Source organism: Lissotriton helveticus, chromosome 12 (genome assembly GCF_964261635.1).
Source record: "Lissotriton helveticus chromosome 12, aLisHel1.1, whole genome shotgun sequence".
In the NCBI taxonomy this organism is placed as follows: Eukaryota; Metazoa; Chordata; class Amphibia; order Caudata; family Salamandridae; genus Lissotriton; species Lissotriton helveticus.
The window spans coordinates 85,848,977-85,970,872 of NC_136073.1; the positions used below are offsets into that span (position 1 = coordinate 85,848,977).

At 43.8% G+C, this 121,896-nt stretch overlaps 1 protein-coding gene across 1 annotated transcript; it reads right to left on the reverse strand.

Annotated features, from left to right (window-relative positions):
- Positions 1 to 39,107: 39,107 nt before the first annotated feature.
- LOC144797887 (extracellular calcium-sensing receptor-like) lies at positions 39,108 to 119,532 on the reverse strand. The gene is made up of 6 exons (XM_078668690.1): positions 119,285 to 119,532; positions 116,680 to 116,971; positions 81,447 to 82,277; positions 42,502 to 42,729; positions 40,188 to 40,311; positions 39,108 to 40,088 (listed from the first exon to the last, which is right to left on the reverse strand). The coding sequence occupies exons 1-6, from the start codon at positions 119,530 to 119,532 to the stop codon at positions 39,172 to 39,174; spliced, it is 2,640 nt and encodes an 879-aa protein (XP_078524816.1). The 3' UTR covers positions 39,108 to 39,171.
- Positions 119,533 to 121,896: the final 2,364 nt, after the last annotated feature.

Below are 121,896 nucleotides of genomic sequence, written 5' to 3' on the forward strand. Positions count from 1 at the left end.
CACCAATTTTTTGTTGTAGAATGTTTTTTACAAGGCCTTCCATGTGTTTCCCTAGCTTTTGTAAGCCTACACCAGAATTGTCAGTGGAGGGACCTAACTGAGCTACGGGATGGAATTGACTTTGATCTGTTTGGGTTCCCAATGAGCTAGAACCAACCCCAGCTGTCGCCTTTCCCTCTTTGACCAACTAGCCTCCCTTCTGTTTTATGTCCATGGCTCGACCTTTCTTTTGTTTGGTTTGTCCCCGAGTCTGGGGACCTTTCCCTCTTGAGATAGTAATAACAGGCTCCCTTTCCCGTAAGTCAGGTGATTTTGATAAAGAATCCACAGACGGGGGAGAGAATATTAGGGAGGGAGTATTATTCGGTGGTAATGGGCTATTAAATTCCTCCTCCCTGGTAGGAGGGAGTTGTGTGGGGTCGAGTGAGAGTCTGCGCTCTGTAAATTGGATCTCATGGTTAATTAAGGATTCTGCTGTTAATAGGTAAGTATCCAAGGTGCCGTAGTACTCTTGCGTTTCTCCATCAATGGTAGGTCTCTATGCAAGTCTTAGCAATCAGTAGACGCTAAAAGTACGAGCTTACAGAGCAAGTTGTAACTGTTGACTTGGGCACCAGGTTTCACCAAAAGTACCAAAAACTCTTTATACAACAAAGTAGACGTGAGCAACCACCGTTGTGTCCGCTTTAAAATGTTTTTTACCAGGGCTCTCAATGATTCCGCTCATATGTAACCACCAAGGGACCGGACCCTGCCCTGACCCGGTTCGCCCCGGACAGCCACAGACGACCCGCCCTTTGCCCGGCCTTAGCCCGGCGCACACCCGTGTGAGTCCCGCGTCGCGGGGCAGCTCAGTCAGTTAAGTGCACCTGATGACGACAATAAGGGGGAGTGGCTGTCGGTCCGCTGATGGCCCCTGCTGGATCCTGGGGCTTGAAGTCCTACTGCAATGCCTGCCCGCGCTGCTCCGCTGCTTTCACCACAACCGCGATGCGTCTCCCGCGAAGCGGGAGGTGCGAGGAGCAGAAGTACACCCGGTGGTTAGGGGGAGGGGCTGTCAGTCCGCTGATGGCCCCTGCTGGATCCTGGGGCTTGAGGTCCTGCTATGATGCCTGCCCCCGCTGCTCTGCTGCTTTCACCACAAACGCGATGCGTCTTCCACAAAGCGGGAGGCGCGAGGAGCAGAAGTTCACCCGGTGGTTAGGGGGAGGGGCTGTCGGTCCGCTGACGGCTCCTGCTGGATCCTGGGGTTTGAGGTCTTGCTGGAATGCCTGCCCCCGCTGTTCCGCTGCTTTCACCACAAACGCGATGCGTCTCCCGCGAAGCAGGAGGCGCGAGGAGCAGAAGTACACCCGGTGGTTAGGGGGAGGGGCTGTCGGTCCGCTGATGGCCCTTGCTGGATCCTGGGGCTTGAGGTCCTGCTGCGATGCCTGCCCCCGATGGTCTGCTGCTTTCACCACAAACGCGATGCGTTTACGAGTTCAATTTGCATCTTGTTGCAAGTGACAATGACAAGAAAACTATGAGGTGCTTTCTGCGTCACACACCTTCTTACGATATTAGGAACAATTTGCCAGATCAAAAACAGTATGGCGCAGATTTACAAGCCCATTGCGCCACTTTTGCGTCACTTTTCGCATGGTAAAAGTGAAGCAAAAGTGGCGCAAGGGGCCTGTAAATCTGCCCCTTTGTGTGTATGGGGGGGCAGGGTCGTGTGTGCGTGTGTTGCTTTGCATGTGTGTATGGATGTTTGTATATTATTTGTATTTTGTATGGGATTTATAGAGAGCAATGATTACCAAATTGTGTCCTGGCGCTATTTCACAATCTAAATAGAAACCAAGAAGTGTAAACTATGACTCAGTGAGTTTCACATAATCTGTTTTTGCATAATTCTATGAATTTATGCTATATGTGAGAAAGGTATTCAGCATGAAACATTAGCATGAAAATGACAGGACACATCTCACTAAAATTATTCACTTTCTGGTCATTCGCATTGTTCTAATGCCCCTGCACTAAAATTTTAGACATGAAGCAAAATGTTGAAATTTGGTGAATTTCACAAACAAGTGTAACACAAAATAAAAAAAACTATGCAAGTTTGTGTTGGTGCGACAGAGATTCACACTGGCCCACTGTACACGTGTCCATGAGACCACACCTAACTGCAGCAATAATGCCAGAGTGTCTGAATCATTATCTTAGTGGCAGGCATGTAGCTTCTGTTGCAATGTGTCTGAAATCAGGTACAGCGGAAATACACCTTCTGAACAAGTGTCTGCACCAAGAGTCCTCCTTCGATCTATTCAACTTTGAAGTTGCTCCTCACATCCAACCTTGTTGGCTTGCGCATCTATCAAAGTGTGGGCCAAGACACACATGTACTGTGTATCTCCACCAGAGGCCACGCCTAGAGATTTGCTTTCCCTTTGCTGTGGAAAACCAGAAGTATTTTATAAAGTTCAGGAGACACCTGTAAGAGTTTCATGACCGCTTCTGAAGCCACATCTGCAGAAGAACATAGGTAGACTAATAAATGCTGGTATGGGTATCGTTCATAGCAATGTATGGTGTAAACCACAAATACTCACCATTACAGTGGATGGAAATAGAGACAGGAAATACAGGGGACAGCAAAAGCAGCAATCACATTTAAGGGTAGGAGAAACCTAAAACTTGGGGCAAAGCTGTGGACAGCGTTTCAAGCACAGTGGTGATACTGTCACTATTTTTCATTTTACATAATATATATATTAACATGCACTGCATCTACAAATGTAAATAGTGTGATGATTGCGTTAGGGTAACCATAGTTAAAGTAGGTCTCAGTTTAAATTACTCCAGCTAACATGTTAATGTTCTTTTGACTGTATTGTCCTTTCTTTTTCTCATTTCAGGAGTCAAGGTGCATTCGTTTGAGGTAATTACAATTTTACAAATGTTTGGATTTCTGTGAGAAAAGAATATCTATGTATTCTATAGTGAATACCCACACCCATGCCTGGGACAAGCTGACTGTGATGTATCCTCCTACTCTGATATATCTCTAGACCTGACTGAATCTATATTTGATTCTAACCTTCAGAGCCTTTATTTGCTGACACTTTCTGCTTGACTTCTTTCATGAATCTCCCTTTTCCTCTTATTTTAGCATAGTATGGAATATCTCTTCATGGAAACTGAATTTGCTTGATTTGCTTAAGAGAATTTGAAACAGTCTGTCTTAGTATTTGCTATTTTGAATTGCTTTGAATTATAGTGACCAATATACTTATACTGTGATTGTTGATTTATGACTAATTTTAATGATGTATGATACTCCACTGTACGCTATTCTAGTGTATGCCATTCCACTGTATGCCAAACAACTCTACGTTCTTCCACTCTATGCCACTACACTGCAAGCCACTTTATTCTACGCTATTCCATTGTATGCTGCTCCACTGTACGCCACCTAACTGTGCGCTACCCTACTCCATTTTTTGCAACTCCACTGTATGCCATTCCACTCTAACTCACTCCACTGTATGCTATAACACTGTATGCAACTAAACTCCACGCCACTCCACTATAAGCTACTGCAGTCTACCACACTCCATTATAAGCCACGCCAGTCTACACGACTCCATTCTATGATATTCTACTGTGCATCACTCTATTGTACAGCACTCCACTCTACAGTAGTCCACTATATGCCACCCCACGGTACACCACACCACTCCAGGCTTTTCCAATGAATGCCACTCCAGTGTCCGCCACTCCACTCTATGCCACTCTGCGCTGCTCCACTGTACACCACTAAACTGGGTGTTCTGAGCAAGCCTGTCCACCAGTGCCTAATTATTAAATAAGTTCCAGGGCCCTCATCAGGAGGTCAATGCAGCTAGAAAAACCCATTTCCCCTACCAGTACTACCAGTGACAGTACCAACCATTACACTCCGACAAGTGTGATATTTTAGCCTTTTCCAGGCCACCAAAGCTATGGGATTGCTTGGGCAGCAGGAATTCATCATTTTAAAGTATACTGAATTAATAAACAGATGTTGTGGTGCAGATCTCTAAATTAGACAAAAGGCTCCAGCATGTGGCAGACTGTTGTAAGTGCCAGTCCTGACAATTAAGTACTGGTGCTGAGTCCTGGAAACCACCGGCTCAAATTAAGCACTGCTTTACACACAGGATACTGCATATATACATAAATACACAGGGTGCCCTCTGTGCCAGTATACTATGTCTTTGAAAGAGTGCACAGCGGCGGCTGTATGAGTGTAGCTGTTTGTGCATGGCATGCTTTTAGATCTGCCGGGTGGTGCATGTCTTTGTGATGGATTATCTGTGTGTGCACATCTGGTGCTCAGTGTTTCTGAATGGGTAGTGTATTATTGTGTTAGTTAGCTGGGGTTCAGTGTACGTGTGCATAGTGTGTCTGTAGCCCTCTGTTTACTTTACACAGCAGTCACTCAAAAGTTGGCTCACTCCAAAGTTGTTTCAACGCTCCAAGGATTACATGATGGCGTCAGAGATTGTGAGTCGGAGAGGAAGAAATTAGCACTCGAATATTGCATATGTGCATCAGCACAGTATATTGCATGAGCTTATCCCAAACAATAAAGGGGTGAGACGGCACTCAACAGCACAAGAGAGTAGACTATTCATGTTTGCGCACACTGTAAGGTGAAATCGTCTCTAGGTGCTTGAGAATTAATGCTGTAAAGAATAAGGGTTTGAGGGTGCGGAAACAGATTGTCTTCTGTTGGAGTGCAGGCTCATCCTCCTGCACATCCATACGGCCTAAACTCCATTTTGGCAGGCGATATTTAGCAGTACAATATACTTTGCCTCGATATTCTGACATGCAGTTCTCTGCTCTGTTGCCAAGTGTATTGTGTTGTGATTCTCATTCCTTGCCTTTCATTGAAATTGTTATAATTGTACTGCAAGACTGGATCACTGTGACCACCACGAGCACCTTACGCCAGTGTGAAGGTGCATCCTCATTGCAAACTCAGACAGATCTCCATGACCTCTTTGTTTTGCTGATGTGCAATAATTAACTGTTGTTTGTCCCTTACCCTTAACTCACTAGGATGAAGAGCAGAAACATGCATTAATTCTTGTTAATTACTTTTTGTAGTTTGCATCATTACTGTCTCTGCGTTTCCCCCTTTGTTAATGAATCCTAGTTCCTCATGTTTAGAAAGATAACTCTGGGAAATTCCGCGGAGTAAAACTCCAAAAGTTCCACCCACCCCTAGAATTACTTAACGTTGATGTTGGTACCCTGAAACACATGTTCCTCTAGTAAAACCAGAATGCTCTTTGCCACTCGACCAGACCTGAGTTAAGGATTTACTTGTATGAATCCAAGGACTAACTTTGGGATATTGAGATGAAAATAAATGGTAAGACCAACCAGTCATACCACATAATGTTGCACCTTCCTACTTTGGTGTTACAACAGTGAGGATCCTAAGCCTATGTTTCTCAGTACCACTTGGTCATAAACAATTTTGCTCAAGAAATCCACATTATTGACTATAGCATCAAAAATCGGATTGCTAGAGCCTTGTGTAGACCCCCATTCTATGTAGTAAATCTTAAAAGACTTAGTAAGTTTTTCATTTTAACAGTTTTCTACATTTTTAATAAGGTCCCAACTCCTAAGTAAAAGTTAAGCACTATGGAGGCTGGTCAGAATCTCAACCTGGCAGTCATCCCAGCTTCCAGGATAATTTATCTAAGGGTGTTGTGCAAACCAAGAGGCATTAGCTACAAAGAGTCAGCTAAGAAGTAGGATCTGGAGAGGGTCCTCAGTTCAACTGGCAAAGAGAAAAGAGAGAGGTAGGGCCATGCCTCAGAAGATGATCCCGAAGAGGATGAGGACCCAGCCCAGATGAATAATTATGGGAAAGAAGGTGAAGATCTTAACTTTCCACCTTTCCAATGGCCCCCTCACCAGTGGGGAAGTGACAGAAGTCACTCAAGCACAACCCCCACTGGAGCTTGTTGGAATCTGAGGAGAGGAGACTAACCCTTTAAGAGAGAAGGGTTAGGTTGGGCCTTTGACCCAAAGATGGTGGCATCAATAATAATACCAGGGACAAGGAGGAATCTGGGAGTTCATTGTTAGCGAGGAGTCCAGGATGATGCCAAGGTTTTGTGTGTGGTCTCTGGGTTTGCAGGGGGATCCAAAATCTGTAGGCCACCAGGTGCCATCCTAGGTGAAGGGTGGAGCCCAAGGTGAGGACTTTGGTCTTCTCTGAGTTGAGATTGAGGCCCCTGTCCTTCAACCCGTTGGCAACAGCCTTCATCCTGATGTGGAAGTTGTTTTTGACGACTGTGGGTTAGTTGGTGAGTGAGAGGATCAGCTGTGTGTCGTCGGAATGGGAGAAGATATTGAGTCCATGGTTCCTGATGATGGCTGCAAGCGGTGTCAAGTTGATGATGAAGAGGGTGGGGCTCAGTGAGGACCAGTGAGGCACTCTGCAGCTGATCTCTATGGTTTCAGAGTGGAACGATGGTAGTCTGACTCTGTGCTCAGTAGATGAGGAAGGAGAGGCTCCAATGAACTGTTTTGTCGTGAGTGCCGGTGATCCAGCGCTCCTATTGAAAAACTGTCTCAAAAACGCTACATATCACCTCAATACTCACCATTAATCATGAAACACACATAAAGGCCCATATCACCAAAGAGACAATTTTTGAGTGACTGAATCATGTGGTCTGATTTTTCAAAACTATTCACATATTATTTACAAAATTATATACAACTGCAGTTTATCTATTTTCACCATGGTTTTAAAGCGTCTATCATTTATAATCAGGCCACTAAGGCGATTGAATCAACTGAGGGTAATTAGATCATGAATAAACAAGTCCAGCTTGTTATTTCAAATCTATTTTTATTAACTTTATAATCATAAAGAAAAAGCATTTACGTTTTAGAAATCTTTATTTAATAAGCAATCAAGAAAGCAGCATTTTAGTGAGGAAATGAATTAATAAACTGACATTTTCAAAGCAAGGTCAGAAACATGAATTATTAGCTGAAAAAAAGTTTCCATTCCCTAGATCTATTTTCCCTGTCTGATTCTCTCTTTACCTAGAAAGGAAAAATAATTTAAAGTCTGCTGTCCTTACGTGCTCCAAAAGTCCAACAGCATGTCACGTCATTCAGGAATCGGAGTTTTTTCCCTGCTCCAAGTGTCAGGTTTTATACCTTTCTTTCTAGCTAAACTTACTACATTTTACATCTTTTCATGAAAATTCAAGCTTTTCATTGGCTTTCCAGTGTCAGTCCATGATAAAACATTAAGTCATGTCCGTTACTTGACCAGGACCAGGCTTTTACATAAGCCCTATTGTCTCTCATTACCACGTCTTCCAACTTCCTCAGGAAAGATACTTTTTCCACGAGTTTCAAACATTAACTTCCTAGCCTTGACAGACACATTTGGTTCCTGTCCTTGAGCCTTTTTCTCCGAGAGCACGCTCAACACAGCCGAAGAACTGCTTTTTCAATTTATGTTGATTTGTGCAGTAAAAAGTCTTCACAGCTGCACATGTACAAGGCATCGCTCTGGACAAGCTGAACCACCATTAGGCCTCACTTTGGAAACTATTATTAAACAAACACAAGACATCAATTAATTAAAGAATTGAGACCCATTCTGTTACCCACCCCCTTTGCTAATTAATCCCGTTAATTATGTTACCTAGCTGAAGCACAAATAAGCAGCACTATATCTACCTTTCCTTTTGGGAACCACACAAACTCTTCAAGCTTTTGTCACAGAAAGACATTACATAAGCACACAAAATAGGCACATGCCATTAGTTAAACAGCCGCATTCAATACTGACAAAGACAATAGACAAGGTTAGTTTATTATTTTCTCTTTAGCATTTGCATTATAAAGCACATTAGTCATCCCGCGTGTACTGATAAATGTATTCTTTAAACTAAGTTGATTAGTAAATTCACCACAAACTTATTAATTCAATTACGGTTATGAGAGATTAACTTCGCACGTTTGAACAAAATTTTGTTCTTCTCCTTGCTTCATCAACTCCCTCATCTGGTGATTTATAAATCACCAAACAATACCCAAAATTATAAAAAATTTCAACCCTTGAACATGTTTTGGACTTTCTCAATATTAATATTTCTAGAGTTTAGATTCATTTACTTTTCTGCAAATTTCATATTGAGTTCTCCGAAACTCTTCTAATTCTATTTCTTTTTCTTCCTCCTTTCTAAGTTTGCAAATTCTTTTCTTTTCCATTACATGTTTTCTTCTCTTGTGTATTATGCAACTCATTTTTAACAAAGGTATCACTATAGCTATGACTATTAAAGGAAAAACTATTTTACCTATAATTGAACTACAAATCTCTTGAAACCAGTGTCTAATTGCTGTAAATCTTTTACTTAAACGTTCTAAAAAACTATCATCTTCTAAAGATTCAACATCATTATGTAATTCTGTTATATTCCTAATATACATTTCTATATTTTGACTCTTGTCAGGTATGTATGTACAACAATGTTGGACATGCAAAATTCCACAGACTCCACCCTCTTTTGCTAGCAAAATGTCTAAAGCAAGACGATTTTGCATTATCATGGTTCTCATACAATAAGCTCTGTATTCACTAATTGAAAACCATTTGCGGTATCAGTTGACAATCTATCAACAATTGTAGACATTCTTCTGATTTTGTTTGCATTCAGGGTTATACCAAACATAGGTATTAATGCACCAAATATATCACCCATTATTTCTGTAACACTTTCTCTTCTAAATCTATTTAGGTGATTGCTAATTTCAAATGAACCTTTTGCATTTCTATCTACATGAAAAATCTTTGGAAAAACTAAACCTACATAACATGTTCCGTACCAGTGATCAGGGAGATTGTAATAAGCTTTGTTCCCACAAACAAAATAAATTCCAGGAAAAATTGAATCTTTGCCTCCTTTAAATCCCCAACCCCCTATAATATAATAAGTGTCTTCACATTGACTTGCACCAACAAAATAATTATCAAAGTATTATCTCTTCTAATACAAAATTTTCCACTAACAGGTGTATCTATGTGAATTGCAACATTTTCATTTCTACCATTGAGCTTATCATCCTCCATCTACCAAAATTTAGACTTTGTATGTTTCATCATCTCATTTCCTTTGTAAATTGCCCTTCTCTCTTTCACCATATTTAAGAACGATTTCTCCTCTGTTCTCAGTTTACATGTTAAATTATTTCTAAAAGCATACTCATAAGTGAGTTCATTAGTTACTAGGAAAAATTCCCTCATCTGTTTAGCATATTTCACTTTATTCAAACTATCTACAACTTTTAAGTTTGCAAAAATTTCATCAAAATCAGAGTAGTAATATTCCAAACGACCAGTTTGATAAAACAAGCTAGCTATCACACTACAGGTAATGCCATAAGTAAGAGGAAGCAAATTATATGTTACACCTTCCGACACAGAAGTAGGTAATTTCACACAAATGTAGCAATCTTTTGCATCCATCACCTTAACATATTCAGATAAAAGTCTTGAAAAGGTATTACTAGAAAAATCTCCAATAGATCTATCTTGATGAATTTCTGGTTTATGAACAATAATCTTATCAGTTTTATCAACTATATCATGATTGACCACAACTTTACTAGTCATGTTAGTTTTGTACATCTCTTTATCTATTCCAAAAGGAAAAATGACAGCTAAAATTAACCAGACTAAAATTATCAGGATTACACATATTGAAGACAATTTGCAACATCTTTTAAGAATTGAGCATCTCGAATTATTATTATAAGAAGGCATCTTTACTCACAAACAAGAGCCTTACAAAAAAATTAAAAATTAAAAATTACTAAATATACTCCCCTCTTTTTTCTTTTTCTTTTTTTTTAACAGATAACCCTATTTTCTAACAGCTTTTCTTCAACCTTGTGTCATACATCAATGTATTTTCCAGCTAACACAATTTCTTCGACCTTGTGTCACCTAACACAGTTTCTTCAACCTTGTGTCACCTAATGAACAAAATCAATCATTATGACTTACATCATCAAAATTACTTTGACTATTGTTTACCTCTACTACTGGAGAAATAATTATGTAAGTCCACTCAGGTGACTTGTACTTCTGATTTGGCTTTATTACTCTCTTTGTTTTCCTGCTAATCACTTCTATTCTCTTTCCTACTTGCTCTTTCTTATTTAACTCTTCTTCTTTTTGACTTTTGATCTCGTTAACCTGATCTTTTGCTCTATTCACTAATTTATATTTTAGCCCTTCGTTTTCATTAGGCCAATTATCTCCTTTTCTTGATAATTTTCTTTTCGGTTCCTCTAAATTATACTCCACTCTCCAAGCTCTTTTCCTTGATCTTTTCACTTTTGATGCATCTCCACTCTCATCTGTTTCACTTTCTGTGTTGTCAGCTGATTCATTAATAATCAGTTTTTTAGATACAGGAACTTCTTTACTCGGCAGTTTCACTCTGTTAGGAACATCATCCTTATAGCTGGTACTTGGAAATTCTTCTTCTTCTTCTTCTTCTTCGATTACATCCAATTTTCCAGTTTCAGATTTTTCGTTCCTGCTTCCAGAGCTTCCAATCTGCTTTTCAATACTCTCCTGATCTTGATCTTGGATCACTCCTTTTTCAGTCTCTTTTTCTGCTTCTTGATCTAGCAGATCTTCATCATTTTCATTTTCTACAGAATCTTGTTTCACAACTTCTTCATTTTCTTCATTCAATGCCTCATTCGCAATTGAATTTTCCAGACTTTCTTGTCGATCTTAAGGATCTGGATTTCTTTCAGGTTCTTCTTCTTCTTCTGAATCAGCTGTTGTTTCACCTTCGTCAGGATTTTCAGGTGCTGGCACACGAATGGTGTGGCTAGCATGAATCCATCTCTTCAATCCCCTACACTTTAATGCATTTGTTGTGACTAGTATCACCTGTCTTGCCTTCTGCCACCTTGGTACTAGGCAGTTTCTTCTTCGGTGTACTTTTGTCCTCACCCAGTCTCCAGGTAACAGATCATGGGCTTGTTCTTTCTCTTTTGTAATTACTTCAGTTCCCACCTGATGGAACACAGAAGTCACCACATCAGATAGAGTTTTGCAGTAATCCATTATGATGCTATTATTAATGCTCAACAGTTTATCAACTGGAACAAATGCTTGCCTCATGACCCTACCCATTAGAATCTCATGAGGGCTCAAACCTGTTTTTTCTATCTGGAATGGTTCTCAAAGACTTCAAAACAAGTGGAAGTGCATCAGTCCACTTCATTCCTGTAGCGCTAAACACATTTTTGCTATTCTGTTTTTTATTGTACCATTCACTTGTTCATCAACACCTGATGCTTCTGGTCTGTATGCACAGTGTAACTTTTGTTTTATATCCAGAGCTTCACAAACCAATTGTAGCAATCTGTTTTCAAAATGAGCGCCACGATCTGTCTCGACCGTCACAGGAAATCCATACCTTGGTATGATTGCTTTCAAAAGCAATTTTGCCACAGTAATTGAATCATTGCGACTTGTTGGGAATGCTTCCACCCATCTTGAAAACAGACAGACTATCACCAAAACATATCTGAGTTTGTTGTGAGGTGGCATGTCAATGAAGTTAAGCTGTAATCTGGTAAATGGACCACCCTCCCGTCCTATGGTTCCCATGCTCACAACAGTTTTTCTATTTGGGTTTATCTGTTGGCAGGTAAGACACCTCTGACAAAGAGATTCTGCAATTATCCTGAATTTAGGATTGTACCATGTCTGCCTAAATAATCTAATCATTGAATCTCTTCCAATATGACCTGGACCATGATACATGCGAGCTATGTCAGAAACCATACTGTCTGGCATTACTGGTCTGTCATCTTTGTAAACCCAAACCTCATCTTTTTCTCTCTGTCTGCATCCTGCTTTTAACCATGTGTTTTTCTCTTCAACATCTGCCTCATCTTGCAACTGTTTTACTCCCTGCCAAATCTCAACTACAGATGTTGGCATAAGTGAGTTCAAAACATGTTCATTTGCCTTTTCCCGATTAATTGCCATATTTTCTTTAGCACAGAATTTTGCTATTGTGTCAGCGTATGAATTTCCTTTTGTTATGTAATATTCACCTTTTTTATGTGCTGTGCACTTTACAACTGCAATTTTTTTCTGGAAGTTGAATTCCATCGATCAGTCTTTTGATCAACTGTGCATTTCTGATTGGTGATCCTGCAGAAGTTAAGTAACCTCTTTGAGACCAGAGCTGGCATAGTCATGGACTACGCCATAACCATACTGACTATCAGTCACTATGATAACTTTTAGCTCTTTTCCCAATTCACATGCACGAACCAAAGCAATCAATTCTGCTACTTAAGCTGAACGAATTCCTTTGAGACAAGAGGCTTCAATTACATCTGCAACTGTACAAACCGAATATGCAGCACTCAGAACATCTTCATCTGTTCTTAAGCATGAACCATCAACAAATAAAACATAATGGGCCCGATGTAGGTAGCCCTTTACCGATCGGAATCGGCCGAAAATACCGATTTTCGGCCGTTTCCGATCGGTAAAGGGCCATGGAGATGTAGGGGCACATTTTCGGTAATTTTACCGATTCGTTATCATTACCGAATAGGTAAATTTACCGAGTCGGTAATATTTACCGATTCGGTAATGATAACGATTCGGTAAAATTACCGAAAATGTGATGTAGGTAGCCTATGTTCCGGCTGCACATGGCTTACAGAATCGGTATTTTACCATGGAATACAAATCCATGGTAAAAAACCGATTCCTGTGTACATGCACATCTGTGCATGTACACATGTGCCATGTGACAGACAGACGTGCCCTTAGGGCATGTCTGTGTGCCACATTGCACACATGGCCGTTTTGGGGGTGCTAGAGGGTGTCAAAGTGACACCCCCTGCACCCTTGTGAATTCCTTAAATACCGATTGGGTAAATACCGAATCGGTAATGCCTAATCATTCCTATGGGCTTCAAAGCCCATAGGAAAGAATGGGCATTACCGATTCGGTATTTACCCAATCGGTAATTAATTAATTGTTAAGGATTCGGAAACGAATCCAGATGTTGGGACCTACATCCCATTTACCGATTTTAAAATACCGAATCGGTAAGATTTGGTATTTCAAAATCGGTAAATGGGATTTACCTACATTGGGCCCAATCTGATTCAGCTAATGGGACATCTTTTATGTCCTGTCTGGGTTTTGTGCAATATTCTAATACATCCAGGCATTCATGATCAACCTCATCTCTGATTTCTGTTTCTGTACCATCAGGTAGTAATGTGGAAGGATTTAAATTCACACATCTCGCAATTGAAACATTATCTGAGCCAAGGATAACCTTTTCATATTTTGTTAACCTGCTGTTTGTCAAATGTTGTGTTCTGCTTCTTGTGAGGAGAATACCAACTGAGTGTGGTACATATACTTTTACAGGAAATCCCATTATTATTCCTTCACTTTGTTCCAAGCTTCCACTTGTTGTAGCTACTGCTTTTAAGCAACCTGGTAATGCTTTTGCAACTGGGTCAAGAACAGCTGAGAAATATGCTATTGGCTTTCTCAGTCTTCCATGTCTTTGAATCAGAACTGATAATGCACATCCTTCTCTTTCACTGCAGTACAGCTCAAACTCTTTTTCATAGTCTGGCATTCCCAATGCTGGAGCTTCATACAAACTTTTCTTCAACTATTCAAAAGCTTCTAATTCAGTTTCTGATAGGCTAATCAGGTCTTTTATGTCTGCTTTTGTCAGTCTCTGCAGTGGCTTTGCAATTACTGAAAATCCACTAATCCATTGGCGACAATAACCCACCATTCTTAGAAACATTCTAAACTGTCTCTGTGTTTTTGGAGGTTGCATCGCTTGAATAATTTTTATTCTTTCTGTTGTCACTTGTCTGACTCCCTTTGCAATTCTGTGACCAAGATATTTTACTTCTTGTTTGCAAAACTGTAATTTCACAGGAGATACTTTATGTCCCTCATCTGCTAGATGATTTAAAAGAGTAATGGTATATGTTACACAATTATCTCTTGTTTTTGCAGCCACAAGGAGATCATCAATATACTGCACTAACATAGATTTTCCAGGTAAATCTAGATTCTCCAATGATTTCTTTTGCAACTGATTAAAAATGGATGGACTTTCGGTGTACCCTTGAGGGATTCAACACCATGCTAATATACGCTCTTTGAACCTGAACACAAAAATTTGTTGGCTTTCTGGATGCAATGGAACAGTAAAGAATGCGTTACATAAATCAATAACTGTGTACCATTCTGTATCATGCGGAATCTGATATAAAATTACCGCTGGGTTTGGTACAACTGGGTAACATGGAACAACAATTTTATTAACCGTTCTCAGGTCTTGAACAATCCTGAATGTTCCGTTTTGCTTGTTAATTCCCATAATCAGTGAATTACATGGACTACTATCAATTTCTTTTAGAACACCTTCTTTTATGAATTTGTCTATTACAGGAATAACTCCTTCAATCACTTCTGTTTTAATTTTATACTGAGGAATGTTTGGATAATCTTCTCCTTGTTTTACTGATATTTTTACTGGATCTACATTTTTCATCAGACCCATTTCATCTCCAGTGAAATCCCAAATTTTAACATTCACTGTGTCTTTTAATTCTTCAGGCAAATTATTCTTATCAAACACAGGAAATAGTTTACTCTCTTCTGCCTCAACCATTGACATTGTTAATTTGTAAAGCCCATCTTCTTCTGGAGTTTGTAGCTCAATACCATCCGGTGAGCAATATATTTTACTATTCATCTTACAAAGGATATCCCTACCTAATGGATTTACTGGACTGCTATTACAAAATACAAATGTATGTACCTATTTCAACTTCAACTGGTTCAGATAGATCTGTTTTAATTTGCTAATTAGCTACACCTACTACTTGGATTTTTTCACCAGAGGGAGGGAGGTTTTCTATTTCCACTGATCTAACAGTAGAATGGGTAGCACCTGTATCCACTAGGAAAGTAATTTCTACATCATTCACTTTACCATTTACAAATGGACCAGATTGATCTACCTCAAGAGTGGCTCCAAGCACACACTCTTCCTCCTCTCTCAGGCACTGTCAGAAGTAATCCACAGAATCACTCCCTCCATCTTCTTTCAACCAAAATTGTTGAGACACATTCGACACATTCACTCTTGGCAGTCTGTTTACCTGTTCACCTCCGCTGAATCCTGTTTCTGCACTGTATCTCTGCACATTTACACAGTTTGGAAGTGGCGGTTGTGGTATCTGACTTTGCTGATTCACTACCTGTCGCTGTAGCTGTTACTGCTGATTTATCTCATTCTGCATCTGTGGATTTAATGATGCATTTTTAAAATAATTTCTGGTGTGGATTCTTACATTTGCGCTTCCAGTGTCCAATTTCGCCACAATTAAAACATGGGAGTTTCTGTTTTAGCTCTTCTATATTTCCGATCAATTTTGGCTTATTATAATTACCTTTAAATTTCCCTTGATTCTGATCAAAATTTTTATTTCCTAAAGTTGCTATTTGCTGCTCAGCCACTTTTACCTGTGCCCACATAGCTGTTTCTTTCAACTTCTTTTGCTTAGCATGTATTTCATCACAACAGTATTTTGCTTTTCTCAAGATTTCATCTACTGTGTTTGATTGCCAACCAACTATTCCAGTTATTACCATTTCACTAAATTCAGGTCTCAAGCCATATACAAACCTGTAAATAAAATGACATATCTTTTTCACGTAAATTTTCATAACCACTGTATTGTTTAAATACCAACAGTAATCTTTCATAAAATGAATGTACTGATTCTTTTTGCTCTTGGGTTGTTCTATCTATTTTAACCCAATCTATTTCTTTTTGGGGAATCTTGTTTTTTAAAAACACAATTACCTGATCATACTTTCTCATTACCTCTGGTGAAGGAGCACCTGTAATGTAATGTGTAATGTAATGTAAAAGTTATTTGTAAAGCGCGACGTTCACCGGACGGTTTCTTGGCGCTGGTCACTTTGTTAGGTGGGAGGCAGAGGGCGGGGAGAGGGAGGTTTATGTGTAGATGCTGCGGAAAAGATGGTTTTTTAAGAGAGACCTGAAGTGAAGGTAAGAGGGAGAGAGTCGCAGTTCCAGCGGGAGGGAATTCCAGAGTGAAGGTGCCAAAAAGGAAAATCTGAGGCCTCCGTGTTTTTTGCGTCTAAAACGGGGGGTCTGTAAGAGCGCAAGGTGAGAGGAACGGAGGGATCTAGAGGGAGCATAAGGATGAAGGAGAGAGGAGATAAAGGAGGGGCCAATGCCGGCCAATGATTTATGAATCAGGCAGCCCAGTTTAAACTTGCAACGTTCTGATACTGGGAGCCAGTGAAGGGCTTTAAGGAGGGGGCGGACGTGGTGGTGTTTTGGTTGGTGATAGATCAGGCGAGCTGCCTGATTCAGTATCAGCTGTAATTTCTTAATTTGGTATTGTGGGATGCCAACGTACAAAGCGTTGGCATAGTCGATCCGGGAGATGACTAATGCCAGTAGTGCTAGGGTGAGAGCTTCAGTGGTCAAAAAATGAGCTATTTTCCGGATCTTCCTGAGCTGGAAAAAACAGGAAGACACAGTAGCACTGACCTGGTGCTTCATTGAGAGGTCCTGGGAGATGTGAACCCCCAGGCTTTTCACTTTGTCAGCAGGGAGGGGGGTGGGACCGAGGGAAGGGGGCCAGAAAGTGGAATTCCAGGGATTGGATGGGCCTCCGACAAGAACGAGCTCCGTCTTGTCGGGATTAAGCTTAAGATGATGAGCGCCCATCCAGTTGCTGATGTGACAAAGGGTAGACTGAACATCCTGGGCCGCTACATCCGAGGGGTTGAGATTGAAGACGAGCTGGATGTCGTCTGCATAATTAAATGCAGTGACATTCCTGCCGCGGAGGGACCGGATCAAGGGGGTGAGATATAAGTTGAAAAGAAGGGGTGATAGGGACGAACCCTGTGGAACGCCACAGGTGACCCTCGTCCTGTCTGCCGTGAACTGGGAAAGACGGACTGATTGGTAGCGGTCCACCAAGAAGGAGCGAACCCAGTTAAGGGCCGTTCCACTAATGCCCGCCTCTTTGACACGGTCGACTAAGATGGTGTGGTCGACCGTGTCAAAGGCCGCCGACAGATCCAAGAGCACCAGGGCTTGACTGATGTTAGAATCGGCACCTCTACGAAGTTCCTCCATGACAGAGAGGATGACCGTTTCTGTCGAATGGGCAGGTCTAAACCCGGCTTGCTGTGAGTCCAGAAAGTTGGAGTCCTCAATAAAAGAGCTGAGGACGCTAGTCACATAGGTCTCGAGTACCTTACTAAGGTAAGGGAGAAGAGAAATGGGGCGAAAGTTGCCCAATACCGAAGGGTCAGCAGTGGTTTTTTTTAGTATGGGACCACTTCGGCATTTTTGAACTGACTGGGGACCATACCAAGCAGAGGAGAGTTGTTCAGGAGGGCTAGTGGAGGGGCAGGACAGGCCGAGAAGGCGGCCCGGAGAATCGCCGGGGGGCAGCAGTCTATGGGGGACCCAGATGAGGCTTTGTTTAAAAGGGAGAGAAAGTCTTCTTCAGATAAAGAGGGGAGCTGGGTCAGGGAAAGGGGGTTAAGGAAAGGAGCAGCCTCCGGGAGGGGTAACGCATAGAGACCAGAGGAAATGCTGTTTTTAATTTTTCTGATTTTATCAATGAAAAAGCGGTTAAGGGAGTCGCAGAGTGCCTGAGTTGGGAGGGGTCTGATGGTCACCCTGTCTGGATGTGAAAGCTCCTCCACAATAGCAAAAATGTCCGTAGATTTTTGCGCGGAGTTGAGGATTTTTGTGGAGAAGTAGGCAGTTTTGGCAGCTGAGATTGCCTGTTTATATTCTCCAGATAGTTTTAAGAAGTTAGATTTATCTGAAGGGACATAGTTTCTGCGCCAGCGACGCTCGGATTGGCGAAGTCCCAGCTTTAAGATTTTTAGGCTGTCTGAAAACCAGCGGTGGGCGTCATGGGGGCGCTTTGTTCTAATTGACTTAAAAGGGGCAAACTTATCGCTGGCGGACTCCAGCCATTTGGTGAGTGCAGCTTCCTGGACATCCAAAGACCCTGGGCCAGATGGGACCGAGGATGTTAGGGAGGAGAGAAAAAGATCGAGGTCTACTCTATTCCAGTTACGGGCTAAAAGGCTAGGGCCTTGGCTGCGAGGGGGCGGTGGGGCGACAAGAAGAAGAAAAGAGATTAAGGAATGATCCGACCAATGACAGGGGAGGGTCGTGAGTGATTTGATTTCGAGGTTATAGGTCCACACCTGGTCCAAGGTGTGGCCTTTAGAATGAGTGGCAGTATGAATATGTTGAAGGCCATTGAGCCCACTTAATAGATCAGTGAAGGCTAAGGAGTGGGGGCTTTCAAATGGGTCCGAGGGCCAGTAATTAAAATCTCCTAAAACCAGGAGTTTAGAATTGTTGATAGTGAGCAGGGATAGTAGTTCGCAGAAGAGGGAAGGGAAGTTGGGCATGGATTGAGGGGGGCGGTATACCAAAACGCAAATAAGAGGGGACAATGAGGATTCGAGCCTAATGGCCAGGCAGTCAGCCTGGGGAATGGTGGGTAGGGAAAGGGAAGTGAATCTGATGGAAAGTTTGATAATGGCGGCTACGCCACCTCCGGATTTACCAGCTGGGCGATTGGTTTGAAGGATGTAATACCCCGGAGGGATGGCTGCCAAGATGTCGGGGGAGGAATCTTCTTTCAGCCAGGTCTCAGTTAGGAATAAGATATCAGGTCGGTCTGAGTCCAGAAGGTGGCAGATGGCATGTTGGTGACTGACTAGCGACCGGGTGTTGAGATAAGTGATAGTAAATTCCATGTTAGCTGGTGACTGAGGAGGCTGAGGGGTGAGAGGAGGGGAGGGAAAGATGTGCACGGAAGTGGTGGAGGATGGAAGGGCCCTGAGCTCTGGGAAGGCACTACGGGCGTTAAGAATGCCAAACTGGCGTAATTTTGAGAAGCTGATGGAATCTAGCGGCCAGATGGAGTGCAGTGCGATCAGGTCCCTAGGGGCATAAGATGTAATTTGAGCAGAGTGACAGGCCCCAGGCCCCTGCCGGCCGCGGACGGGCGCAGAAGGGATTGCCTTAGGCCCGCCTTCGGCGTGCAATCGTCGCGCCCGCTGCGCTCGTCCGCTGCGCTTCCGGTGGGGGCACATGCTTTATAGCAAAAGGGGGAGGGGTCCAGGGGGAAGGGATCCAGGGGGCGTGGCTACGGTGATGGGCGTGTCCTGTCTAGCGGCCAATCCCGACCTTAGAGCTGGGAGACCTGCCTACGTCAGCAAGTAGTCTGCTGAGTGGGGAGGAAGGGTCAGATACGGCGAAAAAGTGAGGAAAGCAATACAAATTTTAAAGCAAACAGTTTTAAAAATGAGCAATCTGTGCCCTGCTCCCGGCTGTGCCTCAAGAGCTATAATCTAGCAAACAAACGCGACGCTCGTGATCAGCGCGCGTTTTGTTTCAAGGGGGCGTGGCTACGGTGATGGGCGTGTCCTGTCTAGCGGCCAATCCCGACCTTAGAGCTGGGGGACCTGCCTACGTCAGCAAGTACTCTGCTGAGTGGGGAGGAAGGGTCAGATACGGCGAAAAAGTGAGGAAAGCAATACAAATTTTAAAGCAAACAGTTTTAAAAATGAGCAATCTGTGCCCTGCTCCCGGCTGTGCCTCAAGAGCTATAATCTAGCAAACAAACGCGACGCTCGTGATCAGCGCGTGTTTTGTTTCAAGGGGGCGTGGCTACGGTGATGGGCGTGTCCTGTCTAGCGGCCAATCCCGACCTTAGAGCTGGGGGACCTGCCTACGTCAGCAAGTAGTCTGCTGAGTGGGGAGGAAGGGTCAGATACGGCGAAAAAGTGAGGAAGCAATACAAATTTTAAAGCAAACAGTTTTAAAAATGAGCAATCTGTGCCCTGCTCCCGGCTGTGCCTCAAGAGCTATAATCTAGCAAACAAACACGACGCTCGTGATCAGCGCGCGTTTTGTTTCAAGGGGGCGTGGCTATGGTGATGGGCGTGTCCTGTCTAGCGGCCAATCCCGACCTTAGAGCTGGGGGACCTGCCTACGTCAGCAAGTAGTCTGCTGAGTGGGGAGGAAGGGTCAGATACGGCGAAAAAGTGAGGAAAGCAATACAAATTTTAAAGCAAACAGTTTTAAAAATGAGCAATCTGTGCCCTGCTCCCGGCTGTGCCTCAAGAGCTATAATCTAGCAAACAAACACCTGTTACTTTATGTCGAGGAAATTCTTCTGTAGGCCAATTTATAGAAATGTTACATTCTGCCCAAAGATCTGATGGGACAACTATGTCAAAGAATCCATCAAGCTCAATCCACAAAACTTTAGAAACTTTCACAAATCTGTCTACTTGTCGATACCATTCTACAGGTTTTTCTCTCAAACGAGGAAAATCATTTGTAAACATTAAAATGTCCTGTCTTGTCCATGGGACATGCACATACCCTCCTCCTGGTATTTCTCTCATTGGAAGTTCATTTACTACTTCTTCCTTTTCTCTGACAGGAAAAGCTAAACTTGTTCTGTCTTCATCTCTTTTCTTTGTCCATTTTACTCTCCATTTAGCTAGATCACCCCATTTTCTCAAAACCACAATTAAGTCTTTTATATGAATGATACTTCCTGTGGTATTCATATTTTCAATGTCTTTTTCAGAGAAATCCACCCTATAATGTTTCAGCAAATTCTTCTGCTTACACAAATCTACTTCTTATTCAGCAGCCATTTCTTCTAATTGATCATATTTGTTTTTAGGTTTTCATACTATGCTTTTGTAAATAAACAATAATTCATCATCCTGATATGCTTTCAAACTGTCAGTTCCAATCGTTCCAATTATTAATTCCTCCAAATCTGCTTTCAATTTTGCAACATCAAGTAATTTACATTCTGGGGTTTGTGCTAAATCTATTTTACCTGGACTCTTTTCTGGAGTTCCAGAATCAGATTCTGCACCAGATGGACTTTTACTTGTCAAACTCTGATTAAAAGTTAAGTCAGGCATCATCATTTTCTCTCGATGTATTTCAGACAAATCTGAATAAAATGATTCAGTCACTTTCTGTATTTCTGAATTTAATGGAACAGTTAAAGCTGAATGTCTAATTTCTTTTTGATCAAATACTGGAAGTACAGGTTCGATTGTTACAGGTACTGTTACTGCTTCCATGCTTTTAGTTAACTGCTGTATTAATTCATTCGTAGAACGAATATTTTCTGAGGCACTTGGTAATTCCTCTTACCTTTCTGTTCTTTTTCCATTTGGGGATTAATTTCTTTGGTCTGTGGTTTTATTTCTATGGACTGGGGTTTCAGAGTAATTTCTATTTTCTCCTGATACATTTGAACTACATCTTGTTTCTACTCTTTCAGGTGTTTTTCCATTATTCAAATTTGTTTTAGGAGACGACTCATCAATAATTTCTCTGGGATGGGCATTTGGAGAAGTCCATGAACAAACTGGTTGATAAGGTGGCGGTTTTCTAGTATAAATTTCTTCTAGTACCACATCTTCTGAATCACTTTCTACACTAACATTATTTTTCTTTTGGGCACTCTTTTGTCCAGTTACCTCACTAATTAGTCTCACTGGGTATAAACCATCACACATGTCTGCACTTCTCCATCGACGCATTCTATCTTCATGTGCTTTCCTATCTAGTCCTGTTCTCCTTGATATTCCTCTACTCTCTCGTTGTAATTCAAACATCTGATCCCCCCATTCAACTAAAGCTTCAAATTGGGTAGGTCCAGGCTTTGGTACAAGTTTCATCATTTTTTCTCTTAAGTTTTTCAAAACTGCCAAATTAAAAGATCCATCTTCTGGCCATGCTAATACACCATCATTTTCAGTATACTTCATCCAATTCTCAATAATAATAATAATAATCCACATTTGTATAGCGCACAATCACCCGTTAGGGTCTCTAGGCGCTGGGGGCCGTCGGGAAGATTAAGCAAGCTATTGCCCAGAGTCGCATGGTGCTGGGCTAACCTGACGCCGGAGCCGGGGATCGAACCCTTAACCCCAGATTCCAGCGTCAGTCGCCATGGCCGCGGCGCCACACCTCTCCCTATCTCAATCCAAAGTATGATAACCATATTCACCCAACATATACGCTGCAGGTGTTTTGTACTTATGAATTAATCTTCCACCTCGCGTTGCAATTCTCTTGTCAGGTGTAAGTTTATTTTTCAATTTCTGAAACCATGAAAGCTTCTTTTTCTCTTTCATGTAATAATAATCCATGTTTTTAAACAATTTCTCTTACTTCGGTAAAGATCGTAACAACTTCCTTTTTATTCCACGACACCAACCAATCCGTGCGCGAAACTCACCAACAAACCAATCAAGTTAAGCTACATCACTATTCTGCTCAACCAATAGAAACACTGTATTTCAGGATGAGCCAATCAGCTGTTAGCTTGCCTTAGTCACATGAACCAATCTGAGTGCGAACACTGTGACGTATGTTAGCCAATCACAGCGCGACTCTTGTGACGTATGCTACCGCTGCAGCTTCTCTGTCTTTCGCTCCGCTCCTTGAACAAGCACCTCCTTTACAAAATTTCTTAAAGCGCCATATTTACAAAACCTTCAATTGAATTCTGTTAATAACTCCACATAAAAACAAACCATTTGTTTGTTTCGCTAAAGTAAAGTGATAGCTTTTCCAAACATTCAAGTATTCTTTTTGCGTGAAATAGACGACGCTATTTTCACAGAATATTTAAATTTGTCGATAAAGTAAGGCTACTCTACCCTTCTAGCAGGTAATAAGGAACTCGTTTCTCTCCAAATGCACATAGACAATTTAGAGTTTAACTCGATCGAATATTACAAATGATTTACGCACATTCATCCAGAGAAATCCTTAACCATGCATACATGAATTTTTAGTAGGACTCTAACCCACCAATAGAAATCCTCACTCACCAGTAAGATAGACGACGCTTCCTTACCCTTCACTCAAGCTTAGATAAATTCTACTACTCTTTTCACAGTGAGTTTTAAAACAGGATCCAAGTCCCTATACTCGAAAGCTACGATTTCATAGACAATCCTCACTATACATTCTACCTTACACACCTAAAATCCCTAAACTTGTGCTGTACGTCCACAACACTAGTGATATACGACGATACCACTATTTTGAAACAGAACAAATGCACTGTGTAACTTCACCTGTCACACTTCTCATGCCGGCACAACTAGGAATTTTCACACTGCTGGAAAAAACCTTTCGACTACATATAACAACTGAACAAACTTAACAAACCTAACATATGTTAAACATTGATCCTATGTATTTACCATGTAACATGTTAGTTACCATAGTAACCGAACTCTGCTACCAAGAAATTGATCCAGCGCTCCTATTGAAAAACTGTCTCAAAAACGCTACCTATCACCTCAATACTCACCATTAATCATGAAACACACATAAAAGCCCATATCACCAAAGAGACAAATTTTGAGCGACTGAATCATGTGGTCTGATTATTCAAAACTATTCACATATTATTTACAAAATTATATACAACTGCAGTTTATCTATTTTCACCATGGTTTTAAAGCGTCTATCATTTATAATCAGGCCACTAAGGCGATTGAATCAACTGACAGTAACTTGATCATCAATAAACAAGTCCAGCTTGTTATTTCAAATCTATTTTTATTAACTTTATTATCATAAAGAAAAGCATTTACGTTTTAGAAATCTTTATTTAATAAGCAATCAAGAAAGCAGCATTTTAGTGAGGAAATTAATTAATAAACTGACATTTTCAAAGCAAGGTCAGAAACATGAATTATTAGCGGAATAAAATTTTCCATTGCCTAAATCTATTTTCCCTGTCTGATTCTCTCTTTACCTAGAAAGGAAAAATCATTTAAAGTCTGCTGTCCTTACGTGCGCCAAAAGTCCAACAGCATTTCACGTCATTCAGGAATCGGAAAAGAAGAGTTTTTTCCCTGCTCCAAGTGTCAGGTTTTATACCTTTCTTTCTAGCTAAACTTACTACACTTTACATCTTTTCATGAAAATACAAGCTTTTCATTGGCTGTCCAGTGTCAGTCCACGATAAAACATTAAGTCATGTCCGTTACTTGACCAGGACCAGGCTTTTACATAAGCCCTATTGTCTCTCATTACCACGTCTTCCAACTTCCTCAGGAAAGATACTTTTTCCACGAGTTTCAAACATTAACTTCCTATCCTTGGCAGACACATTTGGTTCCTGTCCTTGAGCGTTTTTCTCCGAGAGCACGTTCAACACAGCCGAAGAACTGCTTTTTCAATTTATAATGATTTGTGCAGTAAAAAGTCTTCACAGCTGCACATGTGCAAGGCATCGCTCTGGACAAGTTGAACCACCGTTAGGCCTCACTTCGGAAACTATTACTAAACAAACACAAGACATCAATTAATTAAAGATTTGAGACCCATTCTGTTACCCACCCCCTTTGCTAATTAATCCCGTTAATTATGTTACCTAGCTGAAGAACAAATAAGCAGCACTATATCTACCTTTCCTTTTGGGAACCACACGAACTCTTCGAGCTTTTGTCACAGAAAGACATTACATAAGCACACAAAATAAGCACATGCCATTAATTAAAAAGCCGCATTTAATACTGACAAAGACAATAGACAAGGTTAGTTTATTATTTTTCTCTTTAGCATTTGCAACATAACGCACATTAGTTATCCCGCGTGTACTGATACATGTATTCTTTAAACTAAGTTGATTAGTAAATTCACCACAAACTTAATAATTCAATTAAGGTTATGAGAGATTAACTTCGCAAGTTTGAACAAAATTTTGTTCTTCACCTTGCTTCATCACCGGTGTCGTAGAGTCTTGTGCATAGGGTGCAGAGAGAGACGGTGTTGAAGGCAGCCAAGAGGTGCAGGAGGATGGTGGATGCAGTTTGGCTTCGGTTGAGGAGGGTGTGGACATCACCTGTAGCGGCGAGGAGGGGGGTCTTGGAGCTGTGGTTGCTACAGAAGCCGGATTGGAAGAGGTCCACTATTTGGTGCACTTTGATGCAGTCAGAAAGTTGGGTATTGATAGCCTTCTCAATGACCTTGGCTGAGGTCTGTTGGGTCAGCAGAGAGTTTCTTCAGCAAGGGGTGGATCGATGCACGTTTCCAGTCTGTCAGGAAGATCACAAAGTTGATGGAGCAGTTGATGGTGTGGCAGAGTTTGGGGGTGATGGAGCTGTCGGCTCTGATGAAGATGTGGTTCTGGCAGGCATCCAAGGGTGCTCTAGAGTGGATGCTCTTCATGATCTTGAGGGTGTCATGTTAATGTTAATGTTATGTGGTATTTATAAAGCGCGAAACTGTTGCTCCGAAAGGAGCATCCTGGCGCTATGGCTCATCATCGGTGAGGGGAGGCCAGCTAAGAAGCGTACGCTGAGGTCTGGTGTCATTGGGTGCGGAGGTTGTGGGTGAGGTGAGAGGGTATTGAGTATCAAGGCAGTTGACGCTGTCGTAGATCTTCTTAATCTTGAGGTGGATGATGGTGCTGAGGTTGTTAGTTGTCCCAATGAGGTGGTGGTGTGCAGTGACAGCGGTGTTGAAGGCTGAGTGGGCTTCCCGATTCTTGCTGCTCCTCCATCTCTTCTCGAGCCATCAACAGGTGTGTCTGGACTCATGAAGGGTGAGTGAGAACCAGCTGGCTTTTTTGGAGTGTCGCTTGCCCGGGACATTCTTGAGGGGAGTCAGAGTGTTCGCGCATTTGGGGATCCATCGATGGAGGTTGCGTGCTGAGGTATTGGCATCCATGGATGTCGGTGGTGGGGTTTTGTTGAGGGATGTTGTGAGCTATTCCTTTGTGACATTGTTCGAAATACTGCTAGGGTAGCCATAGGTGTGGTGGTGTACAGTGGGTTTGGTGAAGGAGAAGTGGACGCAGCTGTGGTCAGTGAGCAGCAGCTGCCATTAAGTAGCGTGAGGGGGAGGGCTGGACAGCTGGGATGAGGGATAATGAGATTAGGCTCCATCCAATGGCCTAGGTAAGCTTAGAAAGGGGAGAGGTTACTGGCCCAAAAAAGGTGGTTGTGTCCCTTGCCATCCCCGTAGAGTGTGAATTGATTGGATGTGTGATGTTTAAAGCACACGGATACTCCATGGAGTGCCTGGCTATATCTTCTAAGCCTACCTGCAATATACAAATGTAGAATTTTAATCCTGTTAGAACATTCAAGGTTGATAGCATTTTCTTGAATGCAAATATCTCAGCCATAGCACGTAGCTCAAAGGGGAGCTTGTTCCAGGCTACTGGCCCAAGACAGGATAAAGTCTAGCCTACAAATTTCACCCATATAACTTTAGGGATTCTTGACAGCAAACTATTTGCTAACTGTAGGTTCCTGGAGGGGGCATAACATTTTATCCTGTCCCTAAGATAACTAGCACCGGTGGAGTACAGCGCCTTATGAACTAGGACTAGTGATTTGAAAATAATTATTTTCTTTAATGGAAGTGAGTGTCTATTGGAAAAGGATCATGAGACTTCTGTAGGCGTAGAGAGGAATGCTCATACAACAATTCTGGGTCTCCCGGAGTAGGTGTATGTTACTACCAGAGCACAGGCAACACGCCTGGGAAGTAATAGGTCTTTTGATCCTAAAACAGTGGACTAAGTGACCCCCAAAATGAAAAAGGGTAGCAAGTCTGCTAAGGCAGCTTCTAAGAGCTCACAGAACCATGGGGAGAGTGCTCCTGAGAGAGATGCCCTGTTGCCTGAGGAGGGAACTGCAGCTGATTAAATCTGACTGGAACTGGCAGAACTCTAAAGTGCAGGGTGGCCCTATAGAGAGGACCTATGCCAAGGGCAAAAACAATGCCCTACTCATGAAGACCTTAGGCAGCAAGCTACAAGGCAAGAAGTGGGAGATGCCAGTGGTACCCACAGGTTCTACTGGGAGGATGAACTACTGTACCCTGAGGCCAGAGACCTCAAAGCAGGGGCTGCAAAGAGATTGGTTGTCCCCAAAAGGACAGAGAGTTCATCCTTATTTTGGCACATGACATCCCCCCCTAGCTGGACAACTGAGACAGACCAAAACCTGGGACAGATCGGTTGCACATTTATATTGGCCCCAGATGTCTGAAAAAGTAGAGTCGCTCCTGTGTGACCTGTCAAGCCAGTGGCATGACAGACTCACAACCAAAGGCTCCCTTAATTCCACCCCATTGGTTGGGACTCAGTTTGAGAGGGTAGTGATCAACATTGATGGTTCCCTTGACCCTCACATTGTATCTGGAAATAGATGTATCCTAGTAGTAGTGGACCATGCCAGTAAATACCAAGAGCCAATTCCCCTCAGGACTGAAACTGCTCCTGCAGTAGCAAAAGCCCTCCTTGAAATCTTCACCACATTGGGGTTTCCTAAAGTGGTGGTCTCTGATACTGTGACTAAATTAATGTCTCTATAGCTAAAAGCTATGTTTGGTATGAGCTATTAGTTCACTACCCCTATCCTTCTCTGATAAATGGTTTAGTTGAAAAGTTCAACAAAACCTGAAAGGCATACTAATGGGGCTCCCTGAAAAACTCAGAATGAGATGGGATGTCCTGTTACTATGCCTACTGTTTGCATACAGAGAGGTGCCACAGAAGGGGGTTGGGTTCAGCCCATTTGAAACTTTGTTTGGCCATCATGTCAGGCGTCCATTGAGTCCTTTAGGGGAGGAATGGGAGAGACCTAAAAAAAAGAGCCCAAGCACTATGTCCTAGGCCTATGTTCACATATGGCAGAGTACGTAAAGAGGCCTAACAGGCACCTAGAGGTCAGGCAGGAGCTCATCAAGCACTGATATGACTAGAAGTCAGTGCTAGTGGAGTAGCAACCAGGTCAGCTAGTGTGGGTGTTGGAATCTGTTGCTCCCAGGGCCCTCCAGGACAAGTGGACTCAGCCTTTTCTAATCTTAGAGAAGAAGGGGGTTGTCAGCTACTTGGTTGACTTAGGAACCTCAAGGAGTCCTCACAGAGTGCTCCATATAAATCACCTATAGCCCCACCAGGTCAGAGCTGACATGACCATGGTCACTGATGGAGGCCAGGAAGAAAGTAAGACCCTCCCTGACCTGATGTCAAATACACCCCAGGATGGGTATTTTGAAGATGTTGTCTTGTCTGACACCCTCATTGTAAAACAGCAATCTGACTGAAGCCAATTCCTAGGACAGCTTACTGAGGTATTTTCCTTAATCCCTGGTCAGACAACATGGTGTTCCCATTATGTAGACACTGGGTACACCTAAAACAAGATGTTCAGTTTGTCAAACCAATTTAAAGCTTGCATTAAGACTGAGGTCAGCAAGATGTTAGAGCTTGTGTTTATTGAACCTTCTGACATTCCCTGGGCTAACCCAGTGGTACTGGTCCCCAAACCTCACTCCGAAGATGGTAACCCTGAGATGAGGTTCTGTGTGGTTTAAAGGGGTCTCAATGAAGTTACCAAAATTGATGCTCCCCTCATTCCAAGAGCAAATTAATTTATTGACAAGCTGGGTGCTGCCAAATTCTTGAGTATCTTTGATTGAACATCATGCTACTGGCAGATAGAAATCACCCAGGGAGCAAGAGAGATGTCAGCATTCTCAATCCGAATAGGCCACTACCAGTTCAAAGCGATGCCTTTTAGATAAAAAAAATGCATATACCACTTTCCAAAGGTTGGTGAATAGAGTTTTTTCAGGATTGGATAGCTTCAGTGCAGCATAATTAGATGATATATCTATCTGTAGCTCCACCTGGGAGGATTACCAGATCCACCTCAGGGATGTGTTACATGCCCTGCCTCAGGCAGGCCCAACTATCAAGGTCAGCAAGTGCCAGACAGGGCACAGTTCTGCAGGGAGTTTGGGTGATCTTAAAGGTGGGAAACACGTACAACCTCTACAACCCAAGATTTAGACTATTCTGGGCTGGGAAGCTCCCAAAACTCTGACTCTAGTCAGGGCATTCCATGGCCTGATTGGGTATTACAGGAGGGTTGTGAAGGAGTATGGGTCCATTGTGGCCCCACTCACTAGACTCACATCTAAAAGCAGCCTAAGAGGTTTATATGGAGTCAAGATGCCAAAAGGCATTTGACAACCTGAAAGAGGCTATGTGCTCTACACCAGTACTGAAAGCACATGCCTATGGAGAGGAGTTCATTGTCCAAACAGACACTTCTGAACGTAGGATCGGAAGAAGTGTTAGCACGAACCAATGAGGAGAGCCAGGATCAACCAGCTGCCTATATCAGCAGACGGCTCCTCCCTAGAAAGCAGCATTGGAGAGCCATTGAGAGGAAAGCCTTTGCTGTGGTTTGGTCCCTGAAGAAGCTGAGACCCTACTTGTTTGGGACTCACTTCAAGTTTCAAATAATTAACCACAGGCCACTCAGATGGTTGATGCAGATGAGAAGGGAAAACCCCAAACTGGTGAGGTGGTCCATTTCCCTGCAGTGTATCAATTTTACAATGGAACACAGACCAGGGACGGACCATGCCAATGCAGATGGCCTTTCCAAGATTTTCCCTATTGATGATGAGAACTACCAGGTTGTAGGTTAGTTTCTCATCACCTTTCATCGGGGGTCATGTAGGAAAGTGGCCCCTTTTGGATAGTCACCCCCCAGAGTTTTCTCCAAGTGCTGATGTTTATCATTCTGATACCCAGACCACAGTGCCAGTGATCTCTCCTGAAACTGCTATGCTCGAATTGGTAATCCCAAATAGACAAAAACTTTACCCCCTTATAAGTCCCTACTATATGGTACCAGGGGCACCCAGGGCATTGGTGCTGAAGGGGACCCTAGGGCTGTGGCACTAGATTGTGCCACCCTGGGTGACCCATACAACCTACTGATAACAGGCCTGCCATTGCAGACTACAGGAGCAGTGCAAACTGCTCAAACTCGATTGTGCCCTCATGAAAAACTGGAGTTATATGGGATGAAGACAGTACGAATGTTATTTATGTTAAAAAAGAACATCAATATTTACTAAAAAAAGCAAAGGTTAGAGTGGAGTTATAGGTGAGAAAGGTAGTCATATTTTAACTTGCATTAAAAAGAATTGGAACTCACTAAAAAAACACTACCATTTTAAACCCAAAAAAGCACGTAATTTCACCAATGATATAACTGATGTAAGTTTAAATGTCACCACCATAGATTTCAGCTGTCATCAGTGATGTATTATGTGAGGTTTTGAGCAGTGTACTTTGGCGGTGCAAGTCAATCTTTGGGCATTCATTCCCCCATTGAAGACAAACATTATCCCATGCCACTCTATCTGTGTTCCCCATTGAATGAGCCCAAACATGATACCAGAACAACACTGGCACTCAGTCCTTCATGCACATCTTCACACCTTCCAGTCTTTTGTTGGCATCAAAGGATGATCTTCCCTCAGTGCCAGTAAAGTGGACTCCTGATGTTTCACCCACACTCCGGTGAGTACAGTGTCCAACTCTCACCATCTGTGCCTGCCAAAGACAGGCATGGCCATGCTCTTTGGGGCCACAGGGCCTCTAATGGGGCAACCTCAAGACAAGTACTTCCTAGTACATAAAGGAAGAAATACCATGGTGGTTACATGTCAGAAAGCTATCGGAAAATCTGAAAACTTAATGAGCTTGTAGTAAATTACTTCTCTACTGTTCTCCATACTGCTCTACTGTTCTCCACTAAATAGAATGTACCATGACATCATAGAATGCCTGGGTGTCTCTCTGGCTCACAGTGTCAGTTGGTGATCTCAGGCTGAGCTGCTTGGAGCTTGCTCCTGGTGGGGCTACATCTGTACTTCGTATCTTCTCCTACTCATCGATCCTAGAAGAGAGCTACAATAAAGGATTATCTAACTATACAGCTGGACTCTGTATCTTCCTTTACTACAACTAGGCGACAATTGTGAACAGGATGAACCGACGTGTGAACTAAGGAGAAAGGCCAACTAAGGCACCAAGCAACTAGTAGACAAGGAACTAAAGACATTAAGGACGTTTAAAAATTTAATTGAAAGTAAAACGTCACGATCAGCTAGCCCCACCAGTGTCCTGTATTATCTGGACAGCCTGCAACCTGGGCGTTTGGTATTGATGAGCCTGCTGTCACCCTGCTGCTGTCTGGAAAAAGTCTTTCCAGCAACGCTCTTCCCTGAGGCCTGTGGTGTTTATTTATTTTATCTGGCCTTCATTCTGAGTGGGAAGCGTCGTGGTATTACAGTAGGTTATATCAACTTCATAAGTGTACTATCTAGATCTAAGAAACAGTATCCAGCAGAGTCTGCCTGCGCATTCTTACCTGTGTCTCCAACAAACCCTGAAGTGTTTCAACGAATATTTTGGCAGAGACGTGCAGTTTCCATTGTAGCAAGTTGCATCTAAGGAGGAAGGCAGTGCGCAACTTGGGACTTTCTTCTCAGTGAGCATTCTTTAAATACATATCCCAAGTGGTTTATTGTCAGTATGAGTGACAATAGTGGCGAACTTTCTTGGAGGAATTACTCTGGTGTTCTCTCACGCTAGCGGCGGCATTTAGTGGGGGCACTTGCGCATGTTCGGGGGAGCTGTAACTGTGTGTTTTCCCTCGTGTACCTGCACTGTGCCTTTGCCGTTGTTGTGCCCAGAGTGTTTTTTTTGGACAAGCAGCAACATAACTCTTGTATTGAAACTTTATACAGGCACGGCGTCTCCGGTCAGCCGTGGCGTGTCTTTGAGGAGGCTGGACTGTGTTTTGCCGGTGAGTGGGGGGGGGGGGCAATTTTATTTGCTATTTTCTGCACTCATGATGCAATTTGCTTCATGGCAGTTGAACCGCCGCATTTTAAACAGGTCATAAGCTCTTCCGCGCACACATTCTCGAGACACACAGTCTTACCTGCCTCGTGATGCCTTCATCATCTTCTCCTCTGTGACACCCTCTCCTTTGCCACAGCCTGCTGCAATGCAATGTTGGACAGCATGTCTTCTCCGCGAACCATCCAGCACGGCCGTGACAGCGTGCCGCCATTTTGTTTTTGGCCCCGGTTTATGCTATTTCCTTAACAACGCTTCAGATGGCCGGGCATGTTCGTTGCACTTTCTTCAGTCTAGCAATCGCAGCGAAAGAGTTATGGCAAACGTGATGCTGTCTGCCTCCTGGAAAGCATGGTTGGTGCTACATTTTCTTCACGTTTTAGACAATCGGAGTGACTGATTAAACACGACATCTATTGCTAGGACAGAGAGCAGAACAACGGTGCTTTTGACTTTCCTAATAGACTGTCTGAGATTTTGTTTTATGGCAATATTCACCGACAACAGCTGAGAACTGTGCACGGAGAACTCGGGTGAGAGACCGCTCACCGGAGCTCAAGTCTTTTATATGTTTATTCTGGTAGTGCTCAGTATTTCAGTGTATGTTTTGGGTGGGCGCATGTTTGGGCATAGGCTCTTGTTTTGGTTGCTCTATCTTTGGGAGGTTGTTGGAGTGTTTCCTAGAGCGACATCTTTTAACCCTACGGTGTACTCTTCTTTGGGGAGGTTGTGGGGCCAGTTGTTGTACCCTTCTTTGGAGAGGTAGTGTTTGTGGGTAGTCAATGCCCCATATCAGTTCCCAGGGTGGATTTCCTGTGGCATACCCTACTTTGGGGAGGTGGTAGTGTTTGTGGGTAGTCAATGCCCCATTTCAGTTCCCAGGGTGAATATCCTGCGGTGTACCCTATTTAGGGGAAGTTGTGTGTTTGGGGGTTGTCAATGTCCCATTTCAGTTCCCAGGGTGACTATCCTGCGGTGTACCCTATTTAGGGGAGATTGTGGTATTTTACCGGGTTAATACTCTGCGCTGTTCACAATTTTTGGTGGTTCAGTTTTTCAGGGTCAGTATCCTGGGTGTACTCTATTTAGGGGAGGTTGTAATATTTTACAGGGTTAGTACCCTGCGTTGTTCCCTATTTTTGGTGGAGATTGTTTAGACAACGTTTCATTTTGACACTATGCTCCTGTCAAAGTTTACCTGCTTGGAACTTGATCCTTGAACCAGATTCTTCTAAACCATGCTGTTTCCCTAAGGGAGGGGGATGAGGAATGTAGTAGTAACATTTAGTTGTATTTCTGTTCATCTAGTATTTAGCTTCTTATTTTATTTCTGCTCATGCTAATGATACCTCATGTCGTACATTATTAGATTTGTTTATCTCATTTTGTACTTTCATGCAAGTGTTATATGTGAGGTATCTTGCCTATCTTTCTCTCTATTCTTCTGTCATTCCCTAAGGAAGGAGAATGTGTAGTAAATTACTTTTCTACTGCTCTCCATACTGCTCTACTGTTCTCCACTAAATAGAATGTACCATGACATCATAGAATGCCCGGGTGTCTCTCTGGCTCACAGTGTCAGTTGGTGATCTCAGGCTGAGCTGCTTGGAGCTTGCTCCTGGTGGGGCTACATCTGTACTTCTTATCTTATCCTACTCATCTATCCTAGAAGAGAGCTACAATAAAGGATTATCTAACTATACAGCTGGACTCGTATCTTCCTTTACTACAGAGCTCCTGGCTTGCTGCCCAGCTCCGGGCTCCAGCTCTCCTAGAACCTACTCTCACAGCCCCTCTCAGCACAAACTCAACATTCTATGATGACATCACAGCCTGGGTCAGCACACGCTGGAACTGGAATGTCCTGAATGGAAACCTGTCTATGGAAATCCCCCCACATACAATAGTGCTTCCTTCATCAAAAAGCTATCACTAATCCTTTAACAGTCCTACAGCAGTGGACATCCCATGTCTGTCCAAACATGTAAGTTACACAACGCTGCCATGCAAGAGCAAGGGTAATCAGCATCTACAATGAGTTTCTTAGTGTGCCACAAATCTGTCTCCTCCATGTATAACTACTGTCTTCTACATAGCACAAAATAGGTAGGTGTGTGCGTCCATGAATGCCTCATTCTTACACTCAGTAATGCCACTGTGCCATGTTTACAGCACGTCTCAAAACCTCATACATTCTGCCCAAAACTTCTCATGTCAATCTCCAACCAAACCCTGTTTGAACCCTGGCTCCAAAAAATGTGACCAAGACCCCATCCGTCAGGAAATTGTCCAGAATAATGCACCACAACAAACATAGCCAGTAGAAAATAAAATGCACTGTTCTCTTATTTCAGTTCTGTCCGATAGCGCCTAGACACAAATTCCTTTGCAGTACAACCCGAAGCGCTGCATTGTCTCATCCAATAGTATGCATTGAAAATTGCCCAATGTTCCATAAAAAGTGGTTCTTTAATGTTTATTTTCATAGACAATTTATGTTTCTGTACTGAGTGTAAATTGCCACATGAAAGCATGTTTTATTACCTTTCCATATGTGTATACCATGCATTCATTTAAATGTAGATATATTGAGAGGCAGGCAGTCGAACAATCAGATAGGCAGACAAGAAGACAGACAGACATCCAGGCGGACATGAAGACAGATAGATATGTAGAAGAAATGCAGACAGGCAGACAAATCGACTGACAGCGCAACAGATAGATTTGTAGATAAATAGATATGCAGATACTTCAAAAACACTTTTGATGAAGGATAATAGGGCCTCTAGTGCCAGTACGGGTTGATGCACAGCAAATGGTTAAATAAGGGGAAAACTAAAATTAAAAAAATCATAATAATTTAAAAAAAAAACATTCATGGACTTATAAATAGGTGAAAACGCACAAATGTGGCATGCTTTATTAAATAGTAATTTGACGGTAATATGAACAGATACCACCTGGCCTACTACTAACCTATTCATTCTAATAATTTGCAATAACAAATAATGGAGTTCAACGTTTCATGACATTAGTCTAAATGACTGCGTCACCAAGCATTTGTATCTGGACTCAATAATATCACCAACTCTTGGCTCTTTCCTCTGGTGACCCTGTAATTTTCGGTGTCAATGGATATCTTTCCATCCTTTAAGACCAATTCCCGTTCTAATATTGTGATTCAAAAGCTGACTGTACATACCTCATGTTATTCTTTACCTATCTTTAACAGTAGTCTTTATCCTCTACATTGTATCCAATAACCACCCAGTAGAAGCAGCTTTCACTTCAGGCATCTGCCCTGCTTCAGCAGCCAGGTCATGACAAGCATCCTTCTACTTTGGTGATTCCTCTGCTCTTTATGACAAGGCTCGTCTTTAGCTTATTCCTCATGCGGCTCTTGTAAATCTTCCCTCTCCTAGTCTCTGAGTTCACACTTGTCTTGTTTCATGGAAGGCTTATCTATAAGCTTTTTTATCTAGTGGAGATCTGAAGGCTTAGCTCTGATTCTCACTTATTATCCCTTTTTATCATATCTTCAGCGATAATATGCTTATAATAGTATTGTTCCTGCAGCCAATACTCAGTTGTTCTCTTCTTTTTCTTTTACTCATCCGAGGTTTGGATTAGTGACAGATATTGTCACAGCGACACATTTAAAGAATCAAATCATTTTCTTACCAACACGTTTTCGGTAAACAACCTTTACAACGAAACTTTTACAACGCACTACCATTACAACGCAGTCATTACAACGGAAACCATTACAACGCATTGCGCTGGGGGACGCTCTAGGATAGGGAATAGGTTAATTTACTATCCAATAACCTTCCCTAGTGTCCACGGGGACTGGAGTTGGAATAGTAAATTAAACTATTCACTATCCAACACCAAAAAGCACTATGCGTTGTCATGGATTGCGATGTAAAAACCGCGTTGTAAAGGTAGGCGTTGTGATAGCCTGCGTTGTAACGTCATACATCCAACTTCATTTGTTACACCTTCATCTATTCCCTCTACGTTATCTTTTTTGACAATTGAAGCTACTTGTGACATAAACTTTGTTTTGAACTCGTGTCCCTCATGCCAAGCATGAGGTGCCATACATACGTCAGATGTTCAGCCCGATCTCAGGGGCATATTAACAACAACTTGCGATAAACATCGCAAAGCGCGCTTAGCGCTATTTCACATATCGCCGGCTATCACTGGATTTCAACGCCGAGATAGCGCATAATTATCATGGAGTATATCCGAGGCGATATGAAATCCAGAAATAGTCGCGAAAAGCGCCAGTATCACCTGAAACAAGAGTCAAAATGTAGAAGATAAGGAGATCCTTGCTGATATGCCCCAGTGACCTTAACCCTACGATCCACCTCCCATTAAGAAGATGGCTTAGTCGACTTTTAATCAGGTGTAAAGAGATCCTGCGATAAGGGGGCTTAGCATGATTAATCTTGTCGCTAATCAGGTCTGCTGCAGGCTTGTTAATCAAGCGGAGCCTTGTTAGCTACTATTTCCATGTAGTTTTGCTCCGGAACGCCTACTTTGTATGTCATTTGCGATGACATGCAGGGCGATAAGAAAACAGGAGCAAACTCATTGAAACTTGCGCTACTAACAAGGCTTAGCGCGAGTTTGCTGATAGTGCGCTGTGAATATCGCTGCTTTTCTGGCTTTTAAAGCCAGGAAAGTGGCGATATGGCCCTTGATGATATGCCCCTTAGTCTTCTGTTCCAATCCAACTTTCACTTTTCTGCAGTGTCTATTTGTTCCAAAGGGGGGACCTGGCCTGGCAGCTTGGGCTGAAGTGTTTGATCGGAGCTGGACCAAGGCTGTTTGCCTATTGCTGGCTTCTCTCTGAGGTGGCAAGGAGCAACAAACAGTATAGACTGGAATGCAGATCGAGTTATAGCCAGTGGCTGAGAGTAATTCAAGCATGCCACCATATTTTTGTTTTGTTCTCCCTAGTGCAACTGGTATGACTAGATGTGGATACAGAGCTCACAGTGCCACTTTAACTGAGCTACATCTTGCTGGCGAGGACCAAATAGGCTAACATTTGCCTGGGGTGGCTTGTTTTCTCATTCAGAGGGTCGCTAACCTAGTTGCTGGCTCTGGGTTGTACTTATTGAAGAAGGTCCAAGGTTGATTTGCACATTACTCGCCCCATCTGAGGTGGCGTGGTCGCCCAAAAAACAATTGACTGGAATGTGGCCAGAGTAACTAATAGTGGCTGAACTTAGTTCAAGCATTCACCTATCACTTTTTTGTTTACCATATCACAGAGGATGGTAGTAGTGTATTCGTAGAGAGAGGCAAACCTGAGGCTTTTGAACATACATGTTTTACAATAATGCACATACAAACATTGTGCATGTGTCCTTCCTTGAGTGGTAACGTTTTGAAACAGGGATTTGACCTTAGAGCCTTAGACATGAAGAAGGGACAAGAGTGGTCACATCTCAGAGGTAATCAGAGATGGGAAAACTGAACTCATACACTGAAGTAATCTGGATCTACATTAAGGGGGACTCAAAAAGGAACCTCCACACTGTGCACTTAAACACAATGAAAGGGCTGCATACAATTATAACAGCTACGGTCCACTGTGACCCAGCCTAAAATGTTTCTTAGATAACACAGTCATATTTTGTAAATGTAATGTAAATGTAAATTGATACTTCTATAGCGCACTACTCACCCGCAAGGGTCTCAAGGCGCTTGTATGAATACCGCTGTGGAACCCATTCAGGCTTTCCCTGTGAGGTGTCCACTCCTGGGCCCCCCCAAGGTGGAGGCCAGGCATCTTAGCGTTGTGGGGGCCGTTGTGGAGATTAAGCAAGCTATTGCCCAGAGTTGCAGAGTGGGACTCCATGATTGGAATAGGCACCGAGGCGAGAATTATTAGGTCCGTGGAATTTTGAGCCCAAGACCCGCCGAGGCAGTGAATTGAACCCTGGTCCCGGGCTAGACCTCTGCATCAGGGTCTGCCGCTCTAACCATTGAGCCACACTTCTCCTGCCACAATAAAGCCACAGCTGTGTGTCCGTCCAAAAGGAAATGTAAATCCTTTTCACATGACATCAATTGGAGATGTTACCGTGTATATAAACCCACTCTGCAATCCAGGACTTTATATGTTCCGTTCATGTACTTAAGTTGCCTGTTTTTTTATGTTGATTTTGCCACCACATGATGTTTAGTGACCTTTGCACAGAACCTAGACACTTCCTCTTTGCTTCTTTTACTACCTCTTGCCTGTTTTCCCTCACTCTTTCACCTTCCCTGGGGTTTCCTCTCCTTTCACTGTGTACCTTTCCCCCGCCCCCTGTTTTCCCATCACATTTCCAAGGATTGGTACTTTGATCTGTCAGGTCTACTTTTGCATTTCCTTCTGTGCTCATTAATATGATACATCTTCAGGAAGTCCCTCAGCTCATGTATGTGAAGCTGACTGACTGAATGGTAAATATCACCTGACAATTGTTTCTGTCCACCCTTGGAAGTATTGGTCTGGAGGTCAGACCTTGGTTGATTGATAATATTTGCTTTTAATTAGAATCTCCCATAGATTTCTTGGAGTTGAAAGTTGATGAGATGTCTGAAAGTGAATGCAATATACTTGGAACATCAGGTTCCTGATGATGCTCAAATATTTTCTTTCCTAAGGTAATACAACACTTATGGATACACCAAGCCCCTTAAAGGTCTGTAGCCTTCATCCTATATGTAAATCATTGTCTTTCCTTATTAGCCAGGTCTTGATACTATGAGGGCCAGCTTTCAGATAAGCCATCTTCTTAGTCATTCACAGGAACTTATATACTTATTTGATATGGACTACCTTCTTCCTGCTCCAACCATCAAAAGACTGATGACCAGGCATTTTGTGACACAGAAACTAATTATATTTTTATATAGTGCTGTGGGATGGCCGCAAACATGACTCATATGGCATATGGGGCTACTGTTGCTGACGTCTATCTATTTCTGTAAGACTTTAAAAATAAAATATTTATTTTGAACCTTTCTTTGTGATTCTGTGATGGCCATTTTCTCTCACCATAGGTGAAGTCTTTCTGATGTTGTTTTTATAATATATATGGATTCAAGTGTCAGATAGCATAGCTTCATCAATGTTCTATGGGGTTCATGAAATTTTGCCAGTGAGTCCATACCCATCATTAAGTAAAAGGGTTCTGGATTCATTTGACCTTCTTTTGACCACCTCTTCCCATGAGGTGCTCCTTTGTGTTTATTTCAGGTTTCAATAGGATGATGTAACACTTGGGGAAGAATATACAGGAAACCAAGGCAGAAAGGGAAGATAAGATGGCAAAGACCTCCATGGCCACCATGTACTTGCCCTTGGTGCTGAGATAGGCTGGAACAAATGAAAGCCAGACACTGAGGAAGGCCAGCATGCTGAAGGTGATGAATTGAGCCTCATTGAAGGTGTCAGGAAGCTTTCTAGCAAGGAAGGCTACTACGAAACTGATGGAGGCCAAAACTCCAAGATATCCCAGCATGCACCAGAAAGCAATTGGAGACCCCTCATTACATTCAAATATTATCTTTCCAGGATGAGCATAGATGTTGTGTTCTGAGAAAGGAGGTGATAAACCTAACCAAGAAATACACAAAACACATTGAAAGAGTGTACCAATGCTGATAACCATATAAGACAACATAGGTCCAGTCCATCTCCTATAGTTACTGTTAGGTTTTGTTGCATTGAAAGCGATGACCACTGTGATGGTTTTAGCCAATATGCAAGAGACACAAAGAGCAAAAGTGATGCCAAAGGTCATCTGACGCAGCAAGCACTTTTCTTGGCTTGGAAACCCAATAAAAACCAACGAGGACAGAGAACACAGGGTGAGGGACAGGAGCAGGAGGTAGCTGACACTGCGATTATTTGCTTTGACGATGGGCGTTTTCCTGTACCATAAGAAGAGTCCAAGGATGATGGCAGGGATCACAGATGAGAAAAGGCTGATTGCTGTTAAGATGGCTCCTAAAGGCTCTTTGAAGGAGAGGAATTCAGTAGCCTTCGGGATGCAGAGATCTTGAGGTCCATTGGGCCACTGGTCCCAGGGGCATTTGGAGCACTCAAGTGTATCTGAAAGTGGAAATCAGTATTCAGTTTGTGGAATTTTGTAATTTCGTGTTATGGAGAGATAGGGATAGGATTTTTGTCTTGCTTGAGTGATTCACTCACCTGTCTGGTTTGCAATCTCCCCTTGAGCACACAGCACACACTGGAAGCAGCAGGTGGGTTCTCCTTCCATGGCAGCTTTCCTAAATCCAGGGAGGCAGCTGGGACTGCACATAGAAGGAGGGACCTGGAAACAGAAACAAGGACAATGAATTACCAGTAAAATTCTCTTAATGATTTTTATCAACAGTAGCAAAGCATGAGCTGCCAAATATTTGTCAAAGGCTGTGTATTTACTGAAGTCCTCATGAGTTTAGACCGAAAATGGTGTCATAAGCCTGCACCCAGAATTACTGATGCCAATGAGTGAATAATGGAGGCTCCTCAGGTGATCGCATGCAATATTTTCTTCCCAACACATCAGAATTAACATATGCAGAGCTATCATATATACTCACTTCATGCCTCGGTACCTCTGAAACATGAAACGTTAGTGCATGCAGTAATTCCCCAAATGGTAACATTACACAAGCGCAAAACCGTACAAATCACATTTTAGCCTATGCATAGCAGGGGAATACTTTTCGGTGCCAAGACCAGACAATAGGATGCTCAAAAACAACTCAACAGCCTATTTTGGGGTCAAAATACATCACAAAAAGGTGGCCATTTTTACTCCACATCAGTCAGAATCAGGACCAGGGGTAATCTACTATAGTCCTTCACCTCACGCTGTCATCAGACTTACAAGAACTGGCGGTACAGCACCCAAGTCAGGCAGAAACCAGTGAAAAGATGTACCTTGGATAAAGGAGAGGCGGGTCTTTGTAGAGGAGGTGGTAAACAGAAACCCCCTTTCTTTAGCCACCTAATGACGATGCCTCCATAAACGTGCTTGCCAAGCTATGGCAGAATGTCCCAGATGAAGTCAAGGATAAGTCTTTGCACCACTGCAAGGTCACGACATAAACAAAAAATAGTTGGATGACCACAAGCAGACTCTATCAGACGTTGGGGAAACATGCCACTGCAAGAGACTTTCATCTGGGAGGGGGTCTCCAAATTAAGGCTTCCGGACAAACGCCTGAAGCCCACTATGGCTAGCGTTCCTCTGAGATCAGTGTAACATCAATGGTATCTTCATCAGTGTGGAGAGCGGTGTCACTACGCAGTCCAGTAAGTGAACAATAGACACATAAGTGCATTTGTGTAGGTAATTCCAACTATTAATTTTATTGAAATGTCATTTGACATGCTAAGTCTCCATAATATCATATTTTACCAGCATTCAGACATATCTTTTTGACATATGTGACTTAACTTTGTGAGTTACAATGTTCCTTCATGGCAACCATGCAGGATGGTGAGACTGGTGTTGTGCAATGTAATTACAGGAGCATGGGGACAAGGCGAATGAACTGAACCCGATTCGCATTTGTCTGCATCATGCATTACATGCAATTTTGTGCTGTTTTTCAGTACACAATACTTCCTTGGGTCCACAAAAGAATGCATGGACACATTTGTTGCTACAAATGTGCAAATTACTGCATTGGTGTTTCACATAATTTGACATAATTTTTCTATAATTTTGTGTAATTTCCACACGGGCCTAATAATTAGTGGCCACATGTATGAAATCATTTTGCATTTGCAAACGGTGAGAATCGCTCAATCCGACCATTTGCAAATGCAAAATATCCTTTAAAGATGTATGAAAGGCTTTGTAGTCACAGTTTTAGGTAATCGCTAAAAATTGCGATTACCTAAACCTAAAATTTCACCTATATATAGGGAATCGCAATTTGCGATTCCCTAAGCACACGTACCAAGCATTTTCTAAATACATAATGAACATTTAGGAAATGCTATTCAATCCAAGTCAATGGTAACCATGTGCAATTTTAAAGAGCTACATAGCCATGTGATTTACAAGTGCACATTTTTGGGGGGAGGGTGCTTCAGGGGGGCCTTAGGCCCCCGGGCACCCTTGGTTTTGCAATGCCTAATTTGCAATTACCAATTAGGTAATCGCACATTAGGTAATGAAAAACCATTCACTCCTAGACTGATAGGAACAAATGGAGTAATTACCTAATAGTGATCACCTAATTGCGATTACAAATCTTAAGGAATCTCTATTAGGTAATCGCTATTTTCTTACATAATAGGGATTTCTTAAAACTCGCTATTTAGGGAATGCAAAATATATTTTTGATACAGGTGTCCCTAGGTGTTGTATTGTCTTACAAGATAGACCATCACTCCTCTACCACTACTAGTACTACTACCACCACCACCACTGCTATGACTACTGCTACTACTGCTAAGATAAATAAATAAGAAAGTAGAATAGTGGCATCCACTGCTTCCTTACCTCTTTCTTCCCTGTATTCCACTGGATGGCGTTGGCATTGATAATGAGAGTATCTCCTGGAGGGGCGCTGGAGTCATAGACACCCACCTTCACATATCTAAGAGGACCTTGGAGGTTGTGCTGCCAGTTCATGATGTCATACTGTGCTGGTGGGTTGCCATGTTCATCAAAGAATCTCTTGGTAGCAGCTTTTCCTTGGAGATGCACATGTTTGACATAAGGTAGCAGCTAGAGAAGTGGGGAGAGTATTAATAGTTTGGGAGAAAGTATAGTTTCAGGATTTGAGCCATATTTTGGATAGCACTTGACAATCAATATGGAAAATCCATGATTGGTATTAGAGGTAGGAGGGCATGAGTGACCTTCACTTACCCAATTGGTTTGAAAAAAGTAGGTTCACAGGGTTCCACAAACTGACCAAAGCATACAAAAATAAAATACCAGTAAATAAATGCAAGAGCATTTAATGGTATGTTTTATTGTAGCATTGTGAGATATTGGTTTGTTGGCTAATGGGGGTATGAGCCCTTCTCAAGCAACTGCCACAATATTTGTAAGGGTAAATCACAAGAAGGCACTAAATTAACCTGTGCTTACCTCTTTGGAGCTTGGCACACAAGAAGTAAGGCTTAACTTTGAGGCAATGTCTAAAGTGTAATAAATATTTTGAAACCAAAACAAAAAAAATTCAATCAGTAGAACAGGAGTTATGAATTTTTAATGTTTTCAGAGCAATCTTGCTCCTACAAGATAAAAGCACCTACCACAGATATCTAGTTGTGAAAGGCCATGGCAAAGACAACGGATATGGCCAACGGAAATGGAGCACAGTTTGGATAAAACAATTAGATTGAGCCTGGTCTCAGCTTTCCTTCAAACTCATAGAAAAATGCCTGAGAAGGTAAACTTCAGCGAAAAAAGGCAGTGCGTGAAGATTTCGACATTTGGACTTAGTTTCTTTTTTTTACATTAAAAAATCTCCATTGTGACGAATCTTCCAAGTTTAAGAATTTGTCTGGGCGTGCACCTCTAACCCAACTACCAAGGGTCAAGGACTTTGAGGCACCACTTGGAGTGTCAGGATTCACTTCATACTGGATCAAGGTGCACCACATTGAAGATTGTTGTAGATTGTTGTATCCCTGAAGCTCTGGAGAGGAGGCCAGCAAACTAGCCCTTAGAGTCACTCAGGTTGTCCTGCGTTCATACAGAAAAACATGTCTTAAGCAGAAGGGCAGTTGTCTGATGGCACAGGGCACAATTAAGGCAGCAGGACAGTCCTCTTGGAGTAGCAGGGCAGTCCTCTGAAGTACACAGCAGGCCTCAGGCGACAGGGGAGTTCTCTGAGAGTCCTCAGAAGTAAACTGAAGTGTGGTTCTTAGGGCCCTATATGTAACTGGTACCAGCCTTGAAGTGAAAGAAATGTCTGGAGTTTTCCCACCACAGATAGTTCTGGAATTTCCTTCCTTCCTCCCTGCCAGACTCCACAGGGTCTGGGTTAACAAAAGGCTAATGAGAAGTTGTTTACATTTATGCTGAAGCAGCTCCTTTGAAATATAAATTGGACTGTTCACAGTTTCGCCTGATCCCATCTTGTCAGGATTGCCAATCCTGCCAACATCCAGTCCCCTTTTGTGTTACTGTCTGTAAGGAATATACAACGGGTAACTGCCAAATACGACTAGTCAGGTGACCCAGGACAAAGGCTGCAACCACCAACTGGTTAGGGAAAAAATATGCCAACTTTCTAAAAGTGACACTACAGAATTATGGCTTAAAATCCTACTGTACCATTAAAAAACGCTTTAGACACTAAACATGAAATCTCTGTCTGGACCAGTTGCCTGGTACCGTGCTGATGAGCTTCTAACTAGGGCGAGACCAGTCCTTGGTTCCTTGTGTTCCAGTTTAGGGAGGACCTGGCTTGGCACTTTGGGTTTAACTGTTCCTATGAGGAGCTAGGTCAAGACTGATCAGGATGAGGTTGGGTCCAAATTGGGGTGGCACGGTGAGCAAAATAATGAGTTCTGGGACTGCTACCCGAGCCAATTGCCAGAAGTTAGATATATATGGCAAGCAGTCTCCCATCACTTTTTGTGTGCTTCATGGATTGCCCTAAGCAGCATGGGTATCCTCCGATGTGGGTTCTGTGGTCACTCTGTCAACTGAGCCTAAGGCGTACCTGGCAAAACCGGTCCTGGGTTGCTTGTGTCCTGGTTCAGGCAGAACTTGGCTCGGCAGTTTCGCCTGGACTGTTCCCATGAGGAGCAGTGTCAAGACTGATCTGCATATGACTGGGTCCAAACTGAGGTGGCAGGATGAGCAAAAAAACGATTGGGTAGGCTGCCACCCTGAGCTATTGACAGTGGTTAGACTTATTGCACTTATATCACCTTTTGCGTGTTTCAAACATTAAACTTCTACACGTCCTTCTTTTAAATACCATGCACTCTACCATATGAACAATAGGACCTACCTTAGGGAGACTTATTAAGTAGGAATGTCAAAAGCGTTATTTTGACAGGTCGAATTTGAAGTTTAAACTTGTACATGCAGGATAGAGTGGTCGGTCTTGAGATATGCTTTACTCTGCAACTGTAGTGGTTGGCACAATGAGTACTGCAACCTAGTGGTAACATTTAACTCACAAACCCGGGGTAACTGTGGGTACCAAATACTAGGAACGTATGAGTAAGTTACAAATGCCATTCAGAAGTATTCTAATTTTACCATGCTAAAAAAAGGAGGAGCACAAACACTCAGTGGTTAGCAGGGGTAAAGTGCACAGAGTTCTAGGGCCAGCAAAATTAGATTTCAGCAAAAAGAGCACACAAATTTGGGATGACCCTGAAGAAATAGAAATTTTCCAAAAGTGATTTATTTGTATTGAGAGTTTTCCTGAGGAAGTTCAGATCAATTCTATTGAAACCACTCCCGTACAATCACCAGCTGCTTCCATCTGCTGAAAAATCCAAAAACTTGCACCAAAAACCCCTACAACAGTCTCATTCCATCCAAAAGAAAAAGCAAATGCTGCATAGCTCATCCACAACTTCTGGCTTTGGCTCTGAGAGGAATCCCTTCTACCCGACTTGAGATGATCACATTGCAGATTACATTATTTGCCGCAGACCAATACTTCATGGAAAGCCAAGTGTACACTGTGGTACTGGGGTGCATTTACCCAAAGGAAAAACAAGCATTCAATCCTATAGCTGGCTTCCGTGCCAATTATAGCACGGAGACAGCTCTTGTGGAGGTGACCGACGCCATCAGGGAGACGCTTGATCTTGGGGGAAAGGCTATGTTGGTCTTGCTGGACCTGTCGGCGGCATTCGACACCGTCCCACACGCAGGCCTCCTTTTAAGACTCAAGGAGGTAGGACTGCGGGGGACGGTGTTGGATTGGTTCCAATCGTTCTTAGCCGACCGTCGACAGGTGATCTGGGCTCCACCGTTCTCCGCGGAAATGCCTTCGCTAGAGGTGGGGGTGCCTCAAGGATCTATCCTGAGCCCCACCAATTTTAACATTTATATGGCCCCTTTGGCGAAGGTCCCGGAGGCATTTGGAGCCCGGGTCATTTCATACGCTGACGACACCCAGCTCCTGTTTACCTGCAGGAAGGGAGAGGTTTTTGACAGCGGCAGAATCAGAGACTGTTTGAGTGCAGTCTTTGCATGGTTTCAGCACCAGAGCCTGAAATGCAACTCGGATAAGTCAGAGCTGCTCTTTTTCGGCTGTGCCCCTGACCCTGGATGGAAGTCGTGGTGGCCCCCTGACATGTTTCCTCCCGAGAAACCTTCCTCCCAAGTAAAAAATCTGGGAGTTGTGTTTGACGACAGTCTCTCTTTTCGTCCACACATTACGGGTTTAGCGGGGAAATGCTTCGGCATTCTTAAAATGGTGCGAAAATTTCTCCCACTGCTCTCCCTACAATACCGCAAGAATGTTGTTCAAGCGCTTGTGGGATCGCGTTTAGATTATGCTAACGCACTTTTTGCCGGACTGCCTAAATATCTGGTGTCCAGATTACAAACTGTCCAAAATTCAGTGGCCAGGGCAATTTTTGGCCTTCCACGGAGAGTCAGCGCCTCTCTGCTGCGTGGCAGGCTGCATTGGCTATCAATGCCTTGCAGAATCAGGTTTAAAATCCTCACGCTGGCGTTTAAAGCCCTCCACTTGACGGGCCCGGCTTACCTCAGGAAGCGTATTGCTTTCTACGTTCCCCGGAGGAAATTGAGATCTGCCGACCTGGCTAAAGTGGAGGTGCCATTGATCAAACGAGTGCGGATGGGAGGCCGGTCTTTCCAGTTTATGGCAGCCCGTTTCTGGAATGAGCTCCCTCTCTCACTTCGCAAGGCTAACAATCTTCTGGCCTTTAGGAAGGAGCTGAAGACCGTCCTTTTCTCTGCATAACCTGTGCGTCGATAGTGTATCCGCTTCTGGGTTTTCTTGGTTATGTTTCAGGCCTCTTTGCTAAAGCGCCGGGACACCCGTTCTGGGTAGCCGTGCGCTCAAAAAGAGCAGTATTAACATAACATAACATAACATATAGGAACAATACCTAAAACATTGCTGTTGCTGCAAATAGAACCTGATCAGATAAAAGGTGCCTATGACGAAGATGGTGTGGTCGTAACAAGAAGTAGCCCTGCCACACACAAGTACTCATTACCCAAACCAGTCTCTGCTTGGCACCAGAAAATGTGAAATGACAATGTCACCTCAAAGTGTGCATGCAGCAGCTTACCTCCACAGAGATTACTTGAGATGGGAGAGTCATCACAAAAAAAGAACACTGCTAGCTGGCAAGGCTATGTTCAGCAAGGATGCAATGCACCAAAAAAAATCAACTGGTCCATTTAAACATTGGGAAACTTTCCAAAATGTTAGTGCTTGACCCCCTTCTTGTCCTTGGTAAAAGTTTAGGGATTTGAGAATTTCGTTTGTCCAAAATGGAAAGCTCAGAGCCATGTCTATTTTTCAACTGTCACTGCTCCCCAACAGCCCAATTAAGGGCTGCTATTGAGTGCTAAAGCTATGAAGGTGCACTCCACCCTCCTTATTGCAGACATGTAGACCAGACGATAAGCTACAGACCGCAGGCCCGATTCACAAAGAGCCTTCGTAGTCCTGGTGGAGGCTGCAATAAGAGTTTGTGTCTTTGGAAGAGTAGACAGGTGCCACTGTATAGATACAAGACAAAAGCAGGTGCTTGCCACTTGTATTCCTTTTTCAGTGCTGAATGTCTCCATTCATAAGAACAGGATTCCCCAGAAAGCATTTGAACAGGTATTTGAATGATTGCAACTTCTAGGGCAAAAATGAAGTGCTGTCTTCACCAATGGCTTAAAAGCACGTTGATGGCTCCAAGTGCAGAAACGTGTCGCAAATGCAAAATCAATTCTCATCCATCTGCTGCTACTCATTCGTCACCACCAACAATGTAACTTATATCAATCTCTGCTATTGGTTGGTTTTTGGCAATTCCTGGACTTAAATCACATAAGCAGACTCAGGAAACCCAAATACCACAAATGCCAACAATTATGACAACGGAGAAGATGGTACAAAGATGGTACATAATTACTTGAATGACCAAACAGAATTCTACCTGGATCAAGAGCCATTGATTTATTGATATGGGAGCAGGAAAGTGGCCAGATCTGAGTGGGCAGGAAATAAAATATGTAGCCAACTCATTCAATTTTCAGTGCTCCAGGTTAGTTGAACCAGTGTCTCCACCTAAAACGTGGAAAGACTGATAATAATCCAAATCAATAAAAATGTTCTTCCCAAAATGTATCAGGCATGGAAACACACAACAACGTATGACGGTGGTTTATCTGACACATTTGGCCTGATTCATTAAGGTGGCTTACGCTTTTAAGTGATTTTAGTACTTTTTGGTATTCACAAACTACAATTTTGCAGTAACTTAGGGGGTCATTACGATAGCAGGCAGACTAGAGTCCGCCTGCCATCGTAGTGGGGATCGGGACCGCCCGCAATGCATGCGGCGGTCTCGCACTCCAAATTAGGATGCAACTGCCACCATGGCGATCGCATCTTACAATTTAACAATGCGGAGGGTGCTGCTGACTACAGCACCCGCCGCAATGTTAAAAATACAGGTTGTGCATTTTACTGCACTACATGGCAGGCACCAAATGGTGCCTGCCATTTAGTGAAGTGAAATGTAGGGGGGTACCATGGGTACCCCCCAGTGCACCCTCACCTCCCCCAACACAAGGGGGACCCGCAACGGGCCCCCAAAACCAATCCCCCGCCAGCCTGTGAGCGGCTGGCGGGGATGCAGAATTGTAATTTGGCGGACGGTGCCCGCGAGGCTCCGCCACCATTTTGCAGATGGTGACCACTCTGCCAGGCAATCGGACCGATTGCCTGTGGTGGAACCATGGCGGGAAGTCTTTGCGCCCGCCACAGTCACAGTCGGAATCCCCCTACCATCCTAATTTGGTGGGGTGAAGATCGCGGTCCGATGGCAGAAGGCCCTCCACTCCATGGCTGGTGGGCCTTCCGCCATTATAATGACCCCCTTAGACTTTTGTAGTAAGACCAACAACACCAATGGCCAACCACCGGCACTGCACCACCCTCCCATGGAAAATAATGGAAATAATGGAGTAGGGACATACTACAAAAGCGTAAGTTACTACAAAAGTGTAGTATGTGAATAGAGAAATGTCGTCAAAAGTGTAAGTTATTGTAAATGTGCAGTTTGTGATTAGCACTTTGTAGTACGCTTTGTAGTAGTACTCTAATACTACAAAACATACGACAAAATGAAGTTTGTGACAGAGGCAGTGATTATTATCCAGAAGATGTGTATGAATAAGAAGAATAACTCTATTTTCTCGACTAAAAAGTAATACACTATTAACTTTATAGAAATATCTGCTGTAAAAAAAAACATTTGTATTTTTGTATTTGATGTGTCCAGAAATGTAAATAGATGCAATTGGATATGTGTGCAAGGCACATGCCGACAATCTTTGAGAAAGAAAGAAAACAAATTGAACCTTTTTGTCAAATTTGGCAATGGGCATGAAAGAACAAGGTACCTCTCATGCCTAAACTTTCACAGCTGTCAATGAAGATTTAAGTGACTCCATTGCATATATCGTCACTTCCCGTGTTTAATCTTGTTAGATTTCGCGGTCTCAAGTTGGCACAGGTAGGGACTTGTGACAAATAGGGACCCTTGCCTGTAGTCAGGGTAAGGGGGATACACTCTTTAGATAACCTCTGCTCACTTCCCGTGGTAGCTTGACACGACCAGACAGGCTTATCAAAGGCAAGTTGTAAAGTATTTGTACCAACACTCACAGTAACACAGTTAAAACACCACAAATGGACTCCACACCATTTTAGAAAAATAAAGTATTATTATCTAAACTATACAAGACCAAAACGACAAAAATCCAACATACACAGTTCAAGAATATGATTTCAAAAGAGTTCTTAGGGTTGCATTAAAATAATCCACAGTTGCGTCACGTTTAGCCAAAAGTACCTTTAGATGCGACAAAAGTTCCAATTGAAAGCTGCAGCGTTGAAAACCAAGCGACGCATCACTCCTGAGACCCTGGGGAGGCGATGCGACAGCCCCGCTGGACGCAGCGGGCGTGTTGCGACGAATCCGGTCTGTATTGGGAGGGAGGCGATACCTTGTATGGATTCCGATGCGCAGGTTTCGTAGGAAGCGTCTCGCAAAGGTACAATGCGACGATCTTTGGTGCGGCGACGATGCGCAGCGCAGCATCGATCTTCTCCACTTGCGGCGCCTCGATGCGATGGCTCTGGGATAACACTCGCAGCGACGTGATGCGGTCCGCATGCAAGCAGTGCGGCGATCTCACCCAGCGATGACTGGCTCTGCGACAATACTCGCAGCGATGGTAATCTTCCCGCACTGGAGCGATGCATTCCGCAAGCAAAGGATGTGTCGGTTCTTGCAGCGGCAACAGGCGCTGCGATGATCTCGATCTTCGCGGCGGTGGGAATTTCCTCATACTGACGGGTATGCGGGTCAGAGATTAGGGTTTTTAGTCAGGGTCAAGAGAAAGGGCACATGGCTAAGTATTGGCGCAATGCTATTTAGTGTTTCAAAATGAATTGTGAGGTGCAAAAAAGGTTGAGGGGATGAGCCCTGTAACCCCTCAAAGTAGTGGCAGCACAGGCTGGCACTATGTACAGTAAAAAACAGCAACCTATGCACACTCTAATAAATAAGCAATGATGTCATGGTAGACACTAGAGACAATGGAGATGAAGCGTTTAATTTGTAAACAAATCAAAGGATTTCTTGGAATCAGTCGTTAGAAAGTATGTCTTTAATGTTCATGAGAACCAGCCTGGTTATCATGAACATTAAAGACATACTTTCTGAGAGGGATGTGCTCCGCAAGCGAGCGAGGCGTGAAACTTTGCAGATGGTCTTAGTTTCTCCTTGTCCAGCTTCCCAAACATCAGGTACAACTTCCAGAGGCAACACAACTTGCCCAAGCACTCTAGGAAGGACAGAAATCTCTCAGTAGAGTTCAGGGGGGAAGCTGGGGGTGAAGTCCTTTTGTTCCTAGGACTTCTTAACAGGGAGACATCTCTACTCAGGCACTTGGAGATCTCTTCAAGCAAGGGGACACAGCAACAGCAAAGTCCTTCCCCTATCCTTGGCAGCAAAGCAACTGCATGTTAGCCCACAAACACACAGCAGGACAGTCCTTCCTCTTCAGTCTTCCAGCTTTCTCCTTGGCAGAGGTTCCTTCTTGATTCCAGGATGACCTAATTTTCTGTAGTGTGGGGAGCTATACCCCTAAATGTCTTTGTTCCCTTTGTGCAGGAGGGCTCTGAGCCCGGTCTGAACCAGTTCTGGGTGTTCCTTGAGGAACTTTGTTTTCCTGGCTTCTCCTTTCCTTTCAGAGAGAGGGGCATGGCCGTCAGCCGCCCAGCAGGAGGTGGAGCAAGCATTGTGGAAGGCAGGCACAGCCCTATTCAGGCCCAGGTGCTACATCCTCCCACCACTCTAGATGCAGCCCAGGGATGGCCCACTCAGCCTCTGGGAGCCACCCAGCCCCTGTCACTCACAAACCAGACAGTCATTTCATAAACAGGCCAAGTCACACAGAAAGGTCAGACAAGAGAACAGCCACTTTCTAAAAGTGCTGTCCTCAAACAACACCTTTCCTAAAAGATGTATTATTAAATTCTGAGCTCAGGGATACCAGACTTGTACGTCCTATCTTGCCCCATGGGAAGATTTGCAGGTAACCACTGTACACAGCATTCTCCATTATAGCCTATGGGCAAGATAGCCTTTCAATAGTGAAAAAATGAAAATGGCTGGAATTCACCACCAGAGCATGTCACCTGCACTAGTACATGCTCTACCTCTCACATACACTGCACCCTGCCCAGGGGGTACCCTGGGCATTCTAATAGGGATGTCCAATGTGTACAGAGAGGGAAGGGTTAGGCCTGGTCAGTGGGGACACTGGCCAGGTTGACATGGCATTTCACAGACTGCTCACAGGCACTGCGGTGGCAGGCCTGAGACACCATTTTAGGGCTACTCATGTGGGTGGCACAATCAGTGCTGCAGGCCCACTAGTAGCATTTGAATAACCAGCCATGGCACACTCAGTGCACTTTACTAGGGACTTCTTGGTAATACAAATATGTCAATCATGGATAACCAAACCAATCACAATTACAATGTACTCAGGGAGCACTTGCACTTTGACACTGATCAGCAGTGGCAAAGTGCCCAAAGCATCTAAACCAGCAAAAACGAAATCCAGCACAGCATTAAAAATACAGGAGGCAGAGGCAACAAGTCAGGGGAAACCACACAAAAGATGCCAGGTCTAACAAATCTGTAAAAAAAACTAAGTGCCAGGGCCCTTTTCAGGAGGTGACCACAGCGTGCACCACCCATTGCCCCATCAGCGCAGCCATCACAGTACCTAGAAAACCCCTAATTATCACACTGCTACAAGTGTGACAACTTAGACTGTTTAAGGCCCTCAAAGCTATAAGAATGGGTCAAGCAGCGGTATTAGCTGTTTTTTTAATATATATTGAATTAATAAAACAACTGTTGTATGCTAATATCTAAATCACCTAAACAGTGCCACCATATGACAGCTGTTATATATGGCAGCAAAAAACCATCGGTCACTGGTAACGTCCATGGAAAAAGACATGCATAGATAGATACCACACTTGGAACAGCTGACTTGCATCAATTAAACAATGCCAAAATAATTAATGTAATAGATGTGAACTGCCAAGGTAAACGTGGTATTTTTAGTGTATAGGTCATCGTTCTGGGTGCACGAGCGCATGTTTCGCTGTGATTGTTATTCAAGTGGGCTTTTGAAGTGAAGTTTGCAAGCTTTATTCGATGGATGTCATAAAAGCATATATATACATATAAAAACATCAATGATTGATAAAATATTAGAAGAAAATATTATAAAATATTATAAAATTGCAAGTTCATGAAAGTGAATGATAATATAATCTTAAAAGAGAAAACAAGTATCATGTACATAAAATTGTCTCACAGGGTAAAATTACACTGTTGACAATTTGTTTCTGATAGTCCAGGCCCAGCCTAGGTATTTAGCCGCGGCTATGCACACAGTCAGATTTGTACTGGAGCAAATTATTCTCACTGCTACCAAACCACTCCTGGCACCCAAGAGCCTACACATAGGGAGCCGGCCAAATTTGCAGAGGGGCTGCATACGCAGGACATTCGAACAGCAGATGACTAATGCTTTCCAAAGGTGCTGAACATGCAGGGCAAGCTACCATACCCCGCTTCTCCACCTATTGGTAAATGCTCAGATCGGCAAGCTCCCTACTCTCAATTGAAAAAAGAGCTTCCGGTATAAGGGTTTTGTGATGGCGTCCCAGTAGTGTTCGAGACTAGGGCTATCTTTAAAGTTTAAGAACATGCCAGACAGGGAAAGGGGAGCAGTGTTCCTAAAAGATTTAGAGGCCACAGACTTCCAGTATAAATCTTTTAGTACCTTCTTTGGGGGAAACCTAGCTTTTGTCGGATCGTCCCACAGTGCCCCAAGACCAAGTTCTCTTAACACCCTTCGAATGTTGGCTAACCACTTGATTTTTTGGGAGGAGCTGCTTCTTATCACATCTAACAACCCCCCAGTATATGTTTCCAATTCAGGAGTGGTCCAAATCCGCCTCCAATATAAGATTGGCTGTAAAGATGCAATTAGGGCTATAGGAGACAACCCCAAATCTAGGAATAGGGGGCTTAAGGGGGTGCTCTGTGGTAGTTTTGCTATATTCCTAAGAAAACGATTTTCTGAGGCTGTCATCCCCCGTAGGTTCTCGAACCCCCAGATTTCCACTCCATAGAATGTGGAGCTAACCACCTTGCCATTATATACTGATATTACAGGGGAAATTGGTTTGGTAAGGGACCTTGCGTGCTCTAGATTCAGGGCACCTGTGAGCTGGCGATGTCTTAAGGTAGCCAGTTCAATCTGCTGTTTCCAAGAAAGATCATGCTGAATCCAAACTCCCAGGTAATTAATGGCCTGAACCTTCTTGAGAGGTAGATTATTCATACAGACAATACCCTTGAAGGTTTTTGGAGCATTAAAAGACATACATTTAGATTTAAGCACATTCACTTCCAATCCTCGGTTGGTACAGAAGTTATCGAAAATCATCAAAGCCTTCTGGAGCCCACTCGGGGTTTTTGCTACTAAAAGACAATCGTCAGCAAACATTAGGATTGGGACTTTCGCCCCGGCAAGGGAAGGGGCATCAACACATGAATCTATTAGCACCTTGGCCACATCATTAATATACATTGAAAACAGAGTGGGCGCCAAGACACATCCTTGGCGTACTCCGGTTTCCACGAGAAATTGAGTTGTAACATTACTAGGGCTCCCCACCTAATCTGAGCAAAATTATGCTCATGAAGTTTTTTGATCAGAGAAAAGAGAGGCTTAGGCATGCGCATACCATGAAGAACACTCCACAGGGTTGAGCGGGTAACCAAGTCGAATGCCGCTCTAAGGTCAATGAATGCAGCATATAGGCTGCCATGTCCGATTACCACCGTCTTCCAGTACAGCATGGCAAAATGCAAAACCTGGTCGATCGTGCTAGCTGACGTTCTAAAGCCAGCCTGCAGATGGGATAAAATATTCTCTTCTTGCTCCCACATTAATACTTTATTAAGAATCAGCCTAGCTAGAATTTTTTGAGTAGTATCAATCAAGCTGATTGGCCTGTAGTTCCCGGGTAAAGATTTGTTTCTTTCTTGAAAACGGGTATATTTTGACCCCGTTCCAAGAATGTGTGATGGGTCTTCCCTTGCAACCATGTTTGCCAAAAGAAATATGAAGTTGCCCCAGGAATCTTTGTCCTGCAGAAATAAATCCGCAGGAATATCGTCAATCCCTGGCGCTCTACCATTGACCACCAGATCTAGGGCCTGTTGCACATTCCTAAGAGAAAATGGGTCTTCCATAAATGGTTCAAAGGGTACCTCCGATATTTGATATGGGGTCTCGCCCTTGGCATACTGTGATGCAAAATACTCGACCCACTTTTCTCGTGGAACCCAGTTCTGCGGTTTATCTGGGTTACCTTCAGTGCCCGATTTATACACATTCCAAAATGTTCTTGAATCTTTCTGGGATCCTGCCTCTTTTAAATCTAACCACCTCTGTTCATCCCAAGCACTGTGTACCAGCGGGGGGACTGAGGTGCTCGTGATCCATTTCGCTTACCAGGCCTAACAATATGTTCTTTAGTTCTCCAAAGAAGGTCTGGTGGATCATTGTACTATTTGCCAATGTTGTAATCAATGATTCTTCATAAATATTTGACTCAGTTCCCTCGTTGCTTGCAATAGCTTGCTAGTTATAAAATAAATTTTTTCTTGGCTATTTGAGATGTTAGACCATCTAACATGCCGCATGTCATTTGAAATGACAGCGTCAATCGATTGACTAACTCCCTTCTCCCCTCCAGAGACATCTACTGAGTTCCAGTAGGTAAGTAGCATAGATAAAGGGTTGTGGTCACTCTCTACCCTATTGATGATTGCATGTCCTCAAGGTGCCTCCATAGACCCAGATTGATCATAATGTAGTCTATTCTACTCTCCCTGTTTCCACTCTTAAATGTATTAGCACCAGACTTGTCACCAGCCGTCCTACCATTAGTAGATCTTAGACCTTTATTGAGACAGAATGAATTAAGTTGGATTACAGAATCTGTCCATCTTTTAATGGGATCTAGATCAAGTTTGGGTATACCCCACTCCCTGTCTTCCTCGTCCGTAATATTCCTATTAACACCCACAAGAGGTTCAAAAGTTACGTTGAAATCTCCCCCTATAATTATGTTAGCATAGTGAGGGTGAATTTCTATCAATTCTTCTAGTAGTGCAAGTACTTCAGATCTCTTTCCCCCTGTGCTACGGGCATAGACATTGTAAACATAAACAGGCTCTTGATGGGCAAATTCTAGCCGTAGGGCCTGCAGGTCTCTATGGTTAGAAAATAAAGGCTTAATTACCCCGTTAAGATCCTGCCTAATCCATATTGTCAAGCGACCAGATGGGCGACCTCTCTCGCCCTTTTTGGCAGGAATACTATAATTTAGATAACCCGGAAGGTGGAGTGCTTCCAGCAGCCAGGTTTCCTGAAACAAACATATTTCATACTGGCTAATGAATGACACCCACTCCGGAGAATCTGTCTTTGATTTCAGTCCCGCAATATTCCAGGAGAGAATTGATCCAAGTTTTCCCGGAATGGGGGCAGAATAAACACTTTGGGCTGGGTCTGTATCATGGGCTAACCCAGTGTTTAAAGACAACATCGGAGACGTCAGGGGGGACACTAGTGAAGTGTCACACACGAGGCCAGAGTTGCCCTGGGGTAGGCCTTCTCCACAACCTTCTACTCTTGGGACTTTCACCAGTAGTCAGTCATTGCTCTCTAGACCAGAGCTTGCCAGGCGAGTATCCTCGACTGGGTTCACTTGTTTCGACAACCAGTTCTGGGGGGGGGGGGGGGATGATCTCAATTGGATTCTTGAGTGATCCGGAGAGCATGTTCTGAATTCAAGGTTGACTAAATCTCCTGCTATCTTTGGGTTTTTAAAAAGGGGTTCAATACAATCGAATGGGTCGCCTTGATGGGTGAGCCTCACAGCATGGAGGATGTCCTCCCTGATGACCGACTTACACCCCCTGACGTACCTGATCCAATGGATCGCTTTGTTAATTAGGGATTCTGCTGATTCATAGACCCTATCACGACTCAACTTCGGGACGTTAACCATATACACTAATGGGTGTTTGGGGTGGTTGGGTTTGGGGTGTACAACAGGCTTACTATGAGGGTCAGGATTTTACACCCCCCCCCATTACCTATTCCCCTCTGAGCAGGCGGTCTTACCCCGCCAAGAGGCTTACCCCCCGTACTCGCTATAGTTTTACCTGAGGATGTGGGAATCCCTGCCCTATCTTGAGAGAAATACCGGGCATGGGACCCCACCCTACCCAACTCGCTAGACATGGATTTTATAGATAATGGGACACCTAGAGTGGTCGAAGAATTGTCCAAGTGAGTGGTACTACCCCTGCCCTTACATTATTTTGGTTTGGGAGTTTTGAAGCTACCGGGCCAGTAGAACAATGAGCTAAATCCACCCTCAAATTATTGGCTGAGGCAGTTAGGAGATCTATTTTTATTTGCATGCCCTCTACCAGGTCACACAGGTGCTTAATGGCCACCACCAGAGGGTTATCATTTGTCCCTGCTAGCTTCAGAGCCTCAAGAACTCTAAGCACAATTGGGGCGCCTTCCCCTCGAAGAGGGACTGGCACTGAAGTATTAGAGGGACTGCTCTCTGAATCACAGTGTTCTATTTGGGCTAAGACAGAGAACCTGTTGCTGCAGGGCAAGGCAGTAGAATCAGCGGTAGCGTAAGTAGAGTCAGGGTGGCTATGATCTAGATTAGCTTCCCCCCATCTGGATTCACAGGTTTTGTAGCATTGGACTTGATCAAAAACATGTCAGGAATAACCGCAGCCCCCTTCTTTAGCCCCCTACCCTCGTTTGGGCATGTGGTACTACCACCCTCAATTACCTTCTCCCCAGAGTTAGGGACACCAGTCAATAAGGCTTCACAGTCTTGCACCAGTTCATCAATTCTGTCCATAACACAGTTTCCACCTGGATGTAAGAGACGCTTTCTGGTGGACTTATCCTTAGTTCTTTTGGCTTTCTTTCCTCCCTTTGCCACCAGAACTACAGACTCATGGGCATCCTCGGTGGCTTTCCTGTTCCCCATGATTGTAAAAATGATAACCCAGGAGTTGGATGAACAATAACTAGCAGTGAGCTTACCTACCGAAAGCAAATTTTAAAGAGGAGGGCCCAGCCCAGCCGCGTCCTGTACCGGACTGTCACAGACTGTCCCGCCCTTGTCCCGGGCTTCTCCCGGCGCCGCCAGCGCACGGTCCCGCGTCACGGGAGAAGCAGTATCCTCTTGTGCGCCTCCGGGCGCGAAAGCAGCTGATGGGCGGCGTCCCGGTCCAGCAAGGGCTGCTGGATGTTCAAGTCTAGCTCTCCCCGCTCGGCGACCGCGATGACCAGAGCGGCAGCGGGGGAGAGTAGCGGTGTCTGTGGGGCCCGGGTGAGTTGTTGTGGAGTGTTGTTTTTTGCCCCCGAGATTAGAGGGAGCTTTTGTTAACTGCACGCCAGAATCTTGGTTCTCCTGAGATCTCTCACTTTACCTTGAATCTAAGTCTCAATTTCTTGTAATTTCTTCTTATACAGGTCTTTTTGTATTTGGTAGGAAATAAAATCTGCATGTCTTGTCAAAAATATCCACGGGAAAGACCCATATCTATCAAGATCTATGGAAAAAAGACTCAAAGAGGCATACCCCTATCAACTGAGAAGAGGTGATCTCTGCGGGGTGCAAAAGTCAGATAATTTTCAATGGCGCATTACAATGAATCGTGTGCGATTATACCAATTGGCATAATGGCATAACTTCTACAATTTCAAGAGTACAAGAGTAACATAAAATTCCTGAAATTACATGAATTATGCTGACATAATTTACATTTCACTCAGGCCTAGTGATTTCTTTAGAATGATGCTGACTTATAACTTGATGGGAAAATCCAAAGCCATTAATGTTGTGGGTATGATGAGCATAGCTAAACAAGACACTTTTATTGTTTGGTTGATCAATCATTAAACAGGCAGCTAGTTGTCTGGCTGGATTGACCTTTAGTTAATGGTATGCCAGTATATGCTGACACGTTGAGTTCTCGCTCACCAAGTTTACGTCAACTCTCAATTTTTTTCTTTTCTTTTCTCATTCAACCTTATTTTGTTATGCAAGGAACTGCTATTGTGTAGGCCTGGCTGAAATTGTATTCTGGAGTAATTTTGGTAATTTTTTTGTTACAATTGTGATGCTAAATTACCAAAATGTAATGGTTACACTCGTTCTTTAATTTAGAATAATGTGGGAAAAAATGCCTACCCAAGAGCACTGGAAGAGAGTATGAGTATGTCGGTTGTTGTTGCATTTAGAACTATTTTCTTATTGCAAAATGAACCCTTTAGTTAATTTTTGACACAAAAGTGCATTTTGTAGTGAGAAATAAGGTCTACATTCAGTTTTACTCCCCATGCGTAATTCCACGTAATTCAGTGTAATACTGACATTTTGCTGAAATTTCCATAGTTACGCACCAGCAAATGATTATGTTATATTAAGTTATGTTAATACATTTGTAAAGCGAATGCATACCCTTAGGCAGAAGTATTCAAAATGGGAGGTAGAGGTCTCAAGTGATCCGGGGGGGGGGGGAGGTGGAGGGGGTGCCAGGATTTTGCCAAAAGAAGCATTATGCTCATAACAGTGCTTTGTTTTGTATGGGGAAGAAAGGAGCATCAGTAGGCCACTTTCTAATGGGGCGATCAGTAACATATTTTGTCATTTATACCATGGCTGCGAGGAGGTGTCAAAAGGGAAGGGACTTCAAATAGTGTTCAAAACCCCCACCCCTATTTCTAATAATTACACTGTGGATACTTTTTACAGGTGAGTAAGGCGTGCCTGACCAGAATAGTATGTTTCGCAATCATGTATTTGATTGCATTTTTTTTTTATTTTATTTTTTTAATATTTTTATTGAGATGTTTCGGATGAAATGAGGTAAAAATCATTACAGATATCATTTCATTACACAATCAGAATAAATACAATGGATAACATAGATATATACATAGATATATACAGTAAATACAAATACAGCAATGGATGATAAATACCATAAATTAGATAGACAGGGTTACAGAAAAAGTACTGCGGTAGGCATAGATAGGCTAATCATGAACCATAGACAGTTCCTATTACGCCTTTATATTTTCATTGTCTGGACACTCTCCATTTCTTAACAGGAGCCCATATGTTTCTGCCCAGTTCTCGTGTTTTCTTACCCTTAAAATCATACAGGCACTCCTCGATATTGTGCATTCCCAATAGCCTAGTTAACCACTGCTGAAATGTAGGTGCTGTAGGATCTTTCCATCCAGCGGAAATTAATAGACGCAATATAGCCACTGAAATAAAAACCAAGGCTTCAGCTCCAGCTTCTGCTCTCAATTTGCCATCCATACCTATTAAGACCACGGTAGGGGATAGAACGATGTTTTGTTCTAGCAGCCCCTCCAAAAATAGCTGTATCTCCCTAATAATCGGTGTTAAATTCGGACATTTATAAAACATATGGAGGAGATCAGCTGGACCCATATTACATCTGGGGCACATATCATTATCTCTAACCCCCCAAGCAAATAATTTTGCTGGTGTAAAATACAAAATAAAAAGGGTCTTATAATGCTGGGCCCTGAAATTTGAGGACCTAAAGATCTTCTTATTCAAAACTAGGGCTAGGTCTAAATCCACATCTGGGTCACCAAGTTTCTGAGCTAGGGTAGTTTCTGTTTTTTCCATATCATCCTCCAGCTCTTGTTGGAGATTTTTATACCCTATTCTAATTTTACTCCCTCCACTTTTCAAATATTCTACTATTGGGTTGCTCAGCATAAGGGATACCCTAGGCCTAAATGAGCGGATAGTTTGTACAATCTGCCCATATAGAAACCACTGGCTAGCTGGGAGCCCAAATGTTTGCTGAAGAACATTAAAGCTAAGAATCTCATTGCCTAACATAACATCCCCTAGGCACCTGACTCCCAACTCCAACCAAAGACGGCTATTTCTATTTTGGCCTAGGTGGGCAAAGATACTTGATTTCCAGAGATCGATGTTAACATGAATTTTTGGGATTTTCAAAAATTTTCTTACCGATTTCCAAGTTCCCCATGCCCCCATTAGTATCTTGTATTTGGCTCTCTTATAGTACTTCCGGTCAATTTCACAGATTAATAACCCTGTTGCTTTGCTACCCACTAAGAGCTCGAAGATGGAGGGAAGCACCTGGTTACCTGGCTGGGGTTCTACTGTTTCCAGATCATATTGAAACAATACATTCATTTGAACCAAGAGACATGTCCAATGATACAACCTGATATTAGGCATCTCCAAACCCCCCCTCTCAATTGGTAGGGACATGTGAGCAATTGATCCCCTGATTTTCCCATACTGCCAGATAAAACGGATAAACATTGCTTCAATTTTCCTGATCATCCATTCTTCCAACAACAAAGGGATGGCCCGGAATAAATACAGGAGTTTAGGGAACATGGTCATTTTTAATACATTTACCCTACCAATCAGTGAGAGATGCAATATATCTATCCTCTTAAGCTCCTTTGTGATTGAATCTATCAGTGGCATATAATTATCCGCAATTATCATATTTACATTGGCATTCACCCTTACCCCCAAATACACCGCTGATTCCACATATCTTTGATCTAGCTTTTTGATGTTACTTGTACATATGATCTGTGTCTTTTCCTCGTTCAAACGATACCCTGACCGTATACCGAAATCTTTAGCCAGCTGGCATATCTCAACCATAGCTTGTTGGGGGGCCGTTGTTATAATTGCCAGGTCGTCAGCGTATGCCAAAAGTTTAGTAGTATGGCCATTCAGTGTCACTGGAGTAATCTGTTCAGACAATAACATTTTTTGGATAAGGGGATCGATATACAGCGAAAAAAGAATCGGGGAGCAGGGGCATCCTTGACGCGTCCCTCTTTTAATTATTATTTCTTCTGAACTTTGGCCCATAACCCATTACCCTAGCCACCGGATAACTATACATCGCCTTAATTGCCCTTATACTCTTATTCCCAAAACCTCTTCCAGCCAAGATTCCCCACAAACAATCCCAAGTCACACGGTCAAAAGCTTTCTCCGCGTCGAGGAGGATCATGGCCATGTCTCCACCCGTGGGAGCATGGGCATCGAACAATGCTATAGCTCGCCTTATATGATCTGTGGTGCCTCGGCCTGGCACAAACCCATGCTGCCACGGGGAGACTAATCGACCGATGATCCCCCCCAATCTTTTCGCCCACACCTTGGAGTATAACTTTGTGTCCGCATTTATAAGAGAAATCGGTCGATACGAGCCTGGACTATTTTTGGGTTTACCTTTCTTGTGAAATATGACAATATTTGTCTCTTTCCAGGAATCAGGGATAGAGCCCGAGCACACTATGCCAGTAAACAAATCCAACAATATTGGGGCAATTTCCTCCTCTAAGCATTTATATACTTCTAAGGGGAGCCCATCAGGACCCGCCGCCTTACCAGCTGCTAGTTCCTGAAGCGCCATCTTAATCTCGGTCAGAGTCAGATCACAGTCCAGCATCTCCCTACTACTTTGATCTAGTTCTGGGCCATCATCTTGGAGAACAGGATTTTGTACCTCCCTCCCACCCTCTTCATCATACAATTTTTGGTAAAACGTATGGAAAACCCTCAATATTTCTTTAGACTCAGTATATTCGTTTCCATTTTCCTGTATGCTAGTGATAAGGTTTTTGGATCTCTCCTGCCTAATCCGGAGCGCTACTGCCTTTCCTGCCTGTTCCCCTGTCTCGTATCTCTTTGCCCTAGAAGACTGATACTCCCTAGACTCTTTCTGCGTCACTATTCCCTGGAGGTTGGCTTTGATAGTAACCATTTTGTTTAAACTTGCCTGACCATCCACGCCCTGTACTATCTCTCTAATATGCTGTGCTTCTACTATTCCTAATTCCCTGATCAGGGTCTCAACCTTCATCCTATCCTCCTTCCTCAGTCTGGCAGAGCAGCTTATTGTCTCGCCCCTCAAAGATGCCTTGAAGGTTTCCCAAACTACATTGCGGGAGGCACTATACCGATTAATGTCATAGAATTCCCTGGTCCATTTTCTTATGTGTCTCACAAATCTATCATCCGCGAGGAGCTTTCTCTCGAATGACCACTTTGATTGTCTTCTTTCAATATTGTCTACATCGAATAATAGAATCAGGGGATTATGATCAGATAGGGATTTGGGCAGCTTTGTGATCTTGACTTTGCCAAGTTTCTCTGAAGATAGCAAAAAATAATCCAGCTTTGTGTATTTTTTATGTGGAAAAGAGTAATATGTAAAACCTGGATTGGCAAATTCTTTTGCACTCCAGACATCTTTCAAACCATGTGATCTCATTAGGGAGAACAGAGCATGAAACACTTTTGGTTTACCACCTGAATAACTACCAGGTCTGTTCCAGTCTACCGAAATATTGAGATCCCCACAAATTATAATAGGGGTAGGCCAGTCTACAAGTTCCCCTTCTAGTGTATCAAACACTGCCGGATTGTCCTGATTCGATCCGTATACCGTACATATCGTACACCCAAGATTCAGTTCCGCTATTACCCATCTCCCAGAGCTATCTAATTTAGTCCTCTTCACCCCACCTAACATCGGTTTAGCAAGAATAGCCACCCCCCTTGTCATTGAAGTCTGAGAGGAGCAGGCTAACATCTCATACCCCCTTATATGCAGCAAATTTCTACTGGCCCAAGGAAGGTGGGTCTCCTGCACACACAGAACATCCAAATTATTAAATTTAACAAAATGACATAATCTTTGGCGCTTTCTCCAATCGTTTAACCCACCAATATTGACGGAGCAAATTTTAATGTGAGACATCCTTTTAAGATAATCTTTCCTGACAGAAGAAATCCGGCAGCCCTGGTTTGGCCAATATTATTGATGTAATCCTCTGATTGCCAACAGAAACCTCTTTACTCCAAAACATCTCATTTTTTTGCATTTTTCCCCCCCTTTTTGCATTTTTAAATCAGTAAAATAATTAACCTGCAATTCTTAAATACGTCTCCACATATTTAAAAATTGCTTGTTTAATACAAAAATTGTGCCAAGTTGTGATGGAGGCCCTATAGTTTTTTTTTGCACTTGGGGGTACGGCATTAACACGTTTGAAGAACCCTGCCCTTAGGTGTCTTGGAACTGGCTCAGCATAAACGAGAAGAGAGACTGTATTAGTGACTAATTGTTAAAAAGGTAGGTATTTAGGAAGTTTCTAAATGCTGTAGCGAGGGGGCCTCTCTGATGTTGGAGGGTAGAAGGTTCCAGTGCTTAGAAGCTCCTGAGACAAAGCTGCTTCTACCCCTTTTTACTCTTTTAAGGCTGTAGCTTCCTCTTGATTAGGCTTATATTTGGGTGGTACCAGGTTAGAGTTTGTTTCAAGTGTTCAGGACCAGTATGATTTGGGGCCTTGTATGTTATGTTACGCTCACCCCTAGTTTTGTGGAGCAGCACTATTCCCAAGGTGCACAATGCAACAATGTAGTCGCACAATGTTTTATACAGCAGTGACAATTTAAATTAATGTAAATTAATATAAATGTTTTTATACTGTGTATATTCTTCTTATTTTGCATGCCAGGCTAAGTAGCTATCTCAGGGGCCTGTGGGATGCTAAAAACTCTTTGAATAGGTTAAATTAACCATCATCTTATCATACCGTTCGATGGCAGATGGGCTGTGCTAATGGAGTCGCTAAATGTTCTGGTCCTGATTCACAAAGGCCTCCGCACTCATCGCGGAGGCCCCGTAGTCGTGGAGGAGTCTCCACACTCAGGGTGGACTCTCTGCAATGACTATTCTCATTGCGGGGATTCCGCTCTAAGTGTGGAGACTCCTCCAAGACTGCGGGACCTTCGCCAGGAGTGTGGAGGCCCTATCTGATTCAAGTCCAAGGTCTGTTGTCGGGGGCGTAGCTAGAGCTTGTGGCACCCGGGGCTATCCCTCAGATTGCCGCCCCTTGGTGGGGGGGGGGGGGGGGGAGGGGTGCTGGGGAAAAAGGACGGCATGACAAATAAGCAAAACATTAGCACCAGGTAATCCGACTCGATCATCAAAACAAACATTTGATTACTTCATCGACGCACTGGAAGAAATGACACAAAGGGGGGGGGTTCTGGGGAAGAAGGACGGTGAGCACTTGAAAGATGTCCGAGAGACAAGTAGTATTGCTGCTAATAGTTACCTCGATCATGCAAGTTATATGCACATACATGGCACGGTCAAAGGCTACACAGTTGAATACATCGGTGACTGGCAGTACAAAAGGCACACTAGGCAGAACAGCCAGGGCGAGTAACCACTAAACCGCACGCAGCAAAATTGAAAAAGGCAGGGGGATAAAAGCACACAGGTAAAGATGATCAAGATATGCAAACCATCAGGTATGCCCCAGCAAACATTACGTTACAAGTCAGGAAGGCCAACCTCCCCATCCTTAAGCATGACAAATAAGCAAAACATTAGCACCAGGTAATCCGACTCGATCATCGAAACAAACATATGATTACTTCATCGACACACTGGAAGAAATGACACAAAGATAATCAAATATCTATAATACCTAGCAGGAGATGGAGTCAAAGGGGCATTCAAGAAGTTCCCAAAGGAGGAAGTAGCCACATACCAGATGGCAAATGACGCACTCCCCAAGAAGTTCGATCTGAAAACCAATATGCACTATGAAAGGTACACTTATAGCAAAGCAAGCAAGACAACAGCCAGCCCAGGACAAATGACGCATGAATTTGCAAAGAGGATGGAAACCCTTAAAGACTCACAGTGACCATCTGCAGTGTCACTGTGTCTATCTGTGGTCTTGTGGTATTAATCTACGGAGTCATGATGTCCTTGTGTGCAGCATCATGGCATCCATAGGCGGTGTCAGGGCGACCAATGGGAAGGCAGCTGGGCGCTGCTGCGGGGCCCGGCCGGTTCTAAAGGAACTGAAAGAGGAGACACTCCGAGACAGTGGGACCCTGCGGGCCCGGGGGCGGTGTTGGGTCTTTCCTTCTGTCACTGCCTACATAGTAAATAAAAAACAGACTCTGAAGCGGCAGACAGCAAGAGCAAGGAGTGTGTGCTTTTACTAATGCATTGCGTGGCGTGAGGTAGTGTGTGCAGTGCACCTGACCTGAGCGGTAATATACCTCAGGCTGTGCTGGAACACCTACATTCCTGGCTGTACGGTCACAATGCATAAACATATTCTGTGTAATCAATGCTGCGCGCTCGCTCCTCTCAGTACAACTTGATGCACTGCAGGCCTGGGCTGGCACTGCAGCTCTTTGTAAATAAATAAAAAACTAAAGCTGCATCATCAATATTTCATTGTACTCATAGGATTCAAGAGTGTAATATAGAACAGTGGAGTGATAGGGAACTTGTTTTTATGTAAAGGGTGGTAAATGTAGGTTACACCCTATCAGCAGGATTGGTGGAAAATTCCTGCACAAAAATACATCTGCTGTATACGAGTTGTTTTTTTGCAGTTTTATATAGAACGATTTTGGGCCAAGAGCTTTAGAGTGCTTTACATGAACTCCAGATTACATTATGCAAGGTGAGATTATTTTTTTTCTTGCAGGCTAGGAGAGATTAAGTAATTTGCCCAGAATTGCAGGATATTCAACCAATGTCAAGACAGGCACCTGGTTCCCAAAATTCTAAATCGACAGCTCTCTGAGCTCCGGCCATTAAGCTACATCTCCTCCCAATGTATAAGACTGTTAATCTTACCTCGTTTTCCCATTACTTGGATGTGTGTGTCACTGTGGCATCTAGTGTCAACCGATCTGCCCACTTCAAGTCTGTTCAAGACTGCCACACACCAGTGGCATAAAGCAAAATGACCCCCGCCCCCACCCTGCAAAGTGGACCCCAGAATCTCCAATATCTCACATATCTACTTAGGCTTTTGGCTAAATGGTTGCCCAACGCGCCGCTGTCCCACACTCCTGAATTGTACTTTTCCGTTCCCATAGCTATTCGTCTGATGATCAACATTCCTGGCTTTAAACATCACACTGTCGCATATCTGTAATAATCTAAGGCCAGCAATTGGGAACAGAAAAGATGATTCACTCAAATGGATTGTGCTTAACAGAAACCAAATTCATAGCTGCCAAGGTTTCAGATTGCTATGTGTGACATTTTCATAATTTCAGTGAAATTATGAGTGACATTTCAATGACTATGAGTGACACTTTCTCGCTGGCAAAATCAAGCAATGAAGACGAGGGAATCATGTAAATATCGGAAAGTACACCCATTTGAGTATAGCTGCTAAAGTATCAGATTGATTATGTGTGACATTTTCATAGATCCAGTGGATTTAAGAGAGTCACGCAACAACTAAATATGTAACTCAGAGTGGCAATTTCTTGCAATCAAAATAATGGAAATGTAAATAGACAAATAGCTGAAATTAACCTCATTTGAGCAACAGGAAGTCGAACTCAGCAGCAGGTGCTATAACAACCAGCACCCTCCATCCCAGGCTCTTCAGTACCACAATGGGCCCCTGAGTCAGAGCGTGATCCCCTAATGCCTGCCTCCACCCCTCCTAAGCAGCAAGAGCACAGTGCAAAAACTCTCAAGCACAGTGCGCCGGGCCACAGAATGTTGGTAGAGTGAGACAGAGCCCCCCAACCTGAGTGTCAGTCCCAATCCCCAGTCTGCCCCCCGCAAAGCAGACACAGAACTGCGCTAAGAGAAGTGCCCAGGGTAGGACAACCTGGGAGAAGCACATAGTGCTCCCCGAACCAGTGTCAGACCCTCTAACATCACCTGCCCCTGTTCCAACGGCTAAAAGTATGACAGACAGGGAGGGGCTGTAATCACCCTTCTCATCCCTCCTCCTTGCCGAGAAAACATGTGGGAGAGCAGACTCCTTTAGGCTGCACTGCACTGCACCCTCACCCACGGGACCCGAAACGTCATCCTTCAATCACTCCCCATGATTCTTTGGGCCATCTCTGTGCAGGTGGATTTGTTCCCCAAAACGTGGAAAAAACATAGAAAAAGGCCTGGCATTACTGGCTCTATGCGATCTTTCCACATTCCAGGTGCTAAACAACTATTCTGCTTTCAATTATTTTCAAACAGGCAGCGCTGCCTGACTGGCTTGTGTGCGACTCGAGGCAGCTGGCAGCTCAGGCCTCAACGAGCGTGCCACAGCACCGACCTCTCCACTCCCGACCCTCCCACACACACACGCATCCGTCTTACTTGGAGGTCCAGGTGGCTGTCGGGCTGTGTGCCCTCAGTGAGTCCTGGTGATTGCTGCAACCGTGTCGCCGGTCGTCAGTGAGTCCCGTCCCAGGGCACTCTCTCTAAGCCGGCATGGAAATGAATTATACATTCTTGAAAAATGACCTAGTTGCGGGCGAGCGGCTAAAGGCCACAAAAGGGATGGTGTGAGCTGCAGTGCTGCGGACCTAGTACAATGTGCTGCCGGCCCCGTCTGCAAACCAGTGAGCTGCCAGCCTTAGACCACAAACTCTCCCCACGCACAGGGACGTAACGTTCCCCCATGGCGCCACGCCAGTCACAAGTGTGTTCTCTGCATGCAACCTTACTGGACGGCTGTGAGGTCAGGCAGAATATCTGGCTGACAGATTTAAAACAAGCATTTACAATGCAATGGTTTCGCCTTTGGAAAAGTTAGAGCTATTGGCATTGTAAATGACAAATTTTGTATTTATGTGTTGGTTTTGAAAACAGATAAATAAATGGCATTGTCATTTACAATGCCATTCTCTCGCAAATGTGAGACCTATTGTACCCTACGGACGAGCTCAGCAGACAGCAACTACTACCACACACACACACCCAGAGCCACACACACACACCCAGAGCCACACACACACCCAGAGCCACACACACACACCCAGAGCCACACACACACACATGCATGTGTGCGTGCATGCGTGTGTGTGAGAGAGAGAGAGAGCTTGTGTGCGTGAAAGAGAGAGAGAGTTGTAGTGAGAGCGGGTATATCCAGTCAATGAGAGGGAAGGCGCTCCGCGGCACCAGTTCTCATGCAAATTTTTGTGTTTTAGGTATTTCAAATTCTGTGTTTTTCGTACCTCTGTAATATACACATCGAGGGACAAGCGTAGAGCGTGGAGTAGAGCAGGAAAAGGTGTGAGGGAACGCACACACACCACCCTAGCCTTTCACAACCACTGCTGACTCCGCAGCTGCAGGAGAATCATTAACAGGCACCAGCCCTGAGCAGCTGGAATGGATGATGCACCACCACTGCTGGATACTTGACAGGGAGCAAAGGCCTGCCTGCTGTCAAGCCATGGCCCTATTGAAAGCAGTGAGCACCAATAAATGCCTTACCGTGCATTACAGAAGTCAAAAGTGCTTCGGCACTGCACACTGCCAACACCACGCTACCAGTGCTGGAGGCCTGAAAGGGAGCAAAGGGGTCCTTGTATCATACTACAGTCAAGCTAAAAGCACTAGTGAAGGTCTTACTTTAAACAGCAGGAGTCAAGGGTGCTTCTGCACTGCACACCACGCACTACCCCCACCACGCCACCAGGGCTGCAGGCCTGACAGGGAGCAAGGAGTCCTTGTATCATAATAAAAGCACAAATGAAGGACTTACCGTGCGTAGCAGGAATCAATGGTGCTTTGGCACTACACACCAAAGGAAGAGAGAGAATGCATGAGTGCCTGTGTGTGTGCGCGAGAGAGAGGGGGGGAGAGAGAGAAAGAGCGTGGGCGTGTGAGAGAGGGAGAGAGAGCGTGGATGTGTGCGTGCATGTGTGTGAGAGCAAGAGCACGCATGTGTCTGTTCGTGGGTGTGTGTGAGAGAAAGAGAGAGAGTGAATGTGTTTGTGCATGTGTGTCTGTGTGTGAGTGAGAGAATGTGCATGTGTGTGTGTCTGTGTGTGTGAGAGAGAGAGAGTGTGCATGTGTGGGTGCATGTGTGTGAGAGAGGGGGAGAGAGAAAGAGAGCAGAGAGCCTGCATGTGTGAGTATGCGTGTGCTTATAAAGGACATCAAAGTGCCAAAAGGGGAGAAAGAAGGGGTGAGTGCATGCCGAGGTGACAAGAAGGACTGGGCGAAAAGGGAGGGGGGAATGCCAGAAGGGAAAGTGATCATGGGGGGAAGCATGCGAGTGTTGCACGCGCACCCACTCACATGCACTGCAAACTGTAGCCAGCACAGTGCATGCTGGACACTGAACAGTAAAGGAAGTAATATGCCAATGGAATGCTGATGTAAGGCATTAAAATGCAATATGTGCGATGTTGTCATGATCGGTTTTCTTGAAAAAATAGTTTTATAAAAGAAAGAAAAAAGTACAACATATTAAAACAAACAGGCTCCTTCCAGCCAAAGCAAACATCTGGTCTCCTAGAAGAAACATTCGAGTTTTCACAAACCTGTGTACAGCAGGCCAATCTTTGCAGAGTTTACTAGCACAGCCAGCAGAAACGCAATGCATGGAATTTGCCGAGGAAAGCTCTGTAAGCTAACTAAACAAGTGTATCACGAGTTTTAATTTCACTCACCATGTAATAAGCTGTTTACAACATTTTTTTGTGCCTCTGATGATGTTTTACAATGACCGGTGACAAGAATCGGGATTGGTCACTTCTGCACATCTTAAAACATTATTAAAGCTGCTTTGACAAACGAGTAAGGCTCTGCATAATGACCACGTTGTAAAATGCAAGTGTGGGTCATTCCGTAAGGTGGTCTCCATGCTCATAAAGGACACCCATGTAGAACGAACAGCCTTCACTGCTGCAACTGCAATATATTTACCGGTGGCAGAAAGGTGCTTCACAATCGCAACACATTAAAAGGCAAATAATTTGTAATCCTTCGAGGGGCGTAAGGAAGAGGGGAGAAGGAGAGGTGGGCGGGTTGGCGCAGCCCTAAAATCGCGGCTCACTGAGACGAGAACATCAAAGCGGCCGAAAGGGGAACTAGGGGTGCCCCGTGTGACAGTGGGGACGGGCATACGGACAGCGGGAGTCACGAGGGGGGGGCAACAAAGACACGGACAACGCTGTTCACCTGGTAAAAAAGCTGTGTTCTTCAGAGGATTTTTTTCATTCCATGCATTTTTGAGTTAAATCTTGCTATTATAAAACAGCAGTGTCTTTAAAGCACGACTAACCTCTTCCATATCCAATACCTCTGCGTGTGTGCATTTCTACCTTAACACACACAAGTATGGTCCTAGGAGACGGACACACAAGCGCACAAACACACAGGCAAACACAACATAAATAAAAACATGCATGCAGAAAAGAGATACAAACAAGTACCGACCTATACACACAAACAACATGATTTCATCGAGTTTCCCTTCCCAAGAAAGTCGACGTGTGTTTTTCGCAGATGCCCCCCCTTCCTGAAAGTTGTGATTGCTCCTTTCAGCCATAATCCAACCAGAAACTGATGCTTGCTGAACTCTCGAAAGTAAACCCCGTAGGAAGGCTAGAGCAATGCATGGGCGCTGACGTTTCCTCGCTGCCTTTATTTTGTAAACTGCTGCTGTCTGTTTCTTGGGCGCAGGCCTGGCTGCGTCGGCTGGCCCCGGGCTTCTGAGGGCGGGGGATAAAAAAACAATATACCAGGGCACTCGGGATCAGTCCCTCTCACCTGTGCATAGGGCCACGGCTGCTACTATTCTGGGACCGTGATCCTCGCAATGGCTGCTGCTCCGGTATGGGGGGGTGGAGGAGGTAATAAAGTCCACTGACACAACTGTGATAATTGCAGGTCAGTCGTCCGGGGGTTGCAGTGCGACAAGAATCACTGGAAGGGGTTGAAGAGAGGTTGTGGTCTCACGGCTGAACTGCCGACTTTGGAGCTACGAAACCAAGGTTCGAGCCTCTGAGTCGACTCTACATCCTGTGGTTCTGGGCAAAACTTAATCTCCCCGTGCGGGCTCACGGACAGCGGGTGGGGGGATGGGCTCACGGACAGCGGGAGGGGGGACGGGCACACTGACAGCGGGAGGGGGGGTGGGAAAGGGATATAAAAAAATAATTAAAATATGCCGCTTACCTGCTAGCAACTCTACCTGCATGGCACACTGCTAGGCTGCGTGATGGTAGTGTGGGGGAGGGGCGAGAGGCGAGAAGCTCGGGCGTAACATGGCACAGCGAGGTTTCACGGAATTGGCAGAGTGCAGGGAACACTCACCACAGACCAGCAGAATAAACTAGGCAACGCATGGACAATATTCGAGAACAAAAGATTTTTTTTTAAAACGAGTGCAGGGTTCCGGGAGCGAGCGCGGGGGCGTTGCGGGGCTGCGGGGGAGAGCGGGACACATCCATCCCGGCAACAGACACATTAGAAATGAGAATGAGAAAAACAAACCTTGAAAAAAATAAGTACACGCCCACAGTGGACACGTCTTCATGACGTTGCGAAAAGTCAAAAAATCGCCGGAACGCCCACGAATCTGCTCCGGCATTGACGGACAGATCTCTGTTCCAATGGCTAGCCTCCATTTATGGAGCTAGCCAATGGAACAGAGGGGCGGATCATGAGCACACATACTCTAGACAAAAGATTTCGCCTGCGCGAAAGGCTGCTTGCGCAGCTTTCGACAGGCGAAACCTAAACAGCGGTCGGAGCGAGGGACTGGACGTGACGTCACTAATGCGGCGGGCGGGACTTAGGCCGCGTTGCACTGCAGCGTAGCCTGCACTCCTGACCTGCGGTAACTGCGGCAGGCAGGCACAGACGCACAGTGCAAACGCGGGACTTTCAAATACATTGCCAAAAGTAAGTCCCGCGTTTGTGTGCACTGTGCATGCAGCGGCAGCCTGCAGCTACAGAAGCAGAAGCTGAAGCAGGTCACCCGGTCTGGTCAAGTCACAGAACTTCTAGGCGGCCGCAACGGGCCTCTAGACAGTGCCGGCCCGCGCGGTCGCTGCCGCCTCAAAAATTATGCCGCCTGGGGCGGACCGCCCCCCCCCGCACGCCCCTAGCTACACGGGTGTCTGTTGTCTCTCTCTCTCTTTTTCTCTCTCTCTCTCTCAAGTGTTACAGCAGAAAAGTAAAAAAAATTGGAAAGGCACCCACAATATCCTCGCCAGCATGTCCATGGGACATCCTGGCACCGATAACGGTACTCAGTGAAGGGATTAGGCTAGGTGCAGTGTAATGTATTCAATAATAAACACCCCAAAGAGAATCTACTTGCTGAAACATCCTCCTGAATTGTGATTTGGATGCCGGTCTACAATAGAATAATCAATGATTTCCATATAACCTATAAACCTTCATACAAAGCCTAAACGAGTAAAAATGACTCTGACTACAGTGATGAATTGTATTGGCTTCTGTTTTGGGTTTCAAGTTGCAGGATTATTTCTGCTGTGTCCCCTGCTCCTCTTGAAATATTAAACCTTGTTTTCTGTGGCCTGTTACCTGTTTGGTTCAGTTAAAGATGTCAGCAGTTATTCCACTGGGCAAAACAGCTTATCACAGGGGAGTTGACTACCATCTATACTCAAGAAAGGAGGAGGATTGAGAGGTTAGTTTTTTGCGGCTTGGGTGTAATGATATTTGCTTATTTCACCTTAGGGATGACATCAGAGCATAGTGCCACAGCCATATTTAATGAAATGGGGCGCTAGTTACAACAAGTCATAAAGGTTGAGAATGGAAATAGTCAGATTTCTCCCACTGAATTGCAGGAGGTCGGAGGCTTGGATTAGGGTTGGCCTAGCAAAAACACTCATCTAGAAAGGGTTAGAGAGAGGACAATGAAACATCTTTGGTATTTATGATGGGCCAGGTCCAGTAGGTAAGTGTGATGCTAAATTACCCCAAATTAAGAGGTTACACTTGTTCATATAATTTAGAATAATGTGGGAAAAAATGACTTTCCTGATTAACCCTACCGGCTACTGATAAATGATATTACAAACTGTTGCAGTGATAGAGAAAGAAACCTATTTAAATGAAAATATATATTTAAAAAAAAATCCAGCCACTGACTCTACCTGTAACAGACTCACCCCTTCCCTAAATCCTAAAAAACACACTCCTACCCCTTCCTCAACTCGCTCCACCTACAACAAATCCATCCCCTCTGCATAAAGATACCCCTCTAAATAGTGCATTTTTGTATGTCCTCCTGAGAATTATTCAGTTGTCTCTTGGCCCCTTCTCAGACTACCGAGGCCCTTTAGAACCATATGGATGTGAGTCTTGGTGGTAGTTGGGGAAGGGGGGGACTTTCAGGATAGGAGTCAGCAGGTGTTCTTATTCCTGGGGCTGGCTTCTGTCTGGTAAAGCAAAGTAACCTAGGAAAGACACAAATTGTGCACACTACAAGCAAATAATTGGATACCTTCAGTCATTTCGGGGTTAGAGAGTGAGTCAGTGAGTGAGTGTTACTGTGTAAGATAAGGTTCAGTCCAAGGCTTGAGATAGATTTGACTTTGGATGGGTTAGGACATTAATGGAAGGTAGAAGATGGCACCTGAGCAAGGGTTGGCATGAGAAGAAACTTTGAGAGAAGGCCTGGGAGAAATATGATACATGCCATGATGGAAGAGGTAGGCATTGGTGGGCAGTGGGCAGCAAAACACTTTTACCCATAAAAATAAATACCTGAGAGACCAAGACAGATACATAATAAGTATTCCTGGATGAAATTCAAGTAGTTTCCTTTGCTGAAATTATGTGAAATGCCCAAAAGATTATTATTACAGTATGATACAGTGGCCTTTCTTGAGTGGTCACCCACAATTTCACGTATGGAGGGTGCTGGTATTTTTTACTCTGTGCACTGGGACACTGCTGTCCAGGCCCCAAGGCACATACCTGACCCCTTAAACATGGTTAAGCTAGCTAGCTCCCAACTGGCTTGCTTAATTTCTCAGAAGGACATTGTATATAGAGCAGAAAATACGAATGTTGTATTACAAGTGAGATTTCATCTCGGGGCTGCAACTCATATTGTGTCAACCGCTAATGTGTAAGGAAAACATGGCTTCAGACCAACTATTGCAGTCCTGCTGTTGCAGTTTGAATCTGTAGCTCAACCTTCCTGATTAAACTTCCTTGTAAATGTTCATAAGCCACCCCCTATGTAGGACATCAAGAAATTTATGGTAACCGTGTTCCTGCAGTGACAGGCCATCAAGAGCTATTTTCACTGTGAAAGGCCCTGGATGTCCTATGAGAACACTGGATTATGGATTAAAATATGAACTCGGCTATCTCTAATTAGAGACCAGCTAGAAAAAATATGAAACAACTCTTTTTTTAAAAACCAAATCCAAAGGTGAAGTTGAATTTTTTATAAAAATTTAAGCAAATGCATTTTAGAAAGTTACCTTTTTCCTGTCTGAAGCTCCTGGAAGCTAATTTACATTAGCACTCCAGCAACTGTCCAGCAAGTGCTTGACCTTAATGAGATGTGAAAACGACTCCCAAAGCCTGGGTATCAGGAGATGTTTTTCTTCACCTTGCAGGAAGACCAGCTGCAGTTAGACCAGGAACATCATTAACTTCAAGGGGGCCTGACAAGTCACAAATATGTTTTAGATAACACCTGGAGAGGACTAACCATTGTCCCCCTGTAATCAGTCTGGCCTGAAATCCAGTAGGATAAGCCCTACCTCAAGAACTGGGATTGAGTGACTACAGAGGAAGGACGTGCTCATTATCCTGGCCACAACTCTGGGTGGGCACACATACTCTGTACAAGGGGAGAATGGCTTACCCATCTTGAATTTTGGGAGTGGGATTGTATGTAATCGGGCAAACATTAACAGCTGCAAAATGTGGGTAGAGTTGCCCCTGGGAGCTTTTACCCCATAGATCAGGGAGTAGCCAGAAGTCATGTGAGCCCCGTGAGGAGACGTGAAAGGCCGGGACTGCTATCACTAGTTTCCAGGACAAAGACGTGGACTCCAAAGGTCAATTAGTTGGTCTTGTGTGGCTACAGGGACACAACAAGCTGCAAGAGGGTTTTTTGGGATGAAGTGCCAAGCTGACCAAAAGCAACTGGACATGAACTTGGATCTGCTCATGAACTAAGTACTACTCCCAACACCTCTGAAAACCTTTTACTTAGATCATTGTTGGACTTCCAGACTTCCAGAGGACTAAGACTAATTACCCAAGACAATCTGGTCAAGAAGCAACATTGCTGGCCTAAAGAAGCTGGTTCTCCCACTTGGAGCTTTCCCCACAGCAGCAAATCCAATAGGCCCTCAGCAAGAAGATTTCCAGCCTGATGGAACTGATTGTCTGAAGCAACCTGGAACTTTGTACTGCTGGAGGATTATGAGCTCTATGAAAAAGACAAACTCTGAATGTAGAAATCTTGACTGGTCAAAGGTGGGGAAAGCATCCAGCCTACGAGAAGAGTTCACTGGGTGCAAAATTTGAATTTTCCCACTCAAAGCTTTTCCTGCCCATCCAACGTCTTCAGTAGGACCTTGTCCAATGGCTATCCAACCTCGTGGAACTCTTTTCAGATACAGCCAGCAAATCTGCCACGCTGGAGGAGTTAGACCTTCATTGCTAGAGACTATGTCCCAAGGTAAAATTTCCAACTGTTGGTTTATATTTTCAGACTGCACTTCACCAAGGTCCTTCTGAAATCGAGCCTAGGTCTTGGTCTACAACGACCATAGATTATCATTGGCACTTTACTTTTTCTTGGTGCTTTTTCATGTCTTTAAAAATAAATTTCTCCTATCCCCCCTAATTGATTTTTGGCAATTTGGTGTCATTTCCTTGTAACATTTGTCTTTCTTTTTTATAAATTGGAGTGGCATTTTGATTAAGTATGGGCGAATTTTGCGAATTTGCGAATTTGCGTATTTACGAATTCGCAATCCGCAAAATTCGCGAACTTTCGCGAATTTGTGGATTGTTTTTTTGTGTTCGCAAGGGTTTCTGCCAGTTCGTGAGGGTGTTTTTACCAGTTTGCAAACGCGAACTTACTTCTCGAGTCACAACGGTCGCGACCATGTTGTTTATACGTCTGGTTCATCACAGCACCCTCTGTTTCACCACTGCCACCCTCTGGTTCACCCACTCTGCCCCACTCGTTGTTGTGCCCTTTCTGCCCTCTGCCCCACTCATTTTTGTGCCATTCTGCCCTCTGCCCCACTCGCTGTTGTGCCCTTTCTGCCCTCTACCCCACTCGTTGTTGTGCCCTTCTCATTGTTGTGCCCTTCTGCCCTTCTGCCCCACTCGTTGTTGTGCCATTCTGCCCTCTGCCCCACTCGTTGTTGTGCCATTCTGCCCTCTGCCCCACTCGTTGTTGTGCCCTTCTGCCCTCTGCCACACTCGTTGTTGTGCCCTTCTGCCCTCTGCCCCACTCCTGTTTTATTTTAGAATGGCGCCGGCAAGCTGCCAGCGCCACTCTAAAATAGTTACTAAGTTAGCTTCATCAGGAAGCACTAATAGATAAAATAAAGCAGGTGCTCGAGTTGAAGCTCGAATTCAGTTAAACTCAAGCACCTGCTTCATTTTATCTATTAGTGCTTCCTGTTGAAGCTAACTTAGTAACTATTTTAGAATGGCTCTGGCAGATTGCCGGCGCCATTCTAAAATAGTTACAAGCTTGAACTTTTGCCCCCCCGATCCGTTCCGCTCACAGATTTGTGGATTTTCGGAAAATTCGCAGGAATTCGCGGATTGCGAATTTGCCAAAAATCCGCAAAATCCGCGAGCGGAACGGATTTTGCGCCCATGCTTAATTTTGATAGTGTTGCATTTTTGTCATCTTAACTGTTTTGGTACTTAAATGCTTTACATATTTTCTTTCATGTAAACCAGTCTTCTCTGTTCCCTAACTTCCAGGGGTGGAGTTCACATTTAAATGATTGAAGCCTTTGAATGGACCTAACAGGTTAGGGACTTTATTGCATGTGGTGGACTTCCGTTTCCCCAACTCACTTTCTTACATATGTGCAATGCTGGTGCAGCATCTGTGCACTGTTTTTAGCATGAAATGCACCTTTGTGTCCAATTTGGACATGAGGTCACATTTTGCGATAAGAAATAGCAAAAAATCATGTCTGACGTGAACAACATTCACTGCAATTGATTCGTTCACATTGTTCCCGTCCTCTTCAGCCGGAGTGTGGGGACCTCTGATGGTTAGTTATATGGCTGCTCCTGGTGTCCTGACAAACGATAAAAAATAGACTCAAAGACAGTAATTTTCTTTTTTTTAATGCTCGATTGAAAACATTTTATGACAGTCAATGTTATTAAACATTGCAATGTGTAAATTCATTAAATTAACATTTGATTGTGATATTTGGTGAGCTGTGTTGCAGAGAGGTGTAAAAAGGTGCATGGCCTCAGACCAACTCTCTGCAACCCAGCTCTGTTGCACTTACTGAATGTACCTGGTGGGCTAGTTGACCCCCAGGGACCCTCAAAATGGAAGGCGACTTAATTTCACAATTTACAATGCGCCAGGAGGCACGTTTGCACATTTGTTATGTCAGGTCTCACCCCCTCCCTGCACCACTGTGCAAACGCGCCCCCTAGCACGTTGTAATTTGGGAATTAAGTCCCCTTGATTACTGAGGGTCCCTGGGGTCCAACTAGCCCACCAGGTACCTCCAGTAAGCCCCACTGCGCTGCATTGCAGAGAGGTGTAAAAAGGGGCATGGCCTCTGACCACCTCTCTGCAACTCAGCTCTGTGGCACTTACTGGAGGTACTTGGTGGGCTAGTTGGCCCCCAGGGACCCTCAGGATTGAAGGGGACTTAATCCCACAATTTACAACACGCCACGGGGCGCGTTTGCACATTTGTTATGTTAGGTCCTGCCCCCTCCCTGCACCACTGTGCAAACACGCCCCCTGGTGCGTTGTAAGTTGGGAGATTAAGTCCCCTTGAATCCTGAGGGTCCCTGGGGGCCAACTAGCCCACCAGCTACCTCCAGTAAGCGCCACAGAGCTGGGTTGTAGAGAGGTGTAAAAAAGGGGCATGGCTTCAGACAACCTCTCTGCATCGCAGCTCTGTTGCACTTACTGAAGCTACCTGGTGGGCTAGTTGGCCCCCGGGACCCTCAGTATTCAAGGGGACTTAATCCCCCAATTTACAACGCACCGGGGGGTGTGTTTGCACATTTGTTATGTCACGCCCTACCCACTCTCTGCACCACTGTGCAAACGCCCCCCTGGTGCCTTGTAAGTTGGGAGATTAAGTCCCCTTTAATCCTGAGAAAAAATTTCCTATAGGAGAAAGATTCTACATTGTAGATACTAGCTTTTGTAAGCTGCCTTCAGTTATTAGAGTGAATCTGGTCAGCATGATAAATTATACTTAATCATAGAAGACTGTCTGTACCAGGAACTAAGATGTGCACATGTGCTAGTTTAGCTACAATAGATGAGCTATCTATAAAGTTTTCACCACAGTGTGACTGGTGCGGGTAGTGTGTTCTTTAGCACATTCAGATTGTGGTTATTTTTAGAAAATAGTGTTTTTGGCAACTGTTGCATAGAGTGTACACTGTTCTTAATATGTTTTTTAAATATTATGTGGTGCTTTTCGTATGAGAGTTTTACTGTCTGCAAACAGGGTGATATAGAGCAAACTCTCTCCATAGAGCAAAAACTGTTTACCTTACCAACTTGTTAGCTTATAGCAACTTCATTTCTCAATGTAGGTTGGGTGAGTGTCAAGGGTTTGATACGGATAAAAGCTATTCATAGTAGGGCATTTGTTTTTGAACTGGCATTCACTATTTTGGCTTTCTGTCAACAATTGTATAGACATTGAACACTAAATACAATGAGTGTTTCTTGTATATCTGGTTGATTGGTAATTTGATCTATGCTACCTGTAGAGTGTATGTTATAGGCTCAATGTTGCATATAATTAGAGTTATTGCTGAATTTCTTTTTGTGTTGTTGTTTAAAACATTAATATTATCACTGAGAAATTCACCGAACTATAATTTTACTTTAACCTTTAGTTGTGTCAGTAAATTTCTACGTTTATTTTTGTTACAAAAACAGATGTTTTTTATTACATCTATCTATAATTTTACTCTAGCCTTTGTATTTTTTTAGTGAATTTCTAGCTTTTTTGTAAAGTAACTCAATTGTTTATGTTAGTGTGTAGTAGAATTACTGTATAAAATATTGGTGCTCAGACATTATTTTACTCCAAGAATGTTTTTTTGTATTATAATAAAACAGGACATGGTACACAGCAAAATCTGTGTGAGTATTAAACAGATAGATATATATACAATAGAAATTGTTTATTTGTTTGGCTATTGTAACTCAGATATCAAGACATGTCACCAGCAATCTTCTTTTCAGGTGTCATAACTTCCGCAGGACACTCGCGAGATCATATAATTCTAAATTTCATAGTCATATATTGTATTTGTTTCTTTATCACGTTTTCTGGCATTTTTGAAAGCTGATCTATAATAGAGTAGTGAATAAAAGATAGTGGATATTTATTTATTTTTTAAAGTGCTGGCTCTCATGAGACATTCACGGGAGCTGCATACACAATCCCCTGGATGGACTCCGGAGGGCAGTACTTCCTGTTCTTCTCTTGGGACGACAAAAGGGGCATGCCCACTAGAAAAGTGCCCAGGCAGCCCACCTTCCTCTCTGTTGCCGACTCAGCAAGCCACGCCCCATCCTTACCCTCGGATCAGGACGGGGGATGAAAAATGGTAATAAACTAACTTTATCTCTGTGGCTTTAAGGGGCAATTTAGGTTGTGGTGGGACGACAATCCTCCACTCTCATGGAGGAGCAGCCCGTGCTAATGCAGCTGGAGGGCTGGAATCAAATGTATTGTTTTTGTATTCCTTAACTGTGCGCTCATTTAGTATACCTTGTTATTTTATAGCTAGGCACATACAAGGCATCTCTTTTAGAAACTACAGATCTCCAGGATTCTCTGAGCTGAAATAATCACACGCCCCGAGTTGTATTTGATAGCAGAAGGCACCCTTTCCACTCAGCATGTGGTCAGTGATACAGAATTTGAAGAACATTGAAGATCCACCATGAGACAGTGTAAAGGGGTATTGCTCCTGTCCACTTATATGAAACAGCTTCAGTGTGTCTGCCCATTTATGGGAAGATGGTCCGAGAGAAGGATTGATTTTCTGCCCCTATATTGGAAGATGTTCAGAGAAAAGAAGATCCTAACTATATTTGAAGTGAAATTAAATTGAGTAATTAGGCCCTGGCTATCTCCATGGATTGCCTTTGGGACTGTGGATGCAGCTCAAGATAGAAATGTATTGACCACTAACTTGGGCAGAACCTGGGACCTGGACAATTGCTAAGCCAGCTTTTTGTGCTCCCTTCAAGAAAACTAAATGTGATGACCCCAGGGTCACTAAGGCTCGTATTGTTATGGATTTTGCATCAAAACCATGAAGAGGCGATACCATTTCAATGTTTATTCCAATAGCTGTGAATCTTAACAAATATTAAAATATTGATTTATTTTATCAGATAAAATGCCTTACAGTATCATGTTACCGTTTCTTATACATGTGGTCTGTAAAGCTAGGAAAACCAGATCTTACCTGCCATGGTAGGAAATGCATTGTGTCTGCACAAGTCCCCCGGTGGAAAGGTCCTGCTCCTGGTTTACAGGAACGTAGATCCTGCATAGCCAATGCAATGGCATAAACAGCATTGTAGGTTTGATAAGTAAATCTTGCACTAGCAACATCTTTGTGGTAAGCATAAATGCTTTCCAGTTTCTCTTGTCCAGTGCATGGCTTAGATAAGTTATCCAAGGCACTAAAAGGGGATTTAAAATCTAGCCATTTACAGCCAAAGGTTTCTTCCCAGAACTCTTCAATAAAGATATCATTCAGGGACTGCAATGGGTCGAGTTTGCTGATATAGGTCTTAAAACCAGGGATTTCCTCACTGTGGCTTTCAATTCCTATGGTCCCAGCAAGAAGCTTTGAGTATCTTTCCATGGATAAGAGGACAGACGTTGACCAACCATCACTAGCGAGCCATATCTTCCCAGTTATATCCTCTCTCACAAGTTCATTCAACACAGGAACAAGATCAATGTCATTGGAGAAAATAATGACAGCATTTGCAGTTGAGGTTTTGATCACTTGAACAATATGCAAGGCATTCTTGTCAATTCGACTTGTCAGGATATACTCTGAAAAATCTATGCAAGTCCCCGCCTTGACCAGTTCCTCCTTCAATGAAGTGAAGCCTTGCTGACCATAGTCACTGTCCTCAGCCAAAAGACCCACCCAAGTCCATCCAAATGTTTTCACCATTTCAACTAATCCAGCAATCTGAGATTCACTACTGGGAATAGTACGAAAAAAGGAGGAGAACTGGTCCCGGTCACTCAGCAGTGGGCTTGTTGATGAATAACTTATCTTTAAAAAAAGAAAAAGCATATACCTTTAATGTAGATATCCGTTTTAAAAGAAAAAAGTCATGAAATGATGAATAGTTATGTATACACACAGTCCTTTACGGATAACTATCATACTTTTGGTGTGACATTGTGGAGGTTCTACTCCATGCTGTATAGTTGAAACCTGTAAGAAAACAAGCTTCATGTGGAACCTCAACACAAATTCTCCCCATAAGAAGTCTTCGAATTTGCTGTTAAAAATCGATAGCCTGGATAGCAATGTGAGATTCATCTGAAATAGGGATTTGTCATAGTCTGTGTATTCACTCTACCATAAGAAAAAAACACCTCTTCCGGTCCATTCTTTATTGTGATACTGACAGAAGTGAGCATGTATTTTCTCCAGATATCATTGTCCAGATATTAGGTAGATGCTGATGCACAGGTTGGACAACATAATCGCTAGCACTTTCGAGGGGATACTTTCCTCTCAAATACTTCCATAAACCATGATAAAAGTGTAGTAACCATCAAGAAAAAAGCTATGCTGTGAACACCAGGTGGAAATATATGTTCTGTGCTAGACATCCCACTTTGGAGCTAATACATTCAGACTCATGAGTGAAGGAGATATTATGGTAGCAGCCCCATTTTGGACGGAGAGAGGGTGTGAGCAAAAGAGAGGGCAAGCAAGAAGGAAAGAGGAGAGGTGTTGAGAGGGTGTGAGAGAAAAAGGAGGTTGCAGAGAGAAAGAGAGCTAATTTGATGGTCAATATATGTAGTCTACACCTCAAACAAGGCCATCAATTTTACCTTGAGGAATGCACACAAAGCATCAGAATGGAAAACGGCTCTCTCCTCTCCAAAAGGCCATATGTGATTTCATTTGATTTGAAAAGCGCAAACGAATGATCAAAGGCATCAAGGTGCTGATGTGGTTACTCTACTGTGGGAGGAAAAGAAATGCAAAGTCCCAGCCATAGGGAGACATTACATGGATATGAGCATGGTCCTTAAAGCCATATGAAATGAAAGGAGGGCTTCCAGTCCAAATTCTTTATTTCAGTCATTAAAACCATAAAAGAGACAACCACACAATTCATAGTTAATACAGACTGGATTGAGAGGATCATTCAAGGGTTAACATGCTAGACCGGCATGAAGAGAAGGATAATTAATTTTCATGATAATGTATAATTGAGAAGGCTAAAACTAAACTGCTGGTGCAGTGACAACTATTGTGTAAGTTAAATTACCAAAGTCACGGCCCAAACATTTGAACAACTAGAGCTGGTTACTCCATATACTTAAGTGATACTATAATTCAGAATTGACAATAGACAACATTTAAAATACATAAAATATAAAAATAAGATCAGTTATTTACAGTATAAAATATATAATTGGAAATTAAGACGCGCTTATTTAAACAATACAATCTCAATTTGTCAATCATGGCCATACAGCGATGGTAGCTGCGCCCTCCTTCTGATTGCCCAAGAAAGGCCCAGAAATTTTGCGGTGGCACATGCGGAAAGGAGTCTAGCATCTGATTTTAATATACGTAAGGCATCTTTGGAGCTACGGGTCCCTAATAGCCTGCACACCAGTTTTAGCCATCTGTTTCTTGGTTTTGCATAGGCTGTACAGGCAAAAAAAACATGGCCTTAGGATTCCTGTGGACATAAAAAGGAAGGGCAGCCCTTAGGTTGGGATTTATTAATCTGCCAAGAGTGTTAAAGGTGAAGATCTGTAGGCTGCCGTGCCTAAACTGTATATACAATTTCCTGTTGGCTGGCACCTTAATGATGTCAAAGTAGCTCTCCAAGGGACGATTGGTTTTAAAATCAATAAATGCATTTGTTAGGCTGCTGTGTTGTCTTGTCTGAAAATTATTCTGGTCAACCCACGCCCAGTACATTAGTTTTTAGTGGCCCCTGGAATAAAATGGTGGTAGGGCAGTTGCCTGATTTGGCACACCGATGCTGGTCAGGAGAACATCTACATATTTAATCCAACCAATTTTTTAGATGGTATCCACAGTAGAAACCTCGCTAAGGGCTGCAGCATAGGGTGCCAAATCAGTTGTGGTAGTCAGTCTATACCAAAACAACAATGGTCAAAGCCTCACAAGGTCATTGTTGGACTTGATACCAAGGTCTAGCTTAAGAGGGAGGAGAGGAGTACTTTGAGGAAGGGATACCAAATTCCTGAGGAACATATTTTCAGCAACTGCAAGGTAGTTTGCAGTTTCTGTGCGCCACAACTCTGCCCCATAGAGAACACTGTTCACGGCCTTGCAGCTGTACAGTTTGAGAGTGGGAGCCACTGGCTTGGTATATGATAGGCAATGCTCCCGCCTCAAGGCCCCAGTTATCTGTGAGAATTTCAATAGAACCTTCCCAAGATGATTCTTCCAAGCCATTCCCTCGGACAGCTTGATGCCCAAGTAGTCAAATGAGCTGACCCTCTAGAGCTCAACATTGTCCAAAATCAAGATACCCTTGAAGGATTTGTGAGGGTTCAGCATTATTAGCTTGGTTTTAGTGGTGTTATGACCTAGTCCCTCTCATCAAAAAAGGCCTTAAATTGGTTTAGTAATTTCTGAAGGCCCATGGGTGTTTTGGAAATCAATAAGTTATCATCGGCAAATAATAAAGTAGAAATGTTGTGGTTCGCCAAGGACGGAGCGGCTGCAGTTGTGGAGAACAAGAGGTTAGCTACCTGGTTGACATACAGGGAAAAGGCTAAAATACATCCTTGGGGGTCCACCGCTGGATCTTAAAAGGCTCAGTGGTCTGTCCCTGATTCCCCCATCTCACCCAGACAAAATTTCCTTCATGTAACTTAGTTAAGATTTCCAGGAGTGCCAGGGGCATTCACGTGTCTCTAAGCACCCGCCTGAGTAGGTCCTTGGGCAGGAGGTCGAAGGCTGTTTTTAAATCTATAAAGGCAAGGTACAGGCTACCTTTGCCCAACACAACCACCTTCCAGTATAACATAACAAGACGGAATACTTCGATTGTGCCGATCTTCCACCGGAATCCTACTTGGAGTGGAGAGAGGATAGCCTTCTCATCCATCTAGTCCTGAATCTTGTCCAGGAGGCAGAAGACCTTTTGGGCACAATCTATCAGGCTGATCGGGTGGTACTTAGATGCATTGACCTGTCCCCTTTCTTAAAGATTGGTATTACTTCGGCCCCTTTCCAGGAATCTGGCATCCTCCCCCCACCGGCAATGTCATTGGCCAGAGTCATGAAGTATAATGCCCAGTTATCCCTATCCTCACGGAAAAGGTCCCCGGGGATACCATCCGGACCTGGAGCTTTCGCTGGTATAATGGCATTTATGGATGACAACATGTCCTCATTAGTAAAGGAGAGGTTAACTACTGGAAGGCCTATATCATAGGACAACTGGAGTCTGTCTTGAACGTAGGTGAGGTAGTGCAGGTCACTAAAGTGCTTGTGCCTCTCAACAGTTGGATTGTTATTCACCAAAGGAGTCGATCTTTCAAAGTTGCCCTTAGATAAAAGGCACCAGACCATCCTGCCATCTGGGTGCAGGATGGCCTTCCCCAATTTGTTCCATCTCCTTTCCTCCCATTTCCTCTTCGCTTTAGATTGAGCCTCTTTGTATTCTTTTCTGGCTTCTTCTGTCCTTTGTGCATCCCTTTTTCTCATAGCTTATAGCTTCAGAGAGTCTCCCTCTCAGCATCCTACATTCCCTATTGTACCACATGTTTGATACCAATATTCTCCCCTGTTTTGACCTGGCCTTGTGCTCGTGAGCATAGGAATAACTGGCCAGGTGATCACAAAATCACAATGCCAGATACTACAACTAGTCTGTGTGATCGTGTCATTGATTGCTGTGACAGGATCTCCAGGTGCTTTAGTAAATCAATTTTAATTAGTTTAGTCTTCGGTTCATTTGCCATCATCACCGGCGATTTGAGCCGACGTTTGTCATTAGTGGGAATTACCTCCTTAGTGCTCAGAAGGATCAAGGTGACCCTCTCCCTTTCACCCCAGGGTTGTTTGATAGTCAGGCTAAGGGGATTAGGGTCGTTTTTAAAGGTCGTGATGATGACCATATCCAGTACCAGAGGCCATCGGGTCAAATCCCTTAATAGATAGTCTATCCTGCTAGCCCCGTTCGCTCCAAAAAAGGTAATCTCCCTCTTTTGTCTGAGTTACTTCTCCCATTGGCAGCCCTAAGCCTATGTTCTAAAGATATAACATTCAGCTGCAAGGCTGCTTTTTACCCTTTTTTACTGGGACTGAGCTTCAGGGGGTCCATGGATGGTTGGCTGCCAAATATCAAAACCTCGTTTTTATCACCATTGAGTTTGAGGCAGTTTTTAGCCACAGCCTGCATGCAGTTCTTAAAGTTGATGGCGGATGAATCTATGTCCTTCGTGAAGGACACAATTATGTTTATGTCACAACACTCCCTACTGCTCTTCAGTAACTACATAAAACATCTATGGGTCCCATTCACTTTCACCAATTCAATTTCAGTCCATGTGGACGTCATACATGTTCCAGTGTATAAGCCTGATCTTCAAAAGAACTGAGATATGGATACGGTATAACAGCATCAAATAAAATGGTTTAAAAACTGATAGCCTGGTCATGGCTGAGCACACCTCTTTACAAACATTGATACTTTGGGCCTTCTTAGTTGACAGACAAGTACCAATCAAAGCAAATGTACGAAACTTGTAAGAGTTTTATGTACCAGACCATAACCTTAATTTGCACATGGTAGCATTAATAAAAGCTTATTTTTCATAAATCATACTCCTAAGGACTTCCCATTTATTTATCCCATGTCATGGTAGGAGAAGAATTTACTAATTTAAGACACCAGAATGGGAAATTTCAGCCCAACAAGTTTGAGCTCAGTAGAGTTCAACTCCAAACTTTACTCTGTTTTTGAGATAAAGACAGAATCACATCCACAAAGTTCTCTACTTCATATTAAACCACATTGAAGACACTATACCCAAGTTAACATGGACTACAATTGTAACATGCACTCCAACAAAGTTACCCTCAGCATGACCATGTCCTGTGAAACCCTATAACCACAGCAATACTGATTTGACTGTTCTTGAAACGGTAATGTCCCTTGCATGGTAAATAGGCATGTCTCCTATCCTAGGTCTCTGACTGCATACATCTGATATCTTGACTTGTCATTTTTGGCCTTGATGTAATGCTAATCTAGCATTTGTGCAGATGCCTAGTCCTGTCTCTGACTATGAGTAGATTCTAGATTTTACTGTGCCCAGATGTGATACACCATGTTTTTCCTCATTTCAGACTGCTCTCTCTGTCATTGGATTTGGTATATAGAGTGGAGGTGGCTGCATACCCTCTTTTGAGAATTAACAGGTTGGCCAGACCTTTTTATTTGAGTCAAGGGCATGAAAGCCTATTTGCCCAGCCATGTAAAATTTTGCATTTATGCGCTTACCCAGTCCTTTGCGCTAATTTCCCAATTACATTTTAAGCATATTGATGTGTGTTACCAACTGCTATGTACATGGTGTGTGTGAGTGAGCAAGCATAATGGAGGCTAGTGAGATCTGTTTCTGATACCCCATGCCTGTTCTTCCACAGGATTGAATGTGAGGACTGTGTTCTCAGACATTGAAAGTGTATTGCTCACATGCCTGTAGCATGGATGGAGGAGATCCACATACTGATGTGAGGAGGATGGAGAAAGTGCTATTCTTATAAAGTCCATGATGCCTGTGTTAGCAAGCAGTTGCTGATTAGTATTTCTGAGCATTGCAAATTAATGGATAGCAGAGGTGAGGGGTGGGCTGAGGTATCTGTTGTGAGAAGTGAGGAAGTTTCTAGATGAGGTATGTCTTTGTGTTTATCCTGATTGGTGTCTCAGTTGGAGTGATCACAACCAGGAGCAGAAATCTCACATCTCCTTGTGCCTCAGCTGTTAGTGCTCTTGAATAATGGTTACCCTGTTGTTCGAAGCATCACTCTACACAAAGGCTGTGAATGGACAAAGGGGCACTTGAGAGAAGAACTATCCTAATCAATTTACATTTTGAGTTAGTAGATCCGCATCGCCTATCTTCTAATTGTAGATTAGAATGGGACCCACTACTCAATTTTGTTGATCCAGTTCCACTCCTTCTAGGACCAAGAATTAGGGTATGCAACAGCAGTACATAGCTCTCAAACAGCTGCTGTGCAACCATGGCAGGTGTCTTCCCAATAGCCCATCAAGCAGAGGTAAGGAGAAGGAGCCTGAAATTGGAACTCTTCCTCAAAAATGCTGTGTACTTGTCCTGAAGTGCATAGATGCCTACTTGCCTGCTGGGAGAGGGAGAGAGAGCCCTCCTTCCTTACAGGAAAAGAACGTGTCCAGGAAGAAGTGAGGTCCAGCAATCAGAAGAGCAGACTACTGGAGTGTGAACCTTGAAATTCCTGGCATCATAGGCCCCCCAGACTATTCTGATGGTTCTCGGTGCGTCCAGCAAATTTGCAACAATGTGGTTGTCGTGGTCCAGTCTGGGTTGTGATTGCATGAGGCCAGTGGAGGAGTGTGGCTCAATGGTTAGAGCAGCAGACCCTGATGCAGAGTTCTGGCCAGGGACCAGGGTTCGATTCCCGCCTCGGCGGGGTCTCGGGCTCAATTTCCTCAGACCTGGTAATTCTCGCCTCTGTGCCTATTCTAATCACGGGACCCACGCTGCAACTCTGGGCAATAGTTTGCTTAGCCTCCACACCAGCCCCAACAGCGCTAAGGATGCCTGGCTTCACCCTGGGGGTGCCCAGGAGTGGACACTTCACAGGGAAAGCCAGGAGGGGTTCCACAGCAGTATGAGTATCAGCGCCAGGAAGCCGAATAGGCGACACCGCAAGGTGACCGTCTGGTGACAGTGCGCTCTATAAGTACCATGACATTTACATTTACATTTACGCCTATGTGGGGTGGCATCTGACTAATCCTGATTGTCCCATGTGCAGCTGTATCTGACAAATGTGATCTGCGCAAATCATGATTGGCCCGAGTAGGGGTTGCAACTACTACATTCAAGACAGGCCCATGCAGGGCTGCAACTGTTGAATATGTAATTGACCTATGTGGGGCTGCATCTGCTGAATTTGTGACTGACCCATGCATGGCCTGCAGCTGCTGAATCCTTGACCAACTCATGTAGGGCTGTATGTGTCCAAGTATCACATACCCCATCAGGGCCTTTGCCTGTTCTACAGCCAGCCCTGGCATTGTCTTCAACTGCCAACTTCAAGGACTCTAAGGGATGGTACTTACTAATGATAGAAGCAAGGATGCACCACCTCAGGACTGCTGTTCAGCGAACCAGCAAAGAAGGATGTGAGCAGCCATGCTGTTGAACTCAGTTCAGTGAAGGTACTCCAGTAATGCCTGCTGGTGAACAGCTGTTCCTCTGAGTGTGCAGGCTCTTACCACGGATACTTGACAGCCTGGAAGTGACCCTGAGAGGACTGATTCACTGGTGAAGGGTTAAAACACATGAGACTAAGGGGTCAATTAGGATGGCGGACGGATCGCCACCGCCATGCAGGCGGTGGTGATCCGTCCGCCATCCTTGCCCGCCCGCCACCTATTTCCCACCCGCCATATTACAATGGCGGGGGGACCGTGGCGGACGGGAAGACTGTCAGTCGCTTTTCCGCCGCCGTCGCCTTGTGACCGCGGCGGAAAAGCTCAAATATGGTGGCGGTGTTTATCAGACACCGCCAGCCATATTAGGATGTGCTGGGGGCTTTGCATTTCTGTTGCGGGCCCCCAGGGTGAAGGGGGGTATGGGTGGGGCACATGGGGGGTACCTATGGTACCCCCCTGCGTTTCAAAATACAACATGACAGGCACCGCGCGGTGCCTGTCATGTTGTGCTTTGAAACGCACAACATGCATTATTAACACTGCGGCGGGCGGTGCTTTCAGCACCGCCCGCCGCAATGTTAAAAATGCGGGATGCACCCGCCACTGTGGCGGGTGCATCCTAATTCCACGGATGGGGCCTCCGCACCTGTGGCGGACGGTCCCATCCTCAGACAGGATGGCGGACGGACTTTGTCCGTCCACCATCCTAATGGATCTCTAAGTGTGCATACATATTGAGGGTGATTGAGCTGCCTGTTTATGAGATTCACACTATTCCTGTTTAGCCTAAGAGATAGTGGGGGGACCACTCAGAAATGGAGGTAGTGGGATCAGTGATGGAGCAGGGTGGGTGCTGCACCTGCCAGAGACACACGAGGAGGCACTGACTTGTTTTTGTTCATAGTAGTGGGTATTACCGAGTACCATTGCATGTTTAAGATACTTTATTTCTTGAGAAGATGAGCACTGGTCTTGAAATTCACTTTATTGGGCTTTTTGATTGATCCTGAGCTCTGAGCCTGAACACCTGATGAGCCAGTGACTTTTCTTCCTCACTACCCTAAGAATCAAGTGTTAAAAGTGTTGTATGACAGGAACAAAGCATGAAGCATGGAAAGAGACCAGGTACAAAATAGAGAAAGGGGCTTAGAAGAACCGTGAATAGGAACAAAAGAATAACCACATATAGTGACCAACAAAAACACCAATAGAAGCAACAAAAAATTACATGCATAAACTTAAATAGATGTAACTGTCAGCAGCAGATGAAGAACCAGATTCCCATGGCTCAACCAAGAACTAAAGACATGAATTAAAATCATACCATGGAAGAAGAAACAATCACATGGATCAATGAAAAATGGAACACAGGTACCAAGAAAGAACTAGCTAATGAGGCAACAAAGAAAAACATTCAAGGATTTCAGAATAGACATTAACCAAAGGATTATCCACTGATAGGGGCCAGATAGAGGCATGAGAAGAAACATTACACAAGAAACACTAAAGTGGAGCGAAGATGAACAACAGAGGCACAAGGACAGGTCCAAAACTACACAGAGGAACTTCAGCATTGATCATGGAAGACCTACAGACAGAGATTAAGAAAAAAAACTTTACATTGTCTGAGGAGGAAGCATAGAAACTGAGCACTAGGACCAAACTAGACCACAGAAAAGGAATAATGGTTATACATAGGCAGGGACCAATGAAGAAGCACGTTCAGCAACCAAAGACTTACCATAGGCTGGAATTAGTTAATAACCACAAAAGGGATCAATGATAAATAAAAGGTAGGTACCACAGTTACAGAGTAAGAGAGATCCACATGCAGGAAGCAAAGAAGAGATGGAGAAAAGTCCAAGGATATTGTGCCACCGGGGCCAGGGAAACTCACAGTTAACGGAACAATTGTCAAAAGGGAAGACGGTACATCCACAATAGGGAACAATTTTTTATCCATAGACAGTGTATAATGAAAATATACACACAGGGACTAAACCAGGAACCACAGAAAAAGAAAGACAAAAACAAACAAACAACATTGGCATGGCATAATCAAAACACAGGAATGGCATGACAGGGATCAGTGCAGAGCTATATACATGGATCACTAACAACCCACGGAGAGGAACCAGGAAATACGTAGAAGCATGATGCAGTGAGGACTTACAGTAAAAGACAGAGAGAGATCCAGAAGAAAAAGATAAATTTTGAGCCACACAGTGGAATCAAGAGTGAAGACAGAACGTACCAAAACCATTTACAGAGAGGTTGCAGGGACAATTGAAATGTCGGGGATACATTTGATTAGGAGGCAGGGATCAAATATGAGTAAAAGACACTGACAAAGGGACAGGCAGGTACATGAAGCTATGGATAGTGTTCATAAGTAAACAGAAGAAAGGGACAAAAAAGAAGCACAAACATGGTGCAATGAAGAACAAGGCACAAGGACTGAGAAAGGACTAGAGGCAATAAGTAGGGAAGATCCATTCATAGATTTTGTCGGCGATTCTCAGACAGGGACCAAGATTAATCCATATTCCATGGATGGCAGACAAGAAGGAGAGCATTGGAACGTGAGAGAGGAATAGTCAGATACAGGTGTAAATCACAGGCATTGTGGGGAGAATGACGCACACACAGAAGCATAGGAAGACAAAGATGAAGGAAGAACTACAGAAGGTACCAGGAGAACATATATTCAAAACCATAAACAGCAGCAGAAATCAAATGTTCTCCATAACAAGGGATAACATGCTTGCAAAAAAAGGTAAGAATGGAGAGCAACACATGGGGACGTAGGAGAATCTACATACAGTGTCTTATAAAAACAATTTACCAAATATGGATCAAACCAGGATCCACTGGTAAAATACTAGGAGCAATTACAGAGATTGGGAAAGGATGCTAAGTGAAAATTCTGAAAGGAACAAGAAAGGAGCTGAGACATGGGACAGGAAAACTCAGACAGATAACAAGGTAGAACTAGAAACAGAAGAGCCACACAGAGGAAATAAGGCAAAGGCTCACATAGAAGGCAAGGCACAGTGAAAGACAGTGAACAAGAATGATCCACCAGCAGCAAGAATTGGTATGGGCAGTGAAAAATAAATAAACAGATACATGGAAACACCGCAACCAGGAAGGAACCACATACAAAAGAATGGCACACCCCTGGACAGTGGGGAGGTCTATTATTGAATATCAGGACCAGTCAGCAGGCATTGGCCAAGGAAGATCCACTGAGCGGTAAACACAGAATCTATGGAAACAGGCAATCAAATGAATGATGACAGGCAGGAAGCTTGTAAGAATCACAGACTAGAAATATGTCTAACAACAGACAAGGCATTCAGGGAACCATTGACAGTGATTAATAAAGAACTGTAGACATGAATGAAGAAGAAAACAAAACGTGGATCCAAGAACCAAAGAAATGACACAATCAAGACCTACAGATGAGGACCAAGATAGAGGAATCAAGGAACAGCTAGTGATCCCAAACCACCCACAGGCAATGATAAATACAGTTTTAATGAGAAAGGAGGTTGTAGGGCCTATGAGAGGAACCAAGCAGCAGTCACTTGCAGTTACCAAGAACAATACATAGACAGGGACCATGATTTATTCACAAACATGTATATTTTCAATCCATAGATAAGATCGATAAAGGGACAAAGACAGTCACATATTAAGAACAATAGATATGGAGGAATTATAGTAAAGGAGAAGTGAAGAAATGGTGGACATTAATACTGGAAGAATAATGTGCCTGTCATTCTCCAAAAGAACTACCAGCACGGATCAAGAGTAAACCAAAGATACTGGAAAGGAATGGATCAAAGAAAGGAATGAATCACAGGGAGAAACAAAGAAGGAGTGAGACAGAAATTGTTGACCCACACAAAGGGAGCAAGGAGGAGTCGAAGGTAGAGACACAGACAATGACATGCAGGAACCAAGAGAGTGCAAGAGACATGAATCATGGGACATCCATATGCAGGGACACAAAAGAGCCCCAGACAGTGACAGAATAACACTGGAGACATGAACAGACCAACCAAATCTATGTTAAAAAGAGTTACACGGGGGACTGTGTAACTGGTAAGAGGTAGTGGCAGTACCTTGCAACCGCTTGCTCGTCCAGGCTATAGCGCTGAGCCTGCGCTTGTTTCTCTGTTGTTTAGAAACATTTTAAATTGTTTTATGTACTTGTTCTAAAAACGGAACCTTTTTAAAATTGATTTCCGCATTTCCCTCACTCACCACTTCAACACCCTGCTGATTGGTGCAAGCCAGCAGAGGACACGCTTCTGATTCGCCCTCACGCGGAAGCTAGAGGGAGGACACCACTTCCTGTTCCCACACTGCTGGGCGGTTAGCGCTCTAGCAGCTCGGGCTCTAGGGGCTACTTAGGCGGAGCCTGACTTCCTGGCGCTGCGGTAAGAGGTAGTGGCAGTACCTTGCAACCGCTTGCTCGTCCAGGCTATAGCGCTGAGCCTGCGCTTGTTTCTCTGTTGTTTAGAAACATTTTAAATTGTTTTATGTACTTGTTCTAAAAACGGAACCTTTTTAAAATTGATTTCCGCATTTCCCTCACTCACCACTTCAACACCCTGCTGATTGGTGCAAGCCAGCAGAGGACACGCTTCTGATTCGCCCTCACGCGGAAGCTAGAGGGAGGACACCACTTCCTGTTCCCACACTGCTGGGCGGTTAGCGCTCTAGCAGCTCGGGCTCTAGGGGCTACTTAGGCGGAGCCTGACTTCCTGGCGCTGCGGTAAGAGGTAGTGGCAGTACCTTGCAACCGCTTGCTCGTCCAGGCTATAGCGCTGAGCCTGCGCTTGTTTCTCTGTTGTTTAGAAACATTTTAAATTGTTTTATGTACTTGTTCTAAAAACGGAACCTTTTTAAAATTGATTTCCGCATTTCCCTCACTCACCACTTCAACACCCTGCTGATTGGTGCAAGCCAGCAGAGGACACGCTTCTGATTCGCCCTCACGCGGAAGCTAGAGGGAGGACACCACTTCCTGTTCCCACACTGCTGGGCGGTTAGCGCTCTAGCAGCTCGGGCTCTAGGGGCTACTTAGGCGGAGCCTGACTTCCTGGCGCTGCGGTAAGAGGTAGTGGCAGTACCTTGCAACCGCTTGCTCGTCCAGGCTATAGCGCTGAGCCTGCGCTTGTTTCTCTGTTGTTTAGAAACATTTTAAATTGTTTTATGTACTTGTTCTAAAAACGGAACCTTTTTAAAATTGATTTCCGCATTTCCCTCACTCACCACTTCAACACCCTGCTGATTGGTGCAAGCCAGCAGAGGACACGCTTCTGATTCGCCCTCACGCGGAAGCTAGAGGGAGGACACCACTTCCTGTTCCCACACTGCTGGGCGGTTAGCGCTCTAGCAGCTCGGGCTCTAGGGGCTACTTAGGCGGAGCCTGACTTCCTGGCGCTGCGGTAAGAGGTAGTGGCAGTACCTTGCAACCGCTTGCTCGTCCAGGCTATAGCGCTGAGCCTGCGCTTGTTTCTCTGTTGTTTAGAAACATTTTAAATTGTTTTATGTACTTGTTCTAAAAACGGAACCTTTTTAAAATTGATTTCCGCATTTCCCTCACTCACCACTTCAACACCCTGCTGATTGGTGCAAGCCAGCAGAGGACACGCTTCTGATTCGCCCTCACGCGGAAGCTAGAGGGAGGACACCACTTCCTGTTCCCACACTGCTGGGCGGTTAGCGCTCTAGCAGCTCGGGCTCTAGGGGCTACTTAGCCCTCGCCTTCCTCTGAGCGCGCAGCGATCGCGCGCAGTGGAGCCGAAGCTACGCCGAAGAGTAGCCAAAGAGTAGCCCGTCTGCGCCCGTCCGCGACTGGACGGGACCAGGGGCCTTCCACCCTGCTCTCATGTCCTCCCACCCCTCCCCCGTCCTGGTCTCCTCTGCAGACTTCCATATCAGGTACTCCTCTGACTTTATACACTCGCTTCGCCCACACGATCTGAACCTATGTTTAAATAGTGGCTGGCCCTACCCAGAAGGACCATTCACGTGTGATAAGTGCGGTTTTCACACCACTTGTAACACACAGTTACCAGAGCACGCTCCTACTTCTAAAGCCACCCATAAAGGCTGGAAAAGCTTCTTGCTGAATGTCCGGTCCCTTCCACGCCACAGCATTGAAATTTGGGATACTATTAGCTGCCATCAACCGGAAATATGTTTCCTAACGGAAACTTGGCTAAAACCCCACACTATTCCTTCGGTTATGACAGGAATCCCCACAGGATATAAAATCCTGAGGCAAGACCGCCCGATAAAAACAGGTGGCGGTACTGCCATAATACATAAAGACAGCTTCCATATCTCCATATTGGAACAAGCTCTCCTTCCTTCTATGGAAATTATGATTTTTAAAATAAACACCAGTAACAAACATCACTGGAAAGGCGCTTTAATCTACCGCCCCCCAGGAACTGATTCCAGTTTTACCCTGGCACTCACTGAAATGTTGGCCCCTCATATGAAAGCCAATGAGCATTTCATCCTACTTGGTGATTTTAATATCCATGTAGACACACCAGATGACCCTGATGCCAAACTCCTGTTGGAGGACCTTGCTGTACTTGGCCTACACCTTCGAAATAGTGGTCCCACCCATAGAGGAGGCCACACTTTAGACCTCATCTTTACCAATGATCCCTCAATTCACTGTCTTCCCCCCAAATCAGTATATTGGACTGACCATAGCATGCTGGAGTTCTCCCTCATGCAACTCAATAAACCTTCCGAACCTTCTGCCTCCGGGAGTATTAAACGCAGACCTTGGCACAAGATATCCCCGGAAACATTTGTAAAAACATGGAAAACTCCTACCTTTTCCGACTCTGATACCCCTGATCTGGCTCTGGCCAAACTCAATGATTCCCTCCTCGATACAATAAACCTCTTAGCTCCTCAAAAACTGGTTAAACTACCAACCACCAATAATAAAAAAGAAATCTGGTACACTGAAGCCCTAAAAATTGAGAAACAAAAGTGTAGAAAGCTTGAGAAACAATGGAGGAAGAACCACTCCAGCGAAAGCAAAGAGCTCTATCAGCAAGCTGCCTCCTCCTATTACAACAACATAAAAAAGGCTCGGAAAACTAGCTTACAGGCCCAAATTGACGGAGCAGACAACTCTACCAGAGAACTCTATAAAATCCTAAGAAGTTTCACCAACCCCACAGCCTGCGAAAGTCTTGATACTTTTTCGCAGGATCTGTGCAACAAAATATCCCTATTTTTCGAGGAAAAAATTGATATCATTTATAAAAAAATACTGGCCAAACACCCCAACAACACAGAGATGCTTCACGCTCCCTGTCTACAAACCAATACTGAAACTTTCTTTAAGATTCCGGAAATCTCTAAGGATGAGATAAAATCCTTATTAAACACCACGAAAACAGGGTCCCCTCTTGACCTTCTTCCCCCCAGAGTGATGAACATGCTCTCCACCTATCTCAGTCCCTCTATTCAGAGAGTCTTGAACCTCTCCTATACAGAAGGCAAACTTCCCCAACAATGGAAAGAGGCAGTGGTGAATCCTATTCGTAAAAATACCACCTCCCCATGGGCAGAACTCTCCAACCTCCGTCCCATCTCCTTGTTGCCCCTCCTGGGTAAATTGGCCGAAAAACATGTCAACATCCACTTGTCCAGGTTCATTGAGGCGACAGGGGGCCTGGACCACTCCCAATCTGGGTTCAGGCCCAACTACAGCACCGAATCTGCTCTCCTCACTGTGACCGATAACATCAAGATGTCACAGGATAGAGGAGGCTCAATGATTCTGGTGCTGTTAGACCTGTCGGCCGCATTTGATACGGTGTCCCATAAGATCCTCACGAGCCGTCTACAGGGTGTGGGCATAGGAGGTCAAGCCCTCTCTTGGCTGGAGAGTTTTCTGTCCGGGCGCTCACAATCCGTCAGCCTGGGACCATACCGCTCTGCTTCCAGAGTGCTCACGAAGGGGGTGCCACAGGGCTCATGCCTAAGCCCCACATTGTTTAATGTGTACGTGGCCCCCCTCGCTGAGATTGTGAGAAAATATGGATTCACCCCGGTGTCTTACGCTGACGACACCCAGCTCCTCTATCCTTTCCATTCCTTCAACTCCAACGTCAGGGACAACTTTGCAGAAGGAATGAGGGCCATCTCTAATTGGATGGCTGTCAACCGCCTCCAATGCAACGTTGGAAAAACGGAGCTAATGCTTTTTGGGAAAGCATCCTTACTGTGGTCCCCCGACTGGTGGCCCCTTGACTTGGGACCAGTACCCACCCCCAAACTTACAGTAAAAAATCTAGGGGTGAAACTGGATCGGGACCTTACCATGAAGGAACACGTGAATGCAGTTGCTGGGTCTTGCTTTCACACCATCGGCCTATTAAGAAGAGTCTTCCCCTACCTTTCTGACAGCTACAGAAAGACCCTAGTGCAGACCATGGTGATCAGTAAAATTGATTACTGTAACGGACTCCTTATTCAAGCAAATGAGAGTGCCATAAATCGCCTCCAAGTAGTCCAAAACACTGCAGCAAGACTGGTTCTGAATGCCCCCCCCAGAACTCCCTCCAAACCCCTGCTGCGTGAACTGCACTGGCTGCCAATAAGACAACGCACCAAATTCAAGATCTGCTGCCTTGTCCACAAGTGCTTGTTCGGGAAAGGTCCTGACTACCTGGCCCAAAAGCTACCTGTCTATAAACCTGACAGAGCCTTGCGGTCAAGCAATCAACTGCTACTCAAAACCCCCCTTGTTAAAAAAACCAGACAAGGGGGCAGAGCATTCTCTTTGGTAGGGCCCAAGCTCTGGAACAACCTCCCAGCTGACCTCAGACAAACCGACAATCACTTCTCTTTCAGGAAGAAATTAAAAACTGTATTATTCCAGGAAGACTAAATACTTCTAAACATCAGTGTTCATCCACATTCTCTGTTCTATAGCAACTACTCCATCCTGCGAGCAAAGCGCGGAGATACCTCGCAAGGGGTCGATTCTTGCGCTATACAAGAACATAAAATAAAAATAAAAATAAACTGTGCACCAAGGAATAGCAACTCTAGGGGATTAAGGAAGAGCCTCCTACAGTGACCAAGGTACATACACAGAGAGAACAGCAAAAAAGAGCCAGAAAGAAGATAATACATAAGACAAGGAGGAGTCAAACGGTCAGGATACAATCAACATCCACAGACAGGGATGGAGGAAGTACTAAATACATGAAATATTACAGAAAGAGAGCAAGACAGACAGGAGCCAATTCAGGATTCACAGTAAGACTTTCTGACAACAGAAGACAAAAAATAGACAGGAACCAAGGTTGAATTATGGTCAGGAGCCAATGAAGTACTTAAGAAAGAGATCACAAATGCACTACAAATATTATCAAATGAAAAGCAATGGCAAATGAGCCGGGGAATGTTGCAGAATGGAGAACTGGAAGAACCACAAACAGTGGTCGAAAAGAGCCACAGACAGAAACCTAGTAGCAGCAACAGCTAATGAAAGAAGGTGAAGCAGAGGGAGGAAATATTGATAAACCTCAAAAGGGACAGGCTACATAACTTGAGGGAAAAGTAGAGGAAGAAAAACATAACACGACCAAAAGTATGCCAGAACTCATCTAGGGGGCAATAATACATTTTCAGTATTTGATTACAGGAAATTCCTTTGAAATATTCTGGAGTACTACTGAGACTACTGAAAAGATGTCACTATCTCAGCTATGTTTTGAAATTTGTTTTCTCATAATCATGTATGTGACCTGCAGACAAGGTAGGATTGCAGTACCTGCCCTGAAGTTGAATGAAAAAATCCAGCCCTCGTTTTCTAATACATCAAAGATTCTATGGTAGCATCCTTAAACATACAAAGCCCAAACATATCTTTGCCCCTTATACAAAATACAAAACAGACAAAGATTAAATAACAAAGAAACACAAAACCCATTATATTATATTGTCTTCTAACTTAATCGAAAGGAGGACTTGTGTGAAAGATCTCGGTGTAGTCACCTAAGTCTGCAAAGATTCGTGGTCAATATCATGTTTCAATGAGTTAAATTCAGTCCTCGGTGCAATTGAACATTTCTCTTTGTTCCAAAACCTCCCATTCTCAAATGTCATTACATTCCACTTTACTTGAGTCACACTCATGACAACAGAGAAACAAGATAGCTTTCTTCTCCATTTCTACAGCAACCTCTCCCTCCCTTTCTCACCCCTGTTCGCTCACAATTTTCTACTGCTCACTGTCTATTTACTTTGTGCTTCTCTTCTTTTGCCCCTACTTCACATAAACAATCTATCACTAAATCATTTGTTTTAGTAAAAGCCTATTCATTTTAGTGCCAGATAATATACCTTTCAGCAATGAAAAGTGAGAAACCATGGTATCTGAGTTTGAGGTGGTGCAAATTACACATAATTGTTTTTTCAACTCTCACATTCATTCTAAACCATAGTTGAAAGTTCTTCTTGACAAATGTGTTACATCTTGCCACCAGATCATTACTCCTTGGATAGAACAAGGAAATCGATACATGCTTAATTCCCACAATATGAAATAAATCTTCAAATTATTTTGTCACAAAGTTTGGGCTATTGTCACTCACAGTTCTATCTATCATGCCTTCCATAAAAAACAGGTTTTTCTAGGAATTCACTAAACTTGGTGCAGCTATACTATTCACAAAACCGAATTTTGGCCACCTAGAATAGTCATCTTTGGCCACTATGCCATACTTAATTTGACTGCTTGGTCCACTTAAGGAACTGATTATGTGAGTGGCCAATTTGGATCAAGTTCTATGTGGAACTGGAATTGATTCTACAGAATGTGTTACTATCACTTGTGATTTGTCACTTACAGCACAGAATATGCATTGTTTTATGAACTGATTAATCTAACCCAGGCCACCAGAACGATTCCCTTATCCTCCCCTTTATAGTCTGCCTTTTGATATGCCATTCATGAGCCAGTTCTACTATTCTGCCCCATAAAGATCCGGGCTCAACTAGTCTTTGGAGTGGTATTCCCACAGATTTTTACCTTCAATAACCTATTTTTGCTGAACCTGTTTTAATTGGCTTTAAGACTCCTCTTGCTTCACTCCAGTAATAAAGTGCTCATGTTCTCCCTTCCAAACCTCATAAAATTGGTATACACCTGATTGTTACATTTAATTTACTTATAAGTAAACCTGGGCATAGTTCGCGTAGTAGTGCTAAGCACTACGCCAGCTACGCGAACTGCATAGTGCACTGTGCAAAATGCTGTTCACACTGATTGCACAGTGCCGGATGCTTGTCCGCACTGTGCAATCAGTGCAAACTGCAACTTGCACAGTGTGGGCGGTCGTTTTCTGCCGCTCTAGTAGATTTCTACTCGAGCGGAAGCTTTCTCAACGCGAACTGATAGTTTCTCATTGCGAGCAGTCGTGAGCATACACGACCACGTGCAATGAGAAACCTGACCTCCCCGCGTTGAGAATCTCACCGGGAGGTTTATTTTCCACGCTCGCGATCGGCAACTTGAAGTTGCTGACTGCGAACAAGGAAAAAGTCTCGCTGGGATGTCATTTTGCACACTCACAGTCGCCAACTTGACGTTGAGGACTGCGAACAAGCAAAAAATGACAGCTACGCTACGCTATGCTACACGTCTTTGCACTGTGCTACGTGCAATTCGCGAAGTAGCGCAAACTTCGCAAACTACTGGAGCATAGCGTAGTACTTCGCCCAGGGTTACTTATAAGTCCATAGTATATGGTAATATATGTACCCAAAGGCATGCAAATTAAATGCTACCAGTGGACCTATAGCACTCATTGTGCCACCCACTAAAGAAGCACTGTAAAACATGTACCTGGGTCTGTAGCCTGTTTGTGTACAGTTTTAAATTGCCATTTCGACTTGGTAAAATAAACCTTTAGGCAGGCTTAAACATTATTTTTTAATACTTCGATATCACGCTTACGGGAGACCTTACCAACCCATTTGGCAAGGTGCATGGTATTAAATAGTTGGACATATTTAATGTGTTACATGGCCTGACAGTGAAAAACATGCAAAGTCATTCTTCATTGTAACCAAGGTTGGTGCTCCTATCGAAAAACACCAGCTTACACTATTACATCTAATAATTGATAATTACAGTTGGGGAGCAACTAGGAAATTATGTCTTACAATAATTGCAATCATTTTAACTCATCTTTAATGGTAAAGTTCGATTTTAAATAACTATTTTAGAAATTATGCTTTTGGGAAAGTTAGTATGTTCATGCCTTACGATTCTGGAGCTTTTGTGTGAGTGGTCCGCTGTTCCTGGTTATTGATGTCTCCCCTATGGTGAAATATGTAATGCTACAAGATAGTGAAAAATGGGCTCTGGTTGGGGACTTTCCCAATTGACAGTACATTGCCTGGGGGCTATGCTCCAACCAAATTACACTTCAGAGGAGCCTACCCTGTCACAAGCAGGTGAACCTGACCTGAACCTGAACAGGCCTGCCCTATGTCTTTGTCTCTGTAGTCAGACTGGCACAAAACCCAGTGAGAGTGGAGGAACAGCCCAGAACTAATTTAGGGGATAGAAAAAGGAATGTCGCCCACCCACAGGCTGGTACTGGTTATAAAAGTGAAATCCCCAGAAAAACTCATCACAACAGTCCTGGATCTGTCAAGAATCAGAAGTAGGACTGCCCTGATGTCTGGAGGACCTGAAGGAATACTGGACCTGCTTGACTTGAACCCAAGACCCCAGACGTGACTCCAAGAGTAAGCTGGCTGACCTCTTATTTAAGCTATCGGAACACAACAATCTACAGGAGACCTATTCCTGCAACTGCCCAGAGAAGCGGCAACAGGACCTGGATTGGACCCTACTGATTGGCCTCTACCTGACACCCTGTGAGTCTCTAAGTGCCTCCCTTGAAGTTCTGATGGCGTTAGAAGTGTAATCCTGTGGTAGCTTGGGACTTAAAGAACTAAAATCAGAAGGTAAAGTTTTTGACTAGGGCGAATCTGATTAGTGTATCTGACCTGGGCTTCATTGGATCAGCATCAAATTGCAAATAGGTCATGTTCTGCTGTGACCATTGACTATCACTGGCACTTTGTGCTTCTTGGTGCTATTTCCACTTAAAACTTTTAACATTCATAACTCCTGGTCTACTTATTCAATTTGTATCATTTTGTGTTGTACTTTTTTAAAATGGGTTGTATTATCATTTAATTACAATTTGAGTGTTACGAAATACTTTACCCATTACCTCTAAGTTACCGCTGGCTACTTGGTGCCAAACTAGTAGAGGGTTAAGCCCAGGTATCTTTAGTGACCTTAGTGATTCACCCTTACAAGGATTGTGCTTACTATGTGAAGTACCTTCACGGGTTCTTCAGCAAATCATCTTTTTGTTATCAAATTCAACCTTCTTAGAAAACAAGATGCAATATGCCAGAAAGCATCCCCATCAGAAGTCTTTGGGCAACCTCTTTTCATATAGTCCATCACCTTCCCTAAGGTTTCATCCTCCTCTAGTGTTGAAAATTATTCCTGTACAGTTATAGCACATTTAGTGACAAATGCTAACTCTTTAACCACAATTTGTTCATCTTTATTTATTTCCTCATTATCAATGTTGCAATCCAAGGGTAAACAAGAGAGACATTCAGCCATGATACTTGTTATTTGTGAATGTAGTCCACATGTCAATTAGTCTTAAGCTGCACCTAACGATAGTGGGTAGAGTAAATGTTTTAATAATGAAGATATTTCCCAGAATATTATACTTATTCCGCTATATCCCTTTAGAACTGTCTGGTAATGCATTCCAGAAAATGAACTCTATCTTTTCAAATTTTATCTAGAACTATCAAAAAACAAGACACGCTTTGAGAACACTAACCCTTTCGCTGTAGAGGTGGTTGGGCTGCTCCAAACTTACTTTATTACTACTGGGCAGCTTTTCTGCAACAAATGGGTGCCCTGCTGGGAGCAGATAGCTCTGCGCGGGAGGATGGTTTACTATCGATATATCATCTAGCTATTGGGGAGGAAGCAACAGGACTTTATCTTAGACAGCTGGAGTCCAGTTATTATAAAAAGGTCCGCTTCAAGTGCTTGAAAGTAGCTAGAATGGTATGGGTAAAAGTAAGTAAGATTATTAAAATCCCCAAGTGCAATTGATACACCCCTTTATGGGGATCCTCGCTTTTTCCAGCTGAGCTATCGGATGGTATGTCTAGAGAGTGTTGCAACTGACAAGTAGTCCCTAGTAGGCCTATAGATAAGGCTGAGAAGGAGGTTCCTCAGTTAGATTGACAATGGGGTAAAGGGGAAGGAAGGGGAAGCCGAATAGCCACCAGATGCCATAACCACATGAAAAATAAATCACAGATAATGAGGGAAAATTATCAAAACACAATTCAAAACACAAAGTATATGTACTTGCACAATTTTTAATTCACAAAATACAGCAGTTAATATATAGTAGCAATTTAAAAAAACATAAAAATGTACTTAGAAATGTACATGGGTTCACAGGAATAAATTTAAAAACACAAGAACACAAGTTGTCGACGCAGCGTTTCGGTATCTATGATTTTGACCTTCATCAGGACAGGGTTTCTAAAAGAAGAAACATCTTATTTAGTAGAGGATCTATTACATTTTGATCATCAATTTATTCACATATTCACAGTATTACAAGGTAGACCCATGTTATCTAGCATGATTGCCTGACAAGTACAGTGTCACGTTGTTTCTTTACACAAAATGGGCACATTTTCGCCTCTTTTATTAAGCATGTGGTATGGTCTTGGGAGGAAAAAAGGGGGAACCATTTGGGAGGCTAGGGTTTGTAGATATTACACCAGCCCGAGGGATGAAGTTAGGGTAGCGCATCCGTAATCAAATATTGTATTACGACCAGTTTTTTGAAATTACTGGAGCACATGGGGGACTGTCCATTTCCTACCCATACAGAAACTCATTAGAATGGAATTATATGAGTACCTTTGAAAGGAGAAGACAAGATCCTCTCTATTCGGAACTGATGTGACATCCAACCTTATGGGGGCACGTTCCTTTAGGTGATGTGGTAATTCTAAAAATTTCTAAAAAATTTTGGTATTATTCATATGAGACATAGTAACAATTGTTGCTACAATCTGAATGTGATATGAAGAATTACCTTTACAGTTAATCTTCTTGGTGTATCCTTTAATTCTGATCACCAATGAGATGGTTCAAATGTGAACTCTGTGGAGACTGCCTTCATAAATTGGATAGTCTCTGTGAGGGCCCTGTGTGGTGGCAAAAGATGGGTAGATACAGTATATTATCTCTACTAGGATTATGAGAGTATCTACTAGGGGCAGTTTGTATGATTACCTTCAATGAATTTAGTATTCCTGGTTTACGTGTGGATATTGAACGTCGCTCAGGTTGATCAGGGGGATCTCTTTGGAGGTTACTGTCATCAATTAGTAAAGCTCTGTGGGAGTCCTCTGGCGTCCTATGTATTAGGAAAAGTAATATATAATATGTAGTGTCCCTAATTAGGAATCAATTGGCATGTCTATAGTTCTAAATTCCTTTCGTAATTACCTTATATCTTTAAGAAGCAAAAGTGGGAGAGTGCAGGTAGCCACCGATTATTCATTAGTCCCTGGTCATTTCTGGGGGAAGATTAATGGACACCGTTTAGTGATTAGCCTATTTTGTATTCACTAAGGAGTAAGATCATAGTTGTTCAATACTTACCCCAGTGTCCATCATTTTCAATGTATTTCTAAAAAGGTAGTCCTAAGTCTGATATCGGGCCGCAGATAATTCTAACCTTCGAGCAATACCTCTAGTGGACAAGATGTACCGGGGGGACAGGCGGATCGGGGACTTTTATAATATACTGATGGAAACAATACCCGACGATTTAGGTAAAACTGAGACAAGGTGGGCGTCAAAAATAGGGGATGATGAGATTGATTTGGATGTGTCATTAGAATTGGGGAGAAAAATATTTTTGGCGGCAAACCCCAAGGCGCAACAGTATAAAACCCTGTTTAACTTATATTATACTCCAGCAAAACTTTTCGGTGGGGGAAAACAAGAGACTGATCAATGCCCTAGGTGTCAGCATAGCTCGCTGATACTATACATATGTTTTACGCATGTAAGTCCTTGACTCCGTTAAAAAAGGGTATAGAGACATTCTGGCAAGAATCAATTAACAAAATTGACAGTATTTCACCATCAGAACAAGCCACATACATCAGGGCATATCCTCCCTTTCACATACTCTGCACCCTGGCCACCGGGGTACCTTCGGCCTACCTAAGGGATGACTTACATGTACGAAGAGGGAAGGTTAGGGCCTTGCAAGTGTGTGCACTTGCAAGGTCAACATGGCAGAAGTACCAAACTACGCACAGACACTACCGTGGCACGTCTGAGTTATCTTTACAGGCTGCTCATGTTGGTGGCAGAATCAGTGCTGCTGGTCCACTAGCAGCATTTAATATATAGGCCCTGTGCACACACAGTGTACTGTACTAGGGACTTACCTGTAAATCAAATATTACAATGATGGAATCACAAATTCATAAAAACAATTTACTGAAGGAGCACTTGAACTTTGGCATTGAACAGCTGTGGCAAAGTGCTCAAAGCATCTAGACCAGCAACAACGAAGTCCAACAGACAGAAAAATGACGGGAGGCAAAGGCGAAAATACAGGGGAAACCCACCCCAATGATGCCAGGTCTAATAGTGGCATTGCTGACATAGGAGGACATTTTACTGACTCAATTACGTTGAATGGGCTGTATGAATTTGTTTTTTTTACCTACCTTTATTGGTATATAAAGATACTACATAGATAGAGCATATCAATCAGAATCTACCTTTAGATTTCAACATCCCCCTCCCCACCATATAACATTAAGTCAACAAATGCAGGAAGATGATCAAATAACTCCTGCCCATCTAACCCCAAACAATGCAGCAGCAGAGCAGTTTCACATTCAGAACTCATTGATGCCTCACACACCTTGGAATATCGCTCAAAGACTTTCTTCCATTTGCTCCATTTTATATTTGACTCACCTGGTGCTGATTGGAAGAAAAGTGGTGTGGTTATATCCTGCATGGACCACAATTCCTATCTTGACCACAGAATCAAACCATAGTACCAAACAGATGTGGGTGTCCAACCACACAACAAAGCTTCCAAATATATGCCAAATGATGGGGCAATCTAAACTGCAGTAAAAGAGGGGCTTAATTGGAGAACTGTACAGGGAGAAGGGCAATAGGGGATAAGATGTTCCCTAGTGATCAGAACTGCCTACTTTGGAACACTATTAGAGTTCTCGAATCCTGGCCTTGGCTCAAAATTCTGTGATTCTGAGCAAACCATCTAACTTATTTGTGCTAAATAAAAAAGTATCTGATTCTCATGTAAAGTGCCCCTGGGACAAGTAGTTAACCATTCCAATATTCAAAGCCAGACTGGTAAGTCAACCACACAGCGTTGCATACAAGATACTGGAGCAGTGGGTCAGTCATTACCGGTGAAATATTGCCTCTATCTCAGGTAAGTTTTGAGATCCTTTTATTCAGCATCAAGAATGTGACCAGCAGAAAAAAAGGAATACAACATTGGCCCCCCAACTTGAATTAAAACATTCCAGCTCCCCTGTTCTAATACATCTAAAGATTCTATTCTATCACCTTTAAACATGCAAAGACCCAACAACTGCCTCACTTCAGGTCACTATGGGCATCGTGTCCATCCCTGAATTTTTTGTCTACAAATCAAAGTCAAATCAATCTTAATTCGGTTAAGCAAAGTCCTAGCCATAAAAGATAAAACTACACAAAAATACACAAACAATTTCATCAAAATATGTTATGATAAAACTCATTAAATATGCAGTAAAATATCAGCCAATATCAAACACTCCCTGCAACCAGCTAAAAAATTAAATAGCTAAAATACTATGAAGCTTAACTTAGGCATAATCATTATCCCTTAAATGGTGTTGCTGCATAGCCAAACTTCTAATATTTCTGACTTCTTCCAAATATTTAACAATAGAGTTACAAAATAAATGGGTTGGAAGTGGTTGAACATACCTAAGAGCTGACAAACATTGTGAAAAATGTAAACATTTCAACAAAGGTATATTAAAAATCTTCCAATGTTTCACATACAACCCACAAAAAAATTAATGTAAAGAGCTTTGCTTTGAGTGGGAGTCACATGGGCAAGGGGGAAGGACATCCGACCATTCATGGTTCAGAGGGAAAACCACAAGGAAGTTTGTAATGTTTGGGCAAAATCTAGTTAAAAGCAACCGATGCTGTTGATCTGTGACCAAACTTGGGTTTAGGAGAGACTTTGGGTCAGATAAAGGTAATCTCGATTTACCTACTCTTAAATACCGAATCATACCGATTCGGTATTTAAGAGTAGGTAAATGGGATGTAGGTAATTATTATTTTTAAATTACCGAATCGGTAAGATTCGGTCATTACCGAATCGGTATTTACTGATTCGGTAATTGCTATTCATTCCTATGGGCCTGGAGGCCCATAGGAATGAATGTCAATTACCGAATCGGTAAATACCGATTCGGTAATTGGGGGAAACATTGAAGGGTGGCAGGGTGCAGGCGCGCAACACCCATTGGGCTCACCGGGCTTCAGCCCCCCCCGTCGTCTTCTTCAGCCCGGGCTAATTGACACGCACTGAGATGACTGCGCATCGGAGCTGAGAATGTCATTGTTATTGATGCATTCTGAGAGGCCCGGCAGCCCGAGCCAGCCAGCCTCTGAACAGTATCAAGTAAACCCCCAGCCCCCCCCTCTTGTTTTCCTTTACTAGCGCCGAGGTGATATCCTTGCCTGAAGGCAGGGATTTCACCTAAGCACTTGATGTGTTCAGCATGGGGTGGGAGTGGGAAGATGCACACAGCAGGGGGAAAGGGCTGGCCAGTGCAGGTGACGCTTTTCCTTTGTAAAGGAATTTCTGCTGGTGTCATATCCCAGGGTTTGCTGTCTGTGCACTTGTATGGATGTGTATTCCATACAAGTGCACAGACCGCAAACCCTGGGCTATGACGCCAGAAGGAATTAATTTACAAATGAAAAGCTTCACTTGCACTGGACATCCCATTCCCCCTGCTGTCCATGCACTTGTAGGGAATTCACATCCACAGCGCACCTCACCAGATAAATGGTGAACAGGGCCATGTATCTTTCTCTAAAGAGGAGAGTCCCCTCCGAATATGAATATGTAGTGTAAGTTTGTAGTGTTCATTTTTTGGGGTGCTAGTGGGTAATTTTAGGGTTCAGGGTGGGTTACGAATTGGGGTGCCAGGGGGTAATTGTAGGATTCTGAGTGGGTATGGGTTTTAGGGTGCCAGGGATAATTTTAGGGTAGTAATGGGTTTTGGTGTGCCAGGGGGCAATTTTAGGGTTCAGGACTGGTATGGGGGCCAGGGGGTAATTTAGGCGTTCAGGGTGGATGTGGGTTTTGGGGTGCCAGGGGTAATTTTAGGCTTCAGGGTGGGTATGGGTTTTGGGGAACCAGGGGTAATATTAGGGTGCAGCGTGGGTATGGGTTTTGGGGTGCCAGGGGTAATTTTAGGGTTCAGGGTGGGTATAGATTTTGTTGGGCAAGGGTGTAATTTTAGGGTTCCAGGGGTAATTTTGGGGGTCAGAGTGGTAATGGGTTTTGGGGTGCCAGGTGTAATTTTAGTGTTCAGGGAGGGCATGGGTTTTGGGGTTCCTGGGGTAATTTTAGGGTTCAGGGTGGGTATGGGAATTGGGGTGCCAGGGGGTAATTTTATGGTTTAGGGTGGTAATGGGTTTTAGGGGGCCATGGGGTTGTTAGGGTTCAGGGCAGGTATGAGTTTTAGGGTATGAGGGGGTGGACATTTTAGAGTTTAGGGTGGGTGTGGTTTTCGGGTGTCAGGGGGCAATTTTAGGGTTCACGGTGGGTATGGGTTTTGGGGTGCCAGGGTGTAATTTTAAGGTTTAGGGTGGTTAAGGGTTTTGGGGTGCTATGGAGTTAATTTTAGGGTTCAGGGTGGGTATGGGTTTTCGGGTGTCAGGGGGGCAATTTTAGGATTCAGGGTGGGTATGGGTTTTGGGGTGCCATGGGGTTCATTTTAGGGTTCAGTGCGGGTATGGGTTTTGGGTTTGTGAGGGGGGGACATTTTAGGTTTCAGGGTGGGTGTGGGTTTTCGAGTGTCAGGGGAGCAGGGGGGCAGTTTTAGGGTTCAGGGTGGGTATGGGTTTTGGCAGTGGCGTCACTAGGTGGGTGCGGGGGGTGCGGACCGCACCGGGTGACACCAACACATGGGCTGACACCAATCTGCACTGCAGCCTCACATCTGCTCTCACCTTTACTGTCGCTCCCTGTGCAAGCTTGTTCCTCATGCTGTTCACACTCGCTAGAGGGAGTAATACAGAGAGAGAGGGAGCTAGAGGGAGCTAGACAGAGAGAGGGAGCTAGAGGGAGTAAGACAGAGAGAGAGGGAGCTAGAGGGAGCTAGACAGAGAGAGGGAGCTAGAGGGAGTAAGACAGTGAGAGAGGGAGACAGAGGGAGCTAGAAGGAGTAAGACAGAGAGAGAGAGGGAGCTAGACAGAGAGAGAGGGAGCTAGAGGGAGTAAGACAGAGAGAGAGGGAGCTAGAGGGAGTAAGACAGAGAGAGAGGGAGCTAGAGGGAGCTAGACAGAGAGAGGGAGCTAGAGGGAGTAAGACAGAGAGAGAGAGGGAGCTAGAGGGAGTAAGACACAGAGAGAGAGAGAGCTAGAGGGAGCTAGACAGAGAGAGGGAGCTAGAGGGAGTAAGACAGAGAGAGAGGAAGCTAGGGAGAGCAAGGGAGAGGGAGACAGAGGGAGACAGAGGGAGCTAGAGGGAGTAAGACAGAGAGAGATGGAGCTAGACAGAGAGAGGGAGCTAGAGGGAGTAAGAGAGAGAGAGGGAGCTAGAGGGAGCAAGACAGAGAGAGAGAGAGATCTAGAGGGAGTAAGACAGAGTGAGAGAGAGATCTAGAGGGAGTAAGACAGAGTGAGAGAGAGCTAGAGGGCGCTAGACAGGGAGAGGGAGCTAGAGGGAGTAAGAGAGAGAGAGAGGGAGCTAGAGGGAGTAAGAGAGAGGGGGCTAGAGGGAGTAAGAGAGAGAGAGAGGGAGCTAGAGGGAGTAAGACAGAGAGAGGGAACCAGAGGGAGCTAGAGGGAGTAAGACAGAGAGAGGGAGCTAGACAGAGAGAAGGAGCTAGAGGGAGTAAGACAGTACCTAGCGCCGTACATTTCTGACAGAGGTGGTCCATGCGGTAAGTCGTGAGGGGGTGACACCATGAGTTACCCGCACCGGGTGACACCAACCCCAGTGACGCCACAGGGTTTTGGGGTGCCAGGGGGAGAATTTAATGTTCAGCATGGGTATGGGTTTTAGGGTGCCAGGGGTAATTTTAAGGTTCAAGGTGGGTATGGGTTTGGGGGGCAAGGGTGTAATTTTAGGGATCAGCGCGGGTATGAGTTTCTGGGCTTCAAGGGGGTGATTTTAGGGTCCAGAGTGGTAATGGGTTTTGGGGTGCCAGGGGGTAATTTTAGGGTTCAGGGTGGGTATGGGTTTTGGGGTGCCTGGGGGTAATTTTGGGGTTCAGGGTGGTAATGGATTTGGGGGGGCAAGGGTGTAATTTTAGGGATCAGTGCGGGTATGGGTTTTGGGGAGCCAGAGGTAATTTTAGGGTTCAGGGTGGGTATGGGTTTTGGGGGGTAAGGGTGTAATTTTAGGGATCGGCGTGGGTTTGGGGTTCTAGGTGGATGATTTCAGGGTTCAGGGTGGTAATGGGTTTTGGGTTGCGAGGGGGTAATTTTAGGGTTGCATGTTTTCTCCACTTGACCTGAGCATTAATCGATCCCGTTTATCTGACATTTTAGCCCCGCCCCATTGATTAACATTAGCCACGCCCCTTCATTTGCCATGTTAGCCCCCCCCGAAATTAAGACCTAGTTGCGCCCCTGGCAGGGTGTCACTTTGACACCCTGTTGCACCCCTCAGTCGTGTATGGGTGCACATGTTGCAGACATACATGGCCTAACGGCATGTATGTCTGCAACATTGTACCGTTTGAAAAGCAAAAAAAATGCTTTTTCAAGGCTTTTCATTATTTACCACCAACTTCTAGTTGGTGGCAAATAACACATTCTTAAAGCCCTGTAGCACTGATTACAGTGCTACCTACATCTCATAATACAGATTCGGTAATTTTACAGAATCGGTAATTTTACCGAATCTGTAAAATTACCGATTCTGTAAAATTACCGAATCTGTATTTTAGGTGGCCCTACATCTCAGTATCCAAATACCGGTCGGTAACGGACGAAAATTAGTATTTTCGGCCGTTACTGACCGGTATTTGGATACCTACATCTGGCCCTTGGTGTTGGTATTGTTTTCTTTTTTTCATTTCTAAATGTGTTTACTTCCTTCATTCTCTCAAAATTGGAAGATACAAATTGGCATAACTACAATATTGCTTGACACGTGGCCGGCCTCCGGGTTGTGGGCTTAAACGCTGTGTATTACTGCCTATGTGTCCTGGAAGCTAATTCTATACTAGATATTTCCCAAAATTGGTTCCGACCACGATATAGTACCGAGTCTGCTCTGCTGACAGTCGTAGAACAACTACGGACCAGCTTGGATGCCAGGAACTTTAGCACTGGTTCTGTTGGATCTGAGTGTGGCATTCGATACCGTCTCCCATGAAATCCTGCTTCTCCATCTGGAGGAGATCTGGGTCAGCAACAAAGCCTTATCGTGGTTTTCGTCTTTTTTGGCCGATCCGACTTTCCAAGTAATAGCTCCCCCTTTTGTCTCCTGTGTTCACCCACTCCGCTGTGCAGTTCCACAGGGATCAGCATTGAGCCCTACACTTTTCAATGTTTATATGAGCACATTGGCATGGATGGCCAAAGCGCAGGGAATCTGCTTGGTGTCATATGCAGATGACACCCAATTGGTGATCACCCTGTCAAATACTCCTAGCCAGGATAGAGCGAAATCCAAAGAAGACCTATCAGCCATTTCAGAGTGGATAGTAGCCAACTTTCTGCAGTTGAATTTAGCTAAATCTGAGAATTTTCAAGTTGGCAAAGATTCCCACCTCTGGGACAATGAATGGTGGCCTCCTGCTCTGGGAGCCTCTCCCACCCGTAAATCGGTGGTGAAGAATCTGGGAATTATGCTTGATAAAGATGTTAACTTTGACACGCATGCTAAATCAGTGGCTGGGAAATGTTTTGCGTTACTTGGTAGCCTTAAGCCAATACTTGGTCTGTTTGACGCCCAAACGCGTCAGCTGATCACCCATACTGGCCCGATTGGACAACTGCAATGTGATTCTTCTGGGCTTCCATAAGTCTGTGATGAACCGATTGCAGCGGGTCCAGAACACTGCAGCCCGTGACATGTTTGCCATCCCCAAGCACTGCCATGTCTCCATCCTCTTCCACCGTCTGCACTGGCTGCCCCTTGAACAACGAGTTCGCTTCAAGGTGCTCTGTATCACGCACAAGATTCTGACAGACATCGGCTCAGAAATCCTGAGCGATCTGTGCGCCCATTATGCACCCTCACGAGCACTGTGCTCGACTAATTTGCTTCTTGCAAGAATTCCTCGTATATGAAGGACCAGATCTGGTTGTCGCTCCTTCAGGCGACTGTCCCCCGCCTTATGGAACTTCCTCCCTCTACACCTCTGTAGCAACTCTGATCACCAGGCCTTGAGAAGGCTAGTTAAGAACTGGCTCTTCTCCGAATGCTGACTCCTTTTCTCTCAATGCTGACTCCTCACCTGCTCCCCACTCCGTCTTGCTTCAGTGCTGGGACGTCTTACTGCTGAGGCAGCCATGCGCTATACAAGTATTCTAATCTAATCTATATCTTGCTCTGCAGGCCTATGGATGTAGGCAGGAAGCTGTGTCCATTTGCTATGACTTCCACCTAAAAAAATTATTTAATCCGTTTAATCCTAAAAGCAACCTATGCTGTTGATGTGTGACCAATATATTATAAGGTTGCATGCCACTGCAAATTAGTAAAGTAGCATGAAAGGTAACATTCACCTTCAATTTATCTGATCTTCTTCTGTTGTTGGTGCTATATGAAATCAGTATGACTTTATAATTATTCTTGTTACTTGTCAGCAGGGTTTCAGAATCATCACAATATTTTCCAGCACCCAACACCAGGCACACCCATGTGATGTTCTGTAATCAAGGGATGTCCCCTGATAAATCTCCGCCCCCCCCCAATTCTTTGCTATGTCCCTATTTAATACAGGACTTGGTTTTGTCCAGATGGAATGCCACAGAAGTAGCGGTACTATAGCTAGACCATCTTCTATAAAGGGCAACAATACCTGAAGGCAAATAGTAGAGAAGCTAACTAGGAGGGCCATCAGAAGTCTTTTGAGATAATGATTTTCCATCCTCTCTAAAACCGTGAAATTTAAATGACCCCAACCCCCTGCTCCATAAGTTGCTACTGGGGCACATTTAGCAGCATAGACATCCAACAGCTCTTTTACCAGCTTTCAACCCAGCTTAGCAGTAAAACCCTTTACATCCACAATTGCTTTCTCAAAAAACAATTTCCTGATGTTCTGTAAGTGGCCCCAATAATTCTGATTATCAAAAGGGATGCCTAGATAACACAAAGTCTTACTGCCATTTAGAAAATGGGGACAAGATTTATTTTTTGTTGGTCCTAAAATCATGGTGAAGGGTCACCACAATTTTGCACTAAGATCAAGATTCTGCATAAAGGTCACAAAAGTATTGAGAAGGCACTGTAAATCAATTCCTGTCCATGACATAAGTAGAGCATCATCCCAATGAAGCAGAAGGGAAGAGGACACGGGTCTACATGGACATTTTGTCACTGCCTTACAATAATAATGTTTTTCAATATTAATATTATCTAATAAGAATAGGAAGGGAGCCATAAAGCAACCCTGCCTCACTCCTTTATGAATGCCAAACTCTTCTTTACACTCTCCGTTTCTCCAATACCAGACTCTGGCCTTGGTGTAAGAGTATAAAAAGAGCTTAAAAATGTAATTAGAGCTCCTCCACCCTCATTTCCTTTATATTAGCCAATAACTTGCCATAATGTATGCAGTCGAAGAGCAGCTAAGGTCCATAAACGCCAAGTATACAGAAACCTACAAATCATTGTTATCAGGCCTGTTAGTCTAATCAGTCCAATGGAAGCAAACAAGTACAACAGCAGCCCGAATGCTTTAAGCAGTCAAATGAAAGTCTTGATCTGGAAACTGTCCGTAATGACCCGGAGGGGTGGTGGTCAACCTGAAGAATACAGACCTTCAGGAAACATGTAAAAGTTTAGTTGCTTCCTGGTTAAATGGTGGCTTGTGTATTCTATTTCCATCTCTAAACTGGTGCAGGCAGCTTCTGGTTTCTAAAATGTTTTATGAACTTTCACTGGAAAACCACAATTTATAAAGAGAAAATTGGGGAATCCAAATAGGAGTTATTTTGCATATTCTACTCTCTCAGCCCCTAGAGCTCCCATAGTCATACGGCCTCCCCATTACCAGCATCTATCATTCTCCGTTAAATTCGGACCAAAGAAATGCTCACCAGTACTGCTATCCTATCCTTTTCAAACAAGCTCCTTATTATCCCGGGATGAATCTGATCCCATGAATGCGTTCAGCAGCCCTGCTTCGCTGGCCCATTATCCACAGTCTTTAATAGATCCCTTTTCTTCCCCCCCATACCCTGAACTAGTACCGTGTGCTGGCCTGCTACTTTCCATCAAAACCGCTCGATGTGCCCTCGCTCAGGCCTTCGCGTTCTTTTTTAACTGCTCATTAAGCCCATCATTCGCATAATGGAACAAATGTTTTAACATCAGACTACACACACCTCTGGATTGTTCGGAATAATTGTGTTTCTCCAGAAATTGAGTGCTGGTGTTTTCAGACCAGACACACCCGACCATTTTTCTTTTTGTGTCTCTAATTTGGATGCCCTGAGGAAGGTGACGCTCAATCTAGGGTAAACACCGAAACGCGCATCGGCGCTGGATTCCAATTGTTGGAATAATATGAGACACCAAATAGCCCTACTTATTGATTTCTTGTTTCTAAATATTGTGTTGGGCATATCCTAGATCTGAACCTGTTAATTCAAGACCCTTGAAGCATATATTCTCCTGTATTTGTCTATAGACACATGAAGCACTTTTTTTGTCACTTTATATCTTGACCTGTTGTGAATGAATGGACTATATTGATTATTCGTGTGAGAATGTGTATATATGAATTGGTATGCATGAGGTTTGCTTGAGTGTTTGGTGAGATGTGCTTTAGAAATGTTTGACCTATTGTGATATATGCATTCAACTATTATATTTATCAAATAAACCTCTTTGATACTTTTCTATTCACATTTTTGGCTCACTTGTACCTCACATTTTTTGCACTGGTTCTTTTGTGGCTATACAATTGACTTACTGCATAACTTAAATAAAATAGGTAGAGAACTCTCATTGCCGAGATTTCTATGGTCTGTTTCCCCTGTTATTCTCTACCTTTATCCATATCAGGGGCCCCCTTCTATTGAGAGGTTATATTCTACTCTCTTGCCATGATTCATTTTTCTTTACTCCATCAGCATTTTTGTTCATGCTGTCAAATTTATAGTTGAAAACCTTTATCTCAAATCCTATGTTTAAGTTCCTCTCCTATATATTACCCCTGAGGCCACTGTTCTCCGGATGCAGGTTTACCTAATGCATGCCCTCCATATTAGAAGATTAAGTCTAATATTAGGTGTCTCTGTCCCTTCAAAGTTCCCCAGCCAATGACTTCAATCCTAGGGTGACCTTCAGTAACCCTGATGTGATTCTTACCTGTGGGTATTGATATCGACCCAGGATACGTGCCAGAATGATCGAACGGGTAGATACAGCGTCTCCTATGATGGCAGCAGGAGGGCGGTGGATCCAACACTGGTAGTTCAGGATTGGTTCCTCTTTCCCAGTCAACATCCAAAGGGCCCCCTTGAGAGCTCTTTCCAGTATCATGCAGGAGTCGTGGATCCAGAATCCAAGAGTAATGTTGGGCAAGAGGTTGGGGTTCTTGTTAATCTCCTCAATCGCGAACACCATGGCTTGCAGCCATTGATAGTTATCAGAAACAAATCTGAAAATGCAGCAGACTGAGTGGTTATACACTGCACAATTGTTCTGTTAGAGCATCTCTGTTTTACTTATTAACATGACAACTAGTTCAGGGACTTCTGTTATGAAGATGTGTTTATTCTCGCTAAGCCAGGTCTCTACTGCTATTATGATATATAAATATTTATTGTCGACTAATATAAATATTGACAATTTATCAACATGAAAAAATGAAAATTTACAATGCCACTAGTTAAACTTAAAATGCAAAAAATAAAAATAGGTTTAACCCCAAATAGCTTCAGATATAATGCAACAATAATTACTACATATTTTTATATATATGCTTTCGGGCAATTTGGTGATCAATATATATATATATATATATATATATATATATATATATATATATATATATATATATATTTGCTTCATTGTTCCTCTATGCTTATTAGTCTGGTGTACATATATTTAGCCACAATCCTGTTATTTAAAGGTTGTCTTCCTTTGTCTACACCACTTTATGTCCCGTCGTTCACCATGATACCAAAGCAGGGGACCATATTTTACTACTAATGGATCTCCAACCTCACCTGTGCCACCACCTCTTCTTATTCCAGTTGTTAGCCTCCACAAACCGTGTTATTGTGTCTCACACATGACTTGAGTTCTGCCAGTTTTACCTAAACAGCATTTACACCCTCCCAGATTATATATAACTCCTAATGCATGTGTTTTTATCAGTTTCTAATCTCCCTTAAGTATATCTCCTGAGGTACGTCGCAGGGAAAGTAACTAATTTCACCAATATAAACAATGCCATCACGTGTGGGAAGTTTTGATACTGCTTATCTTCTCAGCTATAACATCCTCCTAGTCCTGACAAGTTTCACCTAGCCTTATTCTCGCGCTAGGGCCTGAACAATTTTGCACAATGTATGTACGTTCATATCTGCTTGAGTAAACGTCATCTCAGCATCCTACTGTGCCCCCTCTGTGTAGTCCTGTAGATATTCTCAGTAGTGCTGAGAGGAATCTAATGCCCTGAAAATACACTCACACAGTGACGTGCAGCGCACTGACGATTGCAGCCATCCCATCCCCAAATGTTCTCATTAGTAACATACTCGAATCCACAATGCTTTGACAGGACCTGAAGTTCACAGCTAGCTGAAGACATTAGAGCTCAGCCGATTTATTGTCAATAAGCCTTATTTGGGATGTTTTATATTGCAATATCGCCCAGAATTATATCAACTTCTCACTATATCGCATCCAGTTCCTCGCCAGCCTCTACATGTTTCGGGCAAGATTTATAAGTATCTTACTACTAACCTATGTTTTACATTATTTTCTTTATTTTTCACTATTCTTTTCTTAATTTTAATTTTTATTGCATTTTTCCCATAGTATGCATTTCAATTTGAGTAAATATTGTAATTTACCTAACCTCTAAAAAAATGCAATCAAATACTGTTTATTTATTTTAAATTTGTCTCCTAATATTTGAATACAATCAATGTATTTTTACATTTGATTTATTAACATAACCCAAACTGTTTGCATGTAACAAAGTTGTAATTAAATGTATATGTTTATGCAAAACCATATCCCTAAACGTTTACTCGATATATTCCAATATTTCTTAAATTACATTACCACCTAGGTTTTTTTTCCGCTTACATTTTTTTTTCATTTATTTCCTGTTTTATTTAGCATGGGTGTTTGCAACTTTTTCCCCGAGAAGAAAAACGAATATGTCCCTGTTTTTATTCATTATCTTACATTAATAATTATATTTATTTTGGTTTTAATATATTTAAATGAATATCCTTGCCCGCAAATATTGTATTCAAATTGAATTTGATTTAATGGTTTACTCTGTGTACATGTATAAACATATAAGTGGCCTCCCTTTGTCTTATGTTATTCAAAAGACTTGACATAAAATAATCTGTATTAATAGCCCTGTCTCCTAAAATAACTATTAATACCTCGCACCCCAAAATAAAATATTAGCAACGTTTTTGTAATTGGCAGGTGAGGCAGGGTCAGGCGATGTATTGATAAGGCAATAAAGTGGTGATAAATTTTCGAAGTCGGGTTGGAAGTTAAATCCTCAGATTTCTGAAATGAGTGGCACGTCTCAAACAGAATTAAAATATTTTAGTTTCTCCATCACTACGATTTAGGCTGAGAAAAATCAACTGATGATTTTACCTCAGAAGTCAGAGAAGCTTGCAGTACCACCAAACTCTAAATCATGGCAAAGAGTTTCATCTTTAGGCTCAAAACAAATATTGAGGTTGCGAGTGGAGACCGCTCAATAACTTACGTCTGGCAGGTGTCTGGCGAGGCGGGCTCTCTGAAGGTGACGTCCTGGTAGACCCTGGAGTCATGGATGGGGAAGGTCGCGCCAATGATGACGGCGCCATCTCTTGAGAATCCATTCACCTTGTCTTTCGGGAGGAGGCATTTGGGCAGTGAGATCTGGGTGACAGACCCTGGCATGAGATACGATGTGAGAAGATACACCACAGACCTCTGGCAGAGGAAGGGCCCGCGGCAGCTTCTGAAAGACATTCTACTCTCCTCTGACCAATGCCACTACTGTCTGGGACGAAGAGACTGCAGCAATGCCTCTGCCTTTATTATGATTTTTATGGGGAGTTATAGCTGCTGTTAAGATCACTTAAACAGGATTTCACCTCAAGAGTTGCTGAGGTAAGCAACACATATATACATTATTTTGATAATGACACAAATGTGCAACTTATAAATCTCAATTTTGCGCAACTACGGCTATTTAGTCAGGGATCGAGTAGGGGTACCACGTGGGTGGACGGCGTCCCCCCACTTATTTTACCGGGTGGACGTCCCCCCCCCCTCCCCGTCCCCCCCCCCCCCCCCCCGCCAAACAGCTGGACTTCACTCTTTGCCCTCTCTTGGGCGAGATCGGAGTTCACAGAACGCTGCACATGCGCTGACTTCGCAGATGCAATCGCATCTAAGGGGTGAGCGAGGGGAGGCAATGAGCCCGATGGGGCAAGCCACCTTTCGTGATGTCACTTCTGGCCGTGACGTCACTCCCTGTGATAGCGTCCCTCCACTTCTTGTTTTAGGACTTGTGCCCTGTATTTAGTGATGGGCGACAAAACCAGCTGTCAAACAACATAACTCTTGCAGTGCAGGTTTCATCATCTGTAGACTGACTAGTGGGGAAATAACACTCTGCTGCCCTGACTGTCTCCGGTTAGACAAAGGCTGCCTCGTTACCTGGGTGCAGTTGTTAACTGTGTGTATTCAGTTGGCACACAGTGAAATGGCAGTAGCAATGCTCTCTCCTAAATTTCTGCTTTCTCATTCAGAAGTCTCTTAAATCTCTCTTCTGAGGGTCCGCGGAGGCAGGGCACCCCTTTTCTCCCCGTCAGTGAATCTCTTCTGAGTGTGGGTGGATGTGAGGCTCTGACTGTCTGTTGGCTCACGACCACCTTGTATGCTCCTTCTGTGGATGTGAGGGCCAGCCACACTCTTTCTGTTGATACCCCTTCTACTTCTTCCGTGTATTTTAGGGTCCAAGCCCTCTCTTTGATGAGTTCCTGGATCCTAGTTACACTCGCCTGCTCCTTCAGCTGGTCTGTGGGGCCAGCCACTCTCCTCTCAGGATCAACATGGGGCCCCCGCCCGCATCTACACTGAACCTGCAGGACCGCACTCTCTCGTCTTAGTGTCTGTGTAGGAAAGACCACCTATCTCTTCCACCGGAGGATCTGTGGGTCTAGCCAGCATCCTCTTCAGAGGGTTTTTGGATGCAGGGTACCCCTGTGTGCTCTCGTATGAGGGTCGGTGTAAGCAGGCAGCCCTTCCGGCTCTTTCAGGGGACCTGAGGGGACAGACACTCTCTTTAGAGTGTCTCTGCATGCAGGGAAGGGGCCCTTGTCCGCTCTTACAGTGGAGCTGTGGGGACTCGCACTCTCTTATAAGTGTCTGTGGATGCAGGGTATGCCTGATTGATCATTCAGCTGATCTGAGGGGTCATGAACCTACCTACGAGTATCTGAGGATGCAGGGCCCCCTACCTGTCTTCTCATTCTGATATCTGAGAAGGCAGGGTACCCCTCCCTACTCTGCCAGTGGACCAGTCTTTTTAAAAGGCTATGTGGATGCAGGGGGCCCTCCTTGTTCCTTCTGTGGCTCTGAGGAGCCAGACACTCAGTTAGGAGTGCCCCTGTTGCAGGTCACCCCTCCCTTCTCCTTCAGCTGGTCTGACTGCACATTGCACTCATTTGGGCGAAGAGAGCAGTGAATGTAGAAACAGCTTCAGGGCTCGCTCTTTTATGAGCGCCTCAGTCCCAATGGGGATGGAGGCTGGGAGCAGAAATAAGAACTCATTTGCGCGGTTCTCGACAACGGTGATCTTTGCTGATTAGCCTCCCCGAATGCACTGCCCCTGGGGGGTTTAGACTCTGCCTTCTCTACTAAAAGATAAACTTAAACACATCAAATTGGTGTCGTCTTAGAATGCGCTTGTGTTTAAAGGAATCTACTTTGAGCGCTAGACATTTTATGGGATTAAATTTTTTTTCACAAGACAAAAACCTGTGATACCCTCACTTTAGGAGCTTTTAATAGTGATGGGCAATCAGATTTTTTCGCTAAATCGAATGAATTAAGACTATGGCATAGATTCATCAAGGTAAAATCCTCTCGTAAAGGGGCAGATTCTCAGGATCTGCCCCTTTGCGACCGGTATTTTTGCATTTGGGATGCATCATCCCAAATGCAGAAACCGCAAATTAAGAAATCGCAAAATTGGGATTACTTGCATTTAAGGAATCTCAAATTGAGATTCCTTAAATGCAATGTATTAAAGTTTAAAAAAATAGCGATTTCGCTAATAGGGCTCGCAAATTACCATGAAGTTGAACTTCATGGTAATTTGCAAAA

Excerpts from the sequence above, each read along its gene's own strand:
- LOC144797887 (XM_078668690.1), bottom strand. The coding sequence starts at position 119,532 with ATGTCTTTCAGAAGCTGCCGCGGGCCCTTCCTCTGCCAGAGGTCTGTG. Across the intron at positions 42,730-81,446 it reads TGCATTTCCTACCATGGCAG|CTGCTACCTTATGTCAAACA; the intron begins GTAAGATCTGGT and ends CCACTTCTCTAG. Across the intron at positions 40,089-40,187 it reads GGAGATTGCAAACCAGACAG|ATACACTTGAGTGCTCCAAA; the intron begins GTGAGTGAATCA and ends TTCCACTTTCAG.